This window comes from Cervus canadensis, chromosome 32 (assembly GCF_019320065.1).
Source record: "Cervus canadensis isolate Bull #8, Minnesota chromosome 32, ASM1932006v1, whole genome shotgun sequence".
In the NCBI taxonomy this organism is placed as follows: Eukaryota; Metazoa; Chordata; class Mammalia; order Artiodactyla; family Cervidae; genus Cervus; species Cervus canadensis.
Window position 1 is genome coordinate 12,543,552 of NC_057417.1, and position 144,179 is coordinate 12,687,730.

Consider the following 144,179-nt stretch of genomic DNA (forward strand, 5'->3'; position numbering starts at 1 on the left):
AAGTATATTGAACATACCCATGTTTGTCCCAATCACTGCTGCCAAGTCCAATCTAGTCCTAAAGGTTTCAGAGAGAATGGGCTGAAATTTATTTTATATTAAAAGTAGCTACATATTTTAAACTCATAAGTGATGCACAAATATGTGATCATTGTGAAAAAGAAAACATTATGGATAAAACTAAAACTCATCCTTGGGACCATCACTCCTATCTCTGAAGTCCCCAGTTTTGTCAGTTTTGTGTGTTTCCAGACTTTTAATTATGTATTTGCTGATATGTATGTCTGCAGAAATGTGAAGTATAATTCTGTGGGGGATAATCTGGGTATATAAATGACACAATATTTTATGCTTTTTCTTGCAACTTTTATCACTCAATAATACGCCTAAATCATATTTCATATCTGTACATAAAGGCTGCATAGTATTCCACTTAGCGCATATCATAGCTTATTTAACTGATCCTTATTTTATTTAGGGCAATGGTTTTCAACCTTGTTTATCCACCATACTTCTATGCCATCAACGATGGAAGATGTTCACATTTCATTACACATTATCTAGACATGCAGCGTTACATGTAATAGCCAGGACCCTCTGCCCTCACTGGGCTTCCCTTGTGGCTCAGCTGGTAAAGAATCCACCTGCAGTGTGGGAGACCTGAGTTCGATCCCTGGGTTGGGCAGATCCTCTGGAGAAGGGAAAGGCTCCCTGCTCCAGTATTCTGGCCTGGAGGATTCCATGGACTGTAGAGTCCATGGGGTCACAAAGAGTCAGACACGAATGAGCGACTTTCACTCACTCTGTCCTCACTCCATCCCTTCCTTTTCCTCTTGGGAATGCTCATCGGAAGGTAAGCAAAGAGTGACTTTTATTTACATAATAGAGTTATATATTTATATAATATAGTTATATTATTATATAATAGAGTTATATAATAGTTATATAGTTATATAATAGAGTTGCTATTATTGGGGTAAATTTGAACTCAGTCTTAAAAAGAAAAAGTAAGTTACTGACAGACCTTCCAGTTTAATTATTATTATTGTTAAATATTTTGGAACTTAGCTTGTAACTGGTCTCTATATGCTTGTTTTATCCCATCCAATAGGAGAAAGAGAAAAACCTCCCCTCCCACTATGAAATTGAATGCTTCCTTACATGCTAGGCTATCTGGCCATTCTGATTTGGGACTTCAGGCTCCCTCTGTAAAGAAAAAAGTTTCCCAAGTTGCCCATCCCAGCTTATGGAGGTCTATGAGGGTGAGTCTTAGGAATGAGAGAGTGCGAAGGCAGTTCAGCTTGTGGGGTCTGCAAACCGAGGGAGAGGCGGTGCATCCAGGTGCAGAGGGTGGTCAGTGCTGAGGATCCAGCCGCCACCGCAGGGGTCCCTCACTGAAATGTGGAGCTGAGTCTATGCCACTTGTGGTTGAGGTTCAAGGGGAAGAGAACCGGACTGAGTGGGACCCACGGGGGCTGAGAGCTCACAGCCTCTTGCGCTGTGGGAAGCACCTGCCCAGAGGGTTCTGTCGAGACGAGCAGGCAGCTGCCTTGACACCAGGAGTCAGCAGAATCGTGTGCCCAGGCCCCCGCAGGTGGCAGAGGGGAAGGTGGACAGCTCAGGATCCCTGTGTTACAGCAATGATATTGACAAGTGTCAAGAGGACCAGGATTCCAGGGCTGCTCATGGGGGTGGACAGATTTCTTTCTTTGAAGAGATAATAAATTCGATGAACATCCCTGAGGGATCACAGAGTATTAGAGAAGGAAGGGGCTGTGGCAACACAGATATTCTCAAGATGCTGGGGCAAAGTCATCCAGCTTGCAAGCTAAATGCTCTTTCCTTGTCCCCACTGATGAAGCAGGACACCTCAACTACTGTAATAATGAGAGTGAACACTTTTTGTGTGTCTACCACGTGCAAACACGGAATCTCTCAATCCACACTCACAACCTTATGGGGAGCACCAGCATTCCTAACTGGGAGTGTGGGAGGCTGGAGTTACAAGGTTACACCTTGCAAGTGGTACCACTGGGATTTGAACCATAAGTCTGACTCTGAGCTCACCCTCACTTTCCACGACAGGCAGAGAGCCCGTGTGGTGAAGCTGTTGAAAGAAATAAATGAGTTCCCATGGCCAAGGTACCTGACACTCAGGAGATGTTAGGAGGAAGTGCTGCTTGGCTAAAGCTGGGTTGGAAGGGAAAGCGCTGGAATCTTCTGTTAACATGGTGTATTTGTGAGGATCGGGGTGGGAAGATATGGCTTCCTCAAGAAAACCCCCAGCTGGTCGGAGCCTTCTTAAAAAGATGGATGCTGGGCTGTTGGCTCTGAAATTTTCTTCCAAATAACAGAAGGCTGACTTCCTTGGTTTTTAAAATTTTTATTATTATTATTATCTTTCAAATTGGGCAAACCACTTAACCATGCCCCCATGTGTTTATTTTGACAGTTGATAACATCTCCTGATTCTTTTGTAGCTGTACAGATAAACAACTTATAAACTGAGAACAGAAGAAAAATATTCCCTCCAAGGACTCCTGCTGGCAGCAAGAAGCTGGTCCTGCCCTTCTCTGAGAAGACTCCTGCGGTTGCAGTTAGCCCTCCATATTTTCAGCATTCCCTCCAGTGTGAAATTTAGAGCTGGCTCCTCGTTGCCTTTTTGTAATAGTTTTTTTTGTTGTTGTTTTCAATATGACTTTCAATATTAACTCTCTTTTGATAAAACAGCACCTCCAGTTCCTTTTGGGAAGTCATTTTCCTTCAGCTTGATCACATGGAACCTGATCGGCAATCAGGCTCTTTTCCTGACCAGTTGTTTGTTATTGTTCAGTTGCTAAATCATCTCTGACTCATTGTGACCCAATGGATTGCAACATGCTAGGCTTCCCTGTTCTTCACTATCTCCTGGAGTCTGCTCAAATTCATGTCCATTGAGTCAGTGATGCTGTCTAACCATCTCATCCATTGCCACCTTCTTCTCCATTTGCCTTCAACCTTTCCCAGCATCAGGGTCTTTTCCAATGAGTCAATCTCCTGGCCAGAGTGATTGGTTAAAAGTTGGCCAAGTAACCTGGTCCAGCCAATGAGACAAGAAGAGGTGACTGCTAGGGCTTCTATAAAATAAACACCCTTCCTTCTCTTGAAGGGTGTAAGATCTAGAGTTACACTGGCCATTTTTGCTTCCCCAAGGGGAGACAGTGCAGCTTCAGGATCAAGCCAACAGTATGGAGGCAGAGCAGGGAGACATCGCCTTTGGTAATATCATTTAAACTCCTGGATCAAGCCAAACCTGAAGGCAGACTCTGGACTTTTCAAGCATATGAGTAAATGAAAGTTCTTTTGTGTTTAAGACAGTTTGGGTTGAGTTTTCTGTCACCAGCCATTTAAACAGTCTCAGTGATGCCCTGGCCAATAGCAGGCCCCTGAGGGCTGTCGAGGGAGTTGGAGTGTCCACCTGCTCACTGGTGGTTCAATTTGAAGGTGGGACCAATGTATTGGCAAAAGTGCAGGGGAAGAGGGGCTCTTACACACCATGGGTGGGGCATAACTTAGTGCAGACTTTTGGGAGGGCCATCTGACTAAACTCTATGTATCACTCTGGGTCCTTTGAGAAGCAGGTGCCAAGATAAATTAAATGTACAAGGATTTTCTTAGAGGAAATGCCTGTGTGGGGAAAAAAAAGCAGGAAGGAAGCCAAGGCTGGTAAAGTCATCAGACTTGGAGGCAAGTCTGACCCCCCAGTGAAGGAGAGAAGGTGGAGGCGTCCTAGACAGTCTTGCAGTCTAAGGCAAGTTCTCTCTCTCTCCTCCTTCAGATTATTCTCAGGCTTGGTTGCCTGGCTTGCCAGCCCACAGCATCTCAGTGGTAACAACCTAGAAAAGATGAGGGACTCTGTGGGCTGTCAGAGACTAGCACACTGACACCCAGATAGGACGACAGGAGACAAAAATATCTGAAGTTGATGCAGCCCACATGACCCAGAGTCATCAGGAAAAGACTAATCATCTTGAGTATCTTCTGCTTAAAGGAAGCAGGAAAATGTATAACTTGGTTTAGAAAGATTTCTACCCAAAGTGGAATAAGTAGATATAGTTGTTTAAGAATGAGTTTTAGTTTTCTGGAAAAGTCCCCTATGGAGAACTCTTCATTTCTCAAAGCTGCCTGATGAATTAGTCAGAGCTGGAAGGGTCTGCATCTCCATATCACAAAAAGCCACTTCCAAGAGGTCACATCGTAAGTAGCACTGGTGAGATTTGAACCAATGTCTTTTTTTTTTTTTTTTTTTTAGAAAACCCTCTGATTATTATTTTTTAATTTATTTTAGTTAATTTGCTTATTTGGTTGTGTCAGGCCTTAATTGTGGCATGCAGGATCTAGTTCCCTGACCAGGGACCCCTGCATTGGGAGCATAGGGTCTTAGCCGCTGGACCACCAGGGAAATTGTCGAACCAATCTTGTTTTGAAAATTTGTTCTTATTGTAGTTGATTTACAATGTTGTGTCAGTTTCTGGTGTACCGCGAACTGATTCGGTTACATATATGTAAGAATATGTATTCTTTTTCATATTCTTTTCCATTATAGTTTCTTATAGGATATTGAATACAGTTCCCTGTGCTATATGGTAGGACCTTGTTGTTTATTTATTTTATGTATAGTAACTTGTATCTGCTAATCCCAAACTCCTAATTTATCCTTCCTTCCATCTTTCCTCTTTGGTAGCCATAAATTTGTTTTCTATGTCTACGAGTCTGCTTCTGTGTTGTAAATAAGTTCATTTGTATCACATTTGAGATTCTACATATAAGCAATATCCTATGATACTTATTTTTCTCTGTCTAGTTTACTTCACTTATTATAATAATCTCTAGGCCCATCCCTGTTGCTGCAAATGACATTATTTCATTCTCTTTTATGGCTGAGTAGTATTCCATAATATATATATATATGTGTATATATATATATAAAACACATCTTCTTTATCCATTCAACTATTGATGGCCATTTAGATTATTTCTGTGTGTTGACTATTGTAAATAGTACCACTATGAACACTGGGGTGCATGTATCTTTTTGAATTATAGTTTTGTTTGGATATATGCTCAGGAGTGGGATTGCTGAATCATACACAACTCTTATTTTTAGTTTTTTTGAGGAACCTCCTTAGTGTTTTTCATACTGGCTACACCAATTCACATTCCCACCAACAGTGTAGGAGGGTTCCCTTTTCTCCTCTCCCTATCCAGCACTTATTATTTACAGACTTTTTAATGATGACCATTCTGACCAGCGTGAGGTGATACCCACTGTGATTTTGATTGCATTGCCCTGATAATTAGCAATATTGAGCATCTTTTCATGTGCCTATTGGCCATCTATATGACTTCTTTGGAGAAATATCTATTTAGGTCTTTTGCCCAGTTTTTTATTGTGAACCCATGTCTTTTTGATTCCAGATCTGGTAACGCGGAGGGGTACCACCCAGCTCTGCTGCTTCAAGGAAGTGGGTGGAGGGGCCTCCAGCTGTCAGCTCCCACAGGGTCAGCCCCAGTTGCAGAGACCTGCCTTAATCAAAGGCACATTCTTTCCAGGGAGCCTACATCAGTGATTCTTGCCTCGGAAATCCCATGGACAGTGGAGCCTGGCAGGCTACAGCCTATGGGGTCGCAAAGAGTCAGACACAACGACTACACCACCACCACCTTAGTGACTGAGTGGAATATGGGGCTAAAGGTCTGGCCATTTCGGCCTTGTGTGGTCCGCTCTGATGGCCGCTATCTGCCCCATGGCTTACCTGCAGGCTCAGTGGTGGTGGGCAGAACGACAGTCCCTGGTGTGAGGTGGTGTCCAACTGTTCAGACTTCCATGGGGTGAACTGGGAGGGTATATGCAGAAGCAGGAGCTCCACACTAGCAGGGGCAAAGTATCAGGTAGCGATGGACAGAGAAGAGTCCTTACAAGCATCACTAGATTGTGGCTATTGCTAAAAGACAGATTTTCTACAGAAAGTAAACAGCTGAGGACAAGTGTCAGGCACTGGGTCAGGAATGAAAGTCAAGAGCCCCTTTGGCTGCAAAGAAGTTCTCATCTCTTGTGGCAGGAGAGAGATGAAGCCTGGGGCTCAGAGTGTCTGAACTTCAAAAGCGGGGGCCTTCTTGGTGGCTCAGCTGGTAAAGAATCTGCCTGCAATGCAGGAGACCCCGGGTTGATTCCTGGGTTGGGAAGTTCCCCCGGAGAAGGGAAAGGCTACTCGCTCCAGGATTCTTGGGCTTCCTTGGTGGCTCAGACAGTAAAGAATCCACCTGCAATGCAGGAGATGTGGGTTTGATTCCTGGGTTGGGAAGATCCTGAAGTCCCAGCCAAGGGAGCGTGTCAAACTACAGTCAACAGCTACCAGCTGTTATGCTACAGCTGGATGGGACCTTGACAGTGGGGATGGGGTCATCTGGGTGCTCGCCTCAATGATGTTTTCACTTTGGGGGCTATTGTGAGTAATGTGTGTATTACTGTGAGTAATACTATGGCCATTCATATTTGAAAAACTGTTTTCTTTCTTTTTTTTTTAAAGAACTCTTTTTTCTTTATTTTCTTCCAGGGAAAAACTTGTCATGAACTTCTTTAATTAATTAAGATTTCAAGGAAACTAATGGAAAATAGCAAAGCTCTGGACAACATGGCTAAGATGATCACTAGACACTCTACAGACTGGCCATCTCTCAAAAACCCAATTTAACATTTGGAAATGTTATTTTTATGTAATATTTCACTCCCCATTGTACCACTGGAGATTTACAGGAAAGGAAAGTGAAGTCACTCAGTCATGTTTGACTCTTTGAGACCCCATGGACTGTATCCCACCAGGCTCCTCCGTCCATGGGATTCTCCAGGCAAGAGTTCTGGAGTGGGTTGCCATTTCCTTCTCCATGTTTTCAATTTTGTTGGGTACATGCTGAGAATTGGAATTGCTGGTCCCATGTGGTAATTCTGTGTTTAACTTTTTTAAGGAAGTGCTGAGCTGTTTTCCACAATGGTTTCTCCTTTACATTCCCAGCAGCAGTGTATGAGTCTGGTGATATTTTCATTTTCCTTCAGGAACCACCTTCCTCTTTGGGCTCATGTGGATTAGACAATATGACCCCTCTGCCTCGGCCATGTGCATCCAAACAGAGTCTAGCCAACCAGCATGTGCCAAAGAGACTGCTTCAAGAATGGGTGTTTGCCCCAAGCCAGGCCAGTGAGATTCAACTCTGAATCTAGAACAACCCCTGGGCTTTTATTATTTGTACCAATAAATCGACCATCCTTCATGTATCAGCCCAGTCTGAGTTGGGTTTCCTGTCACTCCTGACCCACTGATTACATTGTATCTTAAGATGTGCTTGTATAAAATCTCTGTTTGGGATATTTGTTTCCACTGTGTGTTTGACATTTATTGAGCGTCGACTTTACATCAGGTAGAGCTACAAGTCAATGCTAGAGTTGGGCTTGCAACGTGAGGGCGAGAATGCATCAGTGAACGGTCAGAGCTGTGATCTTGCAGACAAAAGGGAACTTCCGGCTGCAGGTGTTATCATTCCATGACCTCAGAGCTGTGGTGGGAAAAAGCAGAGACTCTGTGCGAAGGTACACCTACCACAGTAAAAGTAACCCCACCATCCCACCAAAGTAAAAGTCCTCTCCCATAAGCCTGGTGTCTACACCGGCATCCCTTTCTTGCTGATGCTTGATGCGGCTGCTGTCCAGCCTTACTCTCTCCTAAGACTAGTGTTGACTTGTTATTGTGGAGAGGCAGGACAAGCCTCACTCAGAGGCTTGACCCAGCTCTGACTCCCAGGCGGCTCCCAGAATAGCAATTTGCTCCCCTAATCAGAAGAAGAAAAAGGAGCCGGTCAGTGTTTGGATCTGGAGTAGATATCGAAACCCAGCTCCATAGCTGCTTGCTGTGCAAACTCAAACAAATCACTTAACTTCTCTGAGCCTCAGTTTCTTCATCTATAAAGTGGAAATATTAATTTTTATCTCTCAAGATTTTTATGAGCAGCGATGATGCTCATGGTGATGGTGATGACTGCTGATAGCACATGCAAACCACTGTAGTCACTTTATGTCCCTTATCTTCTTTTTCCTTCCCATCAACCCTGTGAGTTAAGTGTAACTAGCCCCATTTTATGGATGAAGAATCTGAGGCACCAAGAAGTTGGCTACTCGATTTACAAGCGGTGGAGCTGGAGTTCAGATAAGGATAGTCAACTCCAGAGTCCATGCTCTTGCCACTGGGCATATCAGCTGTATCTCCTTCAGGGCTCAGAACAGCCCTGTGGGTGGGACCGATGATTATAGATGAGGAAAGCGCATCTCAGAGAGAATAAGCTATTGCCTCAGGACACAGAGTTAGAACGCAGCAGGGCCGGGACTTCAGCCTGGCTGGGTATTCTTTTCACTACTGCGCCTGCGCACTCTTCCTGGCTTCCTTTTGTTCTAATGTACACGAGCGTGAGCCACATTTAGTGTGTTGCTGAGCTGACATAAAAGCACCATCCTTTGGTCTCTATACAAGTTTCTTGCTTTCTTTCTTTTTACGCTTCTGTCTCTAATGTCTTTTCATCCAAATCACAGTTTGCATGTCAACAACACACCATTAGATATTATTTAAAATGCATCCACCACAGAGAATGGCCACGTCCCTAACACCTCCAAGGGACCTCTGGCCACTCTCCAAGATATTGAATAACTCACAGTGCCTCAACCGTCCCTGGTGCCTCCCAGCACCCCTGCAAGAGCCCTGGTCTCAGGGGCACCCACCGCTGGTGGGCCGGTACCATATCTGCACGCAGTCCTCCTCTTCTGGGTCTGCATGGACGCCGTCGTCCGGCTGGCTCCCATCCCAGTAGCTGTAATCATAGGGTGAGCCATCTGTCCATTCAAACTTCCCTTCCTGGGGGGTCACATCCAGAGGCAAGGAAGCAAGCCAAGGAGAGAAAGATCAGGCATTCAAGCCATCTCCAGCTTGGAGTAACATCTAATGCCTTCATACCTAACAGTGCAGAAGCCCTCACTTTTATCTGATATACTATTATTACCACCATAACTGGTAAAGGTGAAATCCTGTGGGCACAGAAGCCCCTCCATGTCCCCTGCCTCTTGCTTGTAGAAAACCTATAGTCTCCCAGGCCTCCCGTGAGCCACAAAAGAGCAGGTTCAAACAGTTAATGATTAGGACACTGGAATCACAGAATCTGTAGTTCCTCCCTGAAGGTATCGATGACAGTGTCCCATGCACATTCCTGAGTTGTTTTGTGACTACTGTGATTGGCACAGAGGGGAAAAGCTGACTGCATGGATGATCAGACTGCATCCCTGACATAAGCTGCTCCATCTTGTGCAGCACTGGATCTATGCTGGCACAGTACCCAGAACTGGCTTCAAGGAAATGAGGACAAACTGATCCTGGAGTTGAAGGATCAAGATGATGCTGATCTGACCACCGCGTGACAAGTTTCATAATGACTGTGGGAGCCGGCTGTGCTGTTCTGCATATATCCCCCTGCCTGTGCACCCCTGAAACTCTCCTTTAAAACCTTTGCCTCCTAGCCAGCAACTGGGAGACAGTTTGGGGGACCCATCCGCCATCTCCCCAGGTTTTCAAAATACAGCATCTTTCTTATTCCATCAACCCTGTCTCTTGAACACTGTCTTTTGAGTTTGGTTCCAGCTCTGGCTGGTAATATTACTAGCTGTTGTTTGTTGAGGGCTTATTATATATCATGCCAGGTGGGCATTTTGTCCTCACCATCCTGCAAAGCAGAAATTGTCATCTCTATTTTATAGATGAAACAACTGAGACTTAGATTAGTCTACCCAAATTCACACAGTTAATAAAGCATTAGCCAGGATTTAAACCCAGGTCTATCTGACTCCAGTACTCAAGACCCTAACTATTACATTAAAAAATTTTTTTCTACCAGTGAGTGGAAATCATTCTTCATCTTTTTTCTATCTGTCCAAATAGTGTGTATTTTTCTTGCCTGCTGTGGAACCACTCTGACCAATTACAAGAAAAGTCCTGTTGGGAATTTGATTGGTGTTGCAATAAATGTGCAAATTAACTGTGGAAAGAATGACTTCTTTGCAATGCCCTGGAACAGAAGTCATTTCTCCATGTATTCAAGTTTTTAGAAGAGTCTCTCTGGAAGCATCGATGATTATGGAAGCCACGTTGTATAATGGAAATTGCACACACCTTCTGGGAGAGAGATTAGAGCCTGGGATTCCAGCTCCTCTCACTTCCTAGCTCTGGAATCTAGACAACTTACTTAACTTCTCTGAGCCTCAGTTTCCACACCTGTAAAATGGAGTGAATATCTCCCTCAGAGAATTATTGTGAGAATTGAATGAGTTGAAAGCACTAGCAGACTTAGCTAGTGCCTTGCATGTGGTACCTAGTACTGAAAAGAAAAGTATAAAAGCAAGTCCTTTTACTGTATCATTTGTTATCATTATTCTTAAGTCTTATAAGTTCCTTAACTCTAAATGTATTCATAAGCCAATTTAAAAATTACTACTATAATGAGACTTTTTTTTTTTTTTTAAGTTACAGCTTCTATGTAAGTTCTTGCCAGATGAATTCTGCTGATTGTTGTTAAACTATCTTTATTGAGCCTGGCTACTATTGTTACTTCTGCTTCACTAATAGCAAGTTTGACCACGCTAAATGAGCTTTCAACATGTGCCAAGCACAGGCTAAATCCTTCACATATATTGGCCCATTTACTTTGTACAACCAGGCACTATTATGATCACTCCATTTCACAGCTGAGAAAACTGAAGCCCAGAGAGGTTAAAAAAAAAAAATTTGTCTCAAAGTCACCTCTGTGTGTGTGCTAAGCTGCTTCAGTCATGTCTGACTCTTTGTGATGCTGTGGACTCTAACTCACCAGGCTCTTCTGTCCATGGGATTCTCCAGGCAATAATACTGGAGTGGGTGGCCATGCCCTCCTCCAGGGGATCTTCCCAATCCAGGCATTGAGCCCATGTCTCTTACATCTCCTGCATTGGCAGGTGGGATCTTTACCACTAGCGCCACCTGGGAAGGCCCCAGAGTCAGCTACGGTAAAGTAAATGGTAGAACAGGTGCTGGAAATGGAATCCTATTCCCTGCGATGCTCTGAGGCAGGGTTGGAGGTGTACATACGGGAGAGATGCTCAGGATGCAGCTTGCCTGGGGTAAGTCAGCAGACAAAATCTCCAGGTGGAGTCTGCTGAGATATTGCCAGGTATGAGATCTGGCCCAAGCCAGCCCTCTTTGGCCTTGTTCTCCCACCATCATCCCACCAACTCCTCCCCACTGCCTTCCAGACACACTGGTCTTCAGTGTCCTTGAGTGTGCTGTGACTCTCCCGCCTCAAGGCCTTTGCCCACGCTGTGCTCTCTGCCTGGGATGTTCTTCCTCTGACTGACTCCTCTTTGTCCACTGGACATCAGCTCAAATGTCTCTTACTCAGGGAGGCTGAGGCAGCTGTAGATGTGCCCTGCTCAGAGCTCCTTCAGCAGGACCTGGGGGGGAGCAGGGCTGACTGGCAGCTCGTTGGACCCAGAGCTGCGTTCACAGGGAGAACATGCTTCCTTCATGATCACGGGTATTAGTGCTGGCCCGCTCCTGCCCAAGTGGGAGTCCTGGAAATGGGCATCCTCTGCCAGGGGACGTCCCATTGGCTTAGCCAAGACTTTCCAGAGTGTTCTGCAACTGAGGCTCTCCCCATCCCACCCACCCCCATCTCCTTTCTCCGGGCTCATCATGGGCTGAAGGTCTTCCCTCTTGCCATATATACCTGCCTTCTTTTTTTCCTTTGCAGATATTTCCCCTCAAAAGCCTCTTACCCATCTAATCAAGTTTTTGTGTCTGTTTTTTTGAGAATCCAAACCTAAACAGAGCCCATCACTGGCCATCTGATATGTTTCCATCCTTGTCTCTTTAACAACATTTATCATATTCTAACTGGGGTGTCTTGGTGTCTGATTTCTCTGTATGCTGGGCGTGTGGCAGGGACCTGGCACATAGGTTCCATGTGAAAAGCTGGTTAAATCAAAGTGGGACCTTGGCTGGAGCTTTCAAGAGGGCGTGATGGCCAGCACTTGCTCACCTGCCTGTGATCGTGAAGCCCTGTCCAGATGTCAGCTGGAATCCCAGGAACACAGCTGTTCACAAGGTCGTACACAAAGACATTCTCCTCCCAGCTGCAAAGGTAAGAAACCCAGGTGCACGTTACTCCTTGCCTCTTGGCGCAGGATTAAGTTGCAAATCAACAGCAACCTTTGCTAATCCTCCTGGATCAAAGTAAATAGAGAATGTGATGCAATCTGGCTTTCTCCTTTTTCTTTTTTTGCCTAGGGCACCCACATGGCCTGTCCTGTCAGGGGCATTTCTGCATTTTTTCCATGCCAGTGCAAAGCAGGACTCAGCACTGCTATTTATCCTATAAACTTAAGTCTATCTCAGAAACACTAACAAATAAGGTGGATTATATTGAAGAGACAAAAAAAAGGAAAAAAGAAAAAGGAATTGACATTGTATTGCACACACCAAATAACAAAAATCTCCACTGGATGTTCTTGCTCTTTCTCAAAAGCCCCCCCTTACAGTGCTAGTCCTTACATAGCCTCCTCTCTCCTAATTTTTTTTCTCACAGAACATCTTCAAAATCTTTGGCTTTGCTGGAAAACTCAACTAGAAGCTTGAACTTGCATAGTCAACTCAGCAAAACCAAATCCTGAAATTAACTATCCACCTTCTTCAACAGGTGTCTTAGGCCATTCAGGCTGCTACAACAAAATACCATAGTCTGGGTGGTTTATGAACTATAGGAATCTATTTCTCACAGTTCTGGAGGCTGGGAAATGCAAGATCAGGGTGCCAGCATGGCCGGGTGAGTGCACCTTCTGGGTGCATACTTCTTGCTGTGCCCTCACATGGCAGCAGGGGGCAGGGGAGCTCTGTGGAGCTCCTTTTATAAAGGCGCTAATCCTATTCATGAGGGCATCACCCTCAGAACTTAAGCATCTCCCAAAGGCCCCACTTCCTATCACCATCACATGGGGCATTAGAATTTCAACATATGAATCTTGTGGGGACCAAAACATTCAAAACACAGCAGAAAGCATTAGTGGGATTCTCACCTCCTATTTCAAAGAGCTTATAAAGTAATTTACCTAACAAAAGAAATTGGTGGAGGGCCCTGGAAGTAGTCTGCTGCCTAAAAGAACACCTAATCCATAATTCCTTTCAAAACAGGATTATGCTGAGGTATCCTTTATGTTGCAACAGATTACATCTGCTCCTGATGGCTTCTTCTAAATGACCACTCTATAGACTGCCACCTTGTCTAGAACACCTGCCCATCAATTTCATTTTGCTTAAGGTGTTGGTAGCAAGTCAAAGCGCACATAATGCTGTGCCATGCTGTGTGTGCTAAGTCATGTCCGACTCTTGCAACCCCAGGGACTGTAGCCCGCCAGGCTCCTCTGTCCATGGGATTCTCCAGGCAAGAATACTGGAGTGGGTTGTGCCCTCCTCCAGGGTCTCCTGCATTGCAGGCAGATTCTTTACCGACTGAGCTATAAAGGAAGCCCTAAGCACACATAACTCTCCTTAATTATGTGTTTGTGGAAGATATTGCCAACCCATCCCAGAAGCACTCAGAACTCTGGTTCTCAGAATCTTTCTCAACACAGTGCTCTAGGCAGTCACACACTAGGAGTTGCTAATCAAAATTGTTATCAATTGAATGTTTGTGCCCCTCCCCCAAATTCATATATTGAAATGCTAACTCCCGATGTCACTATATTAAGAGGTGGGGCCCTTGGGAGGTGATTAGTTCATGAGGGTGAAACCCTCATGAATGGGATTAGTGCCCTTATAAAAGAGGCCCTAGAGAGTGCCCTTGCCCCTTCTGCCTTGTGAGGATACAGCATGAAGATGACCATCTGCAAACTGGGGTGAGCCCTCACCAGGACTTGACAACACAAGGTGCTCTGATCTCGGGCTCCAGAACCGTGAGAAACACATTTCTGTTGTATATCAGCCACCCAGTCTGATATTTTTGTAACAGCAGCCTAAATGGACCAAGATAGATATTATTAGAAGCAGTGGAGAGGAAAGATGGCGGGTGGGGCAAGGCTTACTTAGCCTCAGAAAGAAGATCTGACGTGGGCACACTAAGTGAGTGCTGACCTCTTGAGACACCCAAGATTATAATTAATAAAAATAATTAAGAACTCTCACTATGAAGCATTATGTTACCTGAGTGCTTGTGTAAGAACTTCAGATCCATTATCTCCTCTAAAATCCTCAATCTTAAAAGCTCAGTGTAACTATTGATGTTTCCCAGCTGAGGACTCTGACTCGGAGAGTTATGTGACTTGGGTAAGATCACCATGTGGGAAGTGGTGGAGTGGGGACTAGCCTATGACTGCCTGACTCTAAAGCCCTCTTAATTTCCTCCTTTATAACATCTGCTGTCCCCGTCCCCTAAGCTTCCCAAACCTTCAAGATCCTGACCCAGGACTAGTTCTTCCAGGAAGCATTCTGTGAGCACTCTCTGTATGATCCTGGAACACCTGTAACAGAAAGTTTCTGTGCTCCCCAGGGTGGCTGCTAGGCTTCATTTTCTGCTTCTCAAGGTTATGTGTGCATGCTAAGTCACTTCAGTCCTGTCTAACTCTTTGTGACACTGTGGACTAAAGCCTGCCAGGCTCCTCGGTCCATAGGATTCTCCAGGCAAGAATACTGGAGTGGGTTGCCACGGCTTCCTCCAGGGGATCTTCCCAAAGCAGGCATCAGACCTGTGCCTCTTATGTCTCCTGCATTGGCAGGGAAGTTCTTTATCTCTAGCATCACCTGGGAAGTCATCTCTCAAGGTCTCTTCTCTCCAAATGGGCTGCAAGGACCACATGGACCAACCTCACACCTTATTTCTATGTGGCATCTTATCTCACACCATCACCAGGCTCTGTTCAGTATTGATGTTCCAAGACCATGTGTTTTGTCTAACATTAGAGTGGTATGATTTGGGGGGGGACAAAGTATTCTCCAGTCCAATGTGTCTTTGCTGTTGGTCTTATCCAGCGAAGCACTGGCATTCCCATATGGCCCCTCATGCACAATTCGGAATGTCCTAGATTAACTGCTGAACATGCATGGTGCATGGTCGTCTAGGGGAGTCGCTGCCCTGCCATTAAAATGGCACTAGAGTCACCTTTGTTCAATGGCACCTGCTTGGAAAACCATTTCAATATTTCATTGTGTTTTCCCCATATGTGGTCAAAATAACTGGGAGATAGAAATGCCCGAGGTGCTACTGTAAGTAATAAGGAACGAAAATCAAATGAACTTAATTCAATTCAACTGTCATTTGAAGCAAAGATGGAAATTATTAGGTAAGCGGAAAGGCTGAGAAACTTAAACTTTAATTAGATGCTCCATGAACATAAGTTGATTGTGCGTTTAATTATGAAGGAAAAGAACAAAATTACAAAGCATGAAAAAAATGCCAGAATTAGAGAATTGGATTGTGTCTCAGAGACAAGATGTAATTAGAGATTTTATAATATTGTCTAGCTTTATGGGAACTGAACTTGGTTTATAACAGATGAATGTGTTGTGTAAATTCAACTTTCCTACATGTTTTTGGGAAAGTGTCACATGCCAGAGTGGAAAAATACCTGTATAAGAGAGGAGATACTAGCATAACATTTGGGGAACATTTGTATAAGAGAGAAAAAAGAGGGATGTCAGGAGTTGAGAAGAGAAAGGAGGTAAGTTGAGGCAGAAAAGAACAGAATTTGAGTCAGGGGCTGCTGGAAAGCCCCCAAATCTACCTGGAATCCTTCCTAGTGCCTATTAAACCAAGGGCTCCATGGGGCAGGCTGGGCTGTCCTTCCCATGGACTGCCAAAGGGAAATCTTCATGTGGAATCACCTTTAAATTTCCTCTTTATTACATATATTTAATTTTTCTCTATAGGCCGGGAGTTTTTGAGAACTTATTTTATCCATCTTTATATGTGCCAGTCATATGCTGTGTTGAGCTCTGTATCACAGGGGATTTGACTCTGAAGACTGCCTTGCCCAGGCTTCCACATCAGCTGCCCTCCACGCAAGGGGAGGCAACTGATGGAGGCTGGGAGGGCGAGAGAAACCAGGGTGTTTCTTTCCCTCTCTGCCTGGGGAGGTGCTGGCAGGGGCTGCCTGGCTTCTGTGGCTCCAGCTCCCATTGGACTGACCTGCCCTCCAGTTAGGGGTGGAGCTGGCTTCCTGCCGGTGTGAATCTCTAGAAAATCTACTGCGTCTTCAAGTTCTCAGAGTCCATCCCTTGCATGTGTATGAAACTCCATGTTAAACATTTGTAGTGATTCCTGTTTTCCTGGTTAGATGTTGATTGCATCACATATTCTTCAGCACCACCAAGGATACAGTGGATACATTGCTAGATGAATCAATGTGAGGATTCAAGAGCTGTTGTTGTTGTTGTTGTTTTTAACTAAGAATGAGGACCCCTTCCCCATTTGTAACAAAACTCAGCGCCTCTAAAGCGTAAAGAACCAACCAGCGTCCTAACTTCAAGTCTCTGAGATCCTTGAAAAATCAGGAAAGACTGTAAATTTGTAGCTTAGGGGCAACGGAACACATCACACCTGGCTTCAAAGAACCCACAAATCAGCAAGGAAATCAGATGTGAAAAGAAGTTACTAAAGTGATGAAGAAAGTGCTCCTTGGGAGGTGGATATGTGCAGTCAGGTGCCACCAAGTCTGGAGTGACTTCAATGCAGAGATGGCAGAGCTGGGTCTGGAAGGTTAAGGAAGAGTCTACCTGGAGAAGACGGGATGGGAGTTCCCAGTGGAGGGAACAGAATGTGCAAATATGCAAGAGTAAATGGGCTGGACCACACTGGAGAATGTCAAGATGGTCAGCGTGGCTGGGGCTTGGGAGGCATGGAGTAATGTTGAAGGAGGCTTGGTGGGTGGGCCATGGAAGCCACCTGCTCAGGTTCAAATCCTGGCTCCACCACTTCATAGCAAGATACCTTCTTGGAGCCTTAGGTTCCTGTCTGTGACATGAGGGTACCAACCTAATATGGTTTGCAGGAACTTGATGCTTATACATGCATGCATGCTAAGTCACTTCAGTTGCATCTGACTCTCTGCAACCCCATGGACTGTAGCCTGACAGGCTCTTCTGTCCATGGGATTCTCCAGGCAAGAATACTAGAGTGGGTTGCCATGCCCTCCTCCAGGGGATCTTCTCCACCCAGGGATCGATTCCACATCTCTTGTGTCTCCTGCATTAGCAGATGGATTCTTTACCACTAGCGCCACCTGGGAAGCCCAACTCTTAGCAAATAAATGTCAGTTATTATGCCTTATGTTATGCGAGTTACATGTATGTTATGAGTTGTTTCATTGGTTCAAACCCCCCTGTGATACTGAACAAGGCATGGCATAAGTTTGGCACTTATAAAAATGAACCTTCCAGCCTGCAGTTTGCAACCCTTGCTAAATGCTTTGTCCTCTACCGCCAAGGCCAGTTTCAATGACAGTAACAGCTGAAATAACCAAAGAGAAACATCAGTGGAAGACACCATTCTCTACATCCCTTTCCACAGGGGTGCTTGACTGGGCTACAAAGGACAGAGGAGTCCACTCACCTGTGGATGGAGGCCAGTTTGGCGGACTTCCTGCCGATGGAGAACTCCGAGCAGTAGAAGTCAGCCTCAGCCCAGGTCTTATTGAGAGGGAAAAATCTGTAGCAGTGGCCTTTGAACTCCATCCAGAAGAGGGGGCATAGGGAAGCCTGGGGCAGCTCTGGCATGGCTGGGGACAGAGAGAAACGGGCTGGGAAGAAGGCTGGCCATGCAAACACTGATGCTATGGCTTACGACATCTTTTAAAGTATAAAAGAAAAAAGTGATCCCAGTATGATTAACACATGCCTAAAATTTACAAAATAATAAAAGTAATATGTACTCATTATAGAATCCTTGGAAAATATTACTGCCTTAGTGTTTTTCTTCTTGTCATGTTGACGGCAATGATTTTTTAAAATGCAATTGTGGTTATATTGTCCATAAACCCCTATTGGTATTCTGATTTCTAAAAATTAGAGTATAAGCATTTTCCCTCATATTATTATAAATTTTTGTAAACATTGTTTCAAACAGCTATTGAATACTCCCCTGAGTGGCCACCCCCCCCACCAGAGTTTATTTAATCATTCCCCTATTTTGGTCTAATTAGATTGTTTCCTGTTTTTAAAAAAACAATTAGAAAAAGTGCTGAGATGAAGAGCCTTGTGCACAAAGCTTTTGCAATATTTCTGATTTTCTGGGGAGAGATTTTTAAGGCTTTGATACAATTTGCTAAATTGCCTCCTGAAAGCAATTTCTACTCCCACGGTGATGTCTGAGAATGCCCATCTCATCGCGCCCTTGCAGGCACTGTTACCACTTTAATGGAAATCTTTGCAAATTTTATAGGCAAAAAAATGGTATCTTATTTCAATCTGCAATTCTGGGCTCTCTGGCGAAAGCGGATATTTCCCTACATGTTTAATGACAAACAACAGCCAAGACTATTTATATCTTTAGTCCATGACTATTGGGGTTCAGGATGTGTTCTTAATTCTGAAAGGGGACAAATGATAGGCTCATGTTTGAGACAGAAAAGTTCGCCAATGTCTCAGCCCCTCTGGGGGGCCTCTTAGTGTGGTCTGGAAAACCACGATTGAAGAAGACCAAGTTGGGGAGAAAGGCGTGCTGAGAACCTGCCTGGAACTTGGATGTGAGACCAGGTACCAGGCGGTGGTGAAATTGTTAGACTGGAGTCCAGAAGCCCGGGTCCCAGTCCTAGCTCTGCGTCTCACATGCTATATAATGCTGGCACCTTCCTTTCCTTATCAGCGGTCAGGCTAGCCCCTCTTGTGGTATCCGGGGTGTGGATCTTTGCCTTCAAAACCACTCTATTAGCTGGCTGGGCTCATGAATAAGAAGTAGTGGACCACATTAACCGAGCATTTATGATGTGCCAGAGACTTGCTGGGGCTTCCCTGGTGGCTCAGTGGTAAAGAACCCGCCTGTCAATGTAGGAGATGTGGGTTCAATCTCTGGGTGGTGAAGATCCCCCCGAGAAGGAAATGGCAAGCCAGTCCAGTAGTCTTGCCTGGGAAATACCAGGGACAGAGGAGCCTGGTGGGCTACAGTCCATGGGGTCACAAAGAGCTGGACGTGACTGAAGCTAATGAGCCCAAGCACGATGTCTGTACACATACAACTCTGGATTTTTCTGGGGAAGGAAAGGGACAGTTGCTTTAATCAACAGAGCTGAGTTTCCCTGGTGGCTCAGACAGTAAAGAGTATGCCCACAATCCAGGAGACCCAGGTTCAATCCCTGGGTCAGGAAGATCCCCTGGAGAAGGAAATGGCAACCACTCCAGTATTCTTGCCTGGAAAATCCCATGGATGGAGGAGCCTGGTGGGCTATATAGTCCATGGGGTCGCAAAGGGTTGGACACGACTGAGCGACTAACCCACACACATGTAAGCAGGGAGCTTCCAGCTGGGGGCTGTCTGTCGCTGATGAAAGCCACTGGGCTTTTCTGTTTGACCAGAACCAGCCCTCTTCCCACCCCAGGCTGCCGTGCTGGTCAATCCTGGCTTGTCCCACCCCTCCCCACCAGTCCTGGCCAATTGTCTTTCAAAGAGTGCCAGTATCCAAACTGGGATCAGCTGATCCAAAATCTGCTCTCTTAACCCTCCCTTATATGCAAAAGGAGTTATGGGTTAGTGAGCTCAGTACCTCTGGCCCTTCCCTGCTCCTTTCTGGACCTCGGTCTCCTCCTTTCTCAGCCAAGAGCACTGGTCTAGAGGACATTGCCTCGATGCTGAGAGGGCTGAGGGACCCCTCGTGAGGCTGGGTGTTGCTGGGCTCCCTGTGGGCACTTTGCCAGTGCCTTCCTCACAGAGAGAGGCAGCGGAATCACTCCCAGGGGTCTCCTTTTGGAGCACTTCCCCCTTTGCATGAATGAGAAGCAGCAAGTCATTTCCATCTGCTTTCCACCCATCACTTATAACCAAGGACACACATTGGTGAGAATTTGGCCATGTCTGTGCAGGAGTTAACTGGAACAACTGACCCAAGACGATGATATTTGCTGGTGCTAAACAACTTTCCCACTCTTACCCATCCTACAATTATTTTACATCTGACTATGCCAAAGCCTTTGACTGTGTGGATCACAATAAATTGTGGAAAATTCTGAAAGAGATGGGAATACCAGATCACTTGACCTGCCTCTTGAGAAACCTGTATGCAGGTCAGGAAGCAACAGTTAGAACTGGACATGGAACAACAGACTGGTTCCAAATAGGAAAAGGAGTATGTCAAGGCTGTATATTGTCACCCTGCTTATTTAACTTATATGCAGAGTACAACATGAGAAATACTGGGCTGAAGGAAGCACAAGCTGGAATCAAGATTGCTGGGAGAAATATCAATAACCTCAGATATGCAGATGATACCACCCTTATGGCAGAAAGTGAAGAAGAACTAAAGGGCCTCTTAATGAAAGTGAAAGAGGAGAGTGAAAAGTTGCCTTGAAGCTCAACATTCAGAAAACTAAGATCACGGCATCCAGTCCCATCACTTCATGGCAAATAGATGGGGAAACAGTGGCTGATTTTATTTTTCTGGGCTCCAAAATCACTGTGGATGGTGATTGCAGCCATGAAATTAAAAGACCCTTACTCCATGGAAGGAAAGTTATGACCAAGCTAGACAGCATATTAAAAAGCAGAGACATCACTTTTTCAACAAAGGTCCGTCTAGTCAAGGCTATGGTTTTTCCAGTGGTCGTGTATGGATGTGAGAGTTGGACTATAAAGAAAGTTGAGTGCCGAAGAAGATGCTTTTGTAGTGTGGTGTTGGAGAAGACTTGAGAGTCCCTTGGACTGCAAAGAGATCCAACTAGTCCATTCTAAAGGAGATCAGGCCTGGGTGTTCATTGGAAGGACTGATGTTGAAGCTGAAACTCTAATACTTTGGCCACCTCATGAGAATAGTTGACTCTTTTGAAAAGACCCTGATGCTGGGAAAGATTGAGGGCAGGAGGAGAAGGGGATGACAGAGGATGAGATGGTTGGATGGCATCACTGACTCAATGGACATGGGTTTGGGTGGACTCTGGGAATTGGTGATGGACAGGGAGGCCTGGCGTGCTGCAGTTGATGGGGTCGCAAAGAGTCGGACACGACTGAGTGACTGAACTGAAGTATTCATACTAGAGATGGAAGTGGGGGATATAATCATCCCAGTTTGCCCAGGACTGTCCCAGTTCTAAATCTGAAAGTGGCACATCCCATCCCCCACCCCCACCCCTTAGCTGATCTCCTGGAGCAGTGGTTCTCAACCAGGGGTGATTTCGATTCCCAGAGGACAGGAAGCAACGCCCAGAGACGTTCTTGGTGGTGGGCCTATTGGCATCCAATGGGTAGAGGCCAGAAATGCTGCTAAACATCCTACAGTGCCCAGGACAGCACCCACAACAAAGCATTTTCTGACCTGAAATGTCAATAGGGGGACTTCCTGGTGGTCCAGGGGTTAAGACTCCACACCCCCAATGCAGGGAGCCTGGGTTCAATCCCCACATGCTGCAACTAAATATCCTGCATGACGCAAGCAAGAGCCAAGACCTTGCATGCTGCAACTAAAAGCTGGGGCAGTCAAATAAATAAACAAACATTAAAGAAAACCAAAACCAACAACAAAATGTCAATAGAATTCCTGCCCTAGGTGGAAAGCCGAATTCCAAAATGTAAAATAACCCCACAGAGCCACAACACAAAACATCACAGCAAATGTCCACGTTTCTCAACCCATCTGTAGTTTCTTCACAAAAATTGCACCAGAAAACTGATTAGAAGTCGAGTTCGGGTTCTTTCTCTAATTTTAGAGTTAAAATGTAAAACTGTCACAAACCCGTGGCTTTAAAGCCCCGGGGCTAGAACACCGTGGTTAAATTTAACTGTACAGACTTCACGGAAGGATGGTGCAGAGGGCAAGTCTTGCTTTTCATCCCCGAGTCTGAGATAAAGCAGACCAACTTCTTTGTCATCTCTCCCACGAAGGGAGGATTCCCCGCTCCTCATCCGGTGTAATCTTCCCCAGAAGGTGGAACTTTTTACCTTCTCTCTGCTCCATGAGAGGTCTCTGCTCTATGAGGGGATCCCGCTCTTAATGCTCTGCTTCAAATGGCTCAGCCGTCATTCCCCCCCACCCCGGGTGGATGTAAAACCCGAGCCTCCGTATTAGGGAGGCTGACTCCGCATCCAGAGCGCTGCTGCGCATGTGCCCACTGCTTTGGTTTTTTTTTTTCTTTTGTTTCCTACCCCTGGGCGCCCCCAACACTTTCCTGGAAGCCCAGCTTACTTTTCAGTTTTTTTTAAGTTTAAGTGAAGTCGCTCAGTCGTGTCCGACTCTTTGCAACCCCATGGACTGTAGCCTACTGGGCTCCTCCGTCCGTGTTATTTTCCAGGCAAGAATACTGTAGTGGGTTGCCATTCCCTTCTCCAGAGAGAGGATCTTCCCAACCCAGGGATCGAACCTGGGTCTCCCACATTGCAGGCAGACGCTTTACCATCTGAGCCACCAGGGAAGCCGCTACTTTTCAGTGGATGTCTGTAAAAGTTTATCTTCATTTCTAGATGTCTATAGTGGAGCCATTTTCTGCTCTCCAATTTACCAGAAGTTCTGATCTGGAAGTTTCCACGCTCGTTGTCCTCTCTTTTCTTGTCCTTCATTTAAAAAAACCACAACTTTTAATTTTGGAATAAATTTAACTTTATGGGTAAGTTGCAAAAATGGTATACAGAGTCCTTGAATCTACTTCTCTGTTTCCCCTAATGTTACCATCTTAACATTTCCATGGTACATTTGTCACAACTAAGAAATTAGTATAGGCACATACTCTTTGGGGCTTCCCAGGTGGTGCTCGTGGTAAAGAACCTGCCTGCCAATGCAGGAGACATGAGAGACTAGGGTTCGATCCCTGGGTGGAGAGGATCCCCTGGAGGAGGACTCTGGCAACCGGCTCCAGTATTCTTGCCTGGAGAATTCATGGACAGAGGAACCTGGTGGACTACAGTCCATAGGGTGAAAAAGAGTCAGATGTGACTGAAGCAACTTAGCATGCATGCTCACTAAACTATGGGTTTTATTCAGATTTCACCAGTTTTTTCCTTACCTGTTCCCAAATCCAGCCTAGGAAACCCCATTATATTCACTCTACCTTAGTGTTTTATTTGATATCAACTATCTTTGATATCAAATACTATCACTCTCTTGATTAAGGCAATTGTTCCTTTCTTTCCCTAGAAAATGCACAGTGATGTGTATACACATACACACAGACACGCATACTCTCCCCCTATTATTTTTGGCCTCACTGTGTGGCATGCAGGATCTTAGTTCCTGACCAGGCATTGAACCCTTGCCTCCTCAGTGAAAGCAAGGAGTCTTAACCACTGGACTCCCAGGCAAGTCCTATACACACACACGTTTGATTAGACAAAACTGACAAGAATTGGCTGGAACTGGCCAGAATTGTCTGGCGTTGTTGGATATTTTCCCCCAATCATCTTTACCTCTTCTCTTTCCCGTTCCTCCTATCCAATCAATTTTTAAGTCTTGTTTATTCTGCCTCCCAGTACCTCTGCAATTCCTTTCTCTCTCTCCTTCTTTTTCTTCCTTCCTTCCATCTTTCCTGTCTTCCTCCTCTCTGTGTCTCTCCTTTCCACATTCTTCCATCCCCCATAATCTCTCATAGAAACCTCCTCAATTGCCTCTTGGCTGTTCTTTGTGCCTCATCTCGCCTTGCAGATCCAGAGAGATCTTTCCAATGCCCTGAGCTGGTCCTCACAGACGCCCTCCAGGAATGCCCGTCGCCTTTGGGAACAGCGCTCCCTCCTGCCCCTGCAGCTTATCCCATCGCTCACAACATGTTCCAGATTTGCTTCAGCTTTTGTGTGTTCAGTTCTGCAGATACTTGCCTTGGCCTGTCTTCAGCTGATCTGAGTTTCTTCCTTGAGTCTTGACTGTGCCGTGGCTTCTTTAGGGAAGACGAGGTAGGAGCCTCTCTGAGAGCCCCTAGAGCCTGCACACCCACCGTTACGCGTCCCCATGAATTCTTGTTCAGTCTGGCCTCCCACTGCTCAAGGTCTTCTGTGATCACCCCTCTCCCTGGTGCCTGGCACATAGTAGGTGCACAGTAGCTAGTTTTGAATGATTAAATGCATGCCAGGGAATCAAACACTGCTCCTTTGGGTCAACTGCCCCTTTGAGGAGGGGGCAGGACAGTGGTGAGAAGGGTGTGGGCACCACTCATGTGTCCTGATGCCTCCAAACTGGTCTCTCTTGCCTCTAGGATGGCATGCCCGGACTTTTCCAGCTGAGCACTGAGGGCATTGACTGACCTGGGTTTCCATATTGTTTAGCACAATGGCTGCTGGGAGAAACGGTATCAGCATCACTAGGAAGCTCGTGAGCAATGGCGAGCCTCAGCCCCCACCTTCCCGCCCTCCTCCCCACTCCTGGTCCCTTTGATTTTCTTCACTGAGCAAGTGGTGGTTATGGATGCCTGGGGTGAAACCTACCAGAAAATGGGGCTGTGACAGGTCACTGCTCAATTAATCCCCTTTCCACCTGGACAGGCAAAGGCCTTTAATTGGGAGGACCTGGGAGGCAAAAAGGAGCCGCTTGCCTGCACTGGGATGGTAATGAACTCCACCCTGCCTGGCATCCCACTCCCCCCACCCCCCTCCACCTCCTTTACCTCTGGGATTTTAGAAACAAGCATTAGAAGGATCTCAGAGGACTTTCATCAACCTGGAGCTCAGAGTAAACTCAGCTAAGCTGTGTCTCTTTTGTGAAGAGATGTCTATAGCTTTATCGTTTGACAGGTAGTGATGGCAGCATAATAACCAGGGCCCACCCTACTGAGCTTCCATCTGAGCCACGCAATGTGTCAGGTGTTTTGTACATAACAATTCATTTAGTCTTCATACATCTTATAAGGTAGGTATCATGATTCCCCAACCCCCACTCCCCCCCACGCCCCGCCTTTATAGATGAAGAAATCAAAGCACAGAGAATTTGAATAACTTGCCTGAGGTCACACAGCACCTAAGTGGCAGACCTGCATGTCTCCAGACCTAATTTAGAGATTCCTGCTATATTGAAGCCTATTTCCCTGTCTCAAACTTGATGCTCTGGTCATTCATACGTTCCCTTATTTGTTCAGAAAGTCTTATTTGAGCACCTGTTTGGTCTTAGGTAATTGGTATGTACTAGAGATACTGTGGCATCTTATACAGAGGTGACCTCTGGCCTGATGGATCTTACACTCTATGGAGACTGACATTAAGAAAAATAAGCACAGAAATAAAATGTCATTAATACACAGTTAATACGGCTTTGTGTCATGCAGGCAAAAACTTGAGGAAGCAGCTCCAAATTATTTCAGAAACTTGTCATTTGTTTGCCCCTTTTCTCTCCCTAGTTGAACTGGGGGCCACCCCCACTCTGCCTGCAGGGTGCCCACTGGTGATTATAATGACCCCAAAGTGAGTCCCCTTCCCGGATGGGGAAAATGCAGGGTGTTGTATAACACCTGTTATACAGGACACAGGAGCACATAACCCAGATTCAGGGACCCAGAGAGCTTCCTGAAGGGGGTGATGCGAGACCCCTACTGAGATCTGAAGGATGAGGAAGAGTCAGCAGAAGAGTGTTCCAAGTGGAGGTCATTGCATGTGCAAAGGCCCAGAGGTATGAGAGAGAAGGGAGCATTTGGAGAATTGCAAATGGTTCAGCCTGGCTGGGAATTTGAGAGAGGGATGAAGCTGGAGGTGATGGAGAGGAGGGGTGGGATGTGGGGGAGGGATGCACAAAGAAGCTTGTTGCTCTGGAAACCAAGAGGCCAAACTACATGGTATTTTACCTCAATTAGCAGCACCAAAGGCCCCCAAGGTCTCCCAGCTGGGGTGGGAGTCAAGCTTTTGGAAGCTTTGAGCTTGTTAAGGAAAGAGGACGAGCCAACAGTGTTTGGGGCTCATTTTTTTTAATCTCGCTCTCTCTTTTTTTTTTTTTAAAGAATAAATTGTCACCTTCCCACACGATCTGGCTGTTCGCTCCCCTGGCCCCAATCCAGCCTCCCACAAACACACTACCCTGCTGCCTGCTACCCAGATGAGCCTTGGGAACCAGCCGGGAGAGAAGGGGGTTCCGGGGGCCACATGTGCCCCCTTCCACATCACTACTGGGCCCCAGATGTCCCAGGGGGTCAGAAGTGTCTCCCAGTGTCCAGGAAGGTGGCCCCTGGGAGAGCTCAGTCACCTGCAGCACCTCCCTGGTCCATATACCCCACCCCCAGGGAACTTCCCACTGAGCCCCGGCTGTGGTGTGCAGAACTGGTCCCAGGCCTCTCATGCCTGAGCGTTGCTTTCCCTTCTCCAGGGCTGCTCTTGTGGCCTTATGATACAGAGGAGACAGCACTGGGTGGTTTTTTATTTTGCTCATAACAGTGGCCATTCATTGCATGCTAAGTATACCTGTTGAGACCAAACTGGAGGTGGGTACCTGATTCATCCCCCCTTTACAGATGCAGAAACTGAGGCTCAAAGAGGTTAAGCTCCCACAGCTAAAAAGTGGCAGTGTCAGGATGAGACTCAGGTCTGAGGCACTGGAGTGGTCTTGCTTTCTCATTTGTAAGACAAACATATTAAACAACAAATTTAACAGTGTAATGGACTGAACATTTGCACCCCACCCTCAGGTTCATATGTTGAAATCCTACCCCCAGGGTGATGGTATTTGGAGCTGGGGGCCTCCAAGAAGAAATTAGGGTCATAAGATGTCATAAGGGTGGACCCCCATGATGGGGTTAGTGCCCTTATGAGAAGAGGAGAGACAGAGCTCTCCTCTCTGTGGCTATTTGCAAAACAGGAAAACAGCTCTCACCAGGAAGTGAATTGGTCAATACCTCAATTTCGGAGTTCCCAGGCTTTAGAACTGTGAGAAATAAATCCCAGGGGTTTAAGCCTCCCAGTCTATGGTACTAGGTTGCCAAAAAGTTCTTTTGGGTTTTTCCAAAATGTCTTATGGAAAAACATGAATGAACTTTTTTGGCCAGCCCAATATTTTGTGATAGCAGCCTGAGCTGATTAAGAGTATCATAATTAAGCAAATAATTCAATGTTTCCTGGGTGCTTATTTGGCTTGGGGTCTGTGCCCTCAAGTCACAGGCTGGAGGGAGGAACACATAACACACCTGACCATGAGTCCTTACATGCCAAGGAACATTCTAGAAGTGTGTAGAGGGCTCTGTGACCATACAGGAGGGATAGGGAATAGGCTAGAGTGTCCAGGTCAGGGGGGGATTACTCTAGGATCCAACTCTATGATCCAGACTAGAGGGTGACTCTCTGTTGCTCAAGCCTCTGTGCTCCAGCCTCAGAGCTTAGACTCTGGAGTTAGATTACTCTGGTTAGAAACTCAGCTCTTTGTGCCTCAGTTTTCTTCTCTGTAAAATGGGCATGATGATAGTGCCTACTTCACAGGTAAGCCAGTGCCTGACTCATAGTAGGCGTTCTAGTAAACATGAGATATTATTACAGCAGGAACAGCCTCAGCCCTGGAATATTCCTGGAGCTGGGAATATTCCTGGTGCAGGAGAAGACGACGAACCAGGCCCACTGTCAATAAGGATGGGTTTTGGCTGTGTGCCCACCTTCATGGTCTGCACAGGCTCACCAAGACCCCAGCTAAGCGCTCTGTAGTCCCACATCAACACACACACACACTCACACTTACAAACCCAAACACTTAGCTCACACATTCTCTTCTGAGATCACTTTGCTCTAGTGGATTTATCCACTCAGGCTTGAATTGGGCTTTCCGCTGGGCTGGATGGATGAGGACCTTGGCCAGATTATTTGCTTTCCATAGGCCTCAGTAAGCACAACTGTAATGTGGAAGGATCAGGTGGAGTGGACTTCTGGGACCCATCCTTCCACCTCCAACTCTGAGGTCTCTAAAGTTGCTGGGTTGGCAGGGATCTCAGTCTCCCCATCTGTAGAGTGGGGTTGAGGCACGGGGCTAGATATCTGGAAGTGCCTTTTTGAAGGCATTTTTGTCACAGCAGAAAATGGTGTCTTCTGGCCAATTCTCTCATAACATCAACAACCACAGTGGCAGAAGTGGTAAGGTAATAAGCCATTTTTCAAGTGCTTATTATGTGCTAAACTCTTCACTTGCATGATCTCATTGAAGAGTCTCCAAAACCATTATTATCCCCACTTTCCAGAGGAGGAAACTTGAAGCTCTGAGAAAGTCCCACGGGCACAAGCTGGTGAGAGAGGAGGACTTCCCTAGTTGTTCCCACTCTCAAACTCAGCTCAGGCCTTTCCACTTAATGCTGGGCAGAAAGGCAAGATCTTGGAACACACAAATATCCTTTGAAGATATTCTGTCCAATTTCTATCCTGTTCACCCATTGCACAGATGAGAAAATTGAGGCACAAGAACAAGGATGCAAAGACACCATTACGGACTGAATGTCTGCATGCCCTCTCAAATTCCCATGTCAAAGCCTTAAACCCCCAGTGTGATGGTGTTTGCAGGTGGAGCCTTTGGAAGATGATAAAGGTTAGATGGAGTCATGGGGTCCCCATGATGGGATTAGTGGCCTTTTAAGAAGAGGAAGAGAGACCAGAGCACTCTCTCTCTCTCTACCATGTGGCCACTTGCAAGCCAGGAAGAAGGCCCTCTCAAGGTAACAGATCAGGTGGCATCTTGATCTTGGACACGAAGCTTCCAGAGTGCTTCTTGTAGTTGAAGCCACCCAGCCTGTGGTATTTTGTTATGGCAGCCTGAACTGACTAATACAAACACTCAGAGAGTTTATGGCAGACCAGAGCCCCTGATGCTTGCCCAAATGAACTGACCACCCTTTACATCCCCCATCACTAGGGGTGCTAGATTTAAAAATGCCCAGTAAAATTTGAATTTCAGATAAACAAGTAATTTTTAGCATAAGGTATGTCCCATGCAATATTTGAGACACACTAAAAAAGGATTTATTGTTTACCTAAAATTCAAGTTTACCTGGACATCTATCTGGTGATCCTATCACCTTTCTATTTAAATTCACCCCAACACTGTAACAGCTCAATAATATGGTCTTATGGGGACCTTACGGATGTTTTATTACAGTATTAGTTCTATTTTAATAGGGACAGAAATAGTATCTATGCCATAGAGTTACTGTGAGGATTAAATAAATCCATATATAAAAAGTGCTTAAAACAGTGCCTGGCATATAGTGAGGGCTACACAAGCATCAGTTGTTGTTATTGGTATTATTAATAGTTTTAAAACAATGTTTGGAAAGCACCCTCCTGGTAGAGGTGACCGGCAAGATCCTCTGCCTTGAAGGGATTAAAGGACTCAGGACACTTCCTACCCCAGAGTCAGCGCCCCGACCTCCCTATTGAGTTGAAGCCCAATGTCCTTCAAGTAGGACACTGGGAGGCCACAGGCCTGTGTCTGATGGGTCCCAATCCCAGGGGATCCAGAAAATTGGCAGAGCTGAGTGTCACTAGGCCAGGCGCCAGGGAGGTCACTAGAGGGACCCCTATGTCCTCCTGCATGCCCAATGCTACGGCACAGCAGCAAGTCTGAAAGCTCCCTGGGAACAACTATCAGAGCCAAGGTGAGGGTGGGGAGCTCAGATGCCAAATCCCTAACAAAAACATTATTTTCAGATCTTCTTTTAGTGCCAGGCATTTTCCTCACATTGTCTCATCTCCCTTGCATAGTAGCCCCAGAGAGGGCCATTGTGACCACTGTTTTCTAAAGGCAACTGAGGCTCAGAGAGGTCAAGAAACTTGTGCCAGGTCACACAGCTTTCAAGATGCAATGCTGGGCTTTATCACCAGGTCTCTTTGGGTCTGGCCCTAGGACAGTGGCCATCAGCTGGAGGGAGAGGAACTGGCGGGGGGCTGTCAGGAAGCTCGGCTTGGCCCCCCAACATTCCTTGGGTCAGGCAGGCCTGCAGCCTAGTCAGTGGGGCCTCAGTGACAACTCAAGTATTTGCAGATGTCCTCCTCTCCACCTGCTCCCGGCCCTGGCCCCATTGCTCACCTGGGCTGATGTTGATGTCCGTTTGCGGAAAGGCCTGTGCGGAGAGAAGGGTCAGGATGGACGCGGTCCACAGCCCCCACTTCTGCATCCTGGGCCCTGAGAAAGCCACCTCCCGGCCTGAGCAGGGGAAAGAGGCCCTGCCGGGTCGACGGCTCTCCTGCCCGGAACTCAGGAGGACTGGGTAGAGAGACCCCAGTCTCCGCCCTCTCCCCTCCCCTCCTTCTCCCACCTCCCTCCTCCCCGCACACCGCTGTCAGCTCAGAGTGACTGCTCGAAGGCTGCCCCTGGCTGGCCCGCTTTGGAGAACTAAGAGGAAGCACAGTCCTGCTTCCAAGCCACGAGTGACCCTGGGCGTGGGTTTGCATCCCTTGGGACTGTAAGATGGGACAATAGCAACATGCCCATCCCAGCCTGGCACAGGAGACAAAGCATCTTGGTGCCCTCGGACAAAGTGAAAATATAAGCCAGCATCTAGAGCTGAGGTCTCCTGGGGCAACTCACCCGTGGATGTGATTTGTTGGATCCGTGCTGCGTGGGCAGCACTAGTGGTAAAGAACCCGCCTGCCAATGCAGGAGAAGTAAGAGAGGAGGTTTGATCCCTGGGTCGGAAGGAAGATCCCCTGGAGGAAGGCATGGCAACCCCCTCCAGTATTCTTGCCTGGAGAATCCCATGGACAGAGGAGCCTGGCAGGCTATAGTCCATGTGGTTGCAAAGGGTGGGACACGACTGAATCGACTTAGCATGCACGCACGTGCGGTGTTTTAAATTTCTAAAAATTTGTTGTCAGGGTATACAATCAGGAGATTTTAAGTGTAAGTCCAGATTTCTGCGCTCTGTTGAGAATCTGAAGATCTGACAAGACTTAAGCCTCATTTGCCCACGGGAACAATTTCGCGGAGCTCAATGGACATGAGTTTGAGTAAACTCCGGGACTTGGTGATGGACAGGGAGGCCTGGCGTGCTGCAGTCCATGGGGTCGCAAAGAGTCGGACATGACTGAGCGACTGAACTGAACTGAACTTAGAGAGGGCGCCTCCTTCAGGCAGGGCCTCAGCACTTGGGCTCAGCCGGTCCCCACCTCGTCTGCGCGGCGCTGAGCCCTGGATTCCCCGCAGCGAGGAGGAAGGGCGGGGCATGGCATTTCCTTCCGGGTCTTTTGGAGGTTAAAGAAGGCACTGGTAGAAGGTTCTTGATGTAGAGGAAGTGTTCAACAAAGAGAAGCAAACTTTGTCGTTAGTGTACGGTTCTGGTGTGGTCAAACTGAAATCATGGTGCTTCATTGGAATCTCATTGCATTTGTGAATGGATACCTCTAAAAATCATAGTCTTCCTGTATCCTCAGGCAAGTCACTCTGCCTCTCTGAGCCTCTCTTTCCTCCTTTATAAAATAGGGGATAATAACAGTACCTGAAAGTGTTAGTTGCTCAGTTGTGTCCGACTCTGCCACCCTATGATCTGTAGCACCCAGGCTCCTCTGTCCATGGGATTCTCCAGGCAAGAATACTGGAGCGGGTTGCCATTTTCTTCTCCAGGGGATCTTCCCGACCCAGGGATCTAACCCAGGTCTCCTACACTGCAGGCAGATAATCTTGACCCTCTGAGCCACCAGGGAAGCCACCAATAACAGTGCCTACCTCACCAAGTTTAAATGTAATCATTTGTCTGTAATACTCAGCATAGAAGCTGGCAAATAGCAGGTGTTGAATGCATGATAGCAAATTTTGCTGTGATTGTCATTGCTCCTGTGCAGGTCTTCATCTGGCCTTCTTTGGACACTTCACCCTTTCTCTCCCGAAATGCTCAGCCAGGTGCCTTGACACTTCGTGTGGCTGGCATTCACGGGGCAAAAACGTGTCCCAATCGCTCACTTTCTCTCTGCAACAGCCGGCTGTGCCTGCAAGGAATAACTTAACTCGTGCCCACATAGCGTGCTTTGCCAGCCCACGCAGGGCTGAAAGCCTGCCAAGGCCTGACTCATGCTCGGAGCACAGCCCAGGCCCATTTTCAGCCACAGCAGAGCTCTACCCCTTGCCTCAAAGCTTTGTGGGGGTGTGCCCCAGAGCATGCACATTTATTCATTTAGAAATGACATGTTTATTATATGTGATATGCACATACAACTTACTGTACTAATATACTGTGTCTGTTATAAAACAGCCCTCCCCCAAATTGACCTATTTAAAAAGTTCATACAAAAAATATAAAAATGGAAGACAGTTGGGATGCTTTCTTCCCACTCTCCATCATCTGGTGCGCTGACTGTCCTTCAGGGGCCCTTGCTGTTGTGTCAAACACCCTCTGTGTGAATGGACCCGGTGGAGAAGGAGGGTCATCAGACATAGGCCACTGGAAATGCTTTTGAAAAGTGGAGGGTCCTTTGATTTGGCAAATAAACCTCCTAGATGATCCGTGTTGATAATACGTGATGGCTGGAGATTTTGGTAAATGAGATCATGACCCTGCTCTGATGGAAACACGACAAGTATTTGTGACATGCTCAGTCCAGAGTGTGGTTCATGGACGAGCAGCGGCGGCATCTCCTGGGAGCTCATTAAAAGTGCATAATCTCAGGCCCTAGCCCTGACCTGATGAATTGGAATCTGCATTTTGACTAGATCCCCAGGGAATCATATGTACATTCCTGTTACCTTGCTCTAGACAGGGGTAAGCAAACTTTCTTAAAAATTCCATTTTTTAAGAAGAATTAAGAATTCTTTTAAGAAGAATATATTTAAGGTGTACAACATGATGATGTGATATATATATATACACACACACATATATATATAGTGAAATGATATGGCAAACTAATTAACGTATCATCTCCTTTTGTGTGTGCTGAGTGCACCTGAAATCTACCCTTTGCAAATTTCCAGCATTCAATACTGTGTTATTAATTATAACTATCATGCTGTACCTTTGATCTCTAGACTTTTTCATCCTACATAACTGCAACTTAATTTTTTTTCTGTAAAGAGCCAGATAGTAGTGGCTTTGCAGGCCACAACTCTGAATCTTAGGAATGAGCCTGACTGGGTTCCAGTAAAACTGTATTTACAAAAAAGAGCAGTGGGCTGGATTTGACCTGCAGGCTATAGTTTGCACCCCCTGCTCCAGACTTCAAGTTTCCTGTTTAGAACATAGACAATTTATTCACTTAACATATAGGATCTTTGCTGCCATTTGGAGGTTGTAGATGTCTCTTTGTAACACAATATATATTTTCTGGTTTCTTAGAGACATTACTGTCCCCTCAACCCTATACGTGCACACAGACAGCCACTGTGTTCATGGTGGCCTGTGGGTTCAGCAAAGATCTATTTTTTTCTTCCTATCATCTATCTATCATCTCCTTTAGTTTCTTACCTTTTAAAAATTGTCATTTATTTACTAGTAAGTAAAATAAAGTTCCCTGTCCCTCACCACCATTATAAAAGGGACAGTAGAGGCTAGTTTATTCCATACTTTCCACTTCAGGCATATCTGTATCTGTGTTCAAATTTCAGACCTGCTTCTGTGTGACCACACACTGATTATTTAATCCCTCTTAACTCCAGTTTCCTCATCTGCAAAATGGGAACAAATCAATACCTTCCCTCATACAAGTGCTTAGAACAATGCCTGACACTTAAGTGCACAATATATGTTAAACTACCATGAAATCACTATAGGACCCTCAAAAACACTGAATTGGAAGGTATAAAATTGAGTAGCAAAATGACTTCCCAAGAGATAACCCCTGCGACCTTCAGGGCAATGTCTTCCAGTCTTTTTTCTAGGCATAAGTTTAAAATTTTTGCTTAGTGGTGCTCATTCCTAATTATTTTAAACGGTAGTTTTGACCCTGAAAAAAGTGGGATGCCCCACTTGCAACCCTCAGTCACCCAAGTGCCCATCAGATCCCACTGGCAGTAGAAGACAGGGCACCCAGAAAGGAAAGGAATCAGGAGACGTGGACGGCTGTGACACCTGTGCTTCTGCTGTTCTGTCTATGACCAGCAAACACTGCCCGATGCGTGTCCAGTAGGAACAGCCAGCAAGCGTGGTGTGTTAAGACCTTGACGGCACTATCCTGGCTCATCCTCACACCACCTGCAGCCTTGCAGGGTAGAAACGGTCATCCTATTTTCAGATGAGACAGTCCAGCACAGCGGTCAGCCACACCGGCTCTGAATAAGTGTGTTAGCCTGCTGCAGCAAAGTTCCAGGGATGGGGTGACTCAAATAGCACAGTTTCACTGCCTCACAGATCTGGAGGCCGCAAGTCCCAATTCCGGGTGTTGGCAGAAGCAGTTCCTGGGAAGGCGCTGTCCTCAGCCTGCGTCTCCAGGCCTCTCTCCTTGACTTGTAGATGCCGTCTTCTCCCCACGTCTCTGCACATCATCTTCTCTCAGTGCGTGTCTGTCTTTTTGTCCTCCCCTCCCCTTAATGTAAGGACACCAGTTGTACTGGATCAGGGCCCACCCTGATGACTTCATTTAACCTGAATCACCTTTAAGGAGCCCCATCTCTCAACACAGCCACATGCTGAGGTCGTGGGGGTTAAGGCTTCAGTACACGAGCTTGAGGGAGACGCAGTGTAGCTCACACCAGGCTCTAGAGTCAGCCAGGCCTGGGTTGGCATTCTAGCGCCACTGCTTACTCACCACTTAATCTCATGAAGCCTCAGCTTCCTCATTTATAAGAGGGAACTGACAACATCTCCCACGTGGGTTGCTGCAGGAGGATGAAATGAGACATTTAGCACTTGGCACGGTGTTTGGTCAGCCCTCTGGTTGTTGGGAATGAGGGCAGCAGGTGCTGGGGATGCCCCACTTGCAACCCTCAGTCACCCAAGTGCCCACGACTCTGCCGTGGGCTGGACCGCACACGGGGACAGCTCACCTGCTTGAGCACACCCTCCTTCTCTGCCCGGGGAGTTCTCTATGCTATCCAAGTTGGCTCAGCCCAAAAGGACAGTGAGTGCTAAAGTGTCCAATGCTGAATGCCAACGGGGGCACCCCTCAGGCCCTGAGCAATAAGATGCAATAGTTAAAAGTCCAGTTTCCCTGTAGCAGTCACTCTCAAGTGTATTCTATTAATATGTGGGTCCCCAGAATGACTGAGCCCTAGCTGCCCACAATGCCAGTTAAAGCAGGCTTTGATGGTGTTCCTCCTGCCCCTGACTTATCCTTCTGTTTATGATTTCTGGGGTCACCTCCCAAATAAACCATCACACCCAAGTCCTTGCACTCAAGTCAATCCTAAAGGAAATCAGTCCTGAATATTCATTGGAAGGACTGATGCTGAAGCTGAAACTCCAATACTTTGGTCACCTGATGGGAAGAGCTGCCTCGTTTGAAAAGACCCTGATGCTGGGGAGGATTGACGGCAGGAGGAAAAGGGGATGACAGAGGACGAGATGGTTGGATGGCATCATCAACTCAATGGACATGAGTTTGAGTAAGCTCCAGGAATTGGTGATGGACAGGGAAGCCTGGCGTGCTGCAGTCCATGGGATCGCAGAGTCAGACACGACTGAGCGATTGAACTGCACTGAACTGAACCCAAGTCGTTGCCTCAACATCAGTTTCTGAAGTGCCCCACGTAAGATAATGAGGAAACTGGGGCCCAGACCAATCACCATGTAACCTCATCTCTAGTCTTGTCTTCCCTCATTCTGTTTATTCTCTCATATTTCTCTCCTCTTCTGTGCAATCATGGGCAGGAAGCCGTTTTATAAAGTAGGAAAAGCTTTTCCTTTTCTCTCCTTAGAAACATAACCTAAGGCAACCTCCCTATCTTTCGTCCTTGACCTTCACGCCACCTCCACTCCAGAGTGGGAGGCACCAGAGGACTCACGAGGGGACTCTGGAAAGCCCAATGAGGCCAGGAGTGGATCCATCTCAGTCCACAAGGTTTACCTAGGTCAAGCCCCTTTTACTGGGCATGGCCAATAGAAAGCTAAGGAGCCATGGCTCCTGTCCTGAACAGTTTTATAAAAAAAAAAACCTCTTACCTTCCACACCTGGAAAATGGGGATAATAATAGCTCCTTTGTCAAGAGGTTGTTGTGAGAATTAAATAAGGCTATGCCAGCATTGGGCTTAGCATGCAGTAAGGCTTCAATTAGAGGTAGTTGTTGTTATAAAAGTTAAACAGAAATAAAAGCTTCTTGTGGGGAGGACAGGAAGGAGCTGTTATTTCTGTCTTGGCAATTGAAGCTGTGTCTGAATGATGAGTATGAGTTGGAATTATTAAGCTGCTAGTAACCATGATGCTCCCTGAATGGGGAGAGCCTGTCTAGGAGACAGAGTGATAAACAAAGCCCTGATTACTTCATTTGAGCCCCTGGATCCAGCTATGCCTAAAGCCAGGACTTCCTTTGTTGCTTAAACAATTTGGTGTTAATTTCCTGTTGCTTGCAACAGGAGGGACCTAACATAAATCCTTATCTTCTTTTACACAAGTTCTCCTGTCAGTTGTCAGATGAATATACCTTAACATTTTAACTGTTCTTCCTGCCCAGACTACACACGAGTCTTACCAACAATGTCCAGCATGACTGGCTGTCTGGTTATACCCACTGTGGCCCTCAAGTGTTGCAGCTGAGACCCTAGGTATCATGGGGCAGGGACAAGCTGTCCCTGTGCCTGGTCTGAATTCTGGACGCATGAGATCTGTGAGCACGATAAACACCAGTGCTTTGAGTTTTTACACAGAGATAGTAGCTGAAATACTCTCCTACCCTCCATGGCCGTGTTCATGAAGAAAAAGATAACTCAAATACATGGCACAAATAAATAATCTTTAATTTCAATAAATAGCTCCCCATTATACCAGACAATACACTGTGGGAAAAGATACAGAAGCATCCAACAGAGAGAGAGAGAGAGAGAAAGAGATCTATTCTAACTACACTAATTTCTTAGCACGAGAGAAGTGACTTTGGTTCACACACGAAACACAGCGAGACCCTCAGAGTGTGACAAGGAGGGAGACTCTTGGAGTGGGGCGTGGTGGGCGTGGTGGCCATTTTATTCCACCTAACCGTCCTCTGCAGGTCTTCTGGGAGTCACAGTCACCATGATTCGGTCAAAAAATGTTACTTCTGCTCTATCATATTCTATTAACTTGCTATTCACACACGCTACGGTTACTGAGGGTGGGGTCTTGACACACGAGAGCGCGGTGGGTGAAACTTCACTGATGGGCAAGGCAGACAGAAGGAGTGCTCAGGCCTGAGGTCCCGGCCAGCGCCTTGCTCACCAAGGGGACACAGAGGCACACACACACACACGCTCACGCGAGGGCACACACGCCAGAACATCCACACACACCCCCACGGGGAGTCCCCAGGGAGAAGCTAACACAAGGACGGCTTCAGCGAGGCCAGGAGAGGCTTCTGACACTGGAATATTTTTTGTTGCCATTTGGTTTCTTCAAATAGTCTAATCTATGTATCACACCCACTAAAGAGAAGACAAAGTACTTACACGTTGGGGGAAGGGTAGCAGGTCTGAGGAACCTCTGGGGACAGCAGACGGTTCGGGAGTCACCCAGTGGGTGTGCATTTTGGGTTTGGGGGGGTCAGGCCTCCCAACACTGGCCAAAGTGAAAGTGAAGTGAAAGTGTCAGTCACTCAGTCGTGTCCGACTCTGAGACACTGGCCAGACTCTTGGAAAATTTCATCTCAGTGGAGGCTGGCACCCTCGGGGAGGTCTTTTCTCTGGCCTGAGGGTTCAAAGTGCATTTTGGGGTGGGAGGATCCAGGAGAGCAAGCACTGCCCATAAGTCTCACGGCAGAGCCCGCTCAGCTCGCGGCTGATGGATGGATGGGGCTTCTGGAAAGTTCTCAGGCCTCACTCCTCAAGGGCGGCCAGTATGTGATCAACAGTCCGCGTCCTCTCAGTTCTGAGAGGAGTTGGGTGTGTATGGGTGTGTGTGTGTGTGTGTGGATGGAACAGTATACACATAGGGCATGTTTCTTTTGTCCTAAGTTTTCTTCCTTTTTTCCACAGACGACAGCTGCCGTCCCGGCGGCCCTCAGGTCACCTCCAGCGAGGCAGGGGACACGCGGTCGCACTCGGCCCGGGACCGCAGGCTGTGCCACTGCTCCACGGCCGTGCGGTGGGCGCTGAGCATCCGCCGCCAGTGGTTCGATTCCGAGGGGCCGGAGGAGTACTGGCCGATGACGACCCTCCCGATGAAGTCGTTGCTGCTCTTCATGTTGTGGCCGAACACTAGAGGGGCGGGGCAGGACAGAGGCGTTAGTCTCCACACGCCTCCACGGCAGGCGCCAGCCCTTGTTTCCAGGCCACTGTTTTCTTTAACCCCTGAGAAGACCCCGATTCCCTCCTCCCCCACCCGCGAGTCCCTCGGCTGCAGCTTTTGACCTCTGACCCTGCAGCCTCACCACGCTTCCCTCAGGGCACGACAGCCGGGTAGTCCCGGCGGAACCGCCAGCCACCGCTGGCGTCCGGCTGAGTGCTTGAACCAGGTTCTGAAGGCCGCACTGCTGACGCGGAGGGCTGGCTAATTCTCTGTGGGGGCAGGCTGTGCGCTGGAGGCCGTCCAGCAGCACCTCAGGCCTCCACCCACCAGCTGGCATTTGCACCCCCAGCCCAGCGGTCACAATCCCCAAATCTCCACACATGACCCAGTATCTCCGGGGGCTCAATTCACCCCAGATAAGGACCACCTGTTTAAGCTGTAGGCCAGGAGAACAGACATCCTAGGTGAATCCTAGGGCTTCCCTCATAGCTCAGTCGGTAAAGAGTCAGCCTGCAATGCAGGAGACCCTGGTTCGATTCCTGGGTTGGGAAGATCCCCTGGAGAAGGGATAGGCTACCCACTCCAGTATTCTTGGGGTTCCCTTGTGGCTCAGCTGGTAAAGAATCCGCCTGCAATGTGGGAGATCTGGGTTCAATCCCTGGGTCAGGAAGATCCCCTGAAGAAGGGAAAGGCTACCCACTCTAGTATTCTGGCCTGGAGAATTCCATGGACTATACAGTCCATGGGGTCGCCAAGAGTGAATCCTGGCTCTGTCATTCGACAGCTCTGGGACCCTTGAGACAAGCCCCTCATCCTCTGCCACCCTCTTCTTAGTAAGTGCAGCCTTGGCACTTAATACGTGCTCAACAAACACTACACTGCTCTTTCAATCCTCAATTTCTACCTGTTGACCTTTATGAAAGAGACAGGCTGCAGAGGCAAGGTTCCTGAGAGAAAGGGCTCTGGCAATTTCTTCTCCCTTTGTTGCACTGTATGTCCCTTCAGAAGGCTGTTAATTCCCATGCAAGCTTAATTCGTGTCTTTCAAGCCTAATGAGATAGCTTGATTTATCTTCCCAGCCGAGTTCTGCCTAATTCCTTATCTGCATGTGGGGAGTCAGGGCATGCCATCTCGCTGACGGGAAAGCAGGCTGTGTTTGTCTGTGTTATAAATGAAGGACTACGGAATGGGGACTATCAAAGATTCACCCAGCGTGAGCAGAGTGCAGGCGGGCAGATCCCAGAAGGGGTGCCCATTATCAAACAAACCAGCTAAAATATGCAACCCAAAACAGAGACTGAATGCTAACAAATCTCTGTTCTCCTCTGTGGGATTCACATCAAGAATTTCAAATGATAAAAATAAGGGGGAAAAAAGAAAAGTGGAAAAACAAAAACTCTATCCATTGTTTTAAGCCCCAAAAGACCAAGAGTGAACTGGGCTAAGTGACCTCTCCATCAACAGTGTCCCATACCTGTCAGCTTCGTGAACAAAAACTGGACCATGTTCATTTTTCGTACATCTGATAAAGTGGTCACTATGCATAGGTAGACCTTATTTATAGGGAAACCCCCTACAGAAGAGAAAAATTAGGAATAGAATCTTTGCTTAATAAAGGATTGCTGAGAAGCTGATGCATCTGAATAAACAAAGAAGCACAACTTTTTTGAATAGGCAACATGCAGGACTCTTGAACCACACCTCGTGGGGAATGGAAGGTAAAATTTTCACCAAATGAAAACACGTTACCAGTGTCCCTTTCCCTGTAGGTCTCACATCTAAAGCAAGATATCAGGAGACCATTTCAGACCCCATTTGGAATTTCTCCTTGGGGATACAATGTTCTATCTTCCTCTGCCTCTCCAAAACTTAAGAATGAAAATGGAGAAACAGCCTAGTAAGTGAGTATTGGTTTTGCTTCTTTGGGAAGTGGTTTTAAGAAAAGAAATCTCAAATGTTCTCAGGTACTGTTGCTGAAAGAGGAAGCAGTTTCATCTTTTGGGCAGAGTATCTGCTCAAAATAAGAATGTCATTGCTTAAGACCCAGCAATTCTACCTCCAGAGATCTGTCCTGTAGAATTACCTGCATGAAGGGATAAAGATACACATAAAAGAATTATCCACCGTAGGAGCCCTCAAGCCAAACCTGGTCTGTACCTGTTTTCTGTAAATAAAGTTTTACTGGAACCCAGTCAAATCCGTCTGTTCACACAATGCCTGCAGCTGCTTTTGTGCTATCGCAGCAGAGCTAAGTAGCTGCAAGACGGACTGTGTGGCCTTCAAAGCTGAAAATACTTACTATCTGGTCCTTTACAAAGATGTTTGCCAACCCCTCTTCTAGAACATCATTTGTGAGCATGAAAAATGGAAACAACAAAAACACTTCATGAGGAAATATGACTGAGGCTGTTGATATCCTGCCCACCCTGGAGGCTACCCGTAGCCTTGGTTGCTGGCATCCTACCATAAGCACCCACTGCTCTCTGCCTGGGACATGCCAGTGTATGCTGACCACGTGACTTTCGTAGGGGCCTTGGGCCACACAAGAGCAACTTGACCTCAGAAAAGGCTGGGGACTAGGGTCAGCCACCCAAACTGTCAGCCATGCTTGCACGACTGAGCCCTAATCCAAATTCTAGACACGGAGGCTTCAGTGAGCTTCCCTGGTTGGTGATCCTCCGAGCATGTTGCCACATGTCATTATTGGGAGGATGAAATGCTGCCCACGTGACATTTGTAACTCATGCCTGGTCTCTCCTGGACTCTGCCTTTTGCTGATTTGAGTCTGTATCTTTTCACTGTAATGAACTGTAACCATGAGTGTAACAGCCTTTCTGAGTTCTGTGAGTCCTGAAGAATCAGTGAACCTGACGGTTGGTCCTGCCTCCCAAGCTCCAGTTACCCACTCATGGATCATCCTTCACTGGCCTGCCTCCCTTTCTGGTCTCACTTGCCCAATCTCTTACAGTATTTCCTGGGATCACCTTCCTAGTAGCCTGCTTGCATCCAAGTCTTGTCTTAGGATCAGCTTTGGGAGCACCCAGACGAAGAATGGAGAAGACTAATTAAATAGTTTCTGATGTGACAATACCATGGAAACCAGCACCATGGTTAAAAATGAGATAGACCTATATATACAAGATGGAAACGTCTCCAAGACATATTGCTAGGAGACAAAACCTAGTTGCAAAACAGTATATATAAACACAATCTCTTTTTTGCTTTTAAAAAAAAAGAGGTGATATTGGGTTCGCCAAAAAGTTCTTTCAGTTTTTTCCATAAGATCATATGGAAAAACCCAAATGAACATTTTGGTTAACCCAATATACAGACTAGAAAACAATATCTGGAAGACTATTTACAAAATTGTTAACAGTAGCTCTCTCTAGGGAGGGGAAACAGAGAACTTTCTACTTTCTGTATTTATTATATAAGTATGTACAGTTTGAGCTTCTAACAAGAATATATAATTTTGGGGGAAAAAAAATAAAGGAAAAAATAAGCATCTATTAGAGAATCTACAGCAAAATCAGCAGAAGGGGCAGAAGTATGAACGGAAATCTGATAGCCTACGCTTCTTATCCCAATGTGCAAAGTAGCTTGGCTTGGTGAATCATTCAGCTCCCGAAGGGTGGTCGTTCCTCAGTGATTCAGCCTTTCTGACGGGAAGCAGTCGTTGCTTCGGCCATCTGAGCTAATTGGCAGACTTCGGGACTTGCAAATCACTTGGAAAAGTTATGGCAATCTTAACAGTCTTTTAAAAGCCAAACATTTAAAATGCAAATTATAATACCCTGAATAAAACTAATGACTTCTATCATAAACGTTGCCTGGGAGAACATCAAGTTTGCCATCTCTGTTAATCTAGGGATTGTGTTGGTGGAGAGCATAGGGAATTACACTGGATACTGACTAAATCCAGAGAGCAGCTCAGAGGCAGGAGGCTAGATATCCCTGCCCCCCTCCACCCTGTACATAAGGAAGCCAAGTCACTGAATGAGCTGGTGGTAACATGCAGTGTTTGCAGTACAAAAACCGAAAAACCAAAAAAAAACAAAAAAAAAACCCTGTATGTGAAGTGAATTCCTCATAACTAGATCCCTATATTTCTCCTTTTCAGAAACAATAACATCTAGAAATTTTATTGTGAGGCACCCCAAATATCCCCACTGACTGTTATGGGGGACTCATTTTTACTGCCATCATTAGTATATATCTGCACAATGTATATGCTCTAATTTATCCTCATCGTCTGGAGGGATTTTCTGAACAACCTGAATAATCCAGAGAGTGACAGAAAGGCACAGATGTCAACAAGGACCTATTGTATAGCACAGGGAACTATACTCAATATCTTGTAATAACCTATAACAGAAAATAATCGAAAAGAATGTGTATGTGTATAACTGAATCACTTTGCTATACACTTGAAATTAACACAACATTGCAAATTAACTATATTCAATTTTTAAAAAGGTATAGATGTCGCAAAGTCCTTGCACAAAACCTGTGCAGAGGGGGCCTCACGTTTTCTCTTAGATCTTATTTACTATTCATGAATTTAGACATAATTCAAATATACTTGGTCATCTGCTTTCCCCATCTGGAGTAATTTTAATCAATTTAGTGGACTGTGACTATCAGACAGATACCAGAACTTAAAAAAGTACAGAACAGGGCCATTTGGTGAAGGCGCAAACAATCTTTTCAGCCTTCATAGAGCCTGGGGATAGTCACTGTGTGATCATTTATTTATTTATTCGAACTTTTTATTTTGTATTGGGGTATAGCCAATTAACAATGTTGTAACAGTTTCAGGTGAATAAGGAATACACTTAGTCATACATATACATGTATCCATTCTCCCCCAAACCCACCTCCCATCCAGGCTGCCACATAACACTAAGCAGAGTTCCATGTGCTATATTAATATAATATGTCCTTGTTGGTTATCCATTTTAAATACAGCTGTGTGTACATGTCCATCTCAGACTCAAACTCTCTAACCATCCCTTCCACCTGGAAACTGTAAGTTCATTTTCTAAGTTTGTGAGTCTATTTCTGTTTCATTTTCTATAAGTTCATTTGTATCACTTTTTAGATTCCACAGATAAGGGATGTCCTGTGATATTTCTCCTTCTCTGTTTGACTTACTTCACTCAGTATGACGCTCTCTGATGGTTCATTGTTATGCGGGGCAGCTCTGAGCCCCTAGGGCCATCCATGTTGCTGCAAATGGCGTTATTTCATTCCTTTTAATGGCTAAGAAATATTCCATCGAAAGCCTTCCTAAGAGAACAATGCAAAGAAATAGAGGGAAACAATAGAATGGGAAGGACTAGAGATCTCGTCAAGGAAATTAGAGATACCAAGGGAACACGTCACACAAAAATGTGCACAATAAAGGACAAAAATGGTATGGACCTAACAGAAGCAAAAGATATTAAGAAGAGGTGGCAAGGATACCCAGAAGAACTATACAAAAAAGAGCTTAATGACCCAGATAACCACGATGGTGTGATCACTCACCTAAAGCCAGACACCTGGAGTGTGAAGTCACATTAGGCCTTAGGAAGCATCACTATGAACAAAGCTAATGGAGGTGATGGAATTCCAGCTGAGCTATTCCAGAATCCTAAAAGATGTTTCTTTTAAAGTGCTGCAGTTAATATGTCAGCAAATTTGGAAAACTCAGCAGTAGCCACAGGACTGGAAAAGGTCAGTTTTCAATCCAATCTCAAAGAAAGGCAATGCCAAAGAATGTTCAAACTACTGCACAATTACACTTATTTCACATGCTAGCAAGGTCATGCTCAAAATCCTCCAAGCCAGGCTTCAACAGTACGTGAACAGAGAAATTCCAGATGTACAAGCTGGGTTTAGAAAAGGCGGAGGAACCAGAGATCAAACTGCCAACATCTGTTGGCTCATAGAAAAAGCAAGATATTCCAGAAAAACATCTGCTTCATTGACTGTGCTAAAGCCTTTAATGGTGTGAATCACAACAAACTGTGGAAAATTTTCCAAGAGATGGGAGTACTAGACCACTTTATCTGTCTCCTGAGAAACCTGTATGCAGGTTAAGAAGCAACAGTTAAGAACCGAACATGGAACAGCAGACTAGTTCAAAACTGGGAAAGAAGTACGTCAAGGCTGTATATTGTCATCCTGTTTATTTAACTTACATGCATATAGTACATTTTGCAAAATGCTGGGCTGGATGAAGCACAAGCTGGAATCAAGATTTCTGGGAGAAATATCAATAAGCTCAGATATGCAGATGACACCACTCTGTAGCAGAAAGCAAGAGGAACTAAAGAGCCTCTTGATGAAAGTGAAAGAGGAGAGTGAAAAAGTTGGCTTAAAACTCAACATTCAGAAAACTAAGATCATGGCATCTGGTCCCATCACTTCATGGCAAATAGATGGGGAAACAATGGAAACAGTGACAGACTTTATTTTCTTGGGCTCCAAAATCACTGCAGATGGTGACTGCAGCCATGAAATTAAAAGATGCTTGTTCCTTGGAAGAAAAGCTATGACAATCCTAGACAGCATATTAAAAGGCAGAGATGTTACTTTGCCGATAAAAGTCCATATAGTCCAAGCTATGGTTTTTCCAGTAGTCATGTATGGACCATAAAGAAGGCTGAGCACCAAAGAATTGATGCTTTTGAACTGTGGTATTGGAGAAGACTCTTGAGAGTCCCTTGGACTGCAAGATCAAACCAGTCAATCCTAAAGGAGATCAGTCCTGGGTGTTCATTGGAAGGACTGATGCTGAATCTGAAGCTCCAATACTTTGGCCATCTGATGCAAAGAGCTGACTCTTTTAAAAAGACCCTGATGCTGGGAAAGATTGAGGGCAGGAGGAGAAGAGGATGACAGAGGACGAGATGGTTGGATGGCATCGCCGACTCAACGGACAAGAGTTTGAGCAAGCTCCAGGACATGATGAAGGATAGGGAAGCCTGGTGTGCTGTAGTCCATGGGGTCGCAAACAGCTGGACATGACTGAGCAACTGAACAACAACAAGTATTCCACAGTATATATATGTGCTACATCGTCTTTACCTATCCCTCTGTTGATGGACATTTAGGCTGCTTCCATGTCTTGGCTATTGTAAACAGTGCTGCAATGAGCATTGAGATGCATGTATCCCTTCAGATCATGTTTTTCTCTGACATATGCCCAGGAGTATGGTAGCTCTGTTTTTAGTTTTTTAGGAAATCTTCATGCTGTTCTCCATAGTGGCTGTACCAATTTACACACTCACCAACAGTGAAGGAGGGTTTCCTTCTGTCCACACCCTCTCTAGCATTTATAATTTGTGGCTTTTTTAATGTTAGCCACTCACGCTTGAGTGAGGTGATATCTCATTGTAGTTCTGATTTGCATTTCTCTAATAATTAGCGATGTTAACATTTTTTTTATGTGCCTATCGGTCATCTGTATGTCTTCTTTGGAGAAATATCTGTTTATGTCTTCTGCCCACTTTCTGAGTGGGTTATTTGTTTTAATGATGTTAAGCATCATGTGATCATTTATTTTTATAATTTAAGATTCTGAATCTGTAAGAAAGCTCAGAGCCCGGGTTAATGGGTCAAATGAAGTACAAACAGTTTTCTATCAAACAGTTAAAATTTTAACGCCTTTTTAAAAGTGTAAGTGGAAAGCATTTGGGAAGTAGAAAATTTACTCAAACCCCTTTACTTCTCCTCCCTGCCTGATTACAGGAGAGCACCAGCTGTGCCAGGAACACACTCTGAGCTGTCACACTTCTCTCCCTCCAACCTCGACAGACCTCCAACACCCTGACAGCCACAGTCTCCGAGCATCGCCCTCTGTGTGGACCAGTGAGTCACTCAAGTCCATCTCTCTCCATCCTCAGATGGGGAGTGGACACAAACGGCACATTACACTTTCTGGAATTTCTCTCTACAGAATCACCAACACATGTGCCTCTGTGGTGCCAGTCACCATGGCCAGAAGTCCCAACTGGCAAAACCAAAGCAGGATGAGAGGCTCAAGGCTTTAAAGGAGCGTGGAGAGCACCACTCCTCTACGAAGCACCTACTATGTATACGGCCCAGGACTAAGCACATCACCTGGATTAACTCACTTAAGCTTCACACCAACCCTCTAGGGTGGCATTTCTCACCCTGTGCACTGCTGACATTTGGGGCCAGATCACTCTCTGTGATGGGGGCTGTTCTGAACACGGCAGGATGCCCTGGCGCGTCCCGGCCTCTGCCCACTGGGCACCACTAGCAGTCCTCTCCCAGGTGTGACAACCCAAAGCAACTCCAGACACGGCCAAACGTAATCCACCCCCTCCCCTTCCACTGAGGACCACTGCTCTAAGGCAGCTGCCGTCATCGGCCCATTTTACAGCTGGGGAGACCGAGGCCCAGAGGTGCAGGGAGATTCCTGCTCCAATCAACAACTAGGTGCCCCGAGTGAGTCAGGGGCAAGATGAGGCTTGCACATGTTGATATTTCCTATAAAAATGATTTTGTTCTTTCCTGAAAGAGCTAAACTCTTGGTTGCTAATTTAGTTTGCCAAGGCAGACGGTTCTGGAAGGGAAGCTGGATGACTTAAGAGTGTGGGTGTGATAAACACTGCAAATGGAAAAAAAAAAACTTTTTTTTTTGATCTTTTACCAGCAGGAGCAGACTTGGCTGCTCCCCACTTCGCATGCTTGGTTCACAAGGTGATGCCCCCATAAGCTGGGAGGGCCCCACTCATGGAACCTCGTGTTCCCTGAAAGCCACCTCTTGGGTGCTGAGTGGAGCTGCTCCCCCGTTTCTGAAAAAACTGCACTAAGCGACCAAAACCCATCCTCGCTGTTCCACAGTCCTCCCAAACTCTTCACTGGAGAGGGATCCCCACGCTTCATTAGGCTGATGTGACTTAGTTCTTGGGGGAACCCAATGCAGTCTACATGTCCCTGCTTCCTCTCCTTCCCCCTCCTCACAGGTCAGCACTGACACGCCCCAAATGTGGTACCCATGACACGCCCCAAATGTGGTACCCATTCAACTTCTGCAAAACCTCCTCAAACTTCAGTTGGTCCCCTGCGTTTGTGGACATGGAGGCTGAGTGTACCCCACTATTTGGTATAAGGGGTCTGAGCATCCACACAGTTTGGGATTGGAAGTGAACCTGGAACCAACAGCCTGCAAATACCTCTTTTTTCTTCTCCCTGAGACCTAGAAGCTGTTTTAGGTTTTTCTTTAAAATCAGGTAGATCATATTCTTTTCCAGGGCTTTGGTTTCTCCATTCACACAATAAGTCGGGGTTTAAGGTCCCTTTCAGCTTTGAGATGTCTTTGGTTTGAAGACGTTTCATCCATGACTTAAGGATGATGTTTTTTACCCTTTCTTGGCTCATTCTGTGATTCATGGCAGCTGCTTGGACAGAACTTTTGTTCCATGTTTTCCCTTCTAACATCATCATGACAATTCAGACAACAGTATTACAGTAATTAAAAATCAGCAACGCTGAATCCTGGCTTCTTTTTACTAGGCACTGAGTAAATATCTATACCTTACCGACATTTCTGACTTAACACCACCATTCTGTTAGGGAAGGTGCTATTTATACCCCCATCTTACAGATGGGGAATTAGAGGCTCAGAGGGCTTAGAAGGTTGAGTGTCCAAGCATGGGCACAGAGGGAAGTGAAACTCAAAGCTCATTTCTTCTCCTCCCATCTCAGAAAGAAGAGATGTCTCACCCATTCCTCCCTTCCACGGACCCTGACATAAGACAAACACAAGATGAGGAGTAAAAATATTCACAACAGGTCCTCAAACCAGCATGTCAAGGCCAGAGGTGCTGAGAGTCAGAATGGCCCTAAATCCCCTCATGATGGTGCCTGGTTGGAGACTTTCACACCGCCTCTCTGAGGCCCAGCAGGGCCAGGTTCATCTCCAACATCTGAATGGACGGCTGCTTCTTCAGAGGCACAGAAGCCAAGGAAGTTGTCTCATGTTTAGGGACTACTGAAAAGTATAATAGCAGTTAACGCTTATATAGAGCTTATCATGTGCCAACCCTGTTCTACAGACTATCGATACACTAAATTATTTTGTCCACACAACTCTAGTTACAAGGAGAGGATTATTATTATCTGCTTGGGTCTAGAGGTCACACACTGGCATCATGGCCTGCCTCCCAGAAGATGGACCTGGAGAAAGCCTTAAGCAGGCTCGGGTCATTTGGGTGCAAAATTCGGGGATACCAGTACTCTGAATTGATCTAGAAAGGGAGATGTAGATACCAAGTGGGGACATCTCCTGGACTTCTTAGACTCCTTGCCTTCATACCTGTCACCCCATTTAAAGTACAAGGCCTAGGAGAGAGGCTCCTTTTGCCCAGGTCTGCAGGCGATGCTGGCTTGAAGTGTTAGATTCCTTTAATGCAGCAGTTCTCAGCTGAGGACAATTCTGTCCCCCAAATTTGGCACTGTCAGGAGACATCTGGTTGTCACAATTAGGGGTGAGGGGTAGCCGCTGGCATCTAGAGGGTAGAAGCCAGGGATGCTCCTAACCATCCTACAGTGCACACACAGGACAACCCCCCAACAAAGAATTTTGGGCCAGAAGCTGGCCCCAAATGTCAACAAGTGCAGGGGTTAAGAAACTCTGCCTTAAGGGAAAAGCATGTATTTTGGGTTTCCTTTCTTTAAGACCGAATCCATCGACATCAAAGGAAAGTCACTGAGACCCAAGAAGCTACAGAGATCTGCAGGGAAAAACAGCTGGGAGGGGAGATGGAGGGAGAGAAGCCACCTCACTGAGCTCAAGAGGGTTTGGGAGCTCAGCAGGGAAGAAATTTCAGACAAAATCAGGGAAAAGGAAACTGGGGTGAAGGGGAAGGTGCTGCTGAGAATGTCGCTGTGGCTTATGAATCAGATCATCCTCCTTTCCCAAGAGAAAGAAGTCAAGATTGAGACTTGTTTTACAATTCCTTCCGACCACGGCCGGACCACTTCTTTGTGCCTATGTGGAAATTGAGCCATGTGGAGTCTGCATTTACAAGGACAACATATGGGTTGAAGAATCACATTCAGATCTGTGTGTGAATCACACCGTCTAGGAGGCAGCATTTAAAAGTGTGACTATAATGTAATGTGCTTGTTTTTACATGAACAACCAAAACTTACACATCTGAATGAGGATCATTTTTGTACATTTGTCTCAGAGACGCTGGCCCTGCTTTGGGAGAAAATGTTCTCGGCAAACTGTCTTCTGAGCTAGTTACAAGACACCTGTTAAAGCTTTAGAAGATGCTCCTTGTCTTCTAAAATAATTGAGGAAATAAAAGGAGAAATACCATGAACATGGTAATCACTTGGAAGACTTTTAAAGAGACCAGTGCCTGGGTCTCACCCCAAGAGATTCTGTTGACTGGTTCAGGGGTAGGAGACTGGATGCTAGTGTTCTAGAACTGCTCCCCAGGGGATTCTCATGTGTGGTCAGATCAGACCCTCTGCATTAGAAGCAGATGAAAATATCCATTGGATTAGTAGCTGAACTGGGAAAAAAAAAATCCCACATGTTTGGTGTCAGAAATGTTGTAAGTAGGGAAAGACAGATTTTTGTTTTCACTGTGTTCCAATAAAACTTTATTTATAAGAGCAGGAAGTGGGCCAGATTTGACCCAGGGGCTGTGATTTGCCCATCCCTGATCTATATGAAGCAGCAATGCTCAAAGCATGGTCCCCGGACCAGCAGCTTTATCATCACCTGGAGCCTGTTTAAAGTGCAAGTTCTCAGGCCCCATCATGGATCTACTGCATCAGACCCTTGTCCTATATAATTTTTCTTATTTCCCAACGGGCACTCTTCCCTAATGTGCAATGTGGGTCAACGCAGCACGTGTCTTGAATCCTAGAGCAAGACAAGGTATCAAATCCTAGTGACAGGTAGAGGCCCAGGTGGGATCCAGCCAGCATGACCGTGGTAGAGCTGGGGGTGAACTCAGGTCCTGATGACCTCCTGGGTCTCTACTCTTAACTTCTCTTGGTACTTACAACATCCAAATTGTGCTTTGAAAGCCACGACACTAATTTGAATGGGCACATTCCTTTTTTTGCCACACCCTGGTGTGTGGGATCTTAAGTTTTCTGACCGGGGATTGAAGACATGCCCCCTACATTGGAAGCACAGAGTCTTATCCACTGGACCACCAGGGAAGTCCTAAGGGCACATTCTAGGATGTTTAAATATCACTCTACTTTTAGAATAAATACATAAATTGTTGTATAGTTACACACTGAACTACTATATTAAAAATGTGATGAAAAGCTATAAGTACACATAATTATATGAATAAATTTCATAAGGATAACGTTGAGTGAAAGAAGTGGTATGATTCCATTTCCATAAGCATCAAAAAGAAGCAAAATGAATGTATGGCAAGAGAAGTCAGCACAGTGGTTCCCCTGGGGGAGGAAGCAGTAACTGAAAGGGGCCCAAGAAAATTTCTGGGAATGTTCTCTTTCTTGATCTGAGTGCCAGTCACATGGGTGTGTTCATTTTATACAAATTCATGAATTGTATGCTCAAGACTGATGCACTTTTCTATATGCATATTACACTGCAACAAAAAGTCAATTTTAAAAAACAAGAAATGGGACTAATGTCTATAAGTGACCTTGAAATACATGAAAGAAAATGAATCAAGAGACAGAGAGATGGAGATATGTGATGATAAAGCAAGCAGAAATCTAGGTGGCGGGAATATGGATGTTGACTGAAACATTCTTCCAAAATTTTTAAAGCTTCTTAACAAAATGTTGAGATAAAAAAAAAAAGCAGGGACTTTCCTGATGGTCCAGTGGCTGAGACTCCATGCTCCCAAAGCAGGGAGCCTGGGTCTGATCCCTGGTCCGGGAACTAAGATCCCACATGACACAACTAAGACCTGGTACAGCCAAATAAATTCAAAAATTCACAAAATAATTAAAAAAAAAAAGCCCAAACACACAAACAGCTCAATTGTCCTACTTTTATATTTCATAGCCTTTACTTGCTTCCTTATAGCATAGATATATCAACTTCCAGGTCTGTATGGCCATGCGGTTCCCAGGCTGGTCACAGGGCCTCGGATCCTGCAGCAGGAAGGCAGCGTGGTGACTCCCTGGGGACACAGGAGGGAGCAGGACAAGACTCCCTGGGGAGGCAGCGAAGAGCCCCCAGTGGGTCCTGCCAGCTCGTCCCAAAGACCACAGTAACCAGACCACACTCTGCCAGAGACACATCCTGCACCTGAACTGAGGGTCTCGCCCCCTGAGGATCTGTCCGCTCACACCCAAACAAAATTCAGGTCGACTCTGGACCACGGACCACAGGGCACAGCCCTGCCTTCAGTGTCCTCCTCCTTCCACATGGAAAGCTGATCCACACCATGCGTCACTGGGGAACTGCAAATTAAAATCACAGCCACTTGTTTCATTCAAAAAAATTACCTACGTAGAATAAAGTCCATCCATTTTAAGTAAGTCAAGTTTTCTCCTTAGCACTTAACATCATTTCTACTTGGCATAATTCAGACATTTTGTTTACTGCCTGTTTTGTTTACAACATGCAAGCATTCACCTGGTGAAACTCAGATTATATGTGTATATAAATGTATATACGTATGTATAAATGTATTATATGTATGTATAAATGTATACAGACATATATTATATGTATGTATAATACGTATGTGTATATAATACAAACATACAGGAGAGAATAGAATAAAAAGTAAAAATCCCTCAGTCCCCCTACTTAAAGGTCACAACTCTTAACAACTTATTGTAGCCTTCTTTCCAGGAATGTGTGCACCTATGTGTGTGTGTATGTGATATGTGTGCACGTGTGTGTGTATAGATCTCCATCCTCTATTGTTAACATCCAAAATATATAAATATATTTCTGTCTGACCCAGTGCTGATGGGCAGAAACAGGAAAGCCGTTTGCAACTGCACAGATGAGCACGAATTCAGCCAACATGCTCTGCCTCGGCACTCTTCACACTCAGATGGCTAAAGCAAAACCTCTAAGAATGATGAGAGGCCACAAGGCTGTAAGGAGAAGAAACACGCCCCAAACAGGTGCATTACAGGAGCGGACTGGCTCCAAGTCCATGCCAACCTGCCCTTCACAGCTCCTGGATGCCACGACCCCACCCACAAACCCCAAGGAGACCCACAGAGTCACTGCCCTTCGCTCAGGGTGTTCCAACCTCAGCATCCCTGATGTCTTCCTCTGTTCTGGGCACTCCAGGATGTTGAGCAGAATCCATGGCCTCTGCCCCCTAGATGCCAACAGCTTCCCCCAAGTTATGACCACCAAAACTGCCTCTGGACAGCGCCACAAGTCCCCTCAGTGACAAAAATTAGCTCAGCTGAGAACCACCGATCTAATTGCTTTTCTATGTCAGCAGATGCCCAGGGCTAGCCAACCAAAATGTATTTGGTGAATTCAGTGCAAGAACTGCTGCTCTTGTTAGCCTGAATTCCCCAAGGCTGGAACTTGGTGGTGTGAGATCTCCTGCTGACACTGACCCCGAACCTAGAAGTAACATGTGCTTAGGGAGGCAGAGGAACAGCTGGTTCAGGGTCTGGCTCGCTCTGTTGTTTGCCTCTTGGGCACCTGTGGCAGAGACAGCTGAGTGATCTCCAAAGCCTTTTCTGCCTGGACAAGCAACTGGACTACATTTCCCAGATTCCTCTGCAGGGAGCTGTAGCCAAAAGAATCTGAGTGGAAGCGGAAGTGATAGTTGTAACTTCCAGGTCAGCCTCATAAAAACGTCCTACGCAAAGTGCAATCCTCAACTCTCTCTCCCCCAACCACCAGCTGGAGGTGAAACCCTCCAAGGCCTAAGAAGATGGCAGAGCCACAAGATGGAAGGGGTCTGGGTTGCTGAATCACTGCATGGAAGGCCACGTGAGAGAAGACCCACAAAGGACTTGCAAGCGAGAAATAAGGATGGCAAAACCTTGGCAGCTGATCTATTGCAGCTGTTACCCTTAAGTAATAACGGTGCCTTTTGAGCAGGTCACTTGAGCTCTCCAAGCTTCAGTTTCCTCCTCTGTAAAATGTGGATAATACCAGTACCTTCCTCATTTGGTTGTTGTGAAGATCAGCTGAGACAGCACTTGGGACAGTGCCTGGAGTACAGTAAGCCTTGATGCGTGTGTGCTCAGTCGTGTCCGATTCTTTGCAACCCCATGGACTGTAGCCCGCCAGGCTCCTCTGTTCATGGGGATTTCCCAGGCAAGAATACCATAATGGGTTGCCATGCCCTCCTCCAGGGGATATTCCCAATCCAGCGATCAAACCCATGTCTCCTGTGGCTCCTGCATTGGCAGGTGAATTCTTTACCACTGAGCCACCTGGGAGGCCCGAGCCTAATGATTAGTGCGGAGAAGAGCCACAACTGAACTCTTGCCCCTTGTATTATCCCTTCCCGGAATTCTTTTCCAAGTCACACTCCAGATCACTGGAGAATGATCTGCCCCATCTTCAAACACCTTAGGGACACTTCGGCATTTTAGGGACAATCCTTGGGCTTCCCTTGTGACCCAGCTGGAAAAGAATCTGCCTGTAATGCAGGAGACCTGGGTTCAATCCTTGGGTTGGGAAGATCCCTGGGAGAAGGGAAAGGCTACCCACTCCAGTATCCTGGCCTGGAGAATTCAATGGACTGTATAGTCCATGGGGTCACAAAGAGTTGGACATGACTAAGCGACTTTCAGTTTCACTTTTCTTGTAATGAGGTGGCTGCTGCTGCTACGTCACGTCAGTCATGTCCAACTCTGTATGACCCCAGAGATGGTAGCCCACCAGGCTCCCCCCTCCCTGGGATTCTCCAGGCAAGAACACTGGAGTTGCTATTTCCTTCTCCAATGCGTGAAAGTGAAGTCGCTCAGTCGTGTCTGACTCTTACCGACCCCATGGCCTGCAGCCCACCAGGCTCCTCCGTCCATGGGATTTTCCAGGCAAGAGTACTGGAGTGGGGTGCCATCGCCGTCTCCGTGTAATGAGGCTGGGGCCCTCATTTTATCCCGTGGTTGTCCAGGCATTTCCTAAGCATCTTGGCCCTTCTGTACCAAAGGGGCCACTGAGAAGTCAGCGTGACCCTGAACAAGGATGGAAGAGGACCCCACCCACGAATCATCCACAGGATGTCTCTCCTCTGCTTCTCCAGCCCCAACAAAATGAGGCAGAATAAAGTCTGAAAGCAGACACATAATGGGATCTTTGGCACCAAGCCAACGGACACCCTTCCTGGACGTCTGTAACTCGGGATCCTAAGGGGAGTGGCTGAGAGTTAAGCCCCAAAGACACCCCTCCCCACCCTGCTCCCCTCCTCTCCAGCCAGTGTAGACACCTGCTCCTGGAGACAGAGGGAAGGCTGAGCCCTTCCGCCCACTCTGCCTATTCTTCACCCACTTGTGTGAATTTTTTTCTCCTGGTAAATAATGTCCTTGCCTAAGGCCATCTCTAGACAAAACTGCCATTATAAGTCAACTACATTCTGTCCTGATTTAATGCAGGGGGTGGGGGTCAGGCAGACACCCAGGGCGGCAGTTTTCATGTCAACTTACAAACAGGGAAAGATGATTACACCCACTGTGCATCTGCTGTGGGCTACGTGTCCTGCACTCACATCAGCTCACCCATCCTTCGTCAAGGCAGGAGCCATATCTGCCTTGCTCACCTCTGTCTCCAGTGCTACACAGTCTTGGGCAGGTGGGAGGTGGTCAGTAAGTACTTATCTCCTAAGCCCCCTCCCACGGCCCCTACTTATCACTGACATCACTGCATGAGTTACTCCCCTCATTAATGTGCTCTGGTCACTTTACCTTCCTTCTTTTCCTTGAGCAAGGTCATTGTTACCCCAGGGCCTTTGCATATGCCGTTTCTTCTGCCTAGCATGTCCCTCTCTCCCATCTCTGCAGGGCTGGTCCTCTCTCAGCTTCCCTGGTGGTCTAGTGGCTAAGACTCTGTAGCTCCCAAAACAGGGGGTCCAGGTTCAATTCCTGGTCAGGGAACTAGATCCCACATGTCACAACTAAAGATCCCACTTGCTGCAACTAAGACCCAGCTCAGCCAACTAAGTAAAAAGAAATATTAAAAAAATAATAATAAAGTAATGCTCCCGGTCCCCTCTGTTGCCTTCCTTTACTCTTCTTTAGGTGTTTTTTTCTTGCTTATCTCACCCCAACTAGAATGCCAGCCATGAAAGGATGGACTATTTCTATCCTTCTGTTATTTCTCTAGTAAATAAGTACAGCACCGCAGCACTGTTGGGGCTTGATAAATATTTGAGGCTCTATAAGCCGGCAGTGGACAGCCCAGATTCTGTTTCCAGACACCCCGAGTCTGCATGCTGGCTCCAGGGTCTTGAACCCGGTGTCCATCCTATCATTCAGTCTCCTCATTAGCATGATGACGACACCCACATCACAGTGTTACCGTGAGGATCAAATAAGTTAACTCATGTGAAAACAGTTGGAGTAGCTCCTGGCATATAGGAGATGCTATATATGCCATTATCCTTGTTAAAAACTGAACGAACAGGGTGGGGGACGGGAGGGAGCAAGGAAGAAGGCAGTCAAAAGGTACAAACTTCCAGCTGTAAGATAAATAAGTACTGGGCATGTAACGGACAACATGATGACTACAGTTAACACAGTATGATACACAGGAAAGTTAAGAGTTCTCTTCACAGGGGGGAACTTTTTGTCTTTTATAAAATTGTATCTGTAGGAGATGATAGATGTTAGAAGCCTATTGTGGTGATCGTTTCACAATTTATATGTAAATCAAACCATCCTGCTGTACGTCTTAAACATGCGCACTGATGTATGTCAATTACTTCCCAATAAAATTGGGAAAAAAAAGAAATTTAAAATAAGAAACCAGAGGGGAAAAACGAACAACTCCAAGATAGTTTCTATATGTGTCTGGAAAATGAAGGATGGAGGCTCAAAGATATTAAAAGTGATACAGCGACCAAACTCTGGAATCTGGTTTTCTGATTTTGAAGACACAGCTATCTCCACTATAGCAAAGGCTTTCCTTGAAATATAGAGAGACAGGGAACACTCCAGCTTGTGCCCTGCAGGCCCTGGCATTTTAAAGGTTAAGCCTTCTCCAGCTGACTGGCAGCTCTGGGTTGGCAGGGCCAGGACGAGGCAATGGACAGAACGGATGTCTGGAAAGGGTACTCTCGATTTCTGCCTTTATTCCACACTTAAGCCCTTTCCCAGTTGCTGGCTTCAGCTGCTGAGCCTGACCGCTTGCAGCCAGCACTGATGTACAGGCAAGGCTGAACCTGGCCTCCACTGGCTCCCTTTTCTCACTCCACGTAGCTCGGGCCCTGAGGGACACGGATGGCTGGATAAATCCCCAGCCCCCTGATGGTGGTCCTCATGGGGACTCGCCCGGAATGAGGTTTCATCCAAAGGCACCAAAATCATTAAACAGCCAGGCAAGTGGAATAAAGGTCCCCAGGAACCCGGGCAGCTGGCCTGGTCTTCAAAGGCTGCCACTGCAACCCAAAACGAATGTTTAAGATCCAGCCAAGTTTTACCCGCTGAGTGGACTCTGGCAGCCTTAAGGAGCTGAAGAGGTGAGGTGGGGGTGCTGCTGGGGGCTCATTATTCTGCCAGGGGAGCCCCACTACGACAGGTCTCCGCCTCCACCTCCTGATGACTTGGCCTCTGCCTGCGTGCAAGGTCAAAGCCACAATCCACAAAACCCCCACCAAACGCCGTGCCAAGCATGTTGCAAACACGATTTCCTTTGGTCCCTGCAACACCCAGTGAGGTGGCCGCTGAGATCTACAAATAAGGAAATCCTAGTTCAGAGTCAAGTAACTTGCCAAGATAGGGAATTGTCCTTTACATCTAATCCACCGGCATGTTTTGCTGTCTCTACCAACATAATTATATCCCATTGCATCATTTCTCTGAAACCCTTCCGCCACCTCCCTGGCCCAAGCCACCTTCATCTCTTCCCTGGATCATCAGCATACAGCCTCACACATGGACTTTTGACTCCCCTACCAGTTCCCTGACAACTCATTCTCCACTCAACAGCTGCAATGAAACTTTAGAACATTATCCAAATCCCATCACTTCCTGGTCAACACCCCCCGCCCCCCAAAGTGTCGCAAAGCACCTGGAAAAAGTTGCAGGCCTCTGGCCCTACAGGTTCTATTTGATCTGCCCCCTGCTGCTTCTCCAAGTATTGGAGTAACACGGCAGAACAGAGGAGGGTCTTCTTGCTATTCAAACTGTGGTCCTCACACCAGCACTGGTGCCATCCAGCATATTAGAAATATAGATGCTCAAGTGCCATCTCAGACTGATTGGGAATCTGCATTTTAACAAGATTCCCCCAGGTGATTCATACACACATAAGTGTATGCTGAAGAGTCAGTTGGAACCAAACAGACTGAGTGGGAAGCTTGGCTTAGCCACTCACCAGCTGGGTGACTTGGCACAAATGACTAGTTACTTGCTGTGCAATGAAGAATTCACTTACCCAAAGCGAGGTCTGGTGTATACCCTTGGATCCCGGGAGGTGATCTCCAAGACCCTGGAATGTCTGGCAGGCATGCCTTTGTGTGCCTGGGGACTCTGGCCGTGGGACTAACAATGTGATTACTGATGGGAGCTTTCAGTCACTCAGGTCAGTTCAGAGCCCTGATGATTGAGCACAAGCTGGACCTCCAGGCGGCACTGGAGACGGAAGGTTGGCCATTGGACAGAGTGGGATCAAGCCCCAGTCCTGACTCCAGATATCAAAGGCTCCTTGGTTGGCAATACTCTGTGCACACTGTCACCCCCTTGTGACCAGGAGGAGGTACTGCCACCCATGACTCCACAGGAAGAGGATGACCCGACCCTCTGGACTCTGCCCTGAGCGTCTCTTTCCTGGACGGATTTTAATTTGTATCCTTTCGCTATCATAAAACTGTAGTCAAAAGTAGAGTTTTCCTGAGTCCTGTGTGTTGTTCCGGCAAATTATTAAACCTGAGTGTGGTCACAGGGCTTGTGAGTTTGTAGCCAACTGGCCTGAAGTGAAGGTGGTTCTGGGGATCCCCGAGCTGGGTGTCTGAATCCAAGACAGCTTTGTGGGGATGCTCTCTCAGTCTTTGCAGTTGACTCAACTCATTGCATTTCCCTTCTCTGAGCTTCAGTTTCCCCAACTGAAAAATAGCCACCAAAGAGATCATACCTTATACGGTGTTGAAAGATAAGTGAGATAATGAGTACATAGGAGGCTCACGGTAACTACAAATATTACTGTTCCCATTGTTCAGACAAGAAAACTGAGGCTCGGAGAGGTAAAGCAACTTGCCTGCAGTCACGTCGAGTGTGAAGCTAGATCTAGCTGACCTTGTCTGCATGCAATGCTGTCTACTCATGATGTGTTGGTGCTTTCTGGGAAGGGAAGGACAGTACTGGTTCTATTGAGCTGGAGTCATTCACCCCCATCCCAATGCTCCCCACTGTTTCTCTTCTCTCCTGAGACTCATGTGACATGAATATCAGACTTTTTAATATTTCTCCATAGGTCTTTTTTCTATTCTTTCCCTCTCCCCTGCCACCACTCAGAGAATTTTTTATTCTGTTATTCAGATTGCCTAATTTCTCCTGATCTTGCTTCAAGTTCACAAACTCTTCCCTCTGTTATTTCTATTCTGCTACCGAGTCCATCCAATGAATATTTTATTTCAGTTACTGTACTTTTCAGCTCTAAATTTTCCATTTGGTTCTTTTTTATACCTTCTATTCCTGTATCTGCTGGTCTGTCGATCTTCCCTATCTTATCGTTCTTTTCAAGATGGTTCACCCTTACTTTCTGAAGCATGCTTATAATAGTTGTTTTAATGTCTTTGTCTGATAATTTCAATATCTGGGTCATCTTGTGGTTAATGTTTGTTGATTATATTAACTCTAGGAATCTGTAAAATTTTGCTCAGTCTTCATACATCAGATAATTTGGGATTGCAACCTGGGAATTTCAAATTTTATGACAGTATAGGTCTTGTCTTAATTCTACTGAATATGTTGATCTTTTTTACTTGTAGCAGGTGACTGATCACAGGTTAGGCTCAGAGCACAAGTTCTAACCTGCCTTCATGTGCTGTTACTCCAATGACAGGTCAGTTTTCAAAGTCTCGGCAGTGTTATTACTATCTGCCCATCACATGCGTCCCCCAGGGGCCAGCTCAGGACCTGGGTTGTGGTCTACCCTGCGGTTCTGGTTTCAGTCTCTGATACACCAAGTGGGGTCACCTCCACTCCTGCACAGCCTGAGGATGAGTTTAGGAGTTCACACACAAGCTCACTGGATCCCTTCTGGAGCTGCGTCCTCTCTGCATCTTTCCCACTCTGGTTCCCAGGGATGCACTTTCATGCCCTCTGGCTGGAAAGCCGAGGCTCCAGTTTTCCCACTCTGCTGCTCACTGCCCATGACCAGGTCCGGATGGAGCCCAGTGCCCATTGTCAGCTCCTCACATGCTTCCACCCTCAGGGCACCGCAGGCAGCACAAGCCGGCCTGGTTCTGGTGCTGAGTCCACACAGCTTTAGTGTCCAGCCCTGGCTCCCAGACATTGCAGCAGCTGGCAGATGGGGGATGATGGTTTGTAGATGAGGAGTCAGATGCTGGGCTGAGCGGCTAACCTCAAAAGTGTCAGCGTTTTGATTCTCATGCACTTTGCAATGATTGGAACAGCAGGTATGAATTTCCAAGCGGTCATTTCTGGACGGACAGGTCCACAAGCTGACCTGTGTTTAATTCCTGTAATAGGAATGATTTGCTAGGTTTTGCACAAGAGAAAGCTGGGATTCAAAGAGGTGGAATAATTCTCTGGATTCACACAGCTGGTTCACAGTGGGCCCAAGGTTCAAACCCAAATGGCCTGGGTCATTCCAGGGTCCACTCTCTATGGCGGGTCCATCTATGTCACCATCATCATCATAATCAATCCAGTATTTATTGAGCACCAACTATGTACAAGGCACTGCCCAAAGCTTTTTACCTGAATTGTTGAGACTGGAAGAAACAGGAGGAACCTGAGGCTCAGAAGAGAGATCTCAGTCACCCAAGGTCACGCGTACTTGCTGAGTGGTAAAGGTGACATCTGAACCCAACTGCATACTTCAATCCATACTCTGAGCAACTCTCTCTCTAGGAGGCGAGATGAGCCTGCTGCCCAGTGAGCAGGTCTGGGAGGGGGAAGTCAGAGCATGCAGGAGGATGCAGAGAGGAGGCAGAGCGTAGGTGGGCCAAGGCCAGATGCTGGGGAACATCTGTACCCTGGAACAAATCCACAGCATCTTGATCTCAAGGGAGCTTCTGGCCCTAACAGACTGGTTATGCCCCTCTCAGACTGGCTTGCCCTCCTCTCCTCCGCTGGAAAACCGCTGCCCCACGTCCCAAATCCTGACACTTTTCCAGCATGTCCTCCAGTGCCCATTCAACTCTGAGGTCTTTCCAGGCAAGAGGGCGGCACACTGTGCCCCAGACCTCCCTCCTCATTCTCCTCCACGCCTCTCTCTACCCCTCTCATCTCACCAGCAGATTCAATTAACCAATTTGATGCTACAGCCGCAGAAAGCCAAGCAATTATGGAAAACAGACCAGGTGCCTTGGAACTCACTCTCAGAGAGCGGTCTGGGAGGCCTCCAAGCAGACAGTGGGATGGGGAGGGAGGCAGAACAGGAAGGCAAATGCTTGCCAGTCCAGACTGCACAAGAGATCCACTTGGGGCGCTTTGAAAGATACACCCACCCACTCCAAGATACAGGTGCTCTGGCTGATGTAGTTGCTCCGAGCCTGGGCATCAGGATATTTTTAAGACCCATGTAATACTAACGTACAGATGGGGTTAGGAAATCTAATGATGTGTAGAGGTTAGGATCACTGCTGGAGAGTTTGAATCTTTCGAACACAGGCAGAAAGACTGTCACTCACCCTGGGTGCACTAATCCTGGGTCTCTAGGTATCCGTTCCCCAAAGCATGGTCTGCCGACCTCAGCATCTGCGTCACTTGGGTGTTGTCACAACTGTGGGATCCCAGGCCCCACCCCAGACTGAGTCAGTATCTGCATTTTAACAAACCCCTGGGGGATGCCTATGCATGTGAAAGTTTGAGGCACCAAATTTTCTAGTTCTAACGAGAGATGCTGAGAGTTGGAAAAACCTAGGAGTGTCAGTCATTGCCTGGTTTCCCTTCCCACTGCTCTGCAGCTGCTCAGAGCTGGTTATCACTAAAGGCTCCCTTTCTAAGCCTATGCACAGGACAATTCTTGCAGCAGCTGCCTTGAGAAACTCTAGCAGGTTTGGGGGGTCAGCAGGGCACGGGTCTTCCCTGCTGACCCCTGGCAGCCCTTGAGCACCAGGCTGAGTCTGAAGTCAGGCTCGGTTTCTCCTCCAGCCCTGCCTGACCTCACCTCCCCTCCTACACCCTTCAGTTCCCAGCTCCCATGTCGTTGCCTCCTCTCACTCCCCAGACTGGCTCGGGCTCTCTGCAACAGGCCCTGCTCTCCGCCTCATAACCCTCAGACCAATTCACAGTTAGTTTGTTACTGCTATGGAATTTGATCGGTGTTCCTCTGCTAGAAGTAAGCTCCGTGAGAACATGTTTCATGAACGTCTGGTGGTCTACTGAGTAAGGAGCATCTAGCAGCAGAGGATGAGATGGTTGGATGGCATCACCGACTCAGTGGACATGAATCTGAGCAAACTCCGGGAGATAGTGAAAGGCAGGGAGGCCTGGCATGCTGCAGTCCATGGGGTCACAAAGAGTCGGACGTGACGTACCGACTGAACAACAGTACATAGTATTTGCTCAAAAAAAGTAATTCAGTGGGGACTGATGCCTAGTTGGCTCCTGGCCCAGGGAGCTGGACCCTGCCCGCCCCCAGCTCTGCCATCAGAGGCCACCTGTAGGCAGTGGTCCCCACTCCTGTTGCTCCCAGGTGCTGGGAACCTTTTCTAAGCTAACTGCCTCTTGACTATGGTCACCAGATGAGGTCAAGCTTTGAATGCTTTTCAGAAGGCCAGGACGCCCAGGATCCTCAGGTCAGAGGATCAGGACATGAACTTCACTCAGTTCCTTCTAATCTAGCAAGCGCCCTAAAACTTCACCTCCAAGCAGACAGATGGTCTTCTTCTGACACCAGGAAGGAGAGTGACTGAAGAGGAGAAAATACCCCACCCAGGTAAGTCTATAAAATAAGTGCTTCCTTCCCTTTTTGTGCTTTCCACAGAATCTCACACTACAAACTGACAAAGTGGCTAGAACAAAGTATTTACTTACATATAATAACCCATCTTCTTTCAGAAGCTTTAAGATGGCATCTAGCTGCATAAATTTGGTGTCTGTCTAGTAGTAATAACAGTAGCCAATACTTAAGGAGCACTTTCTCTGAGCCAAGAACCATTCTAAGCCTTCATATATATTAATTCATTTTCGGCTTGACCACAATCTACTGAAGTCAGGACCACTGTCCCCATTTTACAGATAAGGAAGCAGAGGCAAAGAGAAGCTGAGAAAAGTGCCAAGATCACGGAGTGAACCCTGGGAATCTTGCTCAAGGATCTGGCCCCTAACCACTGTTCTTAACCCCTCAGAGAGAATAGTCTGTGAGCGTCCGGCCTCAGCCTCCAGGAACTACTCGGAAACCCTGGGGTTCTATGGAGCTTAAGCTGCATTTCTTCTCCTTCTCTTGCTTTTTAAAATTGTGGTAAAATGCATTTGACATAAAATTTACCATTTTAACCATTTTAAGGTATGCATGCATGCACAGTTGTTTCAGTCAAGTCTGACTCTGTGCAACCCTATGGACTGCAGCCCAGCAGCCTCCTCTGTCCATGGGATTCTCCAGGCAAGAATACTGGAGTGGGCTGCCATGCCCTCATATAAGGGGAATGATACAGTATTTGTCCTTTTGTATGTGGCTTATTACTTAGCATAATGTCCTCTAGGCTCATCCATGTATCAGTTTCCTTTCTTTTAAGGCTGAGCATCATGCCATTGTATGTATACACCACATTTTGTTTATCCATTTATGCATCCATCAGTGGACACTTAGGTTGCCCACTCCTCAACTCCCACCCCTCCTCCTCCACTCTTTTTAGCTGTTATGAATAAGGCTCCTATGAATACGAGTGTGTAAATGTCTTGAATTCTGCTTTCAATTCTTTTGGGCATATACCCAGAAGCAGAAATGCTGGATCATATGGCAATTCTATTTTTAATTTTTCAAAGAGCTGTTATCAAGCTACATTTCTTTTTTTCTTTCCTTTCTTTTTAGCGCCTACTTCCAATAACAGCCCAATAACCTAAGTGGCCAACTCTCCTCTACTTTCTAGAAGGTCTCTGGACCGCACGCTGCTGTCTCAGGAATCAAAAAGCCATTTCCCCCCCCTTTTCTTTTAAACTTCAGCTGCAAAAATTACCTGATTGAAAACTGCTGAAGAACCTCATCCCACACAGGAATGAACTGCTCAGAAAGCCCAGCGCACCGGCTAATTACAGGCTTTTACCAGGATTCTCAGCAAACGCTTAAATTGCAGATCAACCTTCTCTTTGTTAGGAAGTGTTTGGAAACATGCTAATGGGCTGGGTTTCAGATCCTTAGCCTGGAGGTGACAGCTCTTTCCCCCAGCTGATAAATAAAGCAAGTTAGAACCTCATGGATTTGAATTCAGGAGAGTCACAGTTTTGCTGAGATAGCTCTCAGCTCAATCCACATTTCTCTATTATTCCAGCCAGTGGTCTTTCTGCAAATGCCACCCCAGCGGGGATTTTCACTCAAACCTGTGGTTCGGAACCCTGACTGAGCATTAGAAATATCTGGGGTGCTTTAAAACACAGATATTTCTAAAGAGCCCAGGACCCTGGCTAACCTAGCTGAACCAGAGTCTCTGTGGTGGGATCTGGCCACTGGCAGCAGGTGAAAACTCCCAGCTGATTCCAAAGTGCAGCCAGACTTGAGACTCCCTCGCTTAGGGGGACACAGAAGTCTGCAATCCTTCCTACTCTACAAAGAACATTTTCAATGGGCTTTTAACCTGAAAAACCTGAGCTAAGGCCTTTCAAGGAGAGAAGCAGGTCTTCCACAAATGGAGAGCACAGGCCTTGTCTGATGGCCACAGCCAACAACTGACCCCTAGAGCTGGGGGTGGGGAGTGTCAAAAGAGGGATGCAGGGTGTGAGCTGGGGTTGGGGATGGGAGTGCCGCTACAGTTTGAGACTTTGGCCATATGGGTTTCACATATGGGATCCAAAGTGGCTCAAAAAATAAATAAATAAACTCAGAACTCTATGCAATATTTTCTGTCCTGTGTATTTTTCTGGGGAAGGTCCTCCAGAGTTCCTATCACAGGCTCTGATGCTCTGTCACACACTTCCACCCCTGCCCCTTGGCTTTTTATCATAGTCTGCCACATGATGGTATATGATGCAGTTACTAAAAATAAGGACTTAGATCCATCCATATCTGCATTGACCTGGAGGGACTGAACACATTCACTGTTCCTGAAACAGGAGCAAGTTTCAGAATGACGTCCACAGAATGGTCCAGAAACCTCCACAAGAGAGCAGGGATTGCTACATACACAGTTTTGGAATTCATGAATAACTCTTTAAAAAGAATTGACTCTTCCATATGTGGATGACATTTGTGTGAACAAGGAGAAAAGTGTGGAGTGGGACACACCAGGGCATTCAAGGTGGCGACTTGAGGGAGAGGGGCCTGGAAGGAGGTGAGGAAGAGAGTGTCATTTCCTGAGGGCGGGGGCTTGCTCTGTGCTTGACACAGCGTTCAGCACCGATTATGAACGGGTCTCTTTTAACCGAGGTAACAGTCCTTAGAGGTCTCCTTGTAGGGCTTCCCCGTTACACAGACCAGAGAACTGAAGCACACAGATCTTGCCCAAGGCCACAAAGTTAGGACCCAGGCTATGCAGTGAACCCCTCTGTTCTTCTGATTCTCCATTCATACACTTCCTTCAGTTGTATCACTCACAAGCATGTGACACTTCGGTCATAAAATTTTAAGTAAAATATAAAAGTGTCAGGACTTTCCGCATGGGCTCTCTCAATGCCCCCCCCCCCCCCCAATCCCTTCCTGATCTAAACATGCAATAAGTCCTTTATTCTCAGGAGGGAGGTAGAAATCGTATTCCATGCTTGGATCCAGTCTTGGTTCAATAAGGCTCCCACTGCTTGCTGGCCACCTTTACAGAGCCAATGGAATCCCTGTCTTCTATCTTGACCTGAAACACTGTGGTGAGCGGGGTCCCTGTCTGCCGGTAACTCAATCTGGACAGAAGCCATCACATGTTCTATCAGAAATCATTACCTCTGCTAGGGCAGGCGGCCCTGATTGGATGCAGACTCTCAGGGTGACAGGTCTTGAGAAACCCCAGACCAGTCTGCCTGGAGGGGTCTTGGAGCACGGAACATCTGCAGTCTTGTGGATGAGAGGCAATAAGGTGTGCAGTGGAAGCAGTGCATGCAAGGATTTTTCAGTTATGGCCTGCTTTCCTGGGAGACCTGTAAGCCAAGGATTCTAGACTGGATCTAAGCAGATGATGGTTTCCAATTACTCTGGAGCAAGACTCCTCAAAATATGAGGTCAGATCCCTAATGCCATCATGACCTTGGTGCTTGAGAACATGCAGATCCCTTGATCTTAGGAGCTAGCAAGACCAGACCTTGAATCCTCTGTACCAGCTGGAGCCCCAGGGTCAATTGCTCATGGTTTTTTTTTTTTTTTCCTTCCCTTTTTTTTAAATTAGTTGGAGGCTAATTATTTTACAATATTGTAATGGGTTTTGTCATACATTGACATGAATCAGCCATGGAGTTACATGTATTCCCCATCCTGATCCCCCCTCCCAATTGCTCATGTTTTAAGCCTCAGTCCCTTGCCCTGTAAATTGATGAGGATGATGTTAACTTGACAGGGTGGGCTATGATGAATATTAGCAATAATACAGGTGAAGTCTGTGAAAAGGACACAAGAAATAGTAACCATTACTTCTATTAACTCTATGTTGTGGTGGTGGATGAGGGCAGCTTCAAAAAATGGCTTCAGTGATCCTTACCTCCCAGTATCCACACCCTTGTTTAATCCCCTCCTCTTGAATGTGAGCTGGACCTAGTGAGTTGCTTCTAGTGAGTGGAATATGACAAAAGTGATAGGTTGTCACTTCCAAGACTAGGTTACAAAAGGACTATAGCTTCCCTCTTGCTCACTCTCTCTTCCCCCCTCATTTGCCCACTTTAAGCCAGTTGCCATATTGTAAGATGCCCTATGAAGCAGTCCATGTGATAAGTAATTGGGCAAGGTCACTGGCCAACATCCAGGGAGGACCAGAGGCCCCAAGCAAACATTCTGCAAGGAACTGAATCCTGCCAACAACTATGTGAAGAAGATTGAAAACAGATCCCCACCCGACCTTCAGGTGAGCCTTCAGATGAGTCTGCAGCCCCAGCCAATACCTTAACTGCAGCCAGAAGCACCCAGCAAAGCTATGCCTGAATTCTTGACCCGTAGCAAATATGAGAATAAATACTGATTGTTTTGAACCACTAAAGTTTGGGGTGATTTTGCAGCAACAGATAACCAATACATCCTGGAAACAGTAGATGAAATTATACTTTGGCAACAATAGATTCAGCCAGAGTGTGGCACCTGAAGTCTTTACTTAAATACCATGTCCTCTGGGAAGACTTTCAAAATCCTCCTCTCTGAGTAAGGTGATCATATTTCCTTATGTTTCCCTATTAGACCATAAGCTACTTGAATCATCATATCATCAAAGCTCACATAGTACTTAGGATTATCTCGAAGTCATAAGTCACTTCATTTTCATAACAAACCTATGAAACAAGTACTATTATTGCCCACATTTTGCAGATGACAGAAACTGAAGCTCAGAGAGGCTAAGTAACTTGCCTAAGTCTTTAGTAATTATGTGGAAGTGCCAGGACATCTGGCTTCAAAATTTGCATTTGTAATGATTATACTTTGTGGTTCTATAAATCTTTTCCAAATTCACAAATGGTAAGTCCAAACCCAGGAAGCTAGATACCAGACATGAAGTTCTTAAATATCACCCTCTCGAGATCACCTTCTATCCCTAGGACAATATGTTGAATATGTCTCACCTGTAGTTCTCAATGTCTAGAACACTACCTACCTGTAAACACTAGGCTGGCATTTTCCAGTTCTTCTTGGGGAACTTTGAAGCTGAAGGATTCATTGTAAAAGGGATCGATTGTGCCTCTTAAGAAGGATGTCTTCTTTGTTTTCACAAGCTTGAGTCCATGTACCAGCTGAATTTTCACAAATGGGTCTGAGAATAGAGTGTTGGAGATCATGAAACCCAATCCATCTGTTCATCTAACTTTCCAACCATTTGACCATTCTTTCATCTTTCATCAGTCCATCCATTCCAGGTTTTCACTCCTTTTTCATTCATCCATTTCCCCATCTATTCACATATTTTTTTCTTTTTCCCATCCAGCTTCTTCTCTGCTCACCCTTTCTCTCTTTCTCTAGCCATGCAAGATTTACTGAGCTCCCCACATGTGTCAGGCATTGTGTTAATTTTACAGATGAAGAAACTGAGAACTCAAATAGGAAATGATTTGCTTTAAGATAAGGTTCGTGGAAGAATAGCTAGACCCAGAGCCTGTCCTAGTTTTTCTGCCCTTAGAGGCCCATCATCATGCCAGTGAGCCCAAAGCCCATATAGGGGGAAATACAGATGGCAGAATTATAACTATTATTCTTAGATCACTTTACAGCTTACAAAGAAATTCATGTACATTATCTAATTTTATGTTCATCTAAACAACTCAATGAGATAAATACTGTTATCTCAATTTTTCAGACAGAGAATTGAGGTTTATAGAGGTTAAGTAACTTCCCCAAGGCCACATCATTTATAAGAAGTAGAACTAGGATTTGGTTCCAGGCAGTTTTACTAAGGAGCCCTTAATCATCCTATCATATTGACTCTCCCACTGCAGTGAATCTGAAACTCTCCAGCTTTAATACCATTCCCTCCACTGGTCCCTTCAAAATCTGTTTTTAATATGTGGTTTTTGAGAATACAAGTTGTCTTCTAAATTCAGCTGTCACTTTATAGCAAAAGTAATTTATTTTAGCTATTGCACTTAGAAAAGACTATATTTCTACCACTGAGCTGAAGAGATCCCAGCAACCATGACTACTTTCATGATAATATCCTTTGCTGTCATGGGAAAGCTACATAAGGAGTGAATGTAATCTGTTCTATTTCATTAAAAGTCACATTCAAACTGGTGTGTTACAGACACTTGAAATACAGCAGGGTTTTCAGAGCTGGTATTTATAAAGATGTATGCTACAAAAAAATTGATGCTTTTGAACTATGGTGTTGGAGAAGACTCTTGAGAGTCCCTTGGACTGCAAGGAGATCCAACCAGTCCATCCTAAAGGAGATCAGTCCTGGGTGTTCATTGGAAGGACTGATGCTGAAGCTGAAACTCCAATACTTTGGCCACCTCATGCGAAGAGTTGACTCATTGGAAAAGACCTTGATGCTGGGAGGGATTGGGGGCAGGAGGAGAAGGGGATGACAGAGGATGAGATGGCTGGATGGCATCACCGACTTGATGGGCATGAGTTTGAGTAAACTCCGGGAGTTGGTGATGGACAGGGAGACCTGGCATGCTGCGATTCATGGGGTCGCAAAGAGTTGGACACGACTGAGCGACTGAACTGAACTGATGCTACACTTGAAATGAGCTAGAAAAAGAACCTCAGAGGGTGTCCACTGGTCTCACGACTAGAAAGCATCATCAGTGCACACTACCGCCACCTGGAGCATGGTGTCTCCATTGCAGGCATAGCATCTGGAACGTGAAAGTGAAAGTCACTCACTCATGTCCCAGTCTTTGTGACCCCATGGACTATGCAGTCCATGGAATTCTACAGGCAAGAATACTGGAGTGGGTAGCCATTCCCTTCTCCAGGGGATCATCCCAACCCAGGGATCGAACCCAGGTCTCCGCATTATGGGTGGATTCTTTACCAGCTGAGCCACCAGGGAAGCCCACGAATACTGGAGTGGGTAGCCTATCCCTTTTTCAGAGGATCTTCCTGACCCAGGAATTGAACTGGGGTCTGCTGCATCGCAGGCGAATTCTTTACCAGGTAAGTTACCAGGGAAGCATAGCATCCGGATAGGCAAGTAACTTTGTCCAGGCCACATGTGTACAAGGAGGATTTAGATTTCAATAGTTATCACACCTGGTCTCGATCAAACCCCCACTTCAGAGGAATGGTATCATTTACCTGCTTCATCCTAAGAGACATCTGATCATTTATCTCTTGAACTAACAGACTAGATCTGGATACTATTTTATCCTCAAAAGGTCCTATGAGTTAACAGCATCCAGGATGTAGAAAAAGAAAATCAGGTCCCTTGTGTCGAACAAACACAGATGCCTTGCTAAAGCAATGACAGAAGGAGGGGCCACACGGTACCTGAACCTTGGCTCACATCTGTCTGAAGAAGTTGCTTGGCTCGAATGACGTCAACGTTCAGCCTCCCAGCACTCGGGAGATAATTCAGTGACAGAAGCAGCTCCCCGAGTTCTACCTCATTCTGTGGAGAAAGGATATAATCAGGAAGTTGCATTTTTCTTGTATTTCTTTTGCACCTCTCATGCAGGAAATTGATTCCTGCAGCTCACAAACGGACTTCTATGGGTGGATCAGCTGACAGAGGACACCTCTTTTTCTGACTTCTTTTAGCCTCTTTCCCCAGTCATTTTCTTCCTTCCATCTCAGAAAGTTTGTTCTGCTTTTCGAATGTGTAAGAGCAGCAACAACATAGTAGAACAAAAGCATCAATAATGATAAGAAATAAATGCCACATGCCAAATACTGTGCTAAGTACTTTATATGAAATTATTACTTCAATCTTCACATTTAACAGAAGAGGAAACTGAGGCTTGGAGGAGACAGAGGCTGAGAAATATGTCCAAGGCCACACAGCTAGAAAGTGGTAGTGCTGACACGTGGACCTAGGGAGGCTGATTCCAGACTCTCTGACCACTGTGCGATTCTGCCTTCCAGCAGGATACTGGGGAGGCAGCTCACCCTGCAGGGAAACCATCCTGCAGGCTCTCATATTGTTCTGAAGTAATTCCCAGACTTTATACTATTTTATCTGTAATATTTTAGCAGGTTGAGAAATCTGTTCTCAACTTGCAAGCTGAGCCCACAAAAAGCCTGTGCAAAGCCTGTGTTTCTAGCCTCACCACAAAGCTGGGACTGTGACATCCCTTGTTGAAGAGTATCCGTTCCTTTGCTGTTAATACAATCAAATTGTGGGAAGTTCACATACGCACCCAGTGCATGACTCCATCCTTCCAACAGTACCTAGAAACAAGAGGCCCCCACTTCTTTACCTCTGTAAACATTTTTTTAATTGTAGAAAATTTCAAATACAAATTAAATAGTCCAGTTTCATTAATCTCTATATACCCATCACCCAATTATACCAATTATCAACATATTGCAACATGTTTCATCTTGTCTGAGACCATACAGGATGCTATAACAAAAATACCACAGACTGGGGAGTTTAAAATAATAGGAATTTCTCTCTCACAGTTTTGGACACTGGAAGATCAGGGTGCCTGCATGGTTGGGTGAGGGCCCTCTTCAGGGTTGCAGACTCCTTAGCAGAGGGCTGGGAAGCTCTCTGAGTTTTAATAAGGGCACTAATCCCATTCTTGGGGGCCTCCACCTTCATGACAGCCATCTATCCACATATCCACTTCCCAAAGGCTGCACATTCTAACACCGTTACATTGCATGTGAGGATTCCAACATGTGAACTTCCCAGGGGGTGGGGGAGTGAACCACAAACATTCAAACCATAGCACATCTATACCCTGACTTGTAAAAAACTTTAGCTGCATATTTTAAACCAAGTCCCAGACATGATGTTATTTTCCCTATGTATCTTTTAGAGTGCCTTTCTGATAAGGACATTAAAACAAATATTTCAGACTTCCATGGTGATTCATGGTTGAGAATCTGCCTGCTCATGCAGGGGACACGGGTTCCATCCCTAGTCCAGGAAGATTCCACATGACACAGAGCAACTAAGCCCAAGCACCACAACTGCTGAAGCCTGCGCCCTAGAGTCTGGGCTCCACAACAAAAGACATCGCAATGAGAAGCCCATGCACTGCAATGAAGAGTAGCCCCCGTCTGTCTAAACTAGAGAAAGCCCACGAGCAGCAACGATGACCCCGCACAGCCAGAAATAAATAAATAAAAGCCCAAGCATTTTTAGTATGTGAAATTTCCAATCATATTCAAAAGAAAGCAGAAGCATATAAGGAGCTTCCTCATAGCACCATCACTCAGCTTCAACAATTACCATCACATGGCCAATCTTAATTTACCTAAACCCTCATCCAACTCCTCATCTTATTCTGAAGTAATTCCCAAACATCATATTATTTTATCTGTAATAGTCTAGCACGTATCTCTAAATGATGAGATTGATCTATCTGTCTATCCATCTATCCATCCTTTGTCCACCCACACACTCACCCACCCATAATCTCTATCTCTTCTGGTGTCAGTCATTTGAACGTGTCAATACCAAGTGGCAGCTCTAAGAACAATGCCAGGTACATGTAGATACTCAATAAACATTTGTTGACTGAATGAAGAGTCAAACCAAAATATTTCTGAACCCACTGAGTTAGTCACCAAACATGAAACAACTTTGGAAATCAACTCAGAGGATGCTGACTGGCAGTCTGTAGATACATTTTGTTTGGTTCACATCATGTTTAAACAGATAATTATTTGCTAATATTTATAAAATTTAAGAATCAAGATTTTTCACACACAAAAAAGCCTAGATATCTTGCCTTTCTTGAAAAACAGGAAGGTCTGGCAAGGCTGAGCTCACATCCCCACCTGGCAACATCTGGCTGCAATGCAGTGCCCTCCAGACATGATGTCTGGACATGTCTCTTCATGTCACGGGCTCCCCACTTGTCCTCCTTCATCCTTTACATTCTTGCTGTCCAGCTCTGGGCACACAAGCTTGCAGATTTGTCAAGAAAGAAATGGCCAACTCAGTGTCTTGAGTAATCAGAGAAGTTCAGAGCCCTTTACACATTTGCTAAGGGTTTCCTTCTTGTTCTCGAAGGCCTCGAATACACGTTTGTCCTCAGGCAAGGAATGCTGTGTATCATGCTGGTGCCCAGGCCAGGGAGAAGCCATTCGAAAGTCCCATGGGCTTCGTATCTCCCAGGTTTGTAAGTCAGAGTGATGCCTTCCCTGCTTCTAAAATGAACCAGCGTCTCATCTCATAATGCAACCGTATAAACAGGGATCAGGATTTGTATTTCAGTCAGCTGAGCTTCATAAACAGGACAAAAAAAAAGCCAGATTCAACCAATCTAGTCATCGAGGGTAGTTTGTTTAGAGATGGGCTCAACTGAGGAACAATTTAGGATGGCAAGAAATTAGCCTATATACACAGACTAGTGGTTCTCAACTGGGGACAGTTTTGTCCCCAGGGCACATTTGCCAATGTCTGAAGACATCTTGGGTTGTCACAGCTACGGTGGGGGGTGCTCCTGGTACCCCTCCCTTTGTAGAACACCCAGATCTAGTGGACAGCCACCACCCCAAATAAAGAATGACCCAACCTCAAATGGCAACAGTGCTGAGGTTGAGAAACACTGGATAGACAAGAGAAAGGGAGACAGTAGTCTCCTTTGTGATAACAAAAAGAGAGTAAATATTCTTTAACCCAACAGCTCCATCTCCAGCAGACCCTATAGACATCATCCCACAAAATGTGTCAGGATATGAGCATACAAGGGTAATGAGTGGCTTCCATTGATTGCCTGTGGGCCTACTATGTGCCTGGACTGAAATGAGACATGATGCCTGCGTCATGGAATATACGTTCTGGAAGCAGAGACAGTAAACAGACTAAAAGAAAAGTCATGACTGAGGTGATTTCAGATAATGCTGAGTATAAGGAAGAAAACTCTGGCAGGGCAAGGAAGATGCAGGGCCTTTCTGGGGAAGACAGAAATATTCTATATCTTGATTATGGTAGTTGTTTCACAGGTGCACTTGCCCCCAAATTAATAAACTATATATTTTAAATGTATGTGTTTACAGCATATGGGCTTCCCTGGTGGCTCAGATGGTAAAGAATCTGCCTGCAATGCAGGAGGCCGGGGTTCAGTCCCTGGGTTAGGAAGATCCCCTGGAGAAGGAAATGGCAACCCATTCTAGTATTCTAGCCTGGAGAATTGCAGGGACAGAGGAGCCTGGTGGGCTACAGTCCATGCGGCCACAAAGAATTGGACACAACTGAGTGACCAACACTTCCACTTTTCATTTACTGCATATAAATTATACCTCAGTAAAGTAGGGGGCGGAAATCTAAAGCAAGCACGCAGAAGAGAATATTAGCCCTTGTCAAGCCTGGGAGATGGGCAGGTGGGTATTGTATTGTTTTCTGTTAGAAATATTTCATTTAAAAACACAAATAAAAATAAATAGTAAAAAATAAATAAAAAAAGAAAAGCAGGCAGAGAGTGGTGACTGATGGGGCACACACGGGGGCTGCCACATCAGCCAGGGTGGCTGGCGGGCAAGGCCTCTCTGTGAGGGGAGATTGTTCAGTTCAGCTCAGTTCAGTTGCTCAGTCGTGTCCGGCTCTTTGCGACCCCATGAACTGCAGCACGCCAGGCCTCCCTGTCCATCACCAACTCCCGGAGTCCACCCAAACCCATGTCCATTGAGTCGGTGATGCCATCCAGCCATCTCATCCTCTGTCGTCCCCTTCGCTTCCTGCCTTCAGTCTTTCCCAGCATCAGGGTCTTTTCAAAAGAGTCAGTCCTTCGCATTAAGTGGCCAAAGCACTGGAGTTTCAGCTTCAACATCAGTCCTTCCAATGAACACCCAGGACTGAGCTCCTTCAGGATGGACTGGTTGGATCTCCTTGCAGTCCAAGGGACTCTCAAGAGTCTTCTCCAACACCACAGTTCAAAAGCATCAATTCTTCGGTGCTCAGCTTTCTTTATAGTCCAACTCTCACATCCATACATGACCACTGGAAAAACCATAGCCTTTACTAGACGGACCTTTGTTGACAAAGTAACGTCTCTGCTTTTTAATATGCTGTCTCGGTTGGTCATAACTTTCCTTCCAAGGAGTAAGTGTCTTTTAATTTCATGGCTGCAATCACCATCTGCAGTGATTTTAGAGCCCCCCCAAAATAAAGTCTGACACTGTTTCCACTGAGGGGAGATTGGAAGCATGTTAAGTGCAGAGGGGGACATGCCAGGCAGAGAGAAGAACAAGTGAAAAGAGGGAGAAACAAAGCCAGTGGGTTTGAGAGCAGAGGGAAGGCCAGGGAGGGTGAGAGGAGATGGATTCTGGAAGGGTCCATGGAGCCAGAGAAAGCTGCCCTGTGGCTGACCTAGTGGAAGCCTGCTCAAGCCCCAGCTGCCAGTGCAAAGACATGGATGAAGAGAGAGGGACCCGAGGCCAGTTCCCAGCCCTCAGCTCCTAAGAGGCCCTCAAGCCCTCTCTAAGTAGAGTGCTTCCTGGAGAGGGCTGCTCGCCTCCTCCCCGGGGCCATTGACTGAACCCTCAACAAGGCAGCTTCCCGGTGTCATCACCTTTCTGAGAAGGTTGTTTTTCATCTAAAGGGAAAAAAAAGTGAAGCTCTTTTAGCCTTCACTCCATTAGTAGGACACAAGCTGGCAGCCCTCTCCCGGTGCCCCCACCCCCACCCCACACAAGCACATCAAGGTTTTCATGCGCTGTTTTTCCAGGAAAGCAGGTCCATTGATCTAGCCGTGCTTTCTGTCTCAGGATTGATCAACTTGCAAGACAGTTGTCTGGAATTCGGGGAACAGCTGGTAGAAATAAAAAGGGAGACTAACTGAGCAATATCGAAGGCTTGATTTATTTAACAAACATTTATTCAACAGTTACTGGGGCCTGGGCCTGGGAAGTCATGAACATGGTAATTACAGCAAACCTTTACTAAGAAAGCACCCTGGACCAGGCACGGATCCTGGCAAGCTAAGGCTCAATCTCATTTCTTCCCCTAATAGCCTAGAGATTTCCATTTCACAGATGAAGAGATTCTAGCTCAGGGGCACCAATGAGGAAGGACAGGAGGCAAGCTCAGTCCCTGTATTAACTCTCATGTCGTGTTGCTGCTGATTAAAGCATGATCCCAGCCATCAAGTCAGTCGGCTGGGGAAGACTAGGGAAAATATGGGAAAAAAAAGAAAAGAATAAGTGTTGGCACAGATGTGGAGACATTGGAACCCTGTACACTGCTGCTGGGCACGTAAAATGCTATAGCCACTCTTCTACTAAACAGTTTGGCCATTCTATGAAACATACAGATATGGTATGACCCAGCAATTTCGCTCCTAGGTATATACCCAAGAGAACAGAAAAATGTGCACATGAATTTCACAGTTGCACTATTCATAGTAGCCAAAGGGGGAAACAGTTCAAATGTTCATCAATGGATGAATGGATTAACAAAATATGATATATTCATACAACGCTGTTATTCAGTCATGAAAACGAATGAAGTAGTGATACGTGCTTCAGTATTGTGTAGATGAGCCTCAGAAACATGCTAGGTGAAAGAAGCCAGACACAAAATTACACATTGTGTGGTTCCATTTATGAGATACCCAGAATCAGTAAATCCATAGAGACAAAAATCAGATTAGTGGTTGCCAGGATCTGGGAGGAAGGGAAGATGGGAGTGACTGCTTAGTGGGTACAGGGTCCTCCCTGGAGATAGAAATGTTTTGGAATGAAAGGTGACAGTCTTACAACACCGAGAATGTACTAAGTGCCACTGAAATGTACACTTTCAGATGGTTAAACTGATGTTATGTGAATTTCACCTCAATTAAAAAAATATAATATGGCCTAGGTGTTAATAAGCCATGTGAACCAGACCGAGTAGAAGACTGAAGCACAATCCACTCTGGGAAGGGGTGTGATCAGGGAAGACTTCTTCACTCAGGATGCATTTGAATTAATCCCTAACAGACAGGTAGGATGTGTTGATTCAGCTGATCATGGCAGTCACTTCAAAACACATACAAAATACATACAAAATTCTATATATGTCATCACATTGTATACCTTAAACTTACACAGTGTTAGATGTCAATTATATCTCAATAAAGTTAGAAGAAAGAAAGAGAAGTAGGATTTTGTCCAGCAAATGTTGCAGGAAGGGGCACCTCTTGCAGATAAAACAGAATGAAGGAGTCCTTCACTGCGGCTGTGGCACCCTTTGCTGCTCTGGTCCTGAACAATCTTGATGTTTCAAACATAAAGTCCTGAGGTGTTGCTGTTGTTTCATTGTTAAGAAGTATCCAACTCTTTTGCAACCCCATGGACTGTGGCCCACCAGGCTCCTCTGTCCTTGGATTTCCAAGTAACTTGCTATTAATAACAAAGTAGCCAAAGAGGATTAATAATTTATATTTCTCAAATAAATTAGTGAGGATTCTCTTTACAAATAAGGGCTTCCCAGGTGGCTCAGTGGGTAAAGAATCCCCCTGCAATGCAGGAGACACAGAAGATGCAGGTTTGATCCCTGGGTTGGGAAGATCCTTGGAGAATGAAATAGCAACCCACTCCAGTATTCTTGCCTGGGAAATCTCATGGACAGAGGAGCCTGGCGGGCTACAGCCCTTGGGGTCACAAAGAGTTGAACACGACTGAAGCAAATGAGCATTTGTTAGGGCTCATTACAGGTAATATTATCTTCACTCATTTGCATTCTTGGTTTTTGTCTGTTTCTGTTTTTTAAGTGGGAAAGACAATGCTGGCAGAAGAAGTATACTCTGAGCCCCTACAAGTGGGGAATGCCCCCCATCTCCACTCCAAATAAAAAAGACAGAAATATATTTTTTGGCAAGAATTTGATATTTCAGAAGTTATCCTGAAGTGCCCCTTGTGGGGAATTTAGACCACTGCTGGGATAAACAGTTGAGAATAACCATCTTGAACAACAAATGATGAGAGGCTCTGTCATTATCTCAAGGTCAAGCCTTAAACCAGCCCTGAGAGTGGAGGGTCTTTACTAGACTGGGGGCCTCTGCCCGTGAATGTGCCCACATATGAACAACACGTACTGGACGTCAAGCCCAAGGGCGGAATGTTCTTGGAGGGTTCCTGGAGCCAGTGTCCCCTTAGTCCCTCTTCCCTAGAAGAATAAGTCAGTCAGTCAGTTCAGTCACTTAGTTGTGTCTGACTCTTTGCAACCCCATGAACTGCAGCACGCCAGGCCTCCCTGTCCATCACCAACTCCCGGAGTTTACCCAAACTCATGTCCATTGAGTCGGTGATGCCATCTAACCATCTCATCCTCTGTTGTCTCCTTCTCTTCCTGCCCTCAATCTTTCCCAACATCAGGGTCTTTTCAAATGAGTCAGCTCTTCGCATCAGGCGGCCAAAATATTGGAGTTTCAGCTTCAGCATCAGTCCTTCCAATGAACACCCAGGACTGATTTCCTTTAGGATGGACTGGTTGTAACTCCTTGCAGCCCAAGCGACTCTCAAGAGTCTTCTCCAACACCATAGTTCAAAAGCATCAATTCTTCTGCACTCAGCTTTCTTTATAGTCCAACTCTCATATCCATACGTGACCACTGGAAAAACCATAGCCTTGACTAAGTACCTGGTACTAAATTTAAAAGCTGACCAGCACAGCTGCTAAGGAGCTCAGAACATGGCCACAGAAAAAGCAGGACCACCTACTTCAGTAGCTCCCCAACCTGACCCCTGCCCCAAAGGGTCACGGAATTTATAGTGATCTTTGTGGACACCCATGACATACTGACTCATTAAACTTTCATCAATCTTGGGCAATTATGCCTTCCCTGCAACCTAATTCTGCCATCCCCACAACCTCCGGAGACATTGGCAGTGTCTGGAGACATTTTTGGTTATCACAATTGGGGAAGGGGTTGCTACTGAAACCTAGTGGGTGGAGGCCAGGAATTCAGTTAAATATCCCACATAACACAAGACACCTCAAAAACCAACAACAACAACAAAAAGACACCTCCCCCTTTCCCCCACCCCAACAAACACACACACACAACACAGAATGATCTGGCCCAAAATATCAATAGTGCTGAGGCTGAGAAATCATAATAAAACCTATGAACCTTGTACTGGTTCAGATTCTTTTCTTATACGTGATTCTAGCCTGAACAAATGTTAACAGCAACTAAAGACTTTGAATTTTACTCCAACGACTAGGAGGAAAGTCCATTCACTGTCTCTACTGAACTTGTCTTGGGCAGTCTCTCCAGACTGGAAGACACCACAGCACCAGCTCTAAGTCAAAGATCAAGCTACGATTCCCATCCTTTTCTTCACTGCAAGCAGAAACCCAAGCAGCAGACACAAACTCCTTCTGGGAGATGTGTTCAACCAGCCCAAGGAGAATGGATTGCTTACTGTGAGGGGATCTCCAAGGCTATGGAGTCTTCTTTCTCCAACCCAAATTTCATCTGATGAGGTTGGCATGTCAGAGCTGGAAGAACTGGATTCAGCATTCTAGGTTTATAAAAGAAAAGAGCCAGGCCATTCTCTCACTTCCCTGCTTAATACCCTCCATCACTCTTATAATGAAATTCAAAATCCTTAGCCTAGTCTTCAACATGATTTGTCAACCTTGGCACTACTACTGCCATTTGGGGAAGGCTCATTCTGTGTTGATCTCCAATACTTTGGCCGCCGCATGCAAAAAGCCGACTCATTGGGAAAGACCCTGATGCTGGGAAAGATCGAGAGCAGGAGGAGAAGAGGATGAGATGGATGGATGGCACATCGACTCAATGGACACGAGTGTGAGCAAACTCCGGGAGATGGTGAAGGACAGGGAATTCTGGCATGCCGCATCCATGGGGTCGCAAAGTGTTGGACGCAACTTAGCGATTCAAGAACAACAACATTCTGTGTTGTGGGGCTGTCCTGGCGACTGTAGGATGTTTATCAGCATCCCTGGTCCCTACCCTCTAGATGCCAGCGGCACCACCCCTAACTGTGACAACCCAGAATGTCTCTAGATGTTGCCAAAGGTTCCCTCGGGGCAAAATCGCCCAGTTGAGGATCACTTGTCTACCAGGACCTAAATAATCCGACCCCTGCTTCCATCTCAGACCTCATCCAGCTGCCATGACTGCCTCTGCTCTATTCCTTGAAAACACAAAGCCATTCCTACCCCAAGGCTTGCTGTTCCCCCAGCCTGGGAATCTCAACTCAAATGTCACCTCTTCCTCTAGGCTTTCCACGACCACCCAGTGGACAAGAGCCCCTGCCTCCATCACTTTCTACCACATCACCTTGCTCTTCATGGCACTCGCCCATGACCATCTCTCTACCACTATCTGCAGAGCACCAGGGAGAACTTCAGGCCGGAGGCCATGAGAACAAGCTATGTGGCCCCAACGGGGAGGCCCCCTGCACCACATCCCGGACAAGAGGGGTCATCGTCACAACGTCTGTCACCGGCCCTACCCAAGAAAATTGAAGCTGAGGTGGGAGAAGGACCAGTGACTGGGACCACAACTGCCTTCTCCTGTTTCAGGGCAACATCGCAAATAGGTCTCATTTCCTATTTAAAGGGCCTGATGAACTTCATTTGGTTGAACCACGTGGGGTGGGCTTAGGAAAACGGAAATAGTTCATCTGCAAATTACTCAAATGAATCCAGAAGCCACCCTGCCAGCCCCCCAGCAGCCCTGCTTTCCACCCAGAGAAAAACTCTGCCTGCCTGCAACCTCTGAACACAGCTAAGTCTTCATCAATAAAAGGGAAATCAAAGAAAACCATTTGGGACAAAAGACACTTTCTGGGAAAAAAACAGCGGGCTCTCCTCCTGAAAGACTTCCTTTGAAGTGCTTTGAGGGCATCCTTGCTCTCACTCACCTAGCAGAGGGTTTCAGATGTGCGCACACACTTTTAATGATGCCCAAACACAGCTGCTGTGTGCTCATGTCTTTGTTCCCATGAGTCAGGAGAGACCTTTTGTCTCTTAATTTACTGCACGAACAATATTAAATTAGGAATGGATTTTTTTAAAAAAAAAGCAAAATTCAGCCACAATCCCAGCACATTACACATTTCATCAAAAGCTTTCTTTCCTCCACCGCCACCCTTTCAGATTCTTCTTCCAGTCGCTGTCAATAATCAAAACAATATTTGCATAGTTGCATTGACAACATGGGTGAATTCTGAAATATCGTCCCTGGCCTTTTTAAAACTTAAATAGACACACATGTTTTCCAAGTTACTACCTAGACATCACAAATATCCTTTGTAATGTCTACTTAGAATATTCCATTAGGCTGAAACACTGTAATTTACTTTAACCACTTTCTATTGCTAGGTACTTAGGTTATTTTTAACGACCTAAAATAGGGCACTTTGGCACTTTTCCTCTTTTAGATTACATCTCTCTAATAAAACCCAAGGGTGATATCACTGGGTCAAAGAATATATTAAAACATGAAAAACGTCCAGATATTTGTCTGCTGTTCAGTATGAACCACCAGACCGTTTGTCAAAAGGGCTGAACTAACTTCACAGCCACCAGGAAAGGGGGAGGACAGAAGTGTCTCCACAGCATTACCAGCACCGGGTATTAACATGCGACAGTAGTGTGCGGGATCAGTGTGGGGCTAAAACACTTTTTATTTGCGTTTCTTTGAATGAATATCTAGCCACATACTGAATTACATTTCCTTCTCTGCATGGAAACGCTGACTTTCTTTGTGTGAGTTCAATGCTCCTCCTTGACACGTTCATGCCATGATTGACAGCACACATTTTACACTGGATTGCATCTGTTACTGTCAGGCTTCCTAATTATTCCTGTCCACGGGATAGCTTATGATGGATTCGGTCTGTACTTCTCTGCCTGCTAAAAGGACTGAGCATCTTTTCATGTTCATCAGCTAGTCATCTTTTTTTTTCCTCTTCTATGAAGACTCTGTTCATTTCTTTTGGCCCATTTTTCTATTGGCCACCTACTGATTTATAAGAAGGCCTTCAGATATTTGGAAAACTCAGTAGTGGCCACAGGAATGGAAAAGGTCAGCTTTCATTCCAATCCCAAAGAAAGGCAATGCCAAAGAATGTTCAAACTGCCGCACAATTACACTCATCTCACATGTTAGCAGAGTAATGCTCAAAATTCTCCAAGACAGGCTTCAACAGTATGTGAACCGTAAACTTCCAGATGTTCAAGCTGGATTTAGAAAAGGCAGAGGAACCAGAGATCAAATTGCCAACATCTGTTTGATCATAGAAAAAGCAAGAAAGAGAGTTCCAGAAAAACATCTACACCTGCTTTATAGACTACACCAAAGCCTTTGACTATGTGGATCACAACAAACTGTGGAAAATTCTTCAAGAGAAGGGAATACCAGACCACTTTACCTGCCTCCTGAGAAGTCTGTATGCAGGTCAAGAAGCAACAGTTAGAACCAGACATGGAATAGCGGACTGGTTCTAAATTGGGAAAGGAGTACATCAAGTCTGTATACTGTCAGCCTGCTTATTTAACTTCTATGCAGAGTACATCATGTGAAATGCCGGGCTGGCTGAAGCACAAGCTGGAATCAAGATTGCCGGGAGAAATAACAATAACCTCGGATATGCAGATGACACCACCCTTATGGCAGAAAGCAGAGAGGAACTAAAGAGCCTCTTGATGAAGGTGAAAGAGGAGAGTGAAAAAGCTGGCTTAAAACTCAACATTCAAAAAATGAAGATCATGACATCCAGTCCCATCACTCCATGGCAAATAGATGGGGAAACAATGGAAACAGTGACAGACTTTATTTTCTTGGGCTTCAAAATCACTGCAGATGGTGACTGCAGCCATGAAATTAAAAGACGCTTCCTCCTTGGAAGAAAAGTTATGACCAACCTAGACAGCATATTAAAAAGCAGAGACATTACTTTGCCAACAAAGGTCCATCTAGTCAAAGCTATGGTTGTTCCAGTAATCATGTACGGATGTGAGAGTTGGACCATAAAGAAAGCTGAGTGCCGAAGAATTGATGCTTTTGAACTGTGGTGTTGGAGAAGACTCTTGAAAGTCCCTTGGACTGCAAGGAGATCAAACCAGTCCATCCTAAAGGAGATCAGTCCTGAATACTCACTGGAAGGACTGATGCTGAAACTGAAGCTCCAATACTTTGGCCATCTGATGTGAAGAACTGACTCATTTGAAAAGACCCTGATGCTGGGAAAGATTGAAGGCAGGAGAAGAAGGGGACAACAGAGGATGAGGTGGTTGGATGGCATCAGCGACTTGATGGACATGAGTTTGAACAAGCTCCAGGAATTGGTGACGGACAGGGAAGTCTGGCATGCTGCAGTCCATGGGGTTGCAAAGAGTCAGACATGACTGAGCGACTGAACTTCACATATTATGATTACAAAATTATTCACCAGTTATGGGTTGAACCATATCCCTTCCCAAATTCATATGCTTAAGTTCTACTTCTGAGAGCCTGAGAATGTGACATTATTTGAAAATAAAGTGTGAAAGTGTTAGTCTCTCAGCCATGTCCAACTCTTTGTAACCCTATGACCTGTACCCTGCCATGCTCCTCCCTCCATGGAACTCTCCAGGCAAGAATACTGGAGTGGAGAAGAAGTGGAAGCCATTCCCTTCTCCAGAGGATCCTCGCAACCCAGAAATCGAACCCAGGTCTCTTGTGCTGCAGGTAGATTCTTTACCATCTGAATCACAAGAGGAGAACACGGTCACTGCAGAAGTCATTCGTTAAGATGAGGTCGAACAGGAGTAGGGTGGGCCTTTAACCCAATATGACTGGTGTTGTTACAAGGAGGGTAAAGTCTGGACACTGATATGCACACAGGGAGAATGCCACGATTCTCAAGGAACTACCATGAGCCAGGAGAGAGATCTGGAGGAGATCCTTCCTAGAACCTTCAGAGGGAGTGACCCTGTTGACCTCTGGATCCTGAGAACCGTGCTATGGTAAATTTCTATTGTTTAAGCCAGTGAGTGGCACTTTGTTACAACAGCCTTAGCCAACTAACGCATGTGTCTAGTTCTCCCAGTTTGTGGTTTGTTTTTAAATTTTTTTCTGCCACATTTTCTGATGAGCAGAAGTTCACAGCTCTAAAGTGGCAGAATGCAGTCACCCCTTCTTCTATGGGTTACACTCTAGGACCTTTTCAGAAATGCTTTGCTCTATGAGGTCATAAAGATACTCTCCTTTTTTTCCTTCTAAAACTTGAAGTTTGGCTTTTCAGAAGTAAGTGCTGGGACCACCTGGACTTGGCTTTGGTGTGTGGTGTGAGGTAAGGCTCTGTTTTCATTTCTGAGGGACTGCCCCTCTTTTCTCTTCTCTCTCTTCCTATGAGGCTGTAAGTTCCTCGAAGGCAGTGATTTTATGTTACCTCTAGTCATCGCCCCAGGTACAGAACAGACCCCTGGTGAATGCGAGCCAAGAGAAACATCTGTTTATATCCTGTGTGTGAAGCTAAACCTTTCAGGGAAGATGAGAGAGAGGCTTAATCTTTTGATGTCTGAAGAATTTAAGGCTCAGTGGCCATCCAGATTAGATCAACCTACTTCAGATCCATTCAGGCATCTTGAAAGAATGAGATGCTGACTCTCTTCTAAATTGGGCCCCCAGTGAGCGTCTTGTAGCAGGGACAGCTATTCTAGCAGAGATGGTTCCAGAACATGTAACACTATCAATCCAAACTTTCATGGCAGGCATGAGGCTACCCAGTGTCTATAATGAAGCACCAACAGTGGACAGTTAGGGAGAATGGCCTGTAGTAGAAGCAGCGGCAGCAGCCAGGATAGGCCAGGACACTTAGAAGGAAGTGGCTCTACCAGCCAGGGGAGGGCCTCCAAGTCAGCAGGGTCCAGCCCCTAGACCTTTCTTCCATGAGTTCATCCCACTTCTGCATAGAAAGCCCCTCTTCGGCTTCTCTGCATCTTAGTCATCTGATTAGACCACTCCTTACCCAACCATCCAGTCCACAGATATTTATAGTGTCGGGCACAGGGCAAGCATACAGTAGGTGCTCAGTAATGACCTGTTGACTGGGCAGTTGTGCTAGACACAAGGGATACAGCAGTAGGCAAGACATCAAGGTCACTGTAATGTAGTTCCTGATACTAAACATTCTTCAATGAATTATTATGTAGAACTAATTCATTATAAGATGATTTAATTAAAAGTGTGATGTGTGTCATGAAGAATAACAAGGTGCTGTGGGAACCAACCTTCCTAAAACTCTCTGGCAGAAGCAGATAGAGGGCCAAGGGGCAGGCCCACTGAATAGTGGAGAAGGCCAGCATGGACAAGCAAAGGGGGTCCAGGGGAGGACTGGAGCTGGGGCAAAAACAGGTCAGCTCATGCCTTGCAGCCAGGTAACGAGTCTGGACTTATTCCAAGAAATAGGGAGCCACCGAAGGCTTTGGACAGTCACCTAATTAGATGGAAGATTGCCTGGAGAAGGAAATGGCAACCCACTCCAGTATTCTTGCCTGGAAAATTCCATGGACAGAGGAGCCTGGTAGGCTACAGTCCATGGGGTCACAAAGAGTCAGACACGACTGAGCGACTTCACTTTCACTTTTAAAAAGATCTCTCTGGGGAGCTTCCCTGGTGATCCAGTGGTTAAGACTCCGTATTTTCAGTGCAGGGCGTGGGTTTACATGCCTCATGGTATGGTCAAAAAAAAAAATAATAATAAAATAAAATACAAGTTCTTTCTGGCTGCACTTCCTGCCTCCTCCAATAGAAGCTGTTTCTCCTTCTGACTCCCCTTTCCACTCATGCTATAATTAGTTACTTCTCCGCATCTCCGTAACAAACTCTCTTATGAGGCTCTTTTACTTTTCATCTGCTATCATTTCTCCAGTGCAAGACTACACCTTCTATGTTCTCAGTTACTTCTCTTTCCTACTCCAGTATCTGGAGGTAGGAGGACTGTAACACGTTTAACTGTATCCCTCAAAAAGATCACGGAACCAAATCTTCCTCAAGGCCTCCAGAAGCAATCTGACTCTGCCGACACCTTGACTTTGGACTTCCAGCCTCCAGAACCAGGGGAGAACACATTCCTCTTGTTTTAAGCCACATGATTTGCTGTCATTTGTCACAGCAGCCTCAGGAGACTGATGCCGTGGTGCGTTAAGCGGACTGAGTCACAGCCCTACATCCCAACGCCCGCTCCATCGTGGACTCACTGTGTGACCTTGGATACGCTGCTGAACCCCTCTGAGCCTCATTTCCTTCCCTCCTGGGGAAAATGGCGGGACAAACCACAAAGTTCTAGGGAGACCAGCTCTTCTTTTTTTTCCTTTCCTTATAACTTTCTTTTTTTGTTTGTTTTAGAGAAATCAACCTGATGGAGTTAATCAGTCACTCCAACAAATTCTCATTTGAAATGTATTTTGAGTAACTGACATAAGCTTGTGATCATTAAATTTCAATCTAGCTTTTTTTGGGCTGTCTAAGTTCTTATAAATTGTCCTTATATTTTTAACCTTGATGACTCACATCTTTTATTTTTATTTTTTAAAGTTTCTATTGCAGTATAGAGACCAGCTCTTCTTGCACTTCTGTTGCCATGCATGACAGGGTTCTCGCCCACCTTCCCTCGCAGTCTAGCTTCTGTCTCCTGGTCCTCATCGTTCCTAATCCTTTTCCCCTGCCTGCAAATGCAGTTTTTCCAGGAATTCAACTTGTGGTCCCCTTTTCTTCTCACATTATATATACAGTGTTTCTTATAAAAGAATACTGTTGATGCCTAGGGTTTCAACTATCATACTTTCTGTGTGTCCCAAACATGCTGATTTCTTTAGAGCTCTAGTCCTGCCTAAGCCTTATATGTTTTCTTTCCTACTTCTCCTTTTCTTTCTCCCTTACTTGATTCTCTTCTATAAATGCTTTTATTGAACATTTATTATGTACCAGGCACTGAAGAACCAGCAGTGAACAAGACAGAAAAAAAAAAAATCCCCATTCTCTTGATCTTCACATTGTAGTAGAAGAAAGAGACAGTAAAGAAACCAACTGGTAATGTCTGCTAGTGGCAGGTACTGTGAAGAAAAATAAAGCTGCCTAAGGGGATAGAAAGTGACAGGGCTGCTCCTAAACAGGGAAGTCAACGACGGCCTCTCTGAGATGGTGACACTGAGGTCAGAACTGAATGAAGAAAGGAGGGAGCCATGCAGATATCTGGAGGGAGCACATTCCAGGCAGAGACAGCAAGTGCAAAGGCCCTGAGGCAGGCTCATGCTTGGTGTGCTTGAGAAACCCAAGCAAGTTGGTATGGCTGGAGCAGAGTGAAGGAGGCCACCAGTGGGGTTAAAAGGCTGGAGGGAGAAGGGGTTGGGTCTTGTTTACATTTTTATCTTCAATGAGATGGGAAACCACGGGAAAGTTAGAAGCAGGAGAAAGACCTAAGCTGATACTCATTTTACTAGCTTCCCCTGGCTGCTGTGTTGTGGATATATTCAGGGAGGCAAAGGGATGAAGCAGAAAAACCCATAAGGAGAGTTATGATAACCCAGTGAGAGGTGACGGTGGCTTGGACCAGGCGGTCGGAGTGGAGGGGACTGGAGTGCTGGGGAGGGCTGGCATGCTGATGGGTAGAAGATAAGACTTCTAGGTTTGACAGTAAATGGTGACATCACTGATGGATATGGAGAACATGTAGGCAGAGCAACTTGGGGAGAAATCAACAGTTCAATCTTGAATGTGTTCTGAGTGAGGCACCAGCCACCATCCAGGCAGGGGACAGGCCTAGGCTTATAAAGTTCCACGTTTCCATAGCCACCCTCCTCAGAAGCATCTCTGAGGATGCTTATAAAACACAGGTATGTGGGGCCTCCTCAACCGTACTTGATCAGATTCTTCAGAGGAGGAGACTGGGAATTCATATTTTAAACAAGTGCTCAAGAAAAGCTGATAACAAGGGTATTTCTGATGGGATCAGACGTAAATCAAATCTCTTAAGATTATACAGTGGAGGCGACAAATCGATTCAAGAGATTAGATCTGGTAGACAGAGGACTTGAAGAAATATGGACAGAGGTTCATAACATTGTACAGGAGGCGGTGACCAAAACCATCCCAAAGGAAAAGAAATGCAAGAAGGCAAAGCGGTTGTCTATTGAGGCTTTACAAATAGCTGAGGAAAGAAGAGAAGTGAAAAGCAAGGAAGAAAGGAAAAGATACACCCAACTGAATGCAGAGTTTCAGAGAATAGCAAGGAGAGATAAGAAGGTTTTTTAAATAACAATGCAAAGAAATTGGGGAAAATGATAGAAAGGGAAAGACTAGAGATCTCTTGAAGAAAACTGGAGTATCAAGGGAATATTACATGCAAGAATGGACACAGTAAAGGACAGAAATATTAAGGACCTAACAGTAGCAGAAGAGATTAAAAAGAGGTAGCAAGAATACACAGAAGAACTTTACAAAATAAAGGCCTAATGACCAGAATAACCACGAAGGCATGGTCACTCACCTAGAGTCAGAATTCCCGGAGTGTGAAGTCAACTGGGCCTTAGGAAGCATTACTATGTACAAAGCTAGTGAAGGTGATGGAATTCCAGCTGAGCTATTTAAAATCCTAAAAGATGATTCTCTTAAAGAGCTGAGCTTAATATGTCAGCAAATTTGGAAAACTCAGCAGTAGCCACAGAACTAGAAAAGGTCAGTTTTCATTCCAATCCCAAAGAAGGGCAATGCCAAAGAATTGTTCAATCTACCATACAATCACACTTATTTCACATGTTACTAACATTATGCTCCAAATTCTTCAAGAGAGGCTTTAGTAGTATGTGAACCGAGAACTTCTAGATGTACAAGCTGGGTTTAGAAAAGGTAGAGGGACCAGAAATCAAATTGCCAACACTCGCTGGATCATAGAGAAAGCAAGGGAATTCCAGAAAAACATCTACTTCTGCTTCACTGACTATATTAAAGCCTTTGACTATGTGGATCACAACAAACTGGAAAATTCTTAAAGAGATGGGAATACCTGACCACCTTATCTGTCTCCTGAGAAACCTGTATGCAGGTCAAGAAGCAACAGTTAGAACCGGACATGGAACAACAGACTGGTTCAAAATTGGGAAAGGAATATGTCAAGGCTGTAAATTGTCACCCTGTTTATTTAACTTATATGCAGAGTACATCATGAGAAATGCTGTGCTGGATGAATCACAGGCGGGAATTAAGATCACCAGGAAAAATATCAACAACCTCAGATATGCAGATGATACCACTCTAAAGGCAGAAAGTGAAGAGGAACTAAAGAGCCTCCTGATATGGATGAAAGAGGAGAGTGAAAAAGTTGGCTTAAAACTCAGCATTCAAAAAACCAAGATCATGGCATCCAGCCTCATCATTTCATGGCAAAAAGATGAGGAAAATTCGAAGCAGTGACAGATTTTCCTCTCTTGGGCTTCAAAATCACTGCAGATGGTGCCTGCAGCCATGAAATTAAAAGAGGCTTGCTCCTTGCAAAAAAAGCTATGACAAACTTAGACAGAATATTAAAAAGCACAGGCATTACTTTGCCGACAAAGATCTGTATAGTCTAAGCTATGGTTTTTCCAGTAGTTATGTATGGATGTGACAGTTGGACATTAAAGTAGGCTGAACCCCGAAGAATTCATGTTTTTGAATTGTGGTGCTGGAAAAGACTTTTGAGAGTCCCTTGGACAGCAAGATTAAGCCAGTCAATCCTAAAGGAAATCAACCAGAGTATTCATTGGAAGGACTGATGCTAAAGCTGAAGCTCCAATATTTTGGCCACCTGATGCGAGGAACCAATTCACTGGAAAAGACTCTGATGCTGGGAAAGATTGAGCGCAGCAGGAGAAGGGAGTGACAGAGGATGAGATGGCTGGCATCACTGACTCAATGGACATGAGTTGAACAGACTCTAGGAGACAGTGAAGGACAAGGAAGCCTGGCATGCTGCAGTCCACAGGGTCACAAAAAGCTGGACAGGAATTAGCGGCTGAACAACAGCAATGGAGTACAGAAAACGAATACCGGGTACCAGGCGGTGAGCTGGTGAGTGGTTGTCTAACAATAGGAAGAGTCTGTCTGAGTGATGCAGAAAGTGAGAAAGCGGGCCTGAGACAAGGCTTGAGTCCTTGCATCCAGTTGTGCCTGAAGCTCAGGAGACTCCTGGGGTTCTTAGTTCCCTGAACCAGAATCTCTCCTCTTATCTCCTAGAAAGGACACCTGAGTTGGGATTGTGTCCCTGGCGGTCCAAAGGGTCTCAACACACTCCAACACTGTCACAGCAGGCAAGTCCCAGCCCCCACTCCCACCAGAAGATGACGGGTGGCTGGTCTCTCTGTGCTGCAGATAAGCAGCCTCCGTTAGCACTGTGTTGCCAGCCAGAAACCAATTTCCCGTTTCACGCAAGCTTGAAGTGCAGGTTGTATGGTCACCTGGATCATCCAAGGGTGGTCAGGGCCACGGTGGGCCTGGTGCCGAAGGGGACCTCTGCCATGGGCCTTGAGAACACGGGTGGGGCCAACGAGGGAGGCCTGGATGGTGGGAGTCAGAGCTCTTCTCCAGTGGGTTCCCCCACTGGGATGTGCAGCCTTTCTTCCAGATGTTTGCGAGCTGATCTGACCTTCAGCCTCGACAGACTGACCCATCTGCCAGCCAGTACAGAGCCAAAGGAGCTGGAGTTACCAGCATGGGCAGAAACGCTTCAGGAAGTGAATCATGTGTCCCATCTCTCCTTCCCCCCCAGCACTGGGATGACACACGTCTTGAGGCCAACGCCAGGAGTAACTTTCCAGATCAAACAGGACCATGCCTTCTGGGGGTGGCTGAGCCTCCCCTTATATCAAATGGTGCAGTACAGCTGGCCTTCCGTATCCATGGCTTCTCATCCACAGATTCAACCAAGTGGATCTGGATTCGGAATTCATGTATACGGAGAGTTCACTGTATGGAGTCTTAAAGGCAGGGACCAGGTCTCACTCACATTGGTAGCCCTAGAACCTGACATCCAGATGTATTCAACCAATTGGGACAGTCATGGAAATTTTCAGCCTCTCCCTCTTTGAACAGAGCCCCAGCATCCTCACTCATCCTCTCTGGAGCTCACCACCAGATGCCTGGACCACCCACCCTGCTGGCCACTCAGAGCGAGAGCCTCATCTTCTCAACGCCAGCTGGAGAGGATGGATTGTTTGGTTGGCAACGGTTGCTTTCATTTCCTTGGTCAATCTGAGTTGCAGTCCTTTGGCTGGGAAGGTTTTAGCACAATCCTCATGGTCACAATGGACAGCGACATTCACTCAGTGTTAACCAGCAGTAAATGCCAGTTAACCGAGGCCCTGCTGTGTGTGAGCCTGTGTAGACAGCACAGGCGTTATCACACGCCACAATCTCTGAGCTCGGGGTTGCTGTTCCTGCCATATTCCAAAAAAGGAAGGTAAACCTCAGTGAGACAGGGTGGCGGCCAAGAGCGGATGCTGGCATCAGAACGGGGCCTCCTTTCTTCACTAACTGCATGGCCTTGGGCAAGTTACTCAAATTTTCTGTGTCTTACTTGCTTTAACTGTTAAATGGGGATACTGATAGTCTCTGGTGGTGGTTTTCAAACTTACATGGAGAGCCCTAGAATGGTATCTGGTCTATGGGAAGCACTCAAGAAGAGTCAACAATTTCATTACCAGTGACCCTGAGTAACTGCCCAAGGTAACCCCACTGGAAGTGGCGGGACTGACTCCAACCTGGAGATTTTTGGGACTGCAGGATCGTGCTCTTGACCACAACCTGGCACCACTGTACACATGTGTCAGGCTCTGTGGTTTGAATCTCACATGAACTAGCTTTTTGGCTGCCCATTAAAACATAGAAGTATTACTATGACCAGTGGTATGCTGGTAAATGTTTAATTCTTTGGGGAGGGGAGTGTGAGGGGGGAGGTTCTGATTAAGATGCTACAGTATTTGTCAATTTCATACACAATAGCTGATTTTCAATCTACCAACATGAAGTCAGCTGGCTTGAGAAATTCCTGAAAATTCCTCTACAAGCTAGTGCAGACTAGTTCCAGCATATCACACAATCCCCATTTTATAGACAAAGAAACTGAGGCTTAGAAATGATAAGTTAACTTTCCCAGGCCCCTAGGTGGCAAAGATAGGACTTGAACCCAGGTCTGTATGACTTTATGGCCTATACTCTTAGCTACCATCTCTTCTCTTTTCGGGTAAAGCAGTATGTGCCAGTGGTAAGACCTCCTGCCTGGTGATCAGGTGACCTAACCCTAGTCTTCTTTCTGTCACTGAGGGCTGTGTGACCTTGGACAAGTCACTCAACCTCTCTGGGCTGCAGTTTTCTCATCTTAAACTAGGATTGGTTCAAATCATCTCTGGCTCCCCTTCTAGTTCACATTATAACTAGGAATCAAAAGCTTGTGTTAAGGCCTGAAATGTAACCTACATTTCTCTTTTAGGAGGAAGGGACAAGAAGGACCACATAGATAGAAACTTCTAGTTGATGCTACCTTGTAAGGCTCTGGACTGGGCCCAGCCCTGGCTACACAGTGTTGCCAAAATACAGCTGTTCACCAAACCTGGGCAGGAAACCCTTTTAACAAACCCACAGAGGCCAGGATTATGCCAAGAGAATCAAGACTGACAATAGCTCCAGACAAGTTAAAGACGGATTCTCACTAAAAACCTGACATCCGCTTTGTTGAGGGCCTTGCCTGTTAAGATATCAGGCCGTGTGTGTGTGTGTGTGTGTGTGTGTGTGTGTGTGTGTGTGTACGCTCAGTCGTGTCTGACTCTTTGTGACCCCATGGACTGTAGTCTGCCAGGCTCCTCTGTCTATGGGATTCTCCAGGCAAGAATACTGGAGTGGGTTGCCATGCCCTCCTCCAGGGGATCTTTCCAACCCAGGGATCAAACTCTCATCTTTCATGTCTCCCGCATTGGCAGACGGGTTCTTTACCACTCACACCATCTGGGAAGCCCCATCAGGGGGTGAGTGATCACCAAATACAGTATGCGACCAGGGGAGGCAGGGGCATGCATGGCCCCCAAGCAGATTCCAGGCACTAGGCCCAATCAACACATGACTCTGGGTGCTTCAAATCATCACCATTTGTGCTATTAAAAGATGTGCTAAATTGGCTGGAGCATGGTTAAGACCAAAGTAAATTATATACTGAAACACCAGTTGGGTTCTACGGCCAACTCCTCACAGCTCAATCTCAACTGCTTCCCAACTTCTTCTCCCTCTTGTTTGGCCTCCTCCCTCCCCAGTTCCCTCTCCCAGCCTTCTGGTGCCTGAGTTCCTGGTCACTACCATCCAGTGCAATAATATGTGCCAGGTGCTTTGCCGGCCAGATCTTGGTTTATTAAGAGGCAACGTAGTAAAGTAGCTAAGAGCACAGCCTCTGAAGCTGAACCAGCATGGGCCCAAATCCCATTTCTGTGGCCTTGGGCATGTTACTTAATGCATGCCTCAGTTTCCACATCCATAAAATGGGATGACGATAATAGTGACTACAACAGAAGCTTTAGCACTGTGCCTAGCACATGGTGAGTGCTCTGGAAGTCAACTCGAATTACTCTTATCCTCACAATATGCCCCCAACTCCCCTCGCAGTAGAATTATCATCCCTAATTTACTGGTGAGAAGCAGGACCCAGGTTTACGCAGCTGGTAAATGGTGAAGCCAGGACTGTAACCAGGTCAGTCTAACTCAAAAGCTAGTACTCTTTACACAATGATATTTATTCAATTCAAAAAACACCCATCAAGTTCCTTCTAAAAAGTGACAAAGATACAAAGAATAAATCACAAAAGCTGATGTTACAGAGGATCTGGCTAAGCCTTTAGCTGTACATGGACAGAATGCAGTGGGGGGTGGGTGGACTTTGCCTGCTGACCACAGAGCTGGCTGCCTGGGCCCAAAGCTGGGGACCAGAGAGAGGCAATGACGGGGCAGCATCAGCTGGACCCAGTGCCTCCCTTTGGGATTTGTAAGAGGCAGAGACTGGGTCCAGCAGTTTTCAGAACCATCCCTCTTCCCCACCTCTATGAGCAGAGGAGAGACACTGGCCAATTGGGGAGGGCTGGTGAATGTCCCTGCCCACCCACTCAAAATGGAGAGAGATGGCTGCCTGGAGGGTCACTTGCAAAGGTCAGGTGCCTCCTCAAGGAGGACAGACCACAGCCTTTTTCTCCGCAGGCATCTGCTTAGCCAGCAGTCTTGCTCACCAGCTTCACACCTTCCTGCCCAGGGCAAAGGAGAATGGAGAGGGAAGGGGGAACGAGGAAGACCCTACACTCGGAGCCCTCAACATGACAAGGTCAAGTGTGGTGATACTGTGGGTGCACCATGGCCTCCAGCCCTGACCAGCCCTCAGACTCTCTGCCTGAAGTCTCAGGATGCCAGGGACCTCTTGAGACTGAGTCCCCTCTAAAACTGAGTTCCTCTGCTGAGTTTATGATTAACCTCTCTATCCAAAACTTTACTTCCTTTCTTTTCCTGAGCCTGCTCCCCTCAAGACTGTGGGGTATCAAAGAAAAGGTACTGAAACCACACAGAAGACCCTGTGTCCTTGTCCTCTGAAGTCAAAGTCTCTTGCTTTAGTCTACCAGGCCTCCCCTGAGTCTCTAAAGACTGGCTCAGAAGTTGATATTAGGAAACTGAAGATGCAGAAACAAAGAATAGCTACTGGACTCAGAAACTGGTAACAATTTAGACTAAAAATCCACAGATCAAAAAACTCCCAATTCCCTGAAAGATATGTAAGAGATAAAGACTTGACACATATTCCTAAGTTGTTTTTGTGGGAAGCAGACCTCTCCCCGCAATAGATGGAAAAAGCTGACTGCAAGAACATAGATCCTAGACTGGTTGAAACCAGAAGGCCTGATGATGCTTGAAACTTCACCTTAATGACAACCTATCTGAGAATCGTGCACAAGCTGATTATGTACCCTGAAGCCCCCTCCTTCACAACGCCTTTAAAACTCCTTCCCTGAAAGTCATTGGGAAGTTTGGGTCTATTGAACATGAGCTGCCCCTTCTCCTTGTTTGGTGTCCTGAAGTAAAGGCTGTACTTTCCTTCACCACAACCTGATGTTAGTAGGCTGGCTTTACTGCTTGAGGGCAAGTGGACCCTAGTTTGGTTCAATAACACACTCTGCTTGGGTATATGGGTTGCTGGAAGCATCCTTCAACCTGTGTCTGTTGGGCACTGGTGAACATACGCTCCATCACTCCCACCCCAGGGACAACCTATACCAAGAGCCCAAGGATCATGATCCAGATGCCCACAGTGGTAACTTGCCTGAAAACACTGGTTTTTCCTGACAAGACCCCTCAAATAAAATACTTGCACTTAAGATCTGGTCGCAGGGTCTACTTCTAGGGAACCCAACCTAGCCAACAGATGACTCTCGTAGTGGGTAGTGAGCCCCAGAGAAGGTAGCTGGGATTGGACCATCTGACCAGTGCCCACCTTCCAGGGCTGCCCTTCTAGAGAAGGGACCCCAACAGTAAGAGGCCATGGGAGACACTCCCAGGGCTAGGAGTCTATCCACTGCCAGGACCTTCCAAGCAGCTGACAAGTGCCTGCCATCAGGGCCAGCCTGCCAAGGTCCTTCAGTGGGGACATCGGTCTGAGAAGAGGCAACAATAACAAAGAGAAAACTGTGGCCATGGTTGCAAAGTAAGGCGACAGTCATGCTCCTCTGAAACCACAGTCCTTCTCACTTCAAGGCCTCCAAGGGCTGTGATGAGCCAGCCTCCACTGTGCATGAGGAGGGTGGGGTGAGGGGAGCCAGGCCCCTGAGAATCCTCCCTGGGACTTCTGGAACTTTGCACAAGTACTGCCCAGCTGGCAGGAGGTAAGGCCGGGGCAACTCAGGGCCACTTCTGCACCCCCAGGGGAAGCGCCTTCCTGAGAAGAAAGACATCAAAGGGTGGCAGGCTGAGGAACATTCCAGCTGAGGGCTCCCAGGACAACCAGACCCCTCAGACTCAGTGGCAGCTGGAGCTCACACAACCAGACTTTTGTCTTTGGCGGAAGGAAGTTTGAGACGGCGTACTGTCAGTTGTAACCAAGATTTGGGGCCACATGAGAAAGTAAATTTATTTACTCCAGAGTCATGCAATTTTGCTTCTATTGCTCAACTGAAACAGAAGTCCCCACACTAGTATTTCTCTCGGTTACCAAATCAGACTGTCCTTCGGCCATTTCCAAAGATCCAATCAGTTTGGTGCCCCTAAGGACGGCCACCAGCTCACTCCTTAGACTCTGAAGACACTTAAGAGGTTCCAAGCAAACACAGAATTTCTTTAAGAAAGAAGCCAGATACATACTGAGATAAAAATCTGGGTATACTTATGAGGAATACAGTCTTATCACACTCAAGTTACACTTACCAAGTTAAGTCAGTTTTGAAAGTCCTCAGCCAGGATTTTCCCCTTAAATAGATTAATTTGTAGTGGTTATGCAAGTGGGCTTGGAGTCAGTCTCAGGATCAAGTACCTACTAAAGCTGTGTAATTTGGGGTAAGTTTCTCAATCTCCCCGAGGCCCAGGAAATGAAAGTGGAAGTCGCTCGGTCATGTCCGACTCTTGGTGACCCCATGGACTACAGAGTCCATGGAATTCTCCAGGCCAGGATACTGGAGTGGGTAGCCTTTCTCTTCTCCAGGGGATCTTCCCAACCCAGGGAACAAACCCAGGTCTCCTGCATCGCAGGTGGATTCTTTACCAGCTGAGCCATAAGGGAAGCCCTCCCGAGGCTCAGCGCCCCCATCTATAACATGCAGGTGCCAATGGCATCTATCTGGAGGGATAGCATAAGAGTCACACTGAGCCCAGGGTATGGCACATGGTGAGAACCAGAACACACTTATTGCTACCACCTCTGACTTTTCTAAGCTCCAATACTTTGGCCACCTAATGAAACTGATTTATTGGAAAAGATCCTGATGCTGGGAAAGATTGAAGGCAGGAGGAGAAAGGGACAACAGAGGATGAGATGGTTGGATGGCATCACCGACTTGATGGACATGAATTTGAGCAAGCTCTGGGAGTTGGTGATGGACAGAAAAGCCTGGCATGCTGCAGTTCATGGGGTCGCAAAGAGTCAGACACAACTGAGCGACTGAAATGAACTGAACTGAACTGAACGGAACTGACTTTTCTGCAGCAAAGGAAACACACACAGACTTCACTTCCAAGGCCACGGGGCTCTGAGTTATAGGCATCGAAGATCTAAGAGGCGTTCCTTTGGATAAAACAAGTCTCACATTAAAGTAGTTTTCAAAACATAAACACCCAGCGGCCAGGTGTGCAAATATGACTTTTCACTAAGCACATTTTCTTCTGGGCTCAAAGCAAACATTCTTCCTCAGCAGGCAATCTGGCTTCCTAATAAAAGATACCACACCCCACACGAGTCAGAATTATCTCCCAAGAATGTCTAAGAGCACACCACCCTGAGCCTGCTCGAATGGCTCCATAAAATACAATGGTAACAGCAGCCAGACTGGCTCATTAAACCATCATAGCAGCTGACCAGCAAGACGACTTGTCAGACATGTCAGTCCAGCTCCAACAGCCAAACCCTTTCTGCCTTCCACCGGCCACCCAAGTGCTTCCCAGAATGAGGTCCGCAGTTCACCTGCATCAGAATCTCCCAGCACATTCACTCAAGAGCAGGTTCACTCAAGTCAGGAAACTGGAATCTGGGAGGCGGAGATCTGGGAGCCCCAGGGCCACAGCTCCTGACTGATTCTGATTGCTTGTGAAGACAACAGTGGCATCCCCTGTTTGAAAATCCCTCCTCTGCTTGAAAGCCCTCAGTAACAGCACCCCTGAAGCTGGAGTGTAAAGTCTAAGGGCTGGTTCTGGGCATCAAAGACTTTGCCTTCAAACTGTCTCCCAAGTTGGCCACTTGCCTACTCCTCCCTCTGCCCAGGTCCAGCCAGCACCACCTCCCACCTGGAAGCCCGCAGCATATTACTCCTAACTGGTGCTCCCCAACATTTTCTTATGAACTTTATCAAATACAGAGAAGCTGAAATAACTATACAATGGACCTATTTAAATACATCACCAAGACCCTAAAATGAACAGTTATTAATGTTAATTCTGCAACTAATATTTTAAAAGCATGCTGTAATTGCTTTACTGCATATCTATTGATCTTTTTGAGTTCATTTTAAAGTAAGTTGCAGGCACTAGTGCCCTGAACACTTCAGCAGGCATATCATTAACCAAAATGCAATGTTTATGGCTCTTTCATTTTCCAGATAAAATTTATATGCAATGAAGTGTGCAAACCTTAAGTGACGAGTTTGAAAGTGCATACACCTGTGTATCCAATGCCCTGTCACTCTGAGTCCAGAAATTCCCCTTTGGCTCCTTTCTAGTCAATCCCCTTCTCCAGTCACAACCACGGTTTGAATTTTTCACCATAGATTAATTTTGTGATTCTTGAACTTTCTATATATGCAACTTTATATATATGCAGTTCTTAAACTTTATATATATGCAAGTCATACTCTCTTGGGTCTGGCTTCTATTTTGCATAATGGTTGTCAGCAGGATGTTCTACTTAGCATAATGTTTGTGACATTCATCCGTGCTGTATGTATCAATACCTGTGTGTACCCTTTTTCCTTTATTGCCGAATAATGTTCCATTATACGAATAAACAATAAATTTGTTATCCCTTACTCTGTTGATGAGCACCTGGGCAATTTCTAGTTTGGGGCTATCACATGTAGAGTTTTTCTGAATATGCCTGTACAAGTTTTTGTGTAGATGTAACATTTTTATTTCTCTTTGGAGTGGTACTGCTGGTTCATGGGGTAGATTTCTGTTTAGTTTTACAAGCAACTACTAGAATTTCTTCCTAAGGGGTGATGTCACATGATGCACCCACAACACTGTCTGGGAGTTCCAGTGGCTCCGCGTGCTCACCGACACTGGATGTTGTCAGTCTTTGTGATTTTCGTCATTCTGATAGGTGTGGTCTCACGAAGGTTTTAACAGGCATTTCTCTAACGGATAATGAAGTTGAGCACTTCTCCATGTGCTTTTAGATCATTTGCATGTGTCTTCTGTGAAACATCTGTTCAAAACTATTGCCCATTTAAAAACTGAATTTTGTCTTCTATTTATTAGTCATTGGAGTACTTTATATATTTTGCAAATAAGTATGGTGTCTTCCCCAGTGACAGTTCTCTCCAGGCAGCCTGGCTGGGTCACCCCTCCTTCTCAAAACACTCCAGGGCTTCTCACATCCACAGGAATAAAATCCAAGTCTTTACCTCAGCCTACAAGGTCGATGTGATGTGGCCTTTTTTCCCAGTTCAACCTCACCTCCTGCTGCTCTCCCCTCACTCACTCTCCAGCCTCACACCCTGCCTTTCTGTACTCGCTGTTTAAACGCGCTTCCCTGAACATCCCCCAGGCTCACTCCCTCAATCCTCCTGGCTTTCCGCTTAAATGCCATCTCCTCACCCACCTGGAACAGCTTCCCCACTCTCACCACCCGGCCACCCCTCTCCAGCCCCTAATCCTGCTTTACTTTCCTCTTGGCAGAGACAATGCCAAGAGGCATGATGTGTTAACTCATTCGCTCACTGCCCACCTCCATGCACTAGAACGTAAGCTCCCTGAGGTCAGCAGCTTTGCTTCACTTTTGCTGCAGAGAACCAGTCTAATGTCTTGGTTATGACACACCCTTTTTTAAGCCAAAGGGCCTCAGTTCTACTACTGAGCATGGACAAATCACTTAACTTTTCCCTGCCCTAAGGGGTTGAGAGAACTTGCTGAGGTCTGGGAGACCCACAGCCCATTTTCCCCTTCTGTAAAATGAACGCTTGTGAGATAAACAAGTGAGCATGTGTGGAACATTGCTTAGCTCATAGCAGACACTCATGAGTGTAGAGTGAAATTAGTAGCCCCAGCCCCCAGAAAATGACAAGCAACCAACAAATACTCATTGACTAAATATATGGATGGTTTGTGTATGTACAATATTTTTACTGCATATTTATAATGTACAATCTATTTATAATTTTCCTTAATTTGAGGGGCTTTCACAGTCAGAAGTTGATTTCTCTTGAGAAGAGTTTACATCCCGAGAGATGCACTGCAAGGGAGGGGGGAGTAGGTACTGAGTCTCTACTTGACACGAACAAACCAAGATCCACGAGGTTACATGACGCCAGCCCCAGTGGAACTAGTGAAAGGGCTGGAACAAGAACTCTGGTTCCTCCTAATGCTCTGTGAGTTCCCAGCACGTCCACGGGGCCTCTGTTCTCTCCACCTCCCTCCTCCTTCCTTCCCCAAACAACACGATCTCTACAGAAATGAATATCCTTCATCCTGAATTTTTTTTCTGACTTAAAAAAACATTAAAGAAGTAACTATACATCCATGTTGAGAGGAGCATTAATCACAGTAACCAAAAGGTAGAAACAACCAAGCTTCCATCAATGGATGTATGAGCAAATAATATGTGATCTAGCCACACAGTGGAATACTACTCAGCCTTCAAAAGAAAGGAAATTCTGCCGCAGGTGACAACATGGATGAACCTTGCGAACATTATGCTAAGTGAAATAAACCAGCCTCAAACAGAAAACATTGTGTCATTCCACTTATAAGAAGTACTCAGAGTAGTCAAACAGAAAGTTGAGTGCTGGCTGCCGGGGGCTGGGGCCAGCGAGGTGTGGGGAGCTGCTGCTTAATGAAGACACAGCTTTATTTTGTGAGATGAAGAGAGTCTGGATGTGAATGGGGAGGACGATGTACGTGTATGTACTCAATACCACTGAACTGTACACTTAAAAATGGATAAGATGGTTAATTTCATGTTATGTTCGTTTTGTCACAATTATTAACAATTTTTTAAAAAATAGTTGAGACTACCTGGATTTCACCTCTAAATGGCCAAAGCATCAATTCACTTCAATCCACTCGGATGAGAGAATTTCTCTTGGCATCCAATATAACTTCATACCACATCAATCATCCCACATACTTCATATTCCTGTGTCTTCATTTCCACAATCTTTTGAGCCAACCTTCTCAATGAGGCCCAATCTGCAGAAGTTCCATTAGCTGCTGATTTCCTGAATGCCAAGATCAAAGACACACTCATGTCTTGTGTTCAAAGGCACAAAACAGCTGAGACATTCTGCCATGAGCCAGAGGATGCCTACATGCTGGTCCTACAACCAGCAACCTATGTCCTCACGGGGCCTCCACAGTGGAGACTGTAGGACTAACAGATCCTAGGAGTCACTCTGACCCACAAACTGTGAAGTCAGGTTCAAACCGAGAAACTGCTTCCACCCCACACACAGCTGCATCCTCGGAGCACTTTGTTGAAGACAGACGCCCGCCTCCAGTGGAAATCAGCGGTGATGGCCATGTGACCGCCTGGGCGCACTGTGTGTGGATTTTAGTTTCTGTCTCCAATGCAGGCCTATTTTGCCTGATGTGGATTTTTGTTCAAAACCAGTATCTCCTTTTCCACATTTGGAATGAAAAGCAAAGCAGCTCCCTGGAGCTCTGCCCTGTGGCCTGACCCTGACCACTGTCTCTCCCTGGAAAACCCTCCTTCCCCAACAGGGAACAGCCCAGCTCCTGTCTCACCTTCTCATGGCAGACCCTGTTCTGTCCTCCACCCTCCACCCTCCCCTTCACCACACACCCAGCTTTCTTACCCTCGGCACTATGGACCATCTGGGGCAGATCTTCTGTGTTGTGGGGTCTGTCTTGGGCATTGCAGGCTGTTTAGCAGCATTCCTAATCTCCACCCACCAGAACTATCCCATCCACCAAATCCCAAATTTTTCCCAGCACTGCCAAATGTCCTGGGACCAAAACCATCTCTGTTTAGAACCACTGTTTCAAAGAAACAGAGGTTTCAGGGAGGCCCAGGGCTGCCCAGCTGAAAATCAGATTTCCCAGTCTGGTCCCCGCCAAAGATCTGTGATCAGGGCTCGCTGGCTCCCTTGTCTAAAGGAAGAAATGCTGCAGTGAAGTCCAGGATCCAGAGTCCCCTCCCAACCACACACCAGGCAGAGGCTGAGCCTCGATGGGCGGTCACCCTCACCTAGACCACTTCACAGCCTGCCTTGCAGGGTTTTCTCCTGCATCCCCTTGTGGGTTGAATTCTGTCCCCCAAAGGTGACCTGACATCCCAGCCCCCAGGACCTCAGAATGTGACCTTCTTTCAAAACAGGGTTGCTGCAGATGTGATTAGATGAGGTCATCCTGGAGCAGGGTGGCCCCTAATCCAACATGACTGCTGTCCTTATAAGAAAAGACACAGAAACACACGGAAAGAAGGCCATGGGAGGAGGGAGGCAGAGCTCAGAGTGATGCAACTGTAATCCAAGACGGCCAACAACCACTAGAAGCTGGAAAGAGACAAGGAAGGATCCCCTCCAGGCTTCAGAGGAAGCACGGCCCCGCCAGAACCTTGATCTTGGACTCAGAACCTCCAAATTGTAAGACAATAAACTAAAGCTCTAAGCCACCCAATTTGTGGTGCTTTATCACAGCAACCCTAAGGAAACCAAGCCACCTCGAAATTCTATCTCAAGCTCTGCTTCTAGACACCCCAACAGACAGCTGACGTGCCCACTCAAAGAGCATATACTCCAGGGCAAGCTGGAGATGGGAGTCGAGACTCTCGCCTCGATTTCCACGAGCCTCTCATTACAAGAGAAGGAAGAAGAAGAAGGAAGGAAGGGAGGAAAGAGGGAGGGAGGGAAGAAGGAAATTCGCTCTGGGGATCCTTCCACCCTCCACACATTCGGTAAATATTACTGAGCACCATCACCTGCTCATCACTGTTCCAGGAGCAGGGGAGAAAGAAGTGAACGATACAGACAAAAGCCACTGCCCTCACGGGGTTCACCAACCAGCAGGGGAGACAGACCATGAAATACACAGTCTGTGGGATGGTAAGTGCCGCCGTGGAGAAAAACAAAGCAGGAAAAGGGGACAGCGAGTGTCCAGGCAGGGGTGAAGCGACGGATGCTCCCACAGTCCAGGCTCAGCTCAGGCAGAGAGCAGCACACCTGGGCTCCTTCTCTTTTCTGCCCCAGCCCTTCTGTGAGGTTTGGGCAGCCCACCTGGCCCCTGGGCCAGGATGGAGTCCATGCCCACCCCCTTGCCAGAATGGCGACCTTCAGAACCACCACTGGCTTTGACGTCCCTCCTCTGTCTCCTCCTCAACCCTTAGCTCTTGCTTCCTGGTATCACCTCCTAAATTAACGGCCTGCACCCACACCCCACCCTGGCCCCAGCTTTCAGGAGAACCGCAGCCAGGCAGGCACACCAGAACTTTCCATTTCAGCCAAGATAACACTTCAGCCAAGACCTAGAAGGGCCAACCTGTGGGTATGTCCAGATCCTCCACCTCCAGGGCTCTGCCCTGACACAAAGAGTGGAATCTGGAATTTATCGTGTTTGGTGGGTCTTCCTTTGGCATCTGTGGATGTCAAGGGTCTCTGTACCCACCCATGTCACAAGCCAGAAATACCAGGAAATGAACCTCCCCATCCCCCAGCCCTCGTTCAGTGACTGACAGGAGGTGGTGTATTAATACCCCAGCTCCCTCGCCTCTTGGGAGGAAAGGCTCTTAGGCCTATGTCTGATACTGCCTCCTGGTTTCTCTAGCAGGTTTCTGCTCCAGTCACCACAGTGGTGGCTGGCCTGATATCTGCATCTTTTAAGTGACATTCCTATCTGCTCCTGGTATTTCCTCTGGTGTCACCTCCCTATTACATGACTCCCTTGCCTGAGGGTACTAGGAGAGTGATAGCTTTGAAGATGTGCTACACACACAGTGTAGCAGCCCCTCCAGTCCTCATGTTTAACACGTGCATCCCAAATGTGATGCTGGATCATCAAATCCCTGACCAGCAAAGCTCAGCTTTAGAAGCACCTTGGTGTATTTGATGCAAAGTAATCCCATTTGCATTACAAGGATCACTGTCTGTCACCAATGGTCTTGACCAGCCTCCAACTGGGTCTTCTTCCCCTGGACTCCCCCCACATCTTTCCACCCACAGTGGGTGCACTGCTGTCCTCCAGTCCACAGAATGCCCCAGGAAGGGACCCCAAAAGCCCACTGGGGAGAGGGCTTGGTCCATGGGTAGCTCCCCAGGCAGCCCACTGCATGTCACTGGGCTAGAAGAGGGAAGGAAGCTAATCTTACAATTCACCTGAAAAATAACCATCCATCATCCCAGTCTTCAGGCCTCATCTTATTTTTCCCAGATCAATTTCTGAAAGTCAAAATGACAGATAGCTTCATACTCTGGACAATAATTCTCCTTAGTAAATAACCCAGCATCAATGACAAAAAGCTCCCAGGGCAGTGCTAGTTACCTGAATCTATACATGTGATATAATTTCACAGAACCACACACACACACAAGCATGCACATGGACAGGGAGGATGCTGGTGAAGGGACTTCCCTGGTGGTCCAGTGGCTAGGTCTGCATTCCCAATGCAGGGGACCTGGGTTTGACCCTGGCCAGGGAACTAGATCCCACATGCCACAACTAAAGATCCTGCATGATGTAACAAAGAGTCAAGATCTTGTATGCCACAACTAACACCCAGTGCAGCCAAATAAATAAACATTAAAAAAAAAAAAAACAAACCTGGTGAAAATTGCATAAGGTCTAGTTTAGCTACCAACAGCAGTTTCTTGGTATCAAAGTGTACACAAATCGTATGAGATTTACCATCCAGGAAGCTGGATGAAGAACACACAGGACCCCCTGTACTGTTCTTGCAACTTCTTGGGAGTCAAAAAATTCTTTCAAAATCAAAAGTTTTTAAAATGCAAAAAAAACACAAACAAAACTTAAATACTGAGATAATAATAATCATAATCGTTTTTTACAAAGCTCCCCCAGGAAACACTGCCAACCCACCCCTTACCTGAGAACTGGGAATCAGCGCCTTCCACCAGTGTCCGCCCTTCACCAGGTCGACCTCGCACAAAGGCACAGCCACCTTGCCGATGACGCAGTGGCGCGAGAACTTATCGAAGTCCAGCACGGTCAGGAGCAGGGTCCTCCTCTGAGCCTCCAGGAAGGGGATCTCGAAGGTGTAGCGCTCCTCGAACACGGGCTTCTGGGTCTTGCGTTTGACTCCGGTCTGCTTGGAGTTCTTCTGGTCCGGCAGGAGGCAGATCTTGACGTAGGGGTTGGAGTGCGCCATATCCTGGCGCGCGCCGTCGTGGGAGATGGGGGGCGGCAGGTCCCTGGCCTCGATCACCCGCACCGTCAGGTGGTTATGCAGCAGGTCGTATTGCGTGCTGAAGTGCAGCATGCCCAGCTGGTACTTGGACAGGATCTCCGCGTCCGTCAGGAAGTCCACGTCGTCACTGTTGGAATCCAGGGAGTACAGGCGGGGCTCGAACTTCCTGAAGTAGTCATCCGGCGTATAGGTCCGTCTGAGCACCGAGGGCTGGATGGGTTCCTTCTTGGCGCTGAGAACGCCAAACTCGATGGGCTTAATGTCGATCAGTGGGGAGCTGGGCCGTCTGGAGTCGAGACCTGCACGCCCAGCAGGAATAACAATTAACACCACCAAGTACTGGACTGGATCTGGGCCCATGCGTGAGATCAAGGACCATTTGTGGATTCTCACATTGTTTGCTCTGCTTCATAATGCTCTTTCCACATGCTCTCCACTCCTGGAAATCCTCTTATTTACTCTATGAGAGGAAGGGCAGCAGCACAAACATCCCCATCTCCACGGCAGCTAATTGCCAGGCACTGCTCTAAATGCCCCGCATACATGGAGAAGGGAATGGCTACCCACTCCAGTATTCTTGCCTGGAGAATTCCATGGACAGAGAAGCCTGGCAGGCCACAGTGCATGGGCTTGCAAAGAGCTGGACATTTGGGGGGGCTTCCCTGGTAGCTCAGATGGTAAAGAATCCGCCTGCAATGCAGGAGACCCAGGTTTGATCCCTGGGTTGGGAAGATCCCCTGGAGAAGGGAATAGCTACCCACTCCAGTATTCTTGCCCGGAGAATTCCACTGACAGAGAAGCCTGGCGGGCGACAGTCCATGGGATTGCAAAGAGTTGGACATAACTGAGTGACTGACACTTTCACACTCACAAGCTTCACAAGGTATTAGCCAGTGACTATTACCTTCACTTTACAGATGAGGAAACAGAAACTCTAAGTAACTCACCAAAGGGCACAAAACTAGCAGGAGGAGGAGCCAGGATTCGAGCCCCACCTCTCTGGCCCCAGAGTCTAATCATTCCCCCACACTGCCTCTACTTTCAAAGAGTGGGCTCTGGGGTCAGTGTCTGGATCAAATTCCAACCCAGCTACCTCCTCGTGAACCGCGTGAGTCCCTAGTAATGAGCCAAGTGCCTCCAGGCACATTTTGTACACTCGGTTTTCCCATCTGTAACATGGAGCCAATCATAGCAACCACATCAAAGACGGTGCTGAAAACTCACTGAGCGATGCATGAAGAGGGCTCAGCACAGAACATGCATGTGGTGAGAGGCGCTGAATGGTAACTGTTACACGTCTTCAAGGATCACATTCACAGCTCATCACTTTCGGGGTGCCTCTCCCCTCCCCATTAAGCAGAAGAGTTCATCGCTCCCAGGTTCATTGTTGCCATCTTTGCTCATCTCTCTATTCTAGCAATAACCTCATGGCATTCTTTTCTCTTTTAAAGCACTTAATTGAGGTATGACTGACACACAAAAATTGTCCATATTCAAACTACACAACTTGATGACTTGGGTGATAAGTATGCACCCGTGAATCCATCGCCACAACCTATGCCATCAACTGTCCATCACTTTCAAAAGCTTCCTCCTGCCTTCGTTATTTACCTACTTTTGTGTGTTTGTTAAGAACATAAGATCTACTCTCTTAGCAAATGTTTGAGTACTCCACATAGTACTGTTAATTTTACACACTCTGCTGCAATGGATTTCTAGAACTTACTCATCTGGCATAAGTGAAACCAACACCTGCCTGGTTCGGGCTCCCCCAGTAACCATGTCCTACTCTATAGATGCTCAGGAGTCTGACTATGAGATTCCTCATGTTGGGAAAATTACATAGTATTTGTTCTTTCATGGCATCTTGTTGACTGCCCAAGTACCTGCCTGTTGGCTAAAACCATGAGCCTTTGCAGTGCCTGGCTGCACTCTGATAACTGTGTGCTAAATGCGGTCATCTCTGTATAGAGCTGGAAGTAACATTTAGGAATCATCTAGACCAGCGCTATCCAAGAGAAAATAAAACGTGAACCAGCTACAGACATACAAGCCCACAGTTCAGTTAAGTCACTCAGTTGTGCCTGACTCTTTGTGACCCCAAGGCCTGCAACATGCCAGGCTTCCCTGTCCATCACCAACTCCCCAAGCGTGCTCAAACTCATGTCCATCGAAGCCCACAAAGGTAACTTAAAATTTTCTTGTAGCCACAATTATGTAAAAGTACAAAGAAGCAGATGAAATTAATTTTTATATTTTATTTAAACCAATATATCCAAAATATAATCATTTCAACATGTAATCAATATAAAAACATTTTAGTGAGACATTCTAAACTCTTTTTTCATACTGGCTGCAAAATCCAGTGGGTATGTAACACGTACAGTGCATCTCAATTCAGCTACATGCCTGTGGTGGCCACTGTATTGGACAGCAGTCTGCAAAGGGCAGACAGGCCCTCTTATTCTACAGATGAAAAGACGGAGGCTACAGAAGCCAGACTATTTCACTATTTCAAGCTCTTGAAATCTACTTCTTTCTTCTTCCCCATCCACTCCCAGAAAAGATCAGAGATCTCAATCATTTCCAGCTGAGTGGATTAGTTTCATGAATTTAAGCCTTTTCCCTCTGCTAAGTGAATTTCAGACATCAGCTGCATGAGACAGAGGAGACACACTTGGCTAGTGACAAGAGGCTGGGAGACTCTAGGCTTTACCCCCCTTTCTCTTCCCCACCCAAATCATGCCCTCTGGTCTATACCCAGGCTATAGCGTGTGTGTGTGCAGAGCGGCCCACTCTAGAGTGGGCCAAGGGCCAAATTCAACCCAGAGATACATTCTGTTTGGGTTTAAAAGTAAGGAAGTTTCATACAAAAACCCAGGCTGCCAGTTTCTCTTTAGAAAGGTCAGGCAATACAATCCCTCATGGCTACCGCTGAGCAGCAGCTGCTCCCCTTCAATAAGACACTGGCTTCCCAACTGGCCCCAGTCCCCACCCTGCCCTAGTGCCAGGCCAAGAGTCGGCTGCCATTTGTCACTCACTAGGGTGATATTTATCTTCCGCCAGCCCTTGGCACTCAGCCACTGACACAATCCACCTGGCCCCTCAAGTCACTTGAATTTGCAGGCCCTGCTGTGTAACATGGTAACTAACACTTGCCTTTCGGGGTCTGAAATGATATATGCTGACAATGTCATCAACTGAGCCAATTCAATGAAACTTGTGATCAGTATAAACAAAAATCAGTCAAAATGATTGCTTCTGCCTGGTCTGTCACACTGCCATTCCCTCTCTGTCATCCTGTCTCCTGGACTGTCACACCATACTCCACTCCCTCACCAGAGGTGACCCTGTCCTTCATGCCTCTCGCTGGGGGTGCTGTTGAGCATCTGGGAATGCCAGCTCTTTCCCTTTGTCCTGGGGACCCAGACAACACGGTTGTACTTCATGGACCCCGAGGGGCAGCTGACTTGAGCCAGGACCCCCGACAGTCAGAGCAGAGAGGCTTACTTGAAATCCTCCGGGTCAGGCTGTATGTAGACTTAGACGTGTCTGAGGACGAGCATCTCCGATCTGGGGAGTTGGTCCGTGGGGTCAGCGGGACGTCACTGGCTGTGTGCACAGAATCCCCGTCCTTGTCACTGCTCCGGCTGGCCAACCTGTAGGAGGGAAGAGGTCTCAGTGACTGTCAGAGAATCCCCAGGGGCTGGCACCTCTGTCCCGTGGGGGCAGATCAAGGACAAAATTGCTCTCAGGCCCAGTCTATGCAACTCGGAATAATGCAAATTTGAAATAAATTCTCGATAGCCCTTAATTCTCAATAATGTCTTGCTTTTTGCACAAAATGTGATGTGAAATAAATGAATATATTTCCCAATTAGAACAATCTGCCAAGAATTTGCATAATTTCAAAACCGAGGCTGGGGTGGGGGAAGGGATATGTAAACTTATTCAGGATATTGCCACACGGGCACCACCTTATTAAACCAAGATCAGTTCAGTTCAGTTGCTCAGTCATGTCTGACTCTTTGCGACCCCGTGGACTGTAGCACACCAGGCCTCCTTGTCCATCACCAACTCCCAGAGTTTACTTAAACCCATGTCCATTGAGTTGGTGATGCCATCAAGATGGGACCTGTCAGTCTTCAGTCTGGAAGGAACCACGTGGGTGTTTAAATGCATTAGAACTTCTGCAAGTAGTTTTGGGTAAGAATTGCCCTGTTATTTCAATAGTCACCATGTCTATAACATCTTTAAAAGATATCCTGTAACAATGTCACTCAAAGGTTCTTGGGACTTTCCTGGTGGTCTAGCAGCTAAGACTCTGTGCTACAAAATGGCTCTGAGAATCAATGATTTAAGAACAACAGTTCAATGCGTAGAAACACCAGTAAAATAGCAGCAACCACAACTCAATATTCTCCCAATAAAGATTAGAAATGCTGAAAAAATAGAAAGCACACTGTTTGTGGGTTGGGGTACAAGGTAGTACTTAAGGGCTGGCTCAAGGCAAGTCCCTCTCTTTCCCTCCATCTCCCCATCTGTAAAATGGGACTAATAATAGTACCTGCCTTACATGGTTACTTTGAAGATCGAGCTAACATATATAAAATGATTAGAACAGTGTTTGGTATGTTCTAGGTAGGTGCTCAATACATTTTAGCTGATGTTAGCAATATTATAGCAGAGGTGGCTTTAAGATCCCCCAAAACTCACACAGCTAGTGAGGATGCTGGGAGTGGGGGTAAGGGGAGGGGAGAGAGCTGGCAAAGTGGCCGTGAGATTGATGCTGCTGATAATAAGCCTCTCAGCCATCACAGCCATAGACCAATACTTTCCAAGACTGCATCCCCCAAGTTGACATTTAAACCTGTGGAGAAACCAATCTTGAAAAATGCAACTTTCAAGTTCTGTGAGGTCAGACGCATCCTGTGCATGACATGAAACGGATCTGATGTTCTTCCAAAACTAGGGTCACAGCTGGGACAAGCAGGCACGTTACGGGGGCAATGCCCCGTGCCTGCCACTCCTGGTCAAGAATAGGAGGACATAGCAGATGAAACGAGAGGCCGGCGGGGGGATGGAAGGGAGACGGGATCACACTAGATCAATCTGTCTCCCCCGAAAAGGAAAGCAGCTGCATCTCCCCAGGAAGGCGGCCCCCACTGGGGCCCTCCACCTGCATGGCCTGTTTCCTGGCTGTCACACCTCGTGGCGGCCGCTGCCTCCAGCTGCGAACTCCCATCAGTCTTCAAGGGTCAGCTTGAATGCCATCGCTTCCTGAAGCCTTGGCTGCCTCCTCTCAGGCAGAGTACCGGCGTATACCTGGGCCACCCCTGCCTCCTCTGCCACCACCAAGCCTCCACGCCCCCTGTCCCTTCTACCTGGATGGGGCTCATCCTGCCCCATCACCTGTCTCGTTCCTCCTTATCATTCAGATCTCAGCTGCAGCAGCACCTCCTCAGAGAGGACCCACCCATCCAGTCGCCTCCTCCCAGCCTGTCAGCCCTTACCCCTGCACCCTTTCCCCCCATCCAGCACATGCCTCTTTCCCAGTGTGGCCTGCCTGCTTCTCCTCTGCATCTGACACTAAGCCAGAGGCCCATGCGGGCAGAGGGAGGCAGTGTCTTCTTCATTCACCACTGCCCTCTTTGCACGGCACCTGGCACGTGTTGGGTGCTCTGATTTATTTTTTCAGTGAATGAATGAATACACATTTCTGGTGGCTGTTATCTGACTTATCTTGTGTCACAATCACTTGAGTGCACGACTTGTCACCCCTCCCATAACAGGCTACAAATTTTAATGTTGGCATCTGATTTATTAAGATCAAAGGTAGCAGCTATTGAGGCCCTACTATGTGCCAGGCACTGTGCTAAATGCTCTGTATGAACCATCGTTTCAGACTTGAAGCAATCCAGGAGTTAGTTGTTATGAACCACTCCTACCCCTTTTACAGACAGGGAATCGGAGCCCTGGCCAGGTAGCGGGAAGGAAGGAGAACAGATCTGCAACACCAGATTGCAGAACCCCAGTGGAGTCCAGCAGTACCAGACTCCGGACCACATGCCCCACACTGCCGAGCTGGGCATCCCCTAGGAGGCCTGAAAGAACCTTGCACATAGTAGGTACCCAACACATGCTTCTTGGACAAAGAAATAAGCTAATTCACTCTTCAGTGGGGGTCTTTCTGGCACGGCCACAGAAGGAGCCAGTCGGGTGGTACCATGTGGTGAGCTGGTTTTCCTGACTCTCATCAGCCCAGTCCAGCCCAGGAAAGCTGCGAGACAGACCCACGTGACAAAAGCATATGTGACAATTAATGGTGTGTCCTCTCTGATCACACAGGCAAAGACCCAGCTCATCCGCCACATGCCACCCCACAGAGAGGCCCATTCTGTGGCTCCTGGCTCAAACGGCACAGTAGGAATGGTACTGCAAAGCTTGTACACTTGACATTTCTGCTCCCTGCCTGTTTGATAACATGCAACTGCCCGCTTGGTAAATAAATCTGGGGAAAGCACAAGCTGTAAATTCTCTTTCTGGAGGATTTAACCTGCCTCCTCTTTACAGATTTCTCTTAACATTTGGTATGATGTTGACTATCAAAAATGTCCTCAGCGCGATCTAAGATTCAAGGAAGACCTGGGTCATCTTGGAAGCACACAGGTCATGTACAGCTGTTCAGACGGTACACTGCACAAGTCTAGGTGGTCTTGTTCATAATGACCACCATGTGAAGGGCGCCCCCTGAAGCTATGTGGTGAGTTGGCTGCTGGAAGTTTCCAGCTCACTTCTTTGCTTGTAGCATAACCAAAACAAGTGCCTTCCCTGAGAATGCCAAAGAACCCCCTGCTTGCACAAAGGGTCAGCGACCTGAGCAAAACGCAACTGTCCCCCAGCTTCATGGCCACACATCTCTAACACTCAACATCTGAGGCAAACAGGCTGTGATTTTCAATGTCTATCAGGGGTCTCCTCTGGTTCAGAAGAAAATCCAAGTTCCTTAATCTGGCATTTGAGATCCCACACAACCTGAACTTACAGGCTCATTACTCTTCCAAGACGCAGTGTCCCATTTGTGGTGTTTGTCTACCCTGGATCCAGTCGCAACCTCCAAATTGTTGATTACCAGGTCAGCAAACTTGAGGCCCACTGCCTGATTTTGTAGAAGTGTTATTGGAGCATAGCCACACCCATTCACTAGTGAATTGCCTACGGTTGCTTTCACACTACAAGAATGGAAGTGAGTGGCTGCAATAAAAACTAGTCCATGAGGCTAAAATATTTACTCTCTGGCCCTTTATAGGAGAAGTCTGCCAACTCCTGTTCGACTAGCTTAGTTCATGTGTTTCAGGTGGAATAACCCTTTCCCTGGTTTCAGGTCAGGAAACCCAGACATTATCCCAGCACTTTTTCCTCCAGGCAAGTGACTGGATCAAGTGATTGACATGTGACCCAAACCAGAGCAATGAGAGCCTTTCCTGATATTTTGCTGCTGTCAAACATAAAGCAAAGAAAAAAGGAGGCTTAAGAATGAGGCCAATACAGAAGAAACAGAAAGAAAGAGAGCAAGCACATACACGCACACCCATGACATCATTTGAGCCCCTGGATCCAGTTATGCCTGAAGCCATTTTCCCAGACTTTTTCCATAACAAAATTCTATGCAGAACTGTCATATGTGTGTGCAGGATGTGAATACACAACTAATTTATTTACCTGCTTTATCTCCTATACTGAAGTGAAAGAAAGTGAAAGTCACTCTGTTGTGTCCGACTCTTTGTGATCCCATGGACTGTACAGTCTGTGGAATTCTCCAGGCCAGCATACTGGAGTGGGTAGCTGTTCCCTTCTCCAGGGGATCTTCCCAACCCAGGGATCCAACACAGGTCTCCCACACTGCATGTGGATTCTTTACCAGCTGAGCCACAAGGGAAGTCCAAGAATACTGGAGTGGGTAACCCATCCCTTCTCCAGCAGATCTTCCTAACCTAGGAATCCAACTGGGATCTCCTGCATTGCAGGTGGATTCTTTACCAGCTGAGCTACCAGGGAAGCGCTTATCTTCTATACCAGATATTAAATCCCCTGAGCATGGGAATAGGACTCCATCTAGTCTTATGCCTCCCACAGTGCCTGCTACATAGGGCAACCTCAAGAAATAACTTGACAAAAAATAACTTAACAAAAAAACCAAGCTTAACTTTTCAACAGCATAATTGACACTTTCAGGACTCAATTTCTGCCTTCAGGTTAATCAGCTGGTTGATAACTATTTTCTGGAATGAAAAAGAAACCAGATAATAGCCATGCCATCACAGAACTGGAATTCTTCTGAGCATGGCTTTAAAGACATCAGATGGGCTGAGCCAACCTCCATCACTAGAAAATGGGAACAATCCCATCATTAATGAGCTGGTTTCACCAAACATCTCAACTCTACGCGCAACTGCAGGGTTCAGGCTACAATCTGTGAGTCAGGGAAGGTTCCTCCACATAGTCTTTACATCAATTTAAAGAATCTCTCAATAACTAATAATGACAGGAACAAATACTTACTACTGTGCTAAGCATGTTACATGCATATGTCACTATTATTAATAGTAACCTTATAAAATAAGTTCTATTACTTCCCCTACTTTACAGATGAGGAAACCCAGACCAAAATAGGGTAAAAAGAATCACTTATGTTTATGACTGCCAACAAGGTATTTTTCCATAAACTAATTCATGCAATCATCACAACTCTATAAGATAAATACTATTCTTTTTATCATCCCCATTTGACAGATAGGAAATCAAGGCACAGAGAGATGAAGCAACTTGCCTGAGGTCACAGAACCGGAAAAAATTAGGAGAAGTAGGATTTGAACTCACAGATTGTGACCCAGAGCCATTCTGCTATGAAAATATTTGATACTTGCTTCTCAAAAAACAATCAGAGGATTGAGGCATGACCCCCAAGGAAAGATGGGGTACCAGGGGCTTCTGGAATCTTAGCCCAAGGGTTTATCTGAGCCAGCACAGGATCCCCACTGAGGCTCCAGCTGTGGGCCCTCACACTGTCTTCCTACCTCCCTGGGCTTCCTTCTCTACATCATGGGAAGCTGCACTGGACAATTCCCAGGCCCCAGCCCTCTAGATTCAACCCAGACTCTCTGGCCACGCTCTTCTCCCAGCCACAGAGAGGTGGCCCAGACACGTGGCTAAAAAGCTTCAAAACTGCATTCCCAAAATATCTGAGCCACTGGCAGATGGAGATGTTGTATGCAGGCGCGGGAGGAGAACGAATTGGAAATAAAATGAAAGATGCCAGAGAGAGCATAAACAGCGTTGGAGGACACGATGGAGCCTGGAGGTGTGTTCTGCTTCCCTGTTTCTGAAGTTCTTGCTCAGATCAGCAAAGAGGCACTTGCTTGTTCATGTCATCCACACCAAATACTCACTGAGTGTCTAGCATGGGCCAGGCACTAGGATGGTTCATCATACTGACTTGGATGGAAAACCTTTAGGATCTGGACATCCCTTGAAGAATAGAGATGCTCACAGATCTCTTTTTCCACTTGGAACGACACTCAACAGGATTAAAAGTGCCCACATGCTTAGCATCACACAGTTCGTATCTCAGAAGGCCGGTTGTGAAAACCAGCAGCACTGAAGCCCCACCCCCAGCTGGTCTCACCAGCTTGCCAAACGCAATGAGGCAGAGTGCATCTCATCAGCGACTAAGAGGTCAATGGAAACTCAGCCTTTCCCCTCTCCATACCCCTAAGTTGTCCCAGACCCCTCACAGAAACAGAGGAAAGAAAGGTCTTAAGGTGGCTTTCCAGGAAGTTCAAAGCAGGTTCACTTACAGCCAGGGTGGAGTCTGGGCAGGAAAAGGTCCCAGAATCTCAACTTCATCCTCACTCGACTGGCAACAGCTGGACTCATAGCACTTCTGACAGCAATGCCGGCAAGTCCATCTGCAGAGCAGGAGGTCGGAGATTCTAGAAAGGAAGCCCTGAGCCCGTGGGGGGAGGTGGGCAGAGGAGAGATGGGAAGGGGAGGAAGAAGAGGAAAAACACCCACAATTACAAGCAGCCGATCCCTGATGAGAAATAACGACATCCAGGAGGTCTGTCTCCACGGCTGATCTCTTAGAACAAAATGTTTTCCATTCCTATTTACCAACTGCAGGTACAAAGATGGCAAACACCAACCGGCTCGAGCCGTTAATAGCAAGCAAAACGTTTGCAGGTATTTTCCTTTGTATGTGAACGTCTTTCCTGACATGTGGGTGGTTTATTCAATATCATGAGGGCTATGCAATATGTTCGCAAAACACAATGATTATTACTCTGTCTTCTTGAAAGCAAAGCACAAATATTTTTTTAAGATAATTTCATTACATTAAAGTAAACAGAGATAATCAAATGGAATAAGTAGAGGGTGGGAAGGGAAACCTAGTCTCATTAACTAGTATCTTTTCACCGGGATCTCCCTTTCCTAGAATGGCATCGAAACCGAGCTATTATCAACATCTGGTTGTTGTTTAATATTCAGCATCCCCACAGCCCCACAAAAGGCTCGAAAATGAAAAGCAAGCATTTCTTGATTAGAAGCCAGACCAAACAAATCACCGAATTCACTCACCTCATTTAAAGGTTCCAACTGCCCTTTTAGAGATCCACATGAAGCCAAGGGGCACAGGGGGCGAGGGGTGACAGAGAGAGAGAGACAAGACCAGTTTAGCAATACTCCTGCAACTCAAAAAAAGAAAAAAACAAACAAAAACAACCAAGCCCTGCTTCTTTCCACTTACCATCCTGGGAAGGGAGCTGACCTCCTAACAAGGTGCTGCTACCTTCAGGGCTGCTGGTAGCCTCCTGGCTAACCAACACCGAATAAATGGGAAACTTTAGCATTTCGATTTGATTTGCACCGTATGCTGTTATGAATCAGAGCGGGTGGATAGATAGTCATGCTATCCAATGCAGCCACACTTCAGGAGAGGAGCAAACCTTCCTATACAGAAATAGCCATGAAGCCAACCCAGAAGGACATGATTAGCTAACTTGCAAGCAGGCACAGCATAGATGTCTCTTGGCTCCCCCACCCTCCCAGAGGCCCTACCTTCCAATTCTGGTCCAATGGTGGGGAGCTTCATATGACCACCCACAAATAGAGGGAGCGGAAAAGAAAGCCATAGTCTAGTTCCCGGGAAGAAGGGAGGGGCTCCCTTCCATCTTCAGCCCCACCCCCACCCCAGCCTCTTCTAACCAGTTCCCAAGGCACAGGCTCCCCCCACCCCCTTTCTGGGAAGGGTCTTCACAGTTTTCCAAAAGGCCAAGTAAACCAGATAGGTTAGGCGGAGTCTCCCATGGAACTCAGAACTTTGAATCAAGAGGGAGAAAGCTAATCATCTTTCTCAATTCTTTTGCAAGGTGAAGAAGGTCTTAATTTGGTATCACTGTATGTAACATCTTTCTAACAGTTGCAAATCCCACCCCTGCCTTCCTTTTTAAACAGACAGCAGACCCCAGCTCAGAGCCTTGCAGACAGACTAGCTAGCTAGAATCCAAGAATGTGGCATTATTCTCATTGTATTTTTCCTATTGCATTCAGTTTCTATCAGGTGACCCTGGTTTTCTATTATGGTAGTGACATGATGTTTCCTTTTCATATTAAAGTTAAAATAAAGCACAAGTCCATTTATAGAAAAGAAATTAAGTAAATAACATCACAGGTAGTACATAGCTCGTGAAAAACTCAAAATCCTTGAAGTGATAAGGGATTTACTGCAGTTTGGGGGAAAAAAGTCTTGGACACCAATCACAAGGGACGAGAGAGGCCCTAATCCTGGCCTCGCCAGCGGCCAGTCACGTGACTCAGGCAAGTTGGGAGTCTGAGCCTCAGTCCTCTTTCCTTTAATGAAAGGGCTAAGCTAGGACACTATGGAAAGGCTCTGTGCTGCCTAGATTCTGCATGCTTTCCGTGGCTTATGAGAACCAGGCGGTTTGTCAAGTCCAGTTGGATCCTTCCAGGCACCGGGGACTGTCCTGGCCGACAGAGTGGTGAGGCGAAGAAAGCAGTAAACAGCTATGCCCTCACGGGGCTTGCATGAGAAAGTACTTTAACATGCTTATGGTAAAGTGCAGGGATAAAGGGGTGCTTTTTTCACAATGATCCAGGCTCACAGGAAGGCATTTCCTGAGTATATAGTGATCAAAAGAGAAGCATTTCTTAAACCATGATGAGCAGAGGCAAGGCTACCTTAGGGGTCCCGCCTAGGAACAACCATGCAGCTTTCACAAGGCCCATGTGCAAGGTGAGTGTTAGGGGGCAGAGAAACCAAGCAAGATGAAGAGGAAAGGGGAGATGCGCTGAGGCTCCCAAGCGTGCTGAGTCTTTGGGACTCCGGCTCAAGTGTTTGACCCAATGGAGGAGAACTGATTCAAGCCAGAAAAAAAAAAAAAAAAAAAGAGGAAGGAAAGCCCAGATATTCTAGAACAGGGGGTGCAAGCTATGACTCAAAGACCAAATTCAGCCTGCAGCCTGTTTTTCTATGGCCCTCCAGCTAGGAAGGGTTTGTACATTTTTTAATTGGTTGAAAAAACTTTCGAGATGAATACTTCTTGACTTGCACAAAGTATATGAAATTCAGTTTCAGTGTCCACAAATAAAGTTTTATTTACACATAGCCATGCCCATTCATTTACTGGTGTCTCTGTGTAGCGTCATAATCAAGAGGTGAAGTGTGACATAGACCCCTCAGCCCTCGAAGAAAGAAAATATTTACTATATTTTATAGTAAATATAGTAAAATATTTACTATATAGGCCTTTACAGAAAAAGTTAAACACCTTGTTCTAGGAGAAAAGTCAACATCACCAGGCTATCCTCATACCAGATGCTTAACAAATCCCTCACCAATCCCCATCCCACCCCCCTGTAGGCCTCACCACTACCTTTAGCCCCTGGGTGGCCTTGGGCAAGGCACTTCATTACTGGGTGCCGAAGACAGGCATTAAGAACCGTAGAAGCCCGTTCTAACATGGTTCATGCCTCAGTGCGCAGTCCCTGATGGGCAGGGACCATGCCGCCTTCTCAGCTGTGTTCCCGGTGCCCACACGTATTACATGTCACCCAAGTGTTCCGGGAATGTGTTCAGTGGCCACTCCCCCCAACAACATCCCCACAGTAGGTGATCAGTAAATGTGACCTTCATTGAACTTGAAAAGATGACCTAATGATTCCATGAAAGGGAAGTCAATGGAGCGAATCTGAGCCAGGAGAGGGATGGGGCGGCTATGGGCAGATGGCAGGGCAGAGTTCCTGGCAGGTGGAAAAGTCTAAGGACAGGATGAGGGGGTGTGTGAGCCAAAGGGGGAGGAGGGACCAGAAGCCCCTCCAGTGGTGGGCGAGGGCAGAAGCCAGCCCAGAGGCACCCTGAATGTAGGAGCCCGTTGGTATCACTGCCAGGGGCAACGGAGCCAGTACCAGAAGCAAGCAGCTCAACGGGTCTGACCGCATGACCTTGGCGCTGCCCAGTCGCCGCTTCCCCCCTCATACTGAGGAGACAGGTCTCTTAGTCAAGCATGCCCTCCCCAAGAAAAGGTGCCTGGAAATTATTTCAGCCTAAGGATTCTTGCGGGGTGTCCCCAAGATGAAGCGGCGGGGTGGGGGGGGGGGTCCACAACTCCCAAGGCAATGGCCCAAAGTAATCGGCTGCCCCCCAACACGACCAGCGCGCCTCCGGGGTGCCCCCCACCCCTCAGCAACCAGTGCCCGGGAGAGACGATGTCCTTGTCCCTCCCGGCCGGAACAGCTGCCTCCGGCTCGCTCCGCCGGCCAATTAGCCGGAGTCGTCACCAAGGCAACGGCGGCTGGCGGGCCGGGCGGCAGGCGCGCCCCGGGCCGCCCTCCCAGCGGCCCCTCCCCTGGGGTGGGGTGCCCGAGGGACGGGGTGGGGGGAGGGGGGAAGAAAAGTCCGCCCCACCCCCATTCCTTCCCCAGGAGGCGAGGGCGCTCGTGCGGAGTCCACTTGGGGCCCTTCATCCCAGGGTGTGGGGGGGTCCCCAGCCTCTTCTCCTGGGGCGCACCCCCGCTGCTGCACAGGTTGCCTTGCGCTCGGGCACCCTTTTTCTCGAGGCAAGTTTGTGGCAGCCCAGCCGTGTGCCCTCCCTTCCGCGCGCTCACAGTCGGAGGGGGCGCGGCACCCCCCTCACCCCACATCGCGGACCTGGCCCCCCGGCCTCAGCCCTACCTGGATGTACGCCATTTTCGCCCGCACGCACTCACTCCGGCCCGGGCATGGCGCCGCCACGGCCACTTTGCCCTCGCCAACCGGAGAGAGGGGAGAAAGCAAAGGGGGAAAGGAAGAAAAAGGCAGCCGGGTGGCCCCAGACGTGACTGGCGTGGCTGATGAGCGGCGCCCGCCCCTCCGCCGGCCGCCCCGTCCTTGCCTTCCCCTGCGTTCCGGCTCCGGGAGTCGGGGCCGCCTCCCAGGTTGGGAGAGCTCGGGCGCCCAGGGCCCCCGCCTCGGCCTCCCTCGCCGTCCCGCGCTCCCCCCGAGGCGCTCCCCAGGCGGGATTAAGGCCGGGCCGCCTGGGGAGGGAGCCCGGGGCAGCCGCGGGGACTGCAGCGACCCCAGCGCAGGCGGGGCCGGAGACGCTGGGGCCCGGGCGCGCCAGAGGCGGGGGAGGGGACCGGGACGGGCAAGGAGGTGGGAGGGGGCGGTGCGCGGGTCAGCCCATCCGGTCGGCACCGGGGCTGGCACCTACCGAGAGCAGGGCCCCCGGGGCGGCCGTGAAGTTGAAAGGGCACGGTCCAGCCCGCCGCAGAGTCTGGAGCCGGGAGGGTCCTCCCCATCCAGCCCTTTCCTAGACCGGGATGGAAAAACTTTATTCCCGCCCCACCCGACGCGCCTAGAACTGTTGCGGTGAGGAACGCAGAGGCCAAGCGAATGGAAGCCTCAAGTTAAGATGGGGCCTTGGGCGCCCCGAGGGAGATGCACTGGCGAGGACGGCAGGGGCGCGCGGAGAGACCGGAGCGCCCCTTTACCCTAAACCTGCTCGACTTGCGCCCTGGGCGCAACAGGTCTGGCGCGGGGCGGCCCAGCAGCGCCACCCAGCGTCGCGCCCGGCGTCCTGCGCGTCTCAGCCCTCGGGAAGCTCCGCGCCAGCGAGCGTGCGCCCCCGGGCGTGTCCACCAGCCAGCTTGCCTGCCCGCGTGGCTGGAGCGTCCTGGGCCTGGAGGCTTCCCCCAAACCGGTCCTCCCACCCCAAGGCCATAGAGCTGGGGCTGGCTCTCCTGAGGTGGAACATTGCCCTCCGCAGGTTCTCTTTTAAATGTCCAGACATCTTCAGTTGCCAGGTACCAGTTTACCAACCATGTAACCTTGCAGCGACTCTGTCTTTTCATCAATAAAAACAGCATAAAATCTCTGCCCTGCCTATCCTCCAGGACTGTTTTTTTGTGGGAGTAAATGAGGAAATGAACGCGGAAGTTATGAACAAAAGGTGTAATACACATATGTGTAAATATTTCGTGTAAATATCGAGCAGACATATACATTTCTAAGTATGATAATATTTCATTTGTAGCACATGGCATGTAACATATGTCGAGTGCTTATGATTTCGCAGGCATCTCGCTCAAGCATTTCGTCTTGTCCTCCACTGCCTTGCTCACTCCTCTATGTCTGGCAGAGTGCTAGTGAGTGTGGATGCTCAGTCCCCTGTCCATGGGATTCTCCAGGCAAGAATACTGGAGTGGGCTGCGGTTCCCTCCTCCAAGGGATCCTCCAGACCCAGGGATCGAACCAGGTCTCTTGTGTCTCCTGCATTGCAGGTGGAATCTTTACCACTGAACCCACCTAGGAAGCCCAGCAGAGTGCCTGACTCCTCTTAGCTTGCTGAGGGGGGCACAGCAGCTCTCCCCAGTTTACGGATGGGGACATTGAGATGCACAGAGGGACAGTCACTACCAAGACAGGACAGCTGGGAGCTGGTGGCTCTGGCATGTGAAGCCATGTGGTCTGCACTCCCAAAACTTGGTGTGTATCCACGATGTTTCTTTTGCAGTGATGGGAAATGATGCTTGGTGGGGCAAGGGCTTCACAGAAGAGGGGTTCCTCCTGGGATGGGTGCTCCCCCAGGGGACTTGAGGGAAGTGGAGGAGTTTCCCAGGTGTTCCTGTGAGGATTAGCTAAACTTTTCGAGACTGTGTGCCAGGCAGGGCTTTACACCTTTTAAAACCTTTCACAACAAATTCAATCATTTAATTCTCTGATAGGCTTGAGGTGGGTACTGTTACTGTTCCACGCTTTTAGATGAGAAAAAAAAAGGAGGCGCAGAGCCGTGAAGTTTCCCAGGGGCTGTACATATAGCGTCAAGAAGCTGGAATTCAAGTCTAGACTCCCTAAACCCAAATCCTTTCCTAGCCACTGGCGGATATTGGGGGGAGGGGGGGTGAAATCCTTAGGGTTAGTTTGATTCTTTAATCTGTAAAAATTTAAAGCTGTCTAAGAATATCAAACACCCCTCCTCCAATGAAGAAGTTTATTTGAAATGGGGATAAGAGAACATACCCCTGGAATTACATCAATAAAACTCATGTATATCAAGCAGCTGGCAGGCAACGGGTGCGTAATAAATGCTTGTTGAATAAATACATGATGGTATTATTAGCTAATGTGGGTGCCTCCAATTCATTCACATATGTTCTTGTATAATCCTCACCAGAGCCCTACAAAGTGGGTACTGTCATCACCGCATTTTTCAAGTGAAGAAGTTGAAGTTCCTAGAGGGGAAGGGAGTCACCCAAAGTAAACAGGGAGAAAGTGATGGAGACAGGAGAAAACTGCAGATCTGGTTGACTGGAAAGGTCCAACCGTTTAGGGCTGCACCATCCTGCTTCCAGTGAAAGAAGGAACATGAAATGGGTCCTGCGTCATTCATCAGGGGAGTGCTAGAAGTCACTTCAGGGTCTCCAGCTCTGCGAGCCTCTCCCTGCCCTACAGGGCGTCCGCAGTCCAGCTTTGAGATGTAGCCTGGACTCAGACCAAGGCTGCGCCTGTTTGGACAAGGCAGCTGGCACCTTCACGGATCTCAGGATAGAAGCCCCAGGCCAGGACAAATGTGTGGAATTGCATGTGACCTGTGGTGTGATAAAGGGAGGTCCAGGGGGCTGTCAGGGTACCAAGTAGGGGCCCCAAGCTAGTGTGGTGAGAGTCAGAGAATTCTTCTTGAGGGATGACCTTAAGTGTGAAGTGTTAGTCGCTCAATCATATCCAACTCTTAGTGACCCCATGGACTGTAGCCCACCAGGCTCCTCTGTCCATGGAATTCTCCAGGCAAGAATACTGGAGTGGGTGCCGTTTCCTTCTCCAGGGGAATCTTTCTGACCCAGGGATCGAACCCGGGTCTCCTGCATTGCAGGCAGACTCTTAACCATCTGAGGGTGATCTTAAGCTGAATCCCAAAGAACCGAAAATGGAGAGATTATTCTAGACCTCAGAGGTGCTTAATTGGGATGGGGGAGTCCATAAACTTATAGAAAGGCATAAAGTTAAATCTTCATGGTCACTTTAAAGTGAAAGTTGCTCAGTCATGCCCAACTCTTTGCGACCCCATGGACTATCCAGTCCATGGAATTTTCCAGGCCAGAATACTGGAGTTGGTAGCCTTTCCCTTCTCCAGGGGATCTTCCCAACCCAGTGATTGAACCAGGTCTGCCACATTGCAGGTGGGTTCTTTACCAGCTGAGCCATAAGGGAAGCCCAAGAATATCGGAGTAGGTAGCCTATCCCTTCTTCAGCGGATCTTCACAACCCAGGAATCGAACTGGGGTTTCCTGAATTGCAGGCGGATTCTTTACCAGCCAAGCTACCAGGGAAGCCCTACCTGGGACTTTGTCACCAACACAAATCATGTATACTCCTATCACATTACAGTTGTTGCAAATAACTTGACATTTCTTTCTTTTTTTTTTTTTTTATAACTTGACATTTCATTGACACTCTTTACTGTTTGAAAATTACACCCATTATTGGGCCTCCATGCTAGATCTTTCTGTTTAATGCATTAATAAAGAAGCTGTGCTTTGTCGCTCAGTTGTGTCTGACTCTTTGTGACCCCCTGGACTGTGCCCTCCAGGCTCCTCTGTCCATGGGATTCTCCAGGCAAGAAAACTGGAGTGGTTTGCCATGCCCTCCTCCAGGGAATCTTCCCAACCCGGGGATCGAACCCAGGTCTCCTGCAATGCAGGCAGATTCCTTACCATCTGAGCCACCAGGGAAGCCCAAGAATACTGGAGTGGCTAGCCTGTCCCTTTTCCAGGGGATCAAACCAGGGTCTCCTGCATTGCAGGTGGCTTCTTTACCAGCTGAGCTACCAGGGAAGCCTGAAGAAGCACACACATTACCATATTTACATTTAAATTTGGTTTTAATATTTTGATAAATGTATATCAGTATAATTTCACTATAATCCTATATATCCTACTCTATGTTGAAAAGACATTATTCCAAGGTGGGGTCTATAGGCTTCAAAAGACTGGCAGGAAGTCCCTGGCAGAGAAAGGATTACGAACCCCTGGAGGTTGCTTAGAGGTCAGAGTGGCAACTCCAGGTAGCTAGAGGTAACTAAAGGTTAAAGTGAGGGGAGGGAGGTGCCAGGTGAGATTTAACAAGTAGGAGGGGCCAGATATCTGGTAGCCTTGTAAGTTCCCCAGTAGAAGATCAGTAGAGTGAGGTTGAGAAAGATTTTGGCATGAATGTGTGTGGGGGTGTGTGTGTGTGCCTGTGGGCACAGAGTAGACAAGCCTGAAGGCAGAGAGACTGATGCAGCAAACCAGGTAAGAAGCAGTGGGAGTCCAAACCAAGGTCATGGCAATGTATCAATGGCTGAAAGTGAATAAGCAATGATAAGGGTGTGGAAGGCAGGAGAGGCTGGAGGAGGGCAGGTTTGCAGGGAGAGGAATTCAGGTTTTGTGTTTGAATATGTTGAACCTCAGATATGTATTGTCTAGGGTTCCTGAAAGAAACCCAGTTCAATTCAACTTGAGCCAAAAAGAACTTATGGGCTCATTAACTTGGAAGGCCAAGGGCAAATCCCAGTCACGGCTGGATTTAGGGCTGCAATGAAATCACTTTCTTTCCATATCTCACCTCTTCACAGGTTCTCTCGGAACACTGGATTTTTTGCCCCCTGACGTAGGTTTGATTCATATGGCAGAAAAATGGCCACTAGTGCCTTGAGTTTATATTTTGACAGTTTATGCTCCAAAGGGAAGAGAGACTTTGTATGCAATCATAGGGAAAAACTCTAATTGATCCTGCTTAGGTCACGTGCCTACCTCTGGACCAAGCACCATGTCCAGAGGATCCAGCGCTGTGTCTGAATCAGCCTGGGCCAGGTGTCCAGACATGTAGGTATCATGAGCCAGCATGACCTCACAAGGACCCAGAGAGGAGGAGAAGCAGTTCTCTAAGAAAGGTTCTGGGAGACAAAACAACAACCAAAAATGCCCATAATGATATGGCAGTGGAACACTCAGATGGAGATGCCAATGGGCAGGAGATGTCAATGGTTCATGTTTAGCCCCTCCTAACACAGATGGACAGAGTTGAAGATCAGGAGATGAGGCTTCAGTCACCTCCTGGTGGCACTCCTGGGCTCACCTCTATCTACAGGGTCTAAAAAGAACCTGGCCTCTCACCTTCTTCCCTCAGAGACCCAGCCCTGGATGGCAGAGGCAGGCACATAATAATGATTTTCTTTTTATGATCCCTAAGAAGGCAGTGAGAGGTGGCTCTGTAAACCACAGACCTCAGGATACCTATTATAATCAAAAGCACCAGAACAAAAGCAGTTGGTGGCATCCATACGGGCAACCCACATTCTGGTTAGGTGACTTTCTATTTCTGCCCTACGGGCTGACAGCATCGTCTCCCAAGTCAGTTTTAATTATACAGCTTCCAGAGTATGCCATTTAGCGCCAAGCCTGGGCAGTGTTTCTGAACACCGTGGAAATAAGAAGTCTCTGGGCTAATTAAACAGCTGGTCTGGAAACAGGAAGGGCGGCCCCAGGGCTGACATCCCAGAGTAACCCTCTGAGGAACCCTGCATAGGAGTCAGACCTCTTTCGTCCCCAATCCTCACCAGGGGCAGTATGGTCTGAAAGCTTTGAGGCCAACCTCACCCACAAAATAACTGTGTGGCCTCAGGCAAGCCATTTAATCCCTAGGGAACCTTAGTTTTCCTCACCTGCAGAATGGGTATAATGCTTCTCTCCCAGGGAAGGTATGAGATGAGGCCAATGAGAAAAATGCATGTGAAACGCTAGCACGTAATTCAGAACTAGTGGCTTCTTTCCCCCGTAGCATATGCTTAATCTGCAACTATAGTGCCTCTTCCTGTTTTACAACTGGAAGGGAAGAGTGTGTTAGGGAGGAGGAAGGGATAACTTGGAGGTTAAAGTCCTCACCTCTGGGGGCAGTTGGACCTGGGTCTAAGTCATGCCACCTGCTACTTAGCAGCTGTGTGATTTCACACCTTCTGAGCACCTCCACTCCCTCCTCTGTGAATGGGATGCTAAGAGTCACTGTTTCCTGGAGATGAGGATTCTACAGGCCACCATCTATTCATTCCTTAGTACAGTGCCTGCCACCGAGGAAGGTCTCAAGAAATGCTATTACTACTTTTTACTTCCAAAATATATACACACCACCCAAACAAGTCACTTTATTATTACTAATTGCTAGAGTAGATGTTTCGTTTACCCTGAACCATTGTCCTTTCCTGTTCATGGCCAAGAAAGGGAAGAGAGGGAGCCGTATCACACACTAGGATATTCATTCTCAAACCTGACTGCACAGAAGAGTGGGGAGGGGCTGTCTTGTTAATTTCCCCATTCTTAAACTCCGCACCCGAAATTCTGGTGCAGTGGGGTCTGGGGAATGTGCATTTCCTAACAAGCCTCCTAGGGTACACTGATGCAGGTGGTCCAAATGTTGACCTTGACCTCTGCACACTAGAACATCATCTTTATGAAGGTCACACACTCCCACCGAGGAAGATGATCACCACCAGCCAGGCTACCCCGGGAGTATCGTTAACACTGGCTTCAAAGGATCAGATGGGAGGTTGCATGGAGGCCTGATGGTGCCCATAAGCCCTGAAGATGTTTGACTCACCAGTGATGCTTGACCTCCAGCTGATCCCTGCATCCCACTGAACATCTCCTTATCTTGCCTGCTGTCTGCTGACATCACTTCTCAGGCTCTTGCTCAGATGAAGGAGTCTGAAGGTCTAGCCTTTGAAATCCTGTTGAAGCTCCCCGTATCACCTCCAGCCCCTACACAGGTTCAAGAATTTCTACCACATACGCTCCTGACTGAGGCTGGTAGCTATCGTCAGCCCAACCCTCTCCGCCCTGTGATTCAGAGAAGGGTAGATAATTATTTAGCCTTCAAGAAGGAAAATCTGAGGGCGATTTAATAATGGGCTGCAAACATATGAAGAGTTATTAGCAGGGAGCTGGTGACCACCTGTTCCCTCTCTCCACTGTGACTAGGAGAGACAGAGATGGGATTTAACTACAGAAATGAAACAGGACACCAGGGTAAGCAAGAGACCACATCAGTGATGTGATTTCAAGGGGCAGCATATAAAACCTACCTTCTTGGAATTTATGGGAGGGAAGGAGCTTCGGATCTGATGTGTGATCTCCCCCACAGAGGCTGGAGAAAGGTCTGAGGCTGTGAGCCATGTCAAGATAGGGATTTTCTCTTACTTGGCCCTGGGCCCTGGCACGGGGCACATGTAGACCAGCGGTTCTAAAGAAGGGCCCCAGGCCCGGCAGCATCAGCATCATCTGGGCTCTTGCTACAAGTGCAGAATTGCAGACCCCACCCCCATCTACTAAATCAGAAACTCGGGGAGTTAGGGGGACCAGCAAGTTGTAGTTCAACAACCACTCAAGGTGATTCTGGCACCACTTACTATGCATTCCGCTCACCTGGGGCTCTTGTTAAATACAGTTTCTGATGCAGTTGGTCTGGGGTGGGGCCTGAGATTCTGTGTCGCTAGTGAGCTTTAGTGGGCTTCCCTCGTGGCTCAGGGGTAAGGACCCCGCCTGCCAATGCGGGAGACTCAGGTTCCATCCCTGGGTTGGTAAGATCCCCTGGAGAAGGAAATGGCAACCTGATCCAGTATTCCTGCCTGAGAAATCTCATGGACAGAGGAGCCTGGTGGGCTACAGTCCACGGGGTCGGACATGACTGAACGACTAAACAACAACAATGCAATGAGCTTTAAGTGATGCCAATGCTACTAGTCCCTGGACCAAAGTTTTGAGTATTGAGGATCCAGAACAATGCCAGCTCATGTCATTACTCTGCTTTAAATCCTCCAGTGATTCCCTTCTCATTTAAAGTAAAAGTCAAGAGGTCCCACGTAACCTGGCCCCCATTATCTACCCTGCTCTGCTCATCTCTCTTCCCCTACCCTTTTCTCACTATACTTCAGCCACACTAGCCTCCTTGCTGTTCCTTGAACACCCCAGCAAGCTCCCACCCAGGACTTTTGCATTTATTCCTTCTGCCTGTAACACTCCTCCCCCTGGGCTCCGCCATGTCTCACTCTTTCACCTCTATGACAGGGAGCTTCTCGGATGGTCCATTGTTATTCTGCCTCCTGCTATTGACCCCTTCTCCTCATCTCCTAACCATTGAGTGTGAGTGGGATCTATCATAGGCCTGGAGATGTCAACTCTGTGATTGGGTTATATAAAGCAGTAATTTCTACCTTGATAGCAGATGCTTTCCCTTGCTGGCTTTGATGACAAAAGTTCCCATGCGAGGACTGATGCTGAAGCTCCAATAATTTGCCCACCTGATACGAAGAGCAGACTCATTGGAAAAGACCCTGATGCTGGCAAACACTGAGGGCAGGAGAAGGGGGCAACAGAGGATGAGAAGGTTGGATGTGACTACATTGACTCAATGGACATGAGTTTGAGCAAACTCCAGAAGATAGTGAAGGACAGGGAAGCCTGGCATGCTGGAGTCCACGGGGTCGCAAAGAGTCAGACAAAATTGAGCAACTGGACAATGACAACAACCTATGTCAGAGAGACCCACATGACAAGGAAATAATGGGTGATTAAATAGGAATTAAGACCCTCAGTCGAATGCCAAAGAGGAATTGAAATTCTGACAACAACCATGTGAGCTTTGAAGCAGATCCCTCCCCAGCTGAGCTTTTGAGTGAGCCCCCCAACCCCATGAGACATTTTGATTAAAGACTTGTAAGAGACCCTGAAGCAGAGGGTCCAGCTAAGCCATGCTCAGCCCCCTGACACACACAAACTGTGAGATTAAAAATAAATGTTGTTTGAAAGCAGCTTAAGGCTATGGTCATCTGTTAGACTGCATTAGATACCTTCAGGTTTGGCTCAGGTGTCTCCATTTCAGTTGAATCTTCCTGACTTTCCTCTTTAAAATAGCAACCTCCACCTTCTTCCAAGAACACCCTATTTCTTTTCTCCACTTAATTTTCCCCCATAATATATATCACCATGTGATATAGCTTATAGTTTTCATATTTTTATGGCCTGTCTCCCCAACTGGAAGTAAGCTTTCTGATCTCAATGTTGGTTTTTTTGTTTGCTTTTTGTCTTTTTTTCTTCCATGCCTGTATCCCTATATCCATGGCACCTAGACTAGTGCCAAGCATGTAGAAAGCGTTCAGTAACATTGTTGACTGATTGAATGAATTCAGCTGACCGTCTTCCTCCACACAGTGGGTAAGTAGCCCTTATGGGCACGAGCCTTATAGCAACCTGGTGAAGAAGGAGGTTTTTCCAGACATTTGTACACAGTAGTCCTTCCTTATCTGCAGTTTCAGTTACAGGGGTCAACTGTGTTTCAAACATATTAAGTGAAAAATTCCAGAAATAAACAATCCATCTGTTTTCAATTGCATGCTCTTCCGAGAAGTGTGATGAAATCTTGTGCCGTCACGCTCTGTCCTCCTGGGCCAAGAACCATCCCTTTGTCCAGAATGTCCCACCCACTGGTCACGTAGTGGCAGCTCAGTTATCAGGTGGGCTGTCACTGTGTATCAGTGCTTGTGTTCCAGTAACTCTTCTTTTACTTAATAATAATCCCCAAAGCCCCCTTCAAGCCCCCAAAGACCTGTCGTGGTGAAAGGGCTTGCATAACTCAGTGAAGCTATGAGCCATGCCATGCAGGGTCAGCCAAAAGAGACAGATCATAGTGAAGAGTTCTGACAAAATGTGGTCCACTGGAGGAGGAAGTGGCAACCCACTCCAGTATTCTTGCCCGGAGAACCCCAAGAACAGTATGAAAAAGCAAAAAGATATGATGCCAGAAGATGAGCCCCCCAGGTTGGAAGATGTCCAGTGCTACTGAGAAAGAATGGAGGGCAATTACTAATAACTCCAGAAAGAATGAAGTGGCTGAGCCAAAGTAGAAACAAGGCTCACCTGTGGATGTGTCTGGTGGTGAAAGTAAAGCCTGATGCTATAAAGAACAATATTGCATAGGCACCTGGAATTTTAGGTCCATGAATCAATTTTAGGTCCATGAATCAATTTTAGGTCCATGATATAGTCAAGTAGGAGATGGAAACATTGAATATCAACATTTTAGGAATCAGTGAACTAAAATGGATAGGAATGGGCGAATTTAATTCAGATGACCATTATATCTACTACTATGGGCAAGAATCCCTTAGAAGAAGTGGAGTAGCCCTCATTATCAACAAAGGAGTCTGAAATGTGAAATGTAGTACTTGGGTGCAATCTCAAAAATAACAGAATCATCTCAGTTCCTTTCCAAGGCAAACCAGTCAACATCACAGTAATCCAAGTCTATGCCCCAACCACTAATGACAAAGAACCTGAAGTTGGCCTTGGAGTACAAAATGAAGCAGGGCAAAGGCTAACAGAGTTCTGTCAAGAGAACATGCTGGTCATAGCAAACACCATTTTCAAACAACACACAGGACGACTCTACACATGGACATCACCACATGGTCAATGCCAAAAGCAGATTATGTCTTTGCAGCTGAAGACGGAGAATTTCTGTATAGTCAGTAAAATGCAAGACCTGGAGCTGACTATAGCTCAGACCATGAGCTCCTTATCACAAAATATTGGCTTAAATTGAAGAAAGTAGGGAAAACCACAATGTCATTCAGGTATGACCTAAGTCAAATCTCTTATGATTATACAGTGGAGGGGAAGAATAGATTCAAGGGATTAGATCTGGTAGACAGAGTGCCTGAAGAACTATGGACAGAGTTGTGTAACACTGTACAGGAGGCAGTGACCAAAACCATCCCAAAGTAAAAGAAATACAAGAATGCAAAGTGGCTGTCATGAGATGGTTGGATGGCATCACCGAGTCGGTGCGCATGAGTTTGAGCAAGCTCTGGGAGTTGCTGATGGACAGGAAAGCCTGGAGTGCAACCATGGGGTTGCAAAGAGTTGGACGCGACTGAGCGACGGAACTGAACTGATACCCAAATGAATGCACAGTTCCAGAGAATAGCAAGGAGTGACGAGAAGGTCTTCTTAAATGAATAGTGCAAATAAATAGGGGGAAATGATAGAATGGGAATGACTAGAGATCTCCTCAAGAAAATTGGAGATACCAAGGAAACATTTCATGCAAAGATTAACATAATAAAGGATAGAAACAGCATGGACCTAACAGAAGCAGAAGACATTAAGAAGAAGTGACAAGAATATGTAGAAGAACTGTACAAAAAAGGTCTTAATGACCTGAATGACCATGATGGTGTGATCACTCACCTAGAGCCAGACATCCTGGAGTGTGAAGCCAAGTGGGCCTTAGGAAGCATTACTATGAACAAAGATAGTGGAGGCAATGGAATTCCAGCTGAGCAATTTCAAATCCTAAAAAAATGATGCTGTGAAAGTGCTGCAAATTAGGAAAACTCAGCAGTGGCCATAGGACTGGAAAAGGTCAGTTTTCGTTCCAATCCCAAAGAAGGGCAATGCCAAAGAATATTCAATCTACTGTGAAATTTCATTCATTTCACAAGCTAGCAAGGTCATGCTCAACATTCTTTAAGCTAGGCTTCAACAGTGTGTGAACCGAGAACTTTTAGATGTACAAACTGGTTGTACAGTTGGCAACATAGAAACTGTATGGATCATAGAGAAAGCAAGAGAATTCCAGAAAAAATATCTACTGCTGCTTCATTGACTACACTAAAGCCTTTGACTGTGTGTATCACAACAAACTGTGGAAAATTCTTAAAGAGATGGGAATACCAGACCACATTATCTGTCTCCTGAAAAACCTGTAGGCAGGTCAAGAAGCAACAGTTAGAACTGGATATGGAAAAACAGACTGGTTCCAAATCAGGAAAGGAGTACGTCAAGGCTGTATACTGTCACCCTGCTTATTTAACTTCTATGCAGGGTACATCATGTGAAATGACACCCTGGATGAAGCACAAGCTGGAATCAAGATTGCTAGGAGAAATATCAATAACCTCAGATATGCAGATAACACCACCCTTATGGCAGAAAGCAAAGAAGAACTAAAGAGCCTCTTGATGAAAGTGAAGGAGGAGAGTGAAAGAGCTGGCTTAAAATTCAGCATTCGGTAAACTAAAATCCTCACCATCTCGATGGACATGAGTTTGAGTAAACTCTGGGAGTTGGTGATGGACAGGGAGGCCTGGCGTGCTGTGATTCATGGGGTCGCAAAGAGTCGGACACGACTGAGCGACTGAACTGAATTGAACTGAAACTAAAATCCTGGCATCTGGTCCCATCACTTCATGGCAAATAGATGGGGAAACAATGAAAACAGTGAGAGACTTTATTTTGGGGGGCTCCAAAATCACTATAGATGGTGACTGCAGCCATGAAATTAAAAGATGCTTGCTTCTTGGAAGAAAAGCTATGACCAACCTTGACAGCATATCACAAAGTAGAGACATTACTTTGTCGACAAAGGTCTGTCTAGTCAAAGGTATGGTTTTTCTAATAGTCACGTATGGATGTGACAGTTGGACATTTGAGAAGGCCGAACACCGAAGAATTCATGTTTTTGAATTGTGGTGCTGGAGAAGACTTTTGAGAGTCCCTTGTATCAAGGAGATCAAATCAGTCAATCCTAAGGGAAGTCAGCCCTGAATGTTGGAAGGACTGTTGCTGAAGCTGAAACTGCAATACTTTGGCCACCTAATGTGAAGAGCTGACTCATTGGAAAAGACCCTGATGCTGTGAAAGATTGAAGGCAGGAGGAGAACGGGATGACAGAGGATGAGATGGTTGGATGGCATCACTGACTTGATGGACATGAGCTTGAGTAAGCTCCTGGAGTTGGTGATGGACAGGGAAGCCTGGTGTGCTGCAGTCCATGGGGTCACAAAGAGTCGGACACCACTGAGCAACTGAACTGAACTGATCAGGTCCCATCACTTCATGGCTAATAGAAGTGGAAGCAGTGACAGATTTTCTTTGGTTGGGGTCCCGAATCACTGCGGACAGTGACTGCAGGCATGAAATTCAAAGACACTTGCTCCTTGAAGGGAAAGATATGACAAACCTAGACAGCATATTAAAAAGCAGAGACATCACATTGCTAACAAAGATCTGTATAGTCAGAGCTATGTTTTTCCAGTAGTCATGTATAGATGTGAGAGTTGGACCATAAAGAAGGCTGAGTGCTGAAGAATTCATGCTTTTGAACTGTAGTGCTGGAGAAAACTCTTGAGAGTCCCTTGATCTTGAGAGATCAAATTAGTCAGTCCTAAAGAAAATCAACCCTGATTATTCATTGGAAGGACTGTTGCTGAAGGTGAAGCTCCAACACTTTGGCCATCTGATGCAAAGTGCTGACTCATCGGAAAAGACCCTGATGCTGGCAAAGATTGAGGGCAAAAAGAGAAGGCAGAGGATGAGATGGTTAGATAGCATCACTGACTCAAACAAAATGGATTTGTGCAAACTCTGGGAGATTTGAAGGACAGGGGAGCCTGGAATGCTGCAGTCCACAGGGCTGCAAAGAGTTGGACATGACTTAGCAAGTGGACAACAACCACAAATCCCCAAAGAAAAATTCATGACGTCAGGACTGGGATATGCCAAAGAGCAGATCTAAGTTCTTCTTTTAAGAGGAAAGGTGAAAATCCTTGACTTAACAAGAGAAGAAAAAATAATCGTATGGCTAGATTGCTAAGATTCACAGTGAGAATGAATCTTCTCTTCATGAAATTGTAAAGAAGGAAACAAAAGTCTGCTAGTTTTGCTGTTGCACCCCAAACTAAAAAAGTTATACCACAATGCATAATAAGTGCTTAATTAAGATGAAAAAGGCATTATATTTGTATAATAAGGTATTTTGAGAGAGAGTAACCACATTCATATGACTCATTATACTGTATTGTTAAACTTTTTTGTTTCATTATGACTGTTATTAATCTCTTACTGTACATAATTCATAAATTATTTATCATATGTACCCATAGGAAAAAGAGTATACAAAGGATTTGGTGCTGTGGTTTCAGGCATCCACTCGGGGTCTTGGAATGTACCCCCCATCCTGCTGACAAGAGGGGACTACTGTGTATTGATCCAGGAAAGGACTAATTGGACCCACCTGGCTTTTGTCCCACCTTGTTGAGGGGAAACAGAATCTCCTATACAGTGTCTAAGACCTTCTGACATCTCATGTACCGTATATCAGTCTGCCTTCTCAGAAGTAGGGGATAATAACACGCTGCCCATCATTGCTGAGCAAGGTTCACCCAGAGGCCTGTGTATGTTCTCTTCCAGAAAAGAGCTTCTTTCTCTGAGGTGAGGCAGGAGAGCTCTCATTGTCTGCAGAGCCCTTGTCCTGCACGAAGACTTGGAGGTGAACATTGAAAGCAGCGCTCTTCATAACTGCCCCAAAGTGGGAACAATCTGAATGTCCCTTAATGGCCGAATGGAGAAGCCAAGTGAGGGTTAGCCGTACGATGGCTAACCTTACGGCAATAAAAAGAACAGCAAACTACAACATGGGTCACCTCGAAAGCATTTTGCTAAGTGAAAGAAGCCAGGCAAAAACGACCATGTACTGCCCGACTCCATTTATATGAGATGTCCAGAGAGGCCACACCTGCAGAGACAGGAGGGAGATCAGAGGCTGCCGGGGGCTGGCGGTGGGGATGGAGAATGAATGCAGATGAGGGGGGTGTGCGGGGCAGCCGTGATGGAAATGTTCTCAAACCATATTGTGGTGATAGTTACATGACTCAGTGAATTCCTAGAAATCATTGAACTTATCCTTAAAAATGAATGTCCATCAACAAAGCTTTTTTTTTTTTTTTTTTTTGGGCTGAACTGCATCTTTGCTATGGCACATGGTCTTAGTTGCTCCTTGGCATGTGGGATCTTCGTTCCCCGAGTGGGGATGGAACTCACGTGCCCTGTATTGAAAAGGTGGATTCTCAACCACTGGGCCTCCAAGGAAGTCCCAACAAAGCCATTTTTAAAAAGAAAATAAAATGAAAAGCCCTCGAGAAAAATCTTTTTTTGGTTCAATCTCTAAAGGACCTCCTCTCAAATTCTCTTTGAGAATTATACTTCCCTCACTTTTTAGATGACCGTTTCTATGAAAGGTCAGTGAAAATCCCCCACTGGTGTCGTAAGTCATATAAATGAAAATAATAAATAATCAGGCCTTGTTTCTGCCCTGAGGCAATAAAAAGGTCATAACATTCAGACCCTTTGAAGCGGTTTTCTGTTCATTTGTGCAGACCATTGTTGGCTGACCCTGTCACTGGGTGAACCGTGCCAGTTCCAGGGATCTGTGCCCATAGAGCAACTAAAGAATCCTCATTCACATAGAAACAGGAGCAGTACAGTAAAGTCTTGCATTGTGATTACAGGAGATTGATGAGAAAGTGAAATACTCTGATTAGTCTGTCTCCGTGACCTGCAATTTCCATCTCAATGCAATCAGAGGACAGAGGTACCTTTGACTTTGGCAGCAAGTGCAGATACAAGGGGGATGTAGCCCTAGGTCTGGCCCAGCCTGGGTCCAGTGCCCATGCCTGCCCTGGGGACAGCTCACCATGAATGGCAGCCCACTGGAAACACAAGGAAAAGTGAAGGGACATTCCCACAAAGGAAATAAAGATGGTGAGAAGGTAGAAACACCACATAGCCAATGTGTTCCTCCCATGTGCAGAAAAATTGTAATAGAGCAAGATGTCCTCTGGGCAGGGGAAGCCAGTGTGGACTTCAGAGAGCATAGGTCTAACAGCTGCTCACTGGGAAATGCCCTCCTGGTTATATTCAGATCCACCTCGATCAGGGGCGGCTAGATTTTCCTTTCTTAGAGCCAGTCCCATATGCATCCAGGTCCTCTCTCACCATTCAAGGGACTTACAAGTGTTGAGGATTCTGGGATAGCCTGTGGTCCAGAGGTGGTGGTCACTGGATGATCCACACGGGCAGTGTGAAAACAGAAACCCACGCATATATAAGGAATCTAGCGAAAACAGAATAGGGTGGGACGAACTGAGAAATTAGCACTGATGTATATACACTACCATGTGTAAAAACAGCTAGTGGGAGGCAGCTACAGAACACGGGGAGCGCGGCCCTAGTTATGACTGATTCATGATATTGTAGGGCAGAAACCAGCACAACATTGTAGAGCGATTATCCTCCGATTAAAAATTTTAAAAACAAACAAAGTAAAATCGAGAGGCCAGAAGGGGGCGCTCTCATGCCCTGCTGCTCCATGTCAATTGCCTGCCCCACAGGAAGCAGGCACCTTGCTCTCTGCAACAGGAGACTTCAAGGAAGAATTTCTCCTTGCTCAGCAACAGCCCAGCCAGTGAGAAGTGTTGCGGCTCAGCTAATGAAAAGCATTGCCGCCCTGAACTCCTTAAAGTGAAAGTGTTAGTCGTGTCCACCTCTTTGCAACCCCATAGACTGTGGCCCGCCAGGCTCCTCTGTCCGTGGGATTCTCCAGGCAAGAATGCTAGAGTGGGTTGCCAGAGCTCTTACTTTTCCTCCAGTGAATTTTACTTAGAACAGCCCCTTCCAACTCCCCCTGCCCCCCTTTCCCCTTATTTTGTTTTTTGGACATGCTTATGGTTTACCGAAGATTGCACATCCCCAGTCACAATTCTCTGCTGTTCCCAGATAAAGTCACTTTGCTGGTAAAATAACTTGCTGTTTTAATAATTTAATCTCAAAGATTTTCAAGGTCCACAACAGGCAGCTCAGTGTCTACTGAGTCCCTTCCACCTTTACAGTTATGTAGGACTGGCTATGCATACTTTTCAGGGCTCAGTGCGAAATGAAAATGAGGGGCCCCTTGACCAAAAATATTAACAATTTAAGACAATGACCAGCAGAACATGAATGCAAGCACAGTGTCTTTCTGAGCATGGGATCTGTGCCACTGCCACTAAAGCTGGCCCTGTCCTTATGACATAAATGTCTTCTTCCTTGTCCTGCTTTAGAAGACTCCAGTACTGCCCCACCCCACCAGTCCCACTCCTCCTAGTCACTTGTGACCCCCCTCCTCCTCTATCCCAGCCTCACTGTTATCTAGTATTGAAAACAGAGTAAAAAAACAACAAAAACAAAACCAAAAACCCACCTCCCCAGCAAGTTTAAATCCAAGTATCTCTGAGGCTAGAGAGTTCTGCCAAGAGAAAGAGTTTTGCATGCTGAGTACCTCTAAGTGTGTGTGTCTTACAGTGTTTTTCCTCATCCTTGCCCAGAAACAGCCCTAGCATTTTTTGTGGGCCTCAGGTTGAAGAGGAGTAGCTGCCTGAATGGAATCCCAATCAGCAGGGCTATCACCACTTGGTGATGTTTAATAACTACTTCCAGGCTTCCCTGGCGGCTCAGTGGTAAAGAATCCGCTTGCCAATGCAAGAGACATGTGTTTGATCCCTGATCCAGGAAGATCCCACATGTAGCAGAGCAATTAAACCCATGCACCACAACTGTACACTGTCCAGGAGACCACCTTTTGCATTTCTGATCACCAGAGCCACAGACCTCCCTGATGAGATCAGATGCCCCATCACAGTCTCAGAGTGGATGATGTCTGACACACAAGCCTAAGTACCCCTTGTCTGGGGGTATATGATCCGGCCACCCAAGATGGCCACTCCCCTGTTCTCTTTACATCCCCTGCTTGATCAGTCCCTGCTTCACCTACACCCCACTCATAGGACTGACTTTCCCTCTTAACCATGGAGCCTAATCTGAAGATGCCAGCATCCTTGCTCTGACCTCAGCTTGTAATCGTTCTGATCTTCAGATGAGAGCTGTCTCCACTATGATAGTTCATCAAAGAGGCGTGTCCCCTCTGCCGGTTTCCCAGGCAACTGATGAGCCAAGCTGATTCCAATTCCCTCTATAATGGTAACCACCTCCCTCCCCTCCACCGCCCCCATTGCAAAGGCTGCTGCCACGTCCTGACCACTGTGCATAAAATATGGTGGGCTGTCACTCCAGGCCCTTGCTTCAGACCTGTATGATCCCCCATCCATTAAACCACTGAGGTCTCTGTCACTGACTCTGGGCTCTTTCTTCAGTCTTGAGGCTGGGCAAGAACAGTAATGATCAGTCTGTAACCCTAGGCTTTTCCCTGGATCTGGCAAGACCCAGAGATTGTCCGTGCTGCTGAGGGGCCCTCCCTCTCCAAAGAAAATGCTGCTGACTGAGTGAGTAATCAAGTAGTTCCTGAGAGGGCTGGTCTGCTTAATCCCAGACCTGCTCTCACACTGTTGGTTCAGCCAGTTTCTCAGAGAGGCGCGTGCACCCACCTATCGCCCCACCTTGCTCAGGCATGTCTGAGCCTCCCAGCAAACCCCTTACCCAAGTCTTCTGAGGATCAAACTCTTTCTTGCCTCAAACAAATTTTCATTTGTCAAAACCTGTTTTTGCAATTACGAAACATTTTTTAAATTGAAGTATCGTTGACTTGGGCTTCTCAGCTGGCATTAGTGGTAAAGAACCCGCCTGCCAATGCAGGAGAAGGTAAGAGACTCAGATTCCATCCCTGGGTGGGAAAGATCCCCTGGAAGAGGGCATGGCAACCCACTCCAGTATTCTTTCCCGGAGAATCCCATCGAATGAGGAGGCTGGCGGGCTACAGTCCATACCATCCCAAAGAGTTGGACACGACTAAAGCAACTAAGCATGCATGCACACATAATTGTCTTACAACCCTGCAGTTGTGGGACCTCAGTGTAGAAGGGGTCTCACCTCCCCCTTGTGTTTGTGTGGGGACTGGGGTTACAGTGAGCGCTGACCCTGCACTTGAACTACCCTTGACCTTTGGATGCTGAAGTGCCTCCCTTGCTTGACTCTCGTCTTAGCCCTGCTTTGCTCATCAGCCTCTCTTCTCGCTGCTGTCCGCTGAGGCAAAGCCCATCTACACTGGCCTGGACTGTGTTGTTTCCTAGATTTTGTGCTGGAACCAATGACTGCGAGTTCTGCCTCTGTTTCCATCATCCTGTCCCTGTGATTGCATCTTTACAATTCCAAGCTTTGTCAACCACAGTGGGCGGGGGAGGGTGTTGTAAACTTTTGGAATGGAGGGAGTTTCTGCAGTGGTCCAGACCCTGGGAGGCCACCCTCAAGTTCACTTTCATCCCTCCTCAATCTTTGTCAATCTACCATTCCCAAGCCACCTTGAATTCCATGCCCTGTGCCAAAGCAGGTTTCTCTTTGGAGACTTACTGTCTCTCTAGGCTGTGTCACGGAAAGCTGGTTTCTCTCAGATCCCCCACAGCCTTTCTGGAGACCTCAACAGCTCACTGGCCTTTGCCACTTCCTCCAGGAAGTGAGGAGTGAGAACTCTTTGTTCTCTTACCTCACTTCCTCTCTCTCTGTCCCTCCCTCCTCCCAGCCGATTCTACTTCCCCATTCTGTCTGGTAGGAATCTTCTTTCATCATTACCTCATAGTTGTTTTCTTCCTGTGGCCCCAGACCAGCAGCAGCAGCATCTAGGAACTTGTAAAAAACAAAACAAAATAAAAGCAAGTGATTAGGACCCAATCCAAACCTTCTAAATCATAAACTCTGAGAGTGGGACCCAGCAATCTATATTTTAATAAGCCCTCCAGGGAATTCTGCTGCATGCTCAAGTCTGAGAACTACTACTTTAGGGTCTAAATCAATAGTTCTCCATCCTGGTTGCATTAGGATCTCTAAGCCCCATCTGCAGGCCAACTGAATCCCAGGCCTATAAAAAGACCAGATCAAAATCAGCCCAGCCAGGTGTAAATCAACAGAACTGCTCAACTGACCCACAAACAATAATAACAGGTGTCAGCATTAATAATGGGTCTTGTTTTAGGCAACTAGGTTTGGGAGTCGTTTGTTATGCAGCAGTAGGTAACTGACACACAGAACATTGTGATCTTCTGGTGGAAAGGTGATTGAGCTCCTTACTTCCCCTGATCCAGCCCTCATTTTGTTCCTATTTTCCTAGCTGCCCCAGTCACTGGGATGATACCCTGTCCTAGACCCCAAGTCAGACCTCCCCACACCCTGCCCCAGTCTCAACAAGGCAATCAATCAGGACCAGATGGAGGCTCCAAACCAATAAAAATGTAACAGAAGACACACTTAACTTTCTATTTCTTACTAGCCACTTTCCTACTTTTAGTTTTTCTTTTTTTTTGGCTGTGCTGGGTCTTTGCTGTGGCATGTGGGCTCTTCATCATGGTACACAGGCTTTTTCATTGTGGCACCTGGGCTTAGTTGCAAGTGGGATCTCAGTTCCCCAACCAGAGACTGAACCTGTGTCCCTTGCATTGGAAGGCAGATTCTTCCCACTGGACCACCAGGGAAGTCCCTAGCCACATTTTCTAAGATGGTAAAAAGAAACAGTGAAATTAATTTTAATAATGTACCTTGTTACATATTTTCTTATATAGTTCCTTTAACCCAGTGTACCCAAAATGTTGTCATTTCAACATGTGGCACTAGGCACTTTGCAAATGTTGACTAGCCACATACAGCTAGTGTTTTGGACAGAGCAGCTCCATGCTGACCCCTACACATGTGCCTTCCAGAGCAACAGTGACAGTAGGAATGAATAAGAAGCAGAGGGAGTAGAAAGAGCAGAGCCTCCACTAATCCTACAACACTCTGAATCTTGACCAAAGAACAATTGTGCCCAGCACATTACCACGTGTAAGACATCTGCTCATGCCATCCCCCTGCCCTATACTTCTTCCCATTCTGCCCAACAGCTCAAATGTCCCCATCTCTGTGGAGCCTTCTTTGAATGCCTGTAGCTCTAACTTCAGGATTCTAAAACAGTTCTTAAAGATATACAAATGGCCAACAGGCACATGAAAATTACACTCAACATTGCTAATTATTAGAGAAATGCAACTCAAAGCTACAATGAGGTACAACCTCACACTGGTCAGGATGGTTATCATTAAAAAGTCTGGAGCCGGAGCAGAGCCCTCCTATACTGTTTGTGGGAATGCAAATTGATGCAGCCACTATGGAGAACAGTATGGAGGTTCCTCAAAAAAACTGAAAATAGAGTTGCCGTATGATCCAGCAATCCCATTCCTGGGCATATATCCAGTCAAAACTATAATTTAAAAAGATACATGTACCCATATGCTCATAGTAGCCCTGTTCACAATAGCCAAGACCTGGAAACAACCTAAACATCCATCAACAGATGAACAGATAAAGACGTGGCACAAATATATCATGGAATATTACTCAGCCATAAAAAAGAATGGAATAATGCTCTTTGCAGCAACATGTGTGGACCTAGACTTTATCATACTAAGTGAAATAAGCCAGACAAAGACAAATACCATACAATGCTATATGTGGAAACTAAAATATGACACAAATTAACTTATCTGTGAAACAGAAACAGACTCACAGACACAGAAAACAGATTTGTGGTTGCCAAGGGGAAGAGTGGTACTAGAGGGATGGATTGGGAGTTTGGGGTTAACAGATGCAAACTGTTACATATAGAATGGATAAACGACAAGGTCCTACTGTATAACACAGGGAACCATACTCAGTATTCTGTGATAAACCATAATGAAAAAGATTATATATATATATATATATATATATATGTATGTATGTATAATTGAGTCACTTTGCTCTACAGCAGAGATTAATGCAACATAATAAATCAACTATATTTCATTAAAATGACTTAAAAATTAAGAATTCCACAAAATGCACAGAAAATTAATCAATTAAAGAACTCCTAATCGCCTTTCCCAATCACAGCTACAATTTAGTGAGTGCTTTTTTGTTGCCGTTCAGTTGCTCAGTCATGTCTGACTCCTTGCGGCCCCACAGACTGCAGCATGCCAGGCTTCCCTGTCTCTCACCATCACCCAGAGTTTGCCCAAACTCGTGTCCATTGAGTCAACGATGCCATCCAACCATCTCGTGCTCTGTCATTCCCCTCTCCTCCAGCCCTCAATCTTCCCCAGCATCAGGGTGTTTTCCAGTGAGTCAGCTCTTTGCATCAGGTGGCCAAAATATTGGAGCTTCCGCATCAGTCCTTCCAATGAATATTCAGCACTGATTTCCTTTAGGATTGACTAGTTTGATCTCCTTGCAGTCCAAGGGACTCTCAAGAGTCTTCTCCAACACCACAGTACAAAAACATCAATTCTTCAGCGCTCAGCTTTCTTTATGGCCCAACTCTCACATCCACACACACTGCTGGAAAAACCATAGCTTTGACTAGACGGACCTTTGTTGGCAAAGTAATGTCTCTGCTTTGTAATATGCTCTCTAGGTTTGTCATAGTGTTTCGTCCAAGGAGCAAGTGTCTTTTAATTTCAAGGCTGCAGTCACTGTCCACAGTAATTTTGGAGCCCAAGAAAATAAAATCTGTCACTGTTTCTACTTTTCCCCATCTATTTGCCATGAAGTGATGGAAATGGATGCCATGACTGAAGTTTTTGAGTGCTGAGTTTTAAGCTAGCTTTTTCACTCTCCTCTTTCACCTTCATCAAGAGGCTCTTTTAGTTCCTCTTTGCTTTCTGTGCTCACTGTGTACCAGGTCTGTGCTCTGCACTTAACCTGAATTATATCATTTGACGCTGATACAACACCATGAGTAGGAAGCATCATCTTCATACAGAAGAGGAAACTGAGGTTCAGAGAGCTAAAGGAACGTCCCCAAACTCACTCAGCTGGTAAGTGGAGGGGTCAGGATTTGAATCCATTTGAATTAGGCTCCAGACATCATGCTTCAGGCACCTGACCCCTTGCTAATCAAAGTATGGTCTTTAGATTGGCAGAAACAGGAACATCACCTGGGAGCATGTGAGAAATTCAGATCTCAGGCTCTTTCCCAAATCTTCTCAGAGTCTGCATTTTCTGAAAAACCCAGGTAGTTCATGTGAATGTTAAATTATGAGAGGCGCTGGCCAAAGCTAGTCAGTGCTTTAGTTACTTGTTTTTATGTCCGTTTCGTCCCTAGGCCACCAGCCCTGGAAGGACAAAACTGCATCTCTTCCACCTCCCTGTTTCCTGAACACCTGTTACAGATCTTGGCACAGTAAACTGCTGGGACCACCTACTTTCTATTAAGTAGATTGTGCATGCTCAGGCACGTCCAGCTCTTTGTGACCTCTTGCATTAGGGGACCCTGCCAGGCTCCTCTGTCCATAGAATTTTTCAGGCAAGAATACTGGGAATGGTTCGCCATTTCCTTCTCCAGGGGATCTTTGCCACCCAAGGACTGAACCCACATCTCCTGCCTTTCAGGTGGATTCTTGAGCCTCCTGAGGTGGCTATTTCCTTTTTTTTTTTTTCTTTAAATCCTGCCCAGGGAAAAAGAAGAAGAATCCACATCACAGGGCCAATTTATAACATCTGCTTGTGTCCCCAACAATAGCCTGTTCCACTTTAAAAAGCATGACAATGCCCTGGGGTCCCTGGTTGCGGAGCTCACCCCTCCCCACGCCCCACCCCCACCAAAGTTGTTGGAAGGCAAGACTCAGCTGTGCCACTTGGATGTTTGCCTTTGAGGAAAATAGTTTTTCAGAATGGAACCCATTCTGCTATTTTCAGAAGTGAAAATCTTTGTAGACTACTCAGCAGAGGTAGCCCCAGAATTTTTATGTAAGGAGAGGAGTTGGGACTCTGGTCGAAAGGAGGTTTGAAGATGAGGGTGTTGAAAAGCACATCAGATTAAGAAAATGTCAACTGCCCATGTTAAAGAGTGGTGAACTGATGAAAACTGAAGAATGGGAAAAACTAAACTCCCCCCAATACACAGACACACACACACACATATATATATATGTAACGCTGTCCCCTGGGAACCACCAATGGTACTTGGGTCTTATGAATGGAAACCACAAACCATTGGAAGGATAGCTATTTAGGGCTCAGTGTTGATCTCAAATCAATGTAGTAGAATTTTAGGATCTTGAAACGTCAGAGCTGGCTGTGAAATGGCACAAGATAAGTGTTTCAGAAATATTTCTTAAAAGTTCAGCAGTGTTTGTGAAACTCAGCCTCTGTTTACCAATGCTGAATAGAAACACGGAGACAGGGTTTTGGATGAAGTAGAAAAGAACAGCTTTATTGTGTTGCCAGGCAAAGGGGGCCACAGTGGGCTAATGCCCTCAAAACTGTGTGCCCCCTCCTGGAGGGAGTAGTGAAGAGTGTTACAGTGTTCAAGGGGCAGGGAGTGATCAGTTCGTGGACATTCTTCTGACTGGTTAGTGGTGAGGTCATCAGGAGTCAGCATTATCAACCTTCTAGTTCCAACCGGTCATGAGTCTACGTGCCTGTGGGCAACATACAGTTAACTTACCGCACCTGGTGGGGGATTCAGTATCTAGAAAACAGCTCAAAGGACGTGGCTCAGAATATTATCTATTGTTCTTGAGGGAGAGCTAAAGGTCCTTGACTTGGTTTAATGGCTAAAGTATTATTATTTTGTCTTGCTTGACAGTTTTCCTTTCTTTCTGCATTTTCTCGCTTCTCTGATTGAAGTTGTTCTTTGACTAAAGTTTCTCTACAGACAAAACACAGGCAGTGGACATGGGTGGGGGTATATTCTGGGAAGGCCTCATAGGGTCCTACTTGGTCACAGTAAGAATCAGCCTGAGTTGAGATTTTGCTCATCTTTTAGATG

At 46.6% G+C, this 144,179-nt stretch overlaps 2 protein-coding genes across 7 annotated transcripts; both read right to left on the bottom strand.

Moving 5' to 3' along the window:
- Window positions 1-7,434: 7,434 nt before the first annotated feature.
- CLEC19A (C-type lectin domain containing 19A) lies at window positions 7,435-30,332 on the bottom strand. Of its 2 annotated transcripts, none has more exons than XM_043454930.1 (5): window positions 30,245-30,332; window positions 17,701-17,866; window positions 12,142-12,235; window positions 8,804-8,936; window positions 7,435-7,590 (listed from the first exon to the last, which is right to left on the bottom strand). In XM_043454930.1, exons 1-5 carry the CDS (start codon window positions 30,330-30,332, stop codon window positions 7,511-7,513), a joined length of 561 nt encoding a protein of 186 aa, XP_043310865.1. In that variant the 3' UTR covers window positions 7,435-7,510. The 2 variants fall into 2 exon arrangements, with proteins under 2 accessions (XP_043310865.1, XP_043310866.1); XM_043454931.1 differs by lacking the exon at window positions 30,245-30,332 and adding an exon at window positions 22,231-22,317.
- A 6,679-nt stretch (window positions 30,333-37,011) lies between these two features.
- Window positions 37,012-119,866, bottom strand: SYT17 (synaptotagmin 17). 5 transcript variants are annotated; one of them, XM_043456258.1, is made up of 9 exons: window positions 119,764-119,831; window positions 115,803-116,005; window positions 115,634-115,656; window positions 114,853-115,001; window positions 108,506-108,654; window positions 104,675-105,294; window positions 70,076-70,196; window positions 67,740-67,895; window positions 37,012-38,465 (listed from the first exon to the last, which is right to left on the bottom strand). In XM_043456258.1, exons 2-9 carry the CDS (start codon window positions 115,903-115,905, stop codon window positions 38,269-38,271), a joined length of 1,518 nt encoding a protein of 505 aa, XP_043312193.1. In that variant the 5' UTR covers window positions 115,906-116,005; window positions 119,764-119,831; the 3' UTR covers window positions 37,012-38,268. The 5 variants fall into 5 exon arrangements, with proteins under 5 accessions (XP_043312193.1, XP_043312194.1, XP_043312195.1 ...); XM_043456259.1 differs by lacking the exon at window positions 115,803-116,005 and having other exon boundaries at window positions 119,764-119,866; XM_043456260.1 differs by lacking the exons at window positions 115,803-116,005; window positions 119,764-119,831 and adding an exon at window positions 119,247-119,677 and having other exon boundaries at window positions 115,634-115,651.
- Between the last annotated feature and the right edge of the window lie 24,313 nt (window positions 119,867-144,179).

Bases quoted from the DNA above. Each gene is read 5' to 3' on its own strand.
- CLEC19A (XM_043454930.1), bottom strand. From the start codon at position 30,332: ATGCAGAAGTGGGGGCTGTGGACCGCGTCCATCCTGACCCTTCTCTCC. The intron at 12,236-17,700 runs GTGAGTGGACTC...TTACCTTTGCAG, and splicing joins AAACTGGCCTCCATCCACAG to CTGGGAGGAGAATGTCTTTG. The intron at 7,591-8,803 runs GTGGGTGCCCCT...TTCCCACCACAG, and splicing joins ATGGTACCGGCCCACCAGCG to CTCTGAGGTCATGGAATGAT.
- SYT17 (XM_043456258.1), bottom strand. From the start codon at position 115,905: ATGCTAAAGTTTCCCATTTATTCGGTGTTGGTTAGCCAGGAGGCTACC. The intron at 67,896-70,075 runs GTACCGTGTGGC...CTCTATTCTCAG, and splicing joins AGATGTGAGCCAAGGTTCAG to ACCCATTTGTGAAAATTCAG. The intron at 38,466-67,739 runs GTAGGTAGTGTT...CCGCCCCTCTAG, and splicing joins TGCCAGCCTAGTGTTTACAG to TGTTCGGCCACAACATGAAG.